At 44.6% G+C, this 144,179-nt stretch overlaps 1 protein-coding gene across 1 annotated transcript; it reads left to right on the top strand.

Annotated features, from left to right (window-relative positions):
- The first annotated feature begins 56,141 nt into the window (after positions 1-56,141).
- SSU72 (SSU72 homolog, RNA polymerase II CTD phosphatase) lies at positions 56,142-141,319 on the top strand. The gene is made up of 5 exons (XM_040428051.1): positions 56,142-56,347; positions 102,592-102,735; positions 133,550-133,689; positions 138,788-138,906; positions 141,138-141,319. Exons 1-5 carry the CDS (start codon positions 56,268-56,270, stop codon positions 141,237-141,239), a joined length of 585 nt encoding a protein of 194 aa, XP_040283985.1. The 5' UTR covers positions 56,142-56,267; the 3' UTR covers positions 141,240-141,319.
- Positions 141,320-144,179: the final 2,860 nt, after the last annotated feature.

The raw sequence follows: 144,179 nt of genomic DNA, 5'->3' as shown, positions 1-144,179 counted from the left end.
TAGTGTTCCATCCATTATCCCTGGATGAGGCTGGCCCATTGTGACACACAGTGTTCCATCCAATATCCCCGGATGATGCTGGCCCATTGTGACATGTGCAGTGTTCCATCCATTATGCCCGGATGATGCTGGCCCATTGTGACACACATAGTGTTCCATCCATTATCCCTGGATGATGCTGGCCTATTGTGACTCACAGTGTTCCATCCATTATCCCCGGATGGTGCTGGCCCATTGTGACATGTGCAGTGTTCTATCCATTATCCCTGGATGATGCTGGCCCATTGTGACACACAGTGTTCCATCCATTGTCCCTGGATGATGCTGGCTAATTGTGACACACAGTGTTCCATCCATTATTTCTGGATGGTGCTGGCCCATTGTGACATGTGCAGTGTTCTATCCATTATCCCTGGATGATACTGGCCCATTGTGACGGACAGTGTTCCATCCATTATCCCTGGATGATGCTGGCCCATTGTGACTCACACAGTGTTCTATCCATTATCCCTGGATGATGCTGGCCCATTGTGACACACATAGTGTTCCATCCATTATCCCTGGATGATGCTGGCCCATTGTGACGCACAGTGTTCCATCCATTATCCCTGGATGATGCTGGCCCATTTTGACACACATAGTGTTCCATCCATTATCCCTGGATGATGCTGGCCCATTGTGACACACAGTGTTCTATCCATTATCCCTGGATGATGCTGGCTAATAGTAACACACAGTGTTCCATCCATTATCCCTGGATGATGCTGGCCTATTGTGACATGTGCAGTGTTCTATCCATTATCCCTGGATGATGCTGGCCCATTGTGACACACATAGTGTTCCATCCATTATCCCTGCATGATGCTGCCCCATTGTGACACACATAGTGTTCCATCCATTATCCCTGGAAGATGCTGGCCCATTGTGACACACATAGTGTTCCATCCATTATCCCTGTATGATGCTGGCCCATTGTGACGCACAGTGTTCCATCCATTATCCCTGGATGATGCTGGCCCATTGTGACACACAGTGTTCCATCCATTATCCCTGGATGATGCTGGCCCATTGTGAGACACAGTGTTTCTTCCATTATCCCTGGATGATGCTGGCCCATTGTGACACACATAGTGTTCCATCCATTATCCCTGTATGATGCTGGCCCATTGTGACGCACAGTGTTCCATCCATTATCCCTGGATGATGCTGGCCCATTGTGAGACACAGTGTTCCTTCCATTATCCCTGGATGATGCTGGCCCATTGTGACACACAGTGTTCTATCCATTATCCCTGGATGATGCTGGCCTATTGTGACATGTGCAGTGTTCTATCCATTATTCCTGCATGATGCTGGCCCATTGTAACACACATAGTGTTCCATCCATTATCCCTCGATGATGCTGACCCATTGTGACACACAGTGTTCTATCCATTATCCCTGGATGATGCTGGCCTATTGTGACATGTGCAGTGTTCCATCCATTATCCCTGGATGATGCTGGCCCATTGTGACACACATAGTGTTCCATCCATTATCCCTGGATGATACTGGCCCATTGTGACACACAGTGTTCCATCCATTGTCCCTGGATGATGCTGGCTAATTGTGACACACAGTGTTCCATCCATTATTTCTGGATGATGCTGGCCCATTGTGACATGTGCAGTGTTCTATCCATTATCCCTGGATGATGCTGGCCCTATTGTGACACACATAGTGTTCCATCCATTATCCCTGGAAGATGCTGGCCCATTGTGACGTACAATGTTCCATCCAATATCCCTGGATGATACTGGCCCATTGTGACACACATAGAGTTCCATCCATTATCCCCGGATAATGCTGGCCTATTGTGACTCACAGTGTTCCATCCATCATCCCTGGATGATGCTGGCCCATTGTGACGGACAGTGTTCCATCCATTATTCCTGGATGATGCTGGCCCATTGTGACGCACAGTGTTCCATCCATTATCCCTGGATGATGCTGGCCCATTGTGACTTACACAGTGTTCTATCCATTATCCCTGGATGATGCTGGCCCATTGTCAGACACAGTGTTCCATCCATCATCCCTGGATGATTCTGGCCCATTGTGACACACACAGTATTCCATCCATTATCCCTGGAAGATGCTGGCCCATTGTGACACACATAGTGTTCCTTTCATTATCCCTGGATGATGCTGGCCAATTGTGACGCACAGTGTTCCATCCATTATCCCTGGATGATGCTGGCCCATTGTGACACACATAGTGTGCCATCCATTATCCCTGGATGATGCTGGCCCATTGTGAGACACAGTGTTCCATCCATTATCCATGGATGATGCTGGCCCATTGTGACGCACAGTGTTCCATCCATTATCCCTGGATGAAGCTGGCCCATTGTGACACACAGTGTTCCATCCATTATCCATGGATGATGCTGGCCCATTGTGACACACAGTGTTCCATCCATTATCCCTGGATGATGCTGGCCCATTGTGACACACATAGTGTTCCATCCATTATTCCTTCATGATGCTGGCCCATTGTGACACACAGTGTTCCATCCATTATTCCTGCATGATGCTGGCCCATTGTGACACACAGTGTTCCATCCATTATCCCTGGATGATGCTGGCCCATTGTGACACACATAGTGTTCCATCCATTATCCCTGGATGAGGCTGGCCCATTGTGACACACAGTGTTCCATCCATTTTCCCTGGATGATGCTGGCTAATTGTGACACACAGTGTTCCATCCATTATTTCTGGATGATGCTGGCCCATTGTGACATGTGCAGTGTTCTATCCATTATCCCTGGATGATACTGGCCTATTGTGACACACATAGTGTTCCATCCATTATCCCTGGATGATGCTGGCCCATTGTGACGTACAGTGTTCCATTCATTATCTCTGGATGATGCTGGCCCATTGTGACTCACAGTGTTCCATCCATTATCCCCGGATGATGCTGGCCCATTGTGACACACAGTGTTCCATCCATTATCCCTGGATGATACTGGCCCATTGTGACTCACACAGTGTTCCATCCATTATCCCTGGATGATGTTGGCCCATTGTGACACACAGTGTTCCATCCATTATTCCTGCATGATGCTGGCCCATTGTGACACACATAGTGTTCCATCCATTATCCCTGGATGATGCTGGCCCATTGTGACACACACAGTGTTCCATCCATTATTCCTGGATGATGCTGGCCCATTTTGACACACATAGTGTTCCATCCATTATCCCTCGATGATGCTGGCCCATTGTGACACACATAATGTTCCATCCATTATCCCTGGATGATGCTGGCTAATTGTGACACACAGTGTTCCATCCATTATTTCTGGATGATGCTGGCCCATTGTGACATTTGCAGTGTTCCATCCATTATCCCTAGATGATGCTGGCCCATTGTGAGACACAGTGTTCCATCCATTTTCCTGGATGATGCTGGCCCATTGTGACACACATAGTGTTCCATCCATTATCCCTGGATAATGCTGGCCCATTGTGACGCACAGTGTTCCATCCATTATCCCTAGATGATGCTGGCCCATTGTGACGCACAGTGTTCCATCCATTATCCCTGGATGATGCTGGCCCATTGTGACGCACAGTGTTCCATCCATTATCCCTGGATGATGCTGGCCCATTGTGACACACATAGTGTTCCATCCATTATCCCTGGATGATTCTGGCCCATTGTGAGACACAGTGTTCCATCCATTATCTCTGGATGATGCTGGCCCATTGTGACGCACAGTGTTCCATCCATTATCCCTGGATGATGCTGGCCCATTGTGACACACAGTGTTCCATCCATTATCCATGGATGATGCTGGCCCATTGTAACACACAGTGTTCCATCCATTATCCCTGGATGATGCTGGCCCATTGTGACACACATAGTGTTCCATCCATTATCCCTGGATGATTCTGGCCCACTGTGAGACACAGTGTTCCATCCATTATCTCTGGATGATGCTGGCCCATTGTGACGCACAGTGTTCCATCCATTATCCCTGGATGATGCTGGCCCATTGTGACACACAGTGTTCCATCCATTATCCATGGATTATGCTGGCCCATTGTAACACACAGTGTTCCATCCATTATCCCTGGATGATGCTGGCCCATTGTAACACACAGTGTTCCATCCATTATCCCTGGATGATGCTGGCCCATTGTGACACACAGTGTTCCATCCATTATCCCTGAATGATACTTGCCCATTGTGACTCACACAGTGTTCTATCCATTATTGCTGGATGATGCTGGCTCGTTGTGACACATAGTGTTCCATCCATTATCCCTGGATGATGCTGGCCCATTGTGACACACAGTGTTCCATCAATTATCCCTGAATGATACTTGCCCATTGTGACACACAGTGTTCCATCCATTATCCATGGATGATGCTGGCCCATTGTGACAGACAGTTTTCTATCCATTATTCCTGGATGATGCTGGCCCCTTGTGACAAATAGTCTTTTATCCATTATCCCTGGATGATGCTGGCCCATTGTGACACACATAGTGTTCCATCCATTATCCCTGGATGAGGCTGGCCCATTGTGACACACAGTGTTCCATCCATTATCCCTGAATGATACTTGCCCATTGTGACACACAGTGTTCTATCCATTATCCCTGAATGATACTTGCCCATTGTGACACACAGTGTTCTATCCATTATTCCTGGATGATGCTGGCCCGTTGTGACACACAGTGTTCCATCCATTATCCCTGGATGATGCTGGCCCATTGTGACACACAGTGTTCTATCCATTATCCCTGAATGATACTTGCCCATTGTGACACACAGTGTTCTATCCATTATTCCTGGATGATGCTGGCCCGTTGTGACACATAGTGTTCCATCCATTATCCCTGGATGATGCTGGCCCATTGTGACACACAGTGTTCCATCAATTATCCCTGAATGATACTTGCCCATTGTGACACACAGTGTTCTATCCATTATTCCTGGATGATGCTGGCCCATTGTGACAGACAGTTTTCTATCCATTATTCCTGGATGATGCTGGCCCCTTGTGACAAATAGTCTTTTATCCATTATCCCTGGATGATGCTGGCCCATTGTAACACACAGTGTTCCATCCATTATCCCTGGATGATGCTGGCCCATTGTGACACACAGTGTTCTATCCATTATCCCTGAATGATACTTGCCCATTGTGACACACAGTGTTCTATCCATTATTCCTGGATGATGCTGGCCCGTTGTGACACATAGTGTTCCATCCATTATCCCTGGATGATGCTGGCCCATTGTGACACACAGTGTTCCATCAATTATCCCTGAATGATACTTGCCCATTGTGACACACAGTGTTCTATCCATTATTCCTGGATGATGCTGGCCCATTGTGACAGACAGTTTTCTATCCATTATTCCTGGATGATGCTGGCCCCTTGTGACAAATAGTCTTTTATCCATTATCCCTGGATGATGCTGGCCCATTGTGACACACATCGTGTTCCATCCATTATTCCTGCATGATGCTGGCCCATTGTGACACACAGTGTTCCATCCATTATTCCTGGATGATGCTGGCCCATTTTGACACACATAGTGTTCCATCCATTATCCCTCGATGATGCTGGCCCATTGTGACACACATAATGTTCCATCCATTATCCCTGGATGATGCTGGCTAATTGTGACACACAGTGTTCCATCCATTATTTCTGGATGATGCTGGCCCATTGTGACATTTGCAGTGTTCCATCCATTATCCCTAGATGATGCTGGCCCATTGTGACACACAGTGTTCCATCCATTTTCCTGGATGATGCTGGCCCATTGTGACATGTGCAGTGTTCTATCCATTATCCCTGGATGATGCTGGCCCATTGTGACACACATAGTGTTCCATCCATTATCCCTGGATAATGCTGGCCCATTGTGACGCACAGTGTTCCATCCATTATCCCTGGATGATGCTGGCCCATTGTGACGCACAGTGTTCCATCCATTATCCCTGGATGATGCTGGCCCATTGTGACACACATAGTGTTCCATCCATTATCCCTGGATGAGGCTGGCCCATTGTGACACACAGTGTTCCATCCATTTTCCCTGGATGATGCTGGCTAATTGTGACACACAGTGTTCCATCCATTATTTCTGGATGATGCTGGCCCATTGTGACATGTGCAGTGTTCTATCCATTATCCCTGGATGATACTGGCCTATTGTGACACACATAGTGTTCCATCCATTATCCCTGGACGATGCTGGCCCATTGTGACGTACAGTGTTCCATTCATTATCTCTGGGTGATGCTGGCCCATTGTGACTCACAGTGTTCCATCCATTATCCCCGGATGATGTTGGCCCATTGTGACTCACACAGTGTTCCATCCATTATCCCTGGATGATGTTCGCCCATTGTGACACACAGTGTTCCATCCATTATTCCTGCATGATGCTGGCCCATTGTGACACACATAGTGTTCCATCCATTATCCCTGGATGATGCTGGCCCATTGTGAGACACAGTGTTCCATCCATTATCCCTGGATGATGCTGGCCCATTGTGACACACATAGTGTTCCATCCATTATCCCTGGATGATGCTGGCCCATTGTAACACACAGTGTTCCATCCATTATCCCTGGATGATGCTGGCCCATTGTGACACACAGTGTTCTATCCATTATCCCTGAATGATACTTGCCCATTGTGACACACAGTGTTCTATCCATTATTCCTGGATGATGCTGGCCCATTGTGACACACAGTGTTCCATCCATTATTCCTGGATGATGCTGGCCCGTTGTGACACATAGTGTTCCATCCATTATCCCTGGATGATGCTGGCCCATTGTGACACACAGTGTTCCATCAATTATCCCTGAATGATACTTGCCCATTGTGACACACAGTGTTCTATCCATTATTCCTGGATGATGCTGGCCCATTGTGACAGATAGTTTTCTATCCATTATTCCTGGATGATGCTGGCCCATTGTGACAGACAGTTTTCTATCCATTATTCCTGGATGATGCTGGCCCCTTGTGACAAATAGTCTTTTATCCATTATCCCTGGATGATGCTGGCCCATTGTGACACACATCGTGTTCCATCCATTATCCCTGGATGATGTTGGCCCATTGTGACACACAGTGTTCCATCCATTATTCCTGCATGATGCTGGCCCATTGTGACACACATAGTGTTCCATCCATTATCCCTGGATGATGCTGGCCCATTGTGACACACACAGTGTTCCATCCATTATTCCTGGATGATGCTGGCCCATTTTGACACACATAGTGTTCCATCCATTATCCCTCGATGATGCTGGCCCATTGTGACACACATAGTGTTCCATCCATTATCCCTGGATGATGCTGGCTAATTGTGACACACAGTGTTCCATCCATTATTTCTGGATGATGCTGGCCCATTGTGACATTTGCAGTGTTCCATCCATTATCCCTAGATGATGCTGGCCCATTGTGAGACACAGTGTTCCATCCATTTTCCTGGATGATGCTGGCCCATTGTGACATGTGCAGTGTTCTATCCATTATCCCTGGATGATGCTGGCCCATTGTGACACACATAGTGTTCCATCCATTATCCCTGGATAATGCTGGCCCATTGTGACGCACAGTGTTCCATCCATTATCCCTGGATGATGCTGGCCCATTGTGACGCACAGTGTTCCATCCATTATCCCTGGATGATGCTGGTCCATTGTGACGCACAGTGTTCCATCCATTATCCCTGGATGATGCTGGCCCATTGTCAGACACAGTGTTCCATCCATTATCCCTGGATAATGCTGGCCCATTGTGACACACATAGTGTTCCATCCATTATCCCTGGAAGATGCTGGCCCATTGTGACACACATAGTGTTCCATCCATTATCCCTGGATGATGCTGGCCCATTGTGACGCACAGTGTTCCATCCATTATCGCTGGATGATGCTGGCCCATTGTGACACACATAGTGTTCCATCCATTATCCCTGGATGATTCTGGCCCATTGTGAGACACAGTGTTCCATCCATTATCCCTGGATGATGCTGGCCCATTGTGACGCACAGTGTTCCATCCATTATCCCTGGATGATGCTGGCCCATTGTGACACACAGTGTTCCATCCATTATCCATGGATGATGCTGGCCCATTGTGACACACAGTGTTCCATCCATTATCCATGGATGATGCTGGCCCATTGTGACACACAGTGTTCCATCCATTATCCCTGGATGATGCTGGCCCATTGTGACGCACAGTGTTTCATCTATTATCCCTGGATGATGCTGGCCCATTGTGACACACATAGTGTTCCATCCATTATCCCTGGATGATGCTGGCCCATTGTGAGACACATAGTGTTCCATCCATTATCCCTGGATGATGCTGGCCCATTGTGACACACATAGTGTTCCATCCATTATCCCTGGATGATGCTGGCCCATTGTAACACACAGTGTTCCATCCATTATCCCTGGATGATGCTGGCCCATTGTGACACACAGTGTTCTATCCATTATCCCTGAATGATACTTGCCCATTGTGACACACAGTGTTCTATCCATTATTCCTGGATGATGCTGGACCATTGTGATACACAGTGTTCCATCCATTATTCCTGGATGATGCTGGCTCGTTGTGACACATAGTGTTCCATCCATTATCCCTGGATGATGCTGGCCCATTGTGACACACAGTCTTCCATCAATTATCCCTGAATGATACTTGCCCATTGTGACACACAGTGTTCTATCCATTATTCCTGGATGATGCTGGCCCATTGTGACAGACAGTTTTCTATCCATTATTCCTGGATGATGCTGGCCCCTTGTGACAAATAGTCTTTTATCCATTATCCCTGGATGATGCTGGCCCATTGTGACACACATCGTGTTCCATCCATTATAACAGGATGATGCTGGCCCATTGTGACATGTGCAGTGTTCCATCCATTATCCCTGGATGATGCTGGCCCATTGTAACTCACAGTGTTCCATCCATTATCCCTGGATGGTGCTGGCCCATTGTGACTCACAGTGTTCCATCCATTATTCCTGGATGATGCTGGCCCATTGTGACACACAGTGTTCCATCCATTATTCCTGGATGATGCTGGCCCATTGTGACACAAATAATGTTCCATCCATTATCCATGGATGATGCTGGCCCATTGTGACACACAGTGTTCCATCCATTATCCCTGGATGATGCTGGACGATTGTGACACACAGTGTTCCATCCATTGTCCCTGGATGATGCTGGCCCGATGTGATACACAGTGTTCCATCCATTGTCCCTGGATGATGCTGGACCATTGTGACACACAGTGTTCCATTCATTATCCCTGGATGATGCTGGACCATTTTGACACACAGTGTTCCATCCATTGTCCCTGGATGATGCTGGCCCATTGTGACTCACATAGTGTTTAATCCATTATCCCTGGATAATGCTGGCCCATTGTGACACTCATAGTGTTCCATCCATTATCCCTGCATGATGCTGGCCCATTGTGACACACAGTGTTTCATCCATTATCCCTCGATGATGCTGTCCCATTGTGACATGTGCAGTGTTCCATCCATTATCCCTGGATGATGCTGGCCTATTGTGACACACATAGTGTTCCATCTATTATCCCTGGATGATGCTGGCCCATTGTGACACACAGTGTTCCATCCATTATCCCTGGATGATGCTGGCCCATTGTGACACACAGTGTTCCATCCATTATCCCTGGATGATGCTGGCCCATTGTGACACACAGTGTTCCATCCATTATCCCTGGATGATGCTGGCCCATTGTGTCACACATAGTATTCCATCAATTTTCCCTGGATAATGCTGGCACATTTTGACACACAGTGTTCCATCCCTTATCCCTGGATGATGCTAGCCCATTGTGACACACAGTGTTCTATCCATTATCCCTGGATGATGCTGGCCCATTGTGACACACAGTGTTCCATCCATTATCCCTGGATGATGCTGGCCCATTGTGTCACACATAGTATTCCATCAATTTTCCCTGGATAATGCTGGCACATTTTGACACACAGTGTTCCATCCCTTATCCCTGGATGATGCTGGCCCATTGTGACGCACAGTGTTCTATCCATTATATCTGGATGATGCTGGTCCATTGTGACACATAGTGTTCCATCCATTATCCCTGGATGATGCTGGTCCATTGTGACACATAGTGTTCCATCTATTATCCCTGGATGATGCTGGCTCATTGTGACACACAGTGTTCTATCCCTTATCCCTGGATGATGCTAGCCCATTGTGACTCACAGTATTCCATCCATTATCCCTGGATGATGTTGGCCCATTGTGACACACAGTGTTCCATCCATTATCCCTGGATGATGTTTGCACATTGTGACTCACAGTATTCCATCCATTATCCCCGGATGATGTTGGCCCATTGTGACTCACACAGTGTTCCATCCATTATCCCTGGATGATGTTGGCCCATTGTGACACACAGTGTTCCATCCATTATTCCTGCATGATGCTGGCCCATTGTGACACACATAGTGTTCCATCCATTATCCCTGGATGATGCTGGCCCATTGTGACACACACAGTGTTCCATCCATTATTACTGGATGATGCTGGCCCATTTTGACACACATAGTGTTCCATCCATTATCCCTCGATGATGCTGGCCCATTGTGACACACGTAATGTTCCATCCATTATCCCTGGATGATGCTGGCTAATTGTGACACACAGTGTTCCATCCATTATTTCTGGATGATGCTGGCCCATTGTGACATGTGCAGTGTTCTATCCATTATCCCTGGATGATGCTGGCCCATTGTGACACACATAGTGTTCCATCCATTATCCCTGGATAATGCTGGCCCATTGTGACGCACAGTGTTCCATCCATTATCCCTGGATGATGCTGGCCCATTGTCAGACACAGTGTTCCATCCATTATCCCTGGATAATGCTGGCCCATTGTGACACACATAGTGTTCCATCCATTATCCCTGGAAGATGCTGCCCCATTGTGACACACATAGTGTTCCATCCATTATCCCTGGATGATGCTGGCCCATTGTGACGCACAGTGTTCCATCCATTATCCCTGGATGATGCTGGCCCATTGTGACTCACACAGTGTTCCATCCATTATCCATGGATGATGCTGGCCCATTGTGACTCACAGTATTCTATCCATTATCCCTGGATGATGCTGGACCATTGTGACACACATAGTGTTCCATCCATTATCCCTGGATGATTCTGGCCCATTGTGAGACACAGTGTTCCATCCATTATCCCTGGATGATGCTGGCCCATTGTGACGCACAGTGTTCCATCCATTATCCCTGGATGATGCTGGCCCATTGTGACACACAGTGTTCCATCCATTATCCATGGATGATGCTGGCCCATTGTGACACACAGTGTTCCATCCATTATCCCTGGATGATGCTGGCCCATTGTGACACACAGTGTTCCATCCATTATCCATGGATGATGCTGGCCCATTGTGACACACAGTGTTCCATCCATTATCCATGGATGATGCTGGCCCATTGTGACACACAGTGTTCCATCCATTATTCCTGGATGATGCTGGCCCATTTTGACACACATAGTGTTCCATCCATTATCCCTCGATGATGCTGGCCCATTGTGACACACATAGTGTTCCATCCATTATCCCTGGATGATGCTGGCTAATTGTGACACACAGTGTTCCATCCATTATTTCTGGATGATGCTGGCCCATTGTGACATTTGCAGTGTTCCATCCATTATCCCTAGATGATGCTGGCCCATTGTGAGACACAGTGTTCCATCCATTTTCCTGGATGATGCTGGCCCATTGTGACATGTGCAGTGTTCTATCCATTATCCCTGGATGATGCTGGCCCATTGTGACACACATAGTGTTCCATCCATTATCCCTGGATAATGCTGGCCCATTGTGACGCACAGTGTTCCATCCATTATCCCTGGATGATGCTGGCCCATTGTGACGCACAGTGTTCCATCCATTATCCCTGGATGATGCTGGTCCATTGTGACGCACAGTGTTCCATCCATTATCCCTGGATGATGCTGGCCCATTGTCAGACACAGTGTTCCATCCATTATCCCTGGATAATGCTGGCCCATTGTGACACACATAGTGTTCCATCCATTATCCCTGGAAGATGCTGGCCCATTGTGACACACATAGTGTTCCATCCATTATCCCTGGATGATGCTGGCCCATTGTGACGCACAGTGTTCCATCCATTATCCCTGGATGATGCTGGCCCATTGTGACACACATAGTGTTCCATCCATTATCCCTGGATGATTCTGGCCCATTGTGAGACACAGTGTTCCATCCATTATCCCTGGATGATGCTGGCCCATTGTGACGCACAGTGTTCCATCCATTATCCCTGGATGATGCTGGCCCATTGTGACACACAGTGTTCCATCCATTATCCATGGATGATGCTGGCCCATTGTGACACACAGTGTTCCATCCATTATCCATGGATGATGCTGGCCCATTGTGACACACAGTGTTCCATCCATTATCCCTGGATGATGCTGGCCCATTGTGACGCACAGTGTTCCATCCATTATCCCTGGATGATGCTGGCCCATTGTGAGACACATAGTGTTCCATCCATTATCCCTGGATGATGCTGGCCCATTGTGACACACATAGTGTTCCATCCATTATCCCTGGATGATGCTGGAACATTGTAACACACAGTGTTCCATCCATTATCCCTGGATGATGCTGGCCCATTGTGACACACAGTGTTCTATCCATTATCCCTGAATGATACTTGCCCATTGTGACACACAGTGTTCTATCCATTATTCCTGGATGATGCTGGCCCATTGTGACACACAGTGTTCCATCCATTATTCCTGGATGATGCTGGCCCGCTGTGACACATAGTGTTCCATCTATTATCCCTGGATGATGCTGGCCCATTGTGACACACAGTGTTCCATCAATTATCCCTGAATGATACTTGCCCATTGTGACACACAGTGTTCTATCCATTATTCCTGGATGATGCTGGCCCATTGTGACAGACAGTTTTCTATCCATTATTCCTGGATGATGCTGGCCCCTTGTGACAAATAGTCTTTTATCCATTATCCCTGGATGATGCTGGCCCATTGTGACACACATCGTGTTCCATCCATTATAACAGGATGATGCTGGCCCATTGTGACATGTGCAGTGTTCCATCCATTATCCCTGGATGATGCTGGCCCATTGTAACTCACAGTGTTCCATCCATTATCCCTGGATGGTGCTGGCCCATTGTGACTCACAGTGTTCCATCCATTATTCCTGGATGATGCTGGCCCATTGTGACACACATAGTGTTCCATTCATTATCCCTGGATGATGTTGGCCCATTGTGACACACAGTGTTCCATCCATTATTCCTGGATGATGCTGGCCCATTGTGACACACATAATGTTCCATCTATTATCCATGGATGATGCTGGCCCATTGTGACACACAGTGTTCCATCCATTATCCCTGGATGATGCTGGACGATTGTGACACACAGTGTTCCATCCATTGTCCCTGGATGATGCTGGCCCGATGTGACACACAGTGTTCCATCCATTGTCCCTGGATGATGCTGGACCATTGTGACACACAGTGTTCCATTCATTATCCCTGGATGATGCTGGACCATTGTGACACACAGTGTTCCATCCATTGTCCCTGGATGATGCTGGCCCATTGTGACTCACATAGTGTTTAATCCATTATCCCTGGATAATGCTGGCCCATTGTGACACTCATAGTGTTCCATCCATTATCCCTGCATGATGCTGGCCCATTGTGACACACAGTGTTTCATCCATTATCCCTCGATGATGCTGTCCCATTGTGACATGTGCAGTGTTCCATCCATTATCCCTGGATGATGCTGGCCTATTGTGACACACATAGTGTTCCATCTATTATCCCTGGATGATGCTGGCCCATTGTGACACACAGTGTTCCATCCATTATCCCTGGATGATGCTGGCCCATTGTGACACACAGTGTTCCATCCATTATCCCTGGATGATGCTGGCCCATTGTGACACACAGTGTTCCATCCATTATCCCTGGATGATGCTGGCCCATTGTGTCACACATAGTATTCCATCAATTTTCCCTGGATAATGCTGGCACATTTTGACACACAGTGTTCCATCCCTTATCCCTGGATGATGCTGGCCCATTGTGACGCACAGTGTTCTATCCATTATATCTGGATGATGCTGGTCCATTGTGACACATAGTGTTCCATCCATTATCCCTGGATGATGCTGGTCCATTGTGACACATAGTGTTCCATCTATTATCCCTGGGTGATGATGGCCCATTTTGACACACAGTGTTCCATTCATTATCCCTGGATGATGCTGGCTCATTGTGACACACAGTGTTCTATCCCTTATCCCTGGATGATGCTAGCCCATTGTGACTCACAGTATTCCATCCATTATCCCTGGATGATGTTGGCCCATTGTGACACACAGTGTTCCATCCATTATCCCTGGATGATGTTTGCACATTGTGACACACAGTGTTCCATCCATTATCCCTGGATGACGTTGGCCCATTGTGACTCACAGTGTTCCATCCATTATTCCTGGATGATGCTGGCCCATTGTGACACACATAGTGTTCCATCCATTATCCCTGGATGATGTTGGCCCATTGTGACACACATTTTCCATCCATTATCCCTGGATGATGCTGGTCCATTGTGACACACAGTGTTCCATCCATTATCCCTGGAAGATGCTGGCCCATTGTGACATACAGTGTTCCATCCATTATCCCTGGATGATGCTGGCCCATTGTGACACACAGTGTTCCATCCATTATATCTTGATGATGCTGGCCCATTGTGACACACATTTTTCATCCATTATCTCTGGATGATGCTGGCCCATTGTGACACACAGTGTTCCATCCATTATCCCTGGAAGATGCTGGCCCATTGTGACATACAGTGTTCCATCCATTATCCCTGGATGATGCTGGCCCATTGTGACACACAGTGTTCCATCCATTATCCCTGGATGATGCTGGCCCATTGTGACACACATAGTGTTCCATCCATTATCCCTGGATGATGCTGGCCCATTGTGACACACATAGTGGTCCATCCATTATCCATGGATAATGCTGGCCCATTGTGACACACATAATATCTCCTCTCTTAAATCTACCACATAGTCCTTCTCCTTTTATGCCTATGAGATTGGTCCCTTATCAGGGCTGGACTGGGTATGAAAAGCAGCCCTGGAAAAAATTACATACCAGCCCCATAGCATTGTGTAATTATACTAGTAGTCCAGCACAACGTAATTTTCTTGTTTACCCGCATGGCATCCGCTCATGTTAAATAGCCCTAAGCCCAATGCATGGCTACACTCACTTAGTCCTAATAAAATCTGGTCCTACCTCATGCAGGGTGTCGTTGGCGTGATGGTCCACTGGATCCAGAACAAGGTCCCTGTGGTGATAGAGAAAAAAATAATAATTACATAAGGAAGAGATGGTGACTGCCCCTGTGAAATCACCAGCAGGTGGCGCTTTGCTGGTCCTGTAAGACTGAGCCATGCCAATGTATAGCAGGGAAATCTAGGACATTTCCCCTAAGTGCTACCACACTGTACTAATGCCCACCTTGTGGCCCCTTCACAAAAGTTATGTCCTTCTTGTGGCCCCTCACAGCAGTTATGCCCACCTTTGTTACTGTCACAGTAGTTATGCCCAGATATGTGCCTCTCACAGTAGTTATGCCCAGACATGTGCCCACTCACAGTATTTATGCCAGATATGTGCCTCCCCCACAGTAGTTATGCCAGATATGTGCCCCAGGGCTGGTGCAAGGACTTTTGCCGCCCTAGGCAAAAGAAAAGTTTGCCGCCGCCCCCCCATGTGATATCACAATGCCCCACCCATATGATCTGCCATATTAACTAATGCCAGTGCTGCTGTGTTTACATTAAAAAGCCTGCAGGGACAGGCTATAAAGACCAGAGCCACTACATTAAGCTGCAGTGGTTCTGGGGACTATATTCCCTTTAATGTGAGGTAAATTAGAGATTAGTGCCATGAATAATATACTAGATTGCCTCCTTACAACCAGATGAGGATGATGATGGGCTCTAGCTGCAGTCTGGCTCCACTGGTCTTGTGTAGAACAGGCTCTCTGGAGGCTGTTTGTAACTGTGGTCACAAAAATCAATGTTCTCGGAGAACGGGAAGCAGCTCCATTTTTTGGGGCCCTTTACACAGCTCAAGGTCTGGGCCCCAGGGCCTGACGGTGAGTATGCCCATAAGGCCCACCCATGAGTTTGTTCACAGTGGGTGAAGTGTGTAGGGGATGTGTTATGTGTTGCTGTAGAGAATCTAATGTGTGTGCTTATGGAATGTAGTGTATAGGGATACCAGTTTGTGTAGATGATGCAGTGTGTGTGTGTGTGTGGTGGATTGCAGTGTGTTTTCGTGTAAGGGATAGAAAGAAGTTTGTGTTTGTGATTAAGGTATGTATTGTGTGTTTCTGAATGTGTTGTGTGAACCTGTGTTTGTATGTGTAAGGGCTGCAAGGCGTGTTTCTGTGTATGTAAGGGATGGTGTGTGTGTCTGTAAGGGGTGCATTGAGTGTGTGTAAGAGATGCACTGTGTGTTTCTGTCTATCCTTCAGAAGACCTCCTAAGCCTGCCGACCATTGCGTTTGTACGTAGTCATGGAGGACATAGGACACATAATAACCCAACCATAAATATAACTAATAAATGAGACACCAACCACTTTATTGGAGAAATAAGGCCGTGTTGCTTTATTATGGGGTTACCGAAATGTAATGAACCAGTGAATCTCTAATAATAAACCATGAACCAAGATCAAGTACTAGACCAATAAAACCAATGACCACCAAATCCACCCAGCATTAGCTGGGTGACTTTTACCCCCTAATAAGCAACACGACTGAAAAAAGGGGGGTTGGGCGGGGCTCAGGTCCGGATCTTCTTGACACTGCAGCAGCTGACAGCGATGTCCCATCTTTTATTTCCACAGGGATTCCCGCCGCAGGACTGCTTCTCCAATCAGCTGATGAGGATTTTCCCGCCGCTGTACATCTGGCCAATCATCTTCCTGACAGCTGTCAACATCCAACATCTGACAGGACCAGCTGGGCCCGGATAAAACCAGGTAAGACCTGTCAAAATAGAAGAGGGGGGGGGGAGAGAAAGCAACTACCCAGAAACACTGAACCAGCCAGAATATTAAAACCACCTAACAGTAAAAAATTGCCCATGTCCCCATGTGTCCCCCAAGCTATCCGCTCTGGGGGGCCCCTGCATGGAGGACATAGGACACATAATAACCCAACCATAAATATAACTAATAAATGAGACACCAACCACTTTATTGGAGAAATTAGGCCGTGTTGCATAACCACCTCCGGACCGCCTAACGCAGGATCGCGTTCCGGAGGCGGCAGCTCTGCGCACAGTCACGCATATACACGTCATCTCACACAGGCGCGCGCGTTCACAGGATCGGAAGGTAAGCGAGTGGATCTGCAGCCTGCCAGCGGCGAACGTTCGCTGGCAGGCTGGAGATGCGATTTTTATAACCCCTAACAGGTATATTAGACGCTGTTTTGATAACAGCGTCTAATATACCTGCTACCTGGTCCTCTAGTGGTCCCTTTTGCTTGGATCGACCACCAGAGGACACAGGGTGCTCAGTAATAAGTAGCACCAAACACCACTACACTACACCCCCCCCCGTCACTTATTAACCCGTTATTAACCCCTGATCACCCCATATAAACTCCCTGATCACCCCCCTGTCATTAATCACCCCTTTGTAAGCCTCCATTCAGACGTCCGTATGTTTTTAACGGATCCACGGATACATGGATCGGATCCGCAAAACACATACGGACGTCTGAATGGAGCCTTACAGGGGGGTGATCAATGACAGGGGGGTGATCACCCCATATAGACTCCCTGATCATCCCCCTGTCATTGATCACCCCCCTGTCATTGATCACCCCCCTGTAAGGCTCCATTCAGACGTCCGTATGTTTTTTACGGATCCACGGATACATGGATCGGATCCGCAAAACACATACGGATGTCTGAATGGAGCCTTCCAGGGAGGTGATCAATGACAGAGGGGTGATCACCCCATATAGACTCCCTGATCACCCCCCTGTCATTGATCACCCCCCTGTCATTGATCACCCCCCTGTAAGGCTCCATTCAGACATTTTTTTTGGCCCAAGTTAGTGGAAATTGTTATTTTTTTTTTTTTCTTACAAAGTCTCATATTCCACTAACTTGTGTCAAAAAATAAAATCTCACATGAACTCACCATACCTCTCACGGAATCCAAATGCGTAAATTTTTTTAGACATTTATATTCCAGACTTCTTCTCACGCTTTAGGGCCCCTAAAATGCCAGAGCAGTATAAATACCCCACATGTGACCCCATTTCGGAAAGAAGACACCCCAAGGTATTCCGTGAGGGGCATATTGAGTCCATGAAAGATTGAAATTTTTGTCCAAAGTTAGCGGAAAGGGAGACTTTGTGAGAAAAAAATATATATATCAATTTCCGCTAACTTGTGCCAAAATTTATTTTTTTCTATGAACTCGCCATGCCCCTCATTGAATACCTTGGGGTGTCTTCATTCCAAAATGGGGTCACATGTGGGGTATTTATACTGCCCTGTCATTTTAGGGGCCCTAAAGCGTGAGTCTTTAGGGCCCCTAAAGAAGTCTGGGATCCAAATGTCTAAAAATGCCCTCATAAAAGGAATTTGGGCCCCTTTGCGCATCTAGGCTGCAAAAAAGTGTCACACATGTGGTATCGCCGTACTCAGGAGAAGTTGGGCAATGTGTTTTGGGGTGTCATTTTACATATACCCATGCTGGGTGAGATAAATATCTTGGTCAAATGCCAACTTTGTATAAAAAAATGGGAAAAGTTGTCTTTTGCCGAGATATTTCTCTCACCCAGCATGGGTATATGTGAAATGACACCCCAAAACACATTGCCCAACTTCTCCTGAGTACGGTGATACCACATGTGTGACACTTTTTTGCAGCCTAGGTGGGCAAAGGGGCCCACATTCCAAAGAGCACCTTTCGGATTTCACAGGTCATTTTTTACACATTTTGATTTCAAAATACTTCCCACACATTAGGGCCCCTAAAATGCCAGGGCAGTATAACTACCCCACAAGTGACCCCACTTTGGAAAGAAGACACCCCAAGGTATTTCGTGATGGGCATAGTGAGTTCATGGAAGTTTTTATTTTTTGTCACAAGTTAGTGGAATATGAGACTTTGTAAGAAAAAAAAAAAATCATCATTTTCCGCTAACTTGTGATAAAAAATAAAAAGTTCTATGAACTCACTATGCCCATCAGCGAATACCTTAGGGTGTCTACTTTCCGAAATGGGGTCATTTGTGGGGTGTTTGTACTGTCTGGGCATTGTAGAACCTCAGGAAACATGACAGGTGCTCAGAAAGTCAGAGCTGCTTAAAAAAGCGGAAATTCACATTTTTGTACCATAGTTTGTAAACGCTATAACTTTTACCCAAACCATTTTTTTTTACCCAAACATTTTTTTTTTATCAAAGACATGTAGAACAATAAATTTAGAGAAAAATTTATATATGGATGTCGTTTTTTTTGCAAAATTTTACAACTGAAAGTGAAAAATGACATTTATTTGCAAAAAAATCGTTACATTTCGATTAATAACAAAAAAAGTAAAAATGTCAGCAGCAATGAAATACCACCAAATGAAAGCTCTATTTGTGAGAAGAAGGAGGTAAAATTAATTTGGTTGGTAAGTTGCATGACCGAGCAATAAATGGTGAAAGTAGTGTAGTGCAGAAGTGTAAAAAGTGGTCTGGTCATTAAGGGTGTTTAAGCTAGGGGAGCTGAGGTGGTTAAAAAACACCCCTTTTGGTCAAAATACAAAATTTTACAGTCCTTGCTGCATTTGTCAGTGTGAAATACAAGCGTTATATACTGGTATTCTATTCTGTTATTAAAAAAACACCCATTTTGGGCCAAATACTACATTTGCGGCCTTGGCTGCATCTGTCAGTGTGAGATACAAGCTAGAAATACTGCAATAATATTCTGGTTTTAAAAAAACACCCATTTGGGGCAAAATACTAAATTTGCAGCCTTGGCTGCAGTGTGAGATACAAGCTTGAAATACTGAAATCATTTTCTGGGTTTAAAAAAGCACCCCTTTTTGGCAATACCCTCCATCTGGGCCTATGCAGCATTAGTCAGTGTGAAAGTTAAGCTTGAAATACTGCAATAATTTTCTTGGTTTTAAAAAACACCCTTTTTGGGCAAAATTCTAAATTTTACAGCCCTTGCTGCATCAGAAACATAGAAACATAGAATGTGTTGGCAGATAAGAACTATTTGGCCCATCTTGTCTGCCCAATATACTGAATACTATGAATAGCCCCTGTCCCTATCTTATATGAAGGATGGCCTTATGCCTATCCCATGCATGCTTAAACCCCTTCACTGTATTTGCAATTACCACTTCTGCAGGAAGGCTATTCCATGCATCCACTACTCTCTCAGTAAAGTAATACTTCCTGATATTACTTTTCAACCTTTGCCCCTCTAATTTAAAACTATGTCCTCTTGTAGCAGTTTTTCTTCTTTTAAATATTCTCTCCTCTTTTACCTTGTTGATTCCCTTTCTATCCCCTCTGTCTCGTCTTTCTTCCAAGCTATACATGTTAAGGTCCTTTAATCTTTCCTGGTAAGTTTTATCCTGCAATCCATGTACTAGTTTAGTAGCTCTTCTCTGAACTCTCTCCAAAGTATCAATATCCTTCTGGAGATATGGTCTCCAGTACTGCGCACAATACTCCAAATGAGGTCTCACTAGTGCTCTGTAGAGCGGCATGAGCACCTCCCTCTTTCTACTGGTAATGCCTCTCCCTATACACCCAAGCATGCTCTATGACATTGTCTGCCTACCTTTAAGTCTTCTGAAATAATGACCCTAAATCCCTTTCCTCAGATACTGAGGTTAGGACTTTATCACTGATAAAGTAGGAAATACAAGCGTTAGATACTACTGTCATATTCTGTTAGTAAAAAAAAACACCCATTTTGGGCAATACCCTACTTCTGGGGCCTATGCTGCATTTGTTAGAGTGACATACAAGCTAGAAATACTGCAATGATATTCTGGGTTTAAAAAAACACCCATTTTGGGCCAAATACTACATTTGCGGCCTTTGCTGCTTCTGTCAGTGTGAAATACACGCGTTAGATACTGCTGTTCTATTCTGTTATAAAAAAAACACCCATTTTGGGCAAAATACTAAATTTGCGGCCTTTGCTACATCTGTCAGTGTGAAATACACACGTTAGATACTGCTGTTATATTCTGTTATAAAAAAAACACCCATTTTAGGCCAAATACTAAATTTGCGGCCTTGGCTGCATCTGTCAGTGTGAAATACACGCGTTAGATACCGGTGTTCTATTCCAAAATTTGCGGAGAATGAGGAGAGCGTTGAATAAGGGACGTTGTCCCGGTCGTGGTTCTGCTGGTGGAGTTCCTGTTGCAGGGAGAGGACGTGGTCGATCTGTGCCAGCTACACGCACAAGTGAAACACCTTCCCCAGGTGCGTGTAGGCCACAGAACGTTCAGCGTTATTTGGTCAGGCCTAATGCGGCTCTACGAATGGTGAGGCCAGAACAAGTACAGGCGATAGTAGATTGGGTTGCTGACAGTGCCTTCAGTTCCTTCACATTGTCTCCCACCTAGTCTCCTGCTAAAAGATCAGAGTTGGCACCTGCAGCCGATGTCCATCAGTCTTTCACCTCACCCCCTTGCAAATCAGCCAAGCAGTCTGAGCCCCAAGTCATGCAGCAGTCTCTTCTGCTTTTTGATGACTCTGCTAGCAGAGTTTCCCAGGGCCATCCAGATAGCCCTGCTCCAGAAGTGGAAGAGATTGAGTGCACCGATGCCCAACCACTTATGTTTCAAGATGAGTACATGGGAGGACCACCGCAGCACGTCTCGGATGATGACGAAACACAGGTGCCAACTGCTGTGGCTTTCTGCAGTGTGCAGACCGATAAGGAGGGCAGGGGTGAAGACAGGGTGGAAGATGATGTGGAGGACGATGAGGTCCTCGATCCCACATGGAATCAAGGTCATGCGAGTGACCTGTGTAGTTCGGAGGAAGAGGTGGTGGTCGCACAGAGCCACCAGCACAGCAGAAGAGGGAGCAGGGTGCAAAAGCGGAGCGGCCGTCCCCTAGACAGTACGCATGCTACTGCCCACCACAACAAGGGACCGAGCACACCAAAGCCAGCTCCAAGGAGTTCCCTGGCGTGGCAGCTCTTCAAACAATGTGCTGACGACAAGACACGAGTAGTTTGCACGCTGTGCAATCAGAGCCTGAAGCGAGGCATAAACGTTCTCAACCTGAGCACAACCTGCATGACCAGGCATCTAAGTGCAAAGCACGAGCTGCAGTGGAGTAGACACCTCAAAAACCAAGAAAGGTCTCTGGCTCCTCCTGCTTCCTCTTGTGCTGCAGTCTCGGCCTCTTCATCCACCTCTGGAGTGACAGCGCCACCTGCCACCCCGCAAACAGAGGATCTGCCAGCAACACCACCACCTGGGTCACCAAGCATCTCCACAATGTCCCACAGAAGCGTTCAGCTCTCCATCTCCCAAACACTGGAGCGGAAGTGGAAGTACCCCACTACCCACCCGCGATCCCTGGCCCTGAATGCCAGCATTTAAAAATGACTGTCCTTTGAAATGCTGTCATTCCGTCTGGTGGAGACAAAGAGTTTTAAAAGCCTTATGGCGGTGGCTGTCCCACAGTACGTCGTACCCAGCCGCCACTACTTTTCCAGGCGAGCCATCCCTTCCCTGCACAACCAAGTGGGGGACAAAATCAGGTGTGCACTGCGCAACGCCATCTGTGGCAAGGTGCACCTCATTACGGATACGTGGACCAGTAAGCACGGTTAGGGACGTTATATCTCAATAACAGCTTACTGGGTAAATGGAATGGCGACTGGGCCTGAGGCGGATAGCAGTTTGGCGCATGTCCTTCCACCACCGAGGATTACAGGGTGCTTCTATTTGCCTCCTGTTGCTTCCTCCTCTTACTCCGCTTCCTCATCCTCTACCAGCTCCTCATCCGGTCAGCGTAACACCTTCACCCCCAACTTCAGCACAGCCAGGGGTAAACAGCAGGCAGTTTTAAAACATCTGTTTGGGGGACAAACCCCACACCGCGCAGGAGCTGTGGACTGGCCTTGAACAACAGACTGATGAGTGGTTGGTGCCAGTGAGCCTCAAGCCCAGCCTGGTGGTGTGCGATAATGGGCGAAATCTCGTAGCAGCTCTGGGATTAGTCGGTTTGACGCACATCCCTTGCCTGGCGCATGTGCTGAATTTGGTGGTGCAGAGGTTCCTTAAAAATTACCCTGATATGTCAGAGCAGCTGCAGAAAGTGCGGGTCGTCTGTGCGCACTTTCGGCGTTCTCACCCTGCTGCTGCTCGCCTGTCAGCGCTGCAGCGTAACTTCGGCCTTCCCGCTCACCGCCTCATATGCGACGTGCCCACAAGGTGGAACTCCACCTTGCACATGCTGACCAGACTGTGCAAGCAGCAGCAGGCGATAGTGGAGTTTCAGCTGCAGCACGCACGGGTGAGTCGCTCTGTGGAACAGCACCACTTCACCACCAATGACTGGGCCTCCAGCGCGTTTTGAGTACTCCACCAACATGGCCAGTGCCGATAATGCCGTTCTCAGCGTTACTATCCCACTTCTATGCCTACTTGAAAAAATGCTTCTAGCGATGATGGAAGAGGATGTGGCACAGGAGGAGGAGGAGGAAGAGGGATCAATTCATAGGGTTTCCGGACAGTCATTCACAAGTGGCTCCAAGGATGGGTTCCTGCACCCACAAACGCCAGGTACACAATTGTCCAGCCAGGGCACAGTTCTGGAGGATGACAAGGTGGAGGATGAGAAGATGGAGGAACCGTGTTCACAGCAGGGTGGCACCCAAACCAGCTCATGGCCATCACTGGTGCGTGGCTGGGGGGATACAGAGGACACAGACGATACACCTCCCACAGAGGACAGCTTTTCGTTGCCTCTGGGCAGCCTGGCACATATGAGCGATTACATGCTGCAGTGTCTCCGCAATGACCGCCGAGTTGCCCACATTCTAACTTGTGCTGATTACTGGGTGGCCACGCTGCTGGATCCCTGTTACAAGGACAACGTACCGTCCTTAAAGGGAACCTATCATGTGGATATTTGATTATAATCTAACTAATTATATACAATCATTAACTACTAAAAAGTACCTTAGATGTATTCACTTACTGGTGTGACAGATGGTTACCTCATAATATACACACAAAGATGCTGCATGTTAATGAGCTGATTTGAGTCCAGCGTGATGTCATTGAGTCCAGCGTATATTTAAGGCTACTTTCACACTTGCGTTCGGAGCGGATCCGTCTGGTGTCTGCACAGACGGATCCGCTCCTATAATGCAAACGATGGTATCCGTTCAGAACGGATCCGTCTGCATTATATTTCAGAAAAAAATCTAAGTCTAAAAGTTAGTCAGACGGATCCGTCCTGACTTTGCATTGAAAGTCAATGGGGGACGGATCCGTTTGAAATTACACCATATTGTGTCAACTTCAAACGGATCCGTCCCCATTGACATACATTGTAAGTCTGGACGGATCCGTTTGGTTCCGCACGGCCAGGCGGACACCTGAACGCTGCAAGCTGCGTTTGGGTGTCCGCCTGCTGAGCAGAACGGAGGCGAAACGGAGCCATACTGATGCATTCTGAACGGATCCTTATCCACTCAGAATGCATTGGGGCTGTACGGATCCATTCGGGGCCACTTGTGAGAGCCTTCAAACGGAACTCACAAGCGGAACCCCGAACGCAAGTGTGAAAGTAGCTTAATTCAGAGCTATAGCCACTCCCCTGCTCACCTTCTGCTGATTCATATGGAAAAAAACTGTCAATCAGCAGCAGGTAGGCGGGGAGAGTCAGGAGCTCATGAATATTCAGGACTCATCATTATCAGCTGGAGCTTTTCAATACAAGATGTTGGCAGATTGACTGGGTCAATTAAAGAAAGTGTAGGAAATGGAAAGGCTGAGCACTCTCCACCTGGACCAGACAGAGATACAGACACAATGGATAGTGGTGACAATATTTATTACACCAAATGCAGATTCAACAATAAAATATAAAAAAATAAAACAATGACGACTAACAGATAATAGAACAATAAATAGCACTCTAATTGGGAACAATTTGGAATAAGAACAGCATACTAAGTGTATAAACATGCAATAAAATTACATAAGGTAATGTAAAGAATAAAAAAATGAATGAATGAAGGTGCTGTAACAGATTCGAATGGCATATGCAACCTTTAAAATAAATAAAATCGATTAAAATTCAATATTCTGAAGGTTCGATGGATATTGGCCAATCAAGTGTTCAGTATTTATTCGAATAGAGATCTAGACAAAGTTTGATAAAATCTATTCGATTATTTAAATATATTCGAAAAATATTCACATGAATAGGATGCAGTAATTGCACTTCTCAATAGCTTTCGATTGCCGTCTGACTAGAGCACACAGTGGCGTCCCACGTGGCTAACAGTGTCAGATCCGGCGGTACCTGGTTACGGTGGGTCAGCTGGAGCGGTTCAAGCAGATTTGCAGTCCCCGATATAGATGTTCTCTAGTGGTCTTCCCAACTTATTCAGATATAGCGAATGTGTAGATAAAAGTTTTGCATTTAGCAGGACCCAGTAGGTTTTAGGTCAAAGTATTCGCTGTATGCCAGAGAGTCGAAAGTTCAACAAGGTAAAGATCCAATTCCAGGATGTGGGGGTCAAGGTATATTCATCAGCTGATGTGCGGGTCTTTGGAGTAACCAGACGCGTTTCGGGGTCTTTTCCTAGCCCCTTCCTCAGTGGTGGCCCACAAAGGGAATCTGCCCCTTTTTATACCCAGCATCCTTCAAAATCCAATGAAACGAAAGTGTGGAATGGATCTGGTCGAATATAAATTCAGATATGGAGTAATCGAGATAACAACTCATATGAAGGAAAAAAGCACATTCAAAATATATCTTTATATAGCAGTTTTCAGCGATGATCTTATTTTACTATTTGCCATTGGATACTGCCATTATACTATGTAGATTCTCAGGTGCGGTTTTGGTGCGTTTTGTAAAACGCAAATGCAATTCTTTCAGATGAGGTGCATTTTATTATCCCTCGCTGCTGTATACATACGTTATGTAGATTTATGTTCTATAACTCTTAAAGTATATAAACAAAAACATTTAAAACACATATCATAAACATTTTAAAAACCTTATACAAGGTAAAAAAGGTGATAAATATTGTTATCCAGTTGTAGCTACATTGCCATTTCCAGCAATAGTCTTATCTTAATCATTATCCCATGTAAATTTTCGAATGCGGTTTAAATGCGGTTTATATGCGGATTATAAAGCCGCAAGTGCGTTTTTTGCAGAGGAGGTGTGTTTTATTGTCCTTCACTGCTATATGCATAAATTATATAAATAAATATTAAATAACTCTTAGAATATATAATATAAGAGATTAAAAGCACACATAGTAAAAAATGTATTTATTTTTTAAAACCTGGTATGTAATAAAACGAGTATTAAATATTCAATATTCTTACCCAGTACGAACTTCACTGGAGAGGAGGGGCAGGGGTGGAAGCCCTTAGTTAGGACACCATAAAACTGGTGACAGATTCCCTTTAATTCCGTCACTGGAGGGTGATCGTAAGATGCGCGAGTACAAGCGCACGCTGGTAGACGCGCTGCTGGTGGCATTCCCACCTGACAGCGGGGGCACAGTGGAAGCACAAGGCGAAGGCAGAGGAGGAGGAAGAGGTCGCCAACGCAGCTGGGGCACCACCAGCACCTCAGAAGGCAGGGTTAGCATGGCCGAAATGTGGAAAAGCTTTGTCAGCACGCCACAACAACCAGCACCACTAGCTGATATGGAACGTCTTAGCAGGAGGCAGCATTTCACCAACATGGTGGAGCAGTATGTGTGCACACGCCTACACGTACTGAATGACGGGTCTGCCCCCTTCAGCTTCTGGCTCTCCAAATTGGGCACATGGCCTGAGCTTGCCCTTTACACCTTGGAGGTGCTGGCCTGCCCTGCAGCCAGAGTATTATCTGAACTTGTGTTTAGCACGGCAGGGGGCGTTATCACAGACAAGCGCAGCCGCCTGTCTACAGCCAATGTGGACAAGCTCACGTTCATTAAAATGAACCAGGCATGGATCCCACAGGACTTGTCCATACCTTGTGCAGAATAGACATGTATACTGGCACTAACCAGCCATTGTTATACTACAGCGCAATTGCTCATTGCTGTATTTTGGATATTTCCCACTCTTTTGGAGTGTAAAAAACTCACTGAAAAAAGTGGCCTAAACGGGTGGAAATGCTCCAAACCCAGACACTGTAGCGTGTCTATAACCGGGGGAGCAATTCCCCTGCATGTGGTCCGCAGATAACCGCAATCCCCAGCAAAAAATGTGTACAATGGAGGATGCCGGGGCGGACCGCATGCACCACAAGGACATCTTACACAAAACGATACATTGTGCAGATGAAAAAATATATACATGCACAAATCACTGCAAAAAATGCACCAAAATGATACACAACTGACAATACTAGCTAATTCCTCAAGCCGATGTTAACAGCTGAGAACTCCCTGCGGGAGTGCAGGGACAGCACCTTTAGAATACAGATGCTAATTCAATATGCTTTACGCACCAACAACCGCCTCACCTCATTAGGAACAGATGCAGAAAAAGCATTTGACAGAGTCGATTGGAGGTTTATGGAGGCTACTTTATACAAATTTGGCTTCCCATCCTTCCCCTTATTTTAACATCACAAATGGCACCCGCCAAGGTTGTCCATTATCCCCTACCATTTTTATAATTTGCCTTGAAACCCTCATCCAGGCCATCAGACAAAATGATAACATTAAGGCCTCATGCACACGACTGTTTTTCGGGTCCGCATTCGAGCCGCAGTTTTTGTGGCTCGGGTGCGGACCCATTCACTTCAATGGGGCCGCAAAAGTTGCGGACAACACTCCGTGTGCTGGCCGCATCCTTTGCTCCGTTCCGTGGCCCCGAAAGAAAATATAGCATGTCCTATTCTTGTCCGTTTTGCGGACAAGAATAGGCATTTCTACAATGGGCCGCCAGTTCCGTTCCGCAAACTGCGGAAGGCAGACGGGTAGCTTCCATTTTTTGGGGATCCGCGGTTTGCGCACCGCAAAAGACGGAACGGTCGTGTGTATGTAGCCTTAAGGCGTTAAAATAAGTTCTATGCACCATTCAGTGGCAGCGTTTGCTGATGACATGTTGTTGATCTTATCAGACCCAGAAACAGCCTTTCCAGAGATCCTCAGCTTACTGGATGAATTTGGACAATTGTCCAATTTCAAAATTAACCTCCCCAAATGCTCTGCCATGGGAGTTAACATGCCAACTAAGACCATATCCTCACTGTCACAGGCATACCCCTTTACTTGGGTTACCTCTCGCATTACATTTCTGGGTATTAACATCACTAGTGATCCCAAACAATTATTCTAATTAAATTATCCTGCCCTACTTACTGAGATTAGATCACAGCTGGCTGACCTAAGGATCCCTTACCTTTCATGGATAGGCAGGAAAAACTTATATCCTACCTAAGTAGCTATACTTATTACAAACCCTACCTATTTCCTTACCGAAATCATACTTATTACAAATACGCAAACTTTTCTCCTCGTTTATTTGGAAACAAACTAAACCACGTGTATCTTATAATTTTACCTATCCCAGCCTCCTTCTAGAGGGGGGTTTGGATTACCGGACGTTCAACTATACTATCATGCCAATCTGCTGAGATTACATTCAGAAATCCTAAACCCCCTCTCAACTAAATTAGGCTGTCACATAGCCAACATATTGTTTGACCCGTCCGAAATGGCTAGTCTATGGAAAGTTTCCTCTCCTGCTGCCACCTCTACTTGTGGAACAAATTCCACATACTTAGGAGTCCAGAACGCTTGGAACACTATATCTCCTCTCTTAAATCTACCACATAGTCCTTCTCCTTTTATGCCTATGAGATTGGTCCCTTATCAGGGCTGGACTGGGTATGAAAACCAGCCCTGGAAAAAATTACATACCAGCCCCATAGCATTGCGTAATTATACCAGCAGTCCAGCACAACGTCATTTTCTTGTTTACCCGCATGGCATCCGCTCATGTTAAATAGCCCTAAGCCCAATGCATGGCTACACTCACCCAGTCCTAATAAAATCTGGTCCTACCTCATGCAGGGTGTCGTTGGCGTGATGGTCCACTGGATCCAGAACAAGGTCCCTGTGGTGATAGAGAAAAAAAGAATAATCACATAAGGAAGAGATGGTGACTGCCCCTGTGAAATCACCAGCAGGTGGCGCTTTGCTGGTCCTGTAAGACTGAGCCATGCCAATGTATAGCAGGGAAATCTAGGACATTTCCCCTAAGTGCTACCACACTGTACTAATGCCCACCTTGTGGCCCCTTCCCAAAAGTTATGTCCTTCTTGTGGCCCCTCACAGCAGTTATGCCCACCTTTGTTACTGTCACAGTAGTTATGCCCAGATATGTGCCCCTCACAGTAGTTATGCCCAGATATGTGCCCACTCACAGTAGATATGCCCAGATATGTGCCCACTCACAGTAGATATGCCAGATATGTGTCCCCTCACAGTATTTATGCCAGATATGTGCCCCCTCACAATAGATATGCCAGATATGTGCCTCCCCCACATTAGTTATGCCAGATATGTGCCCCAGGGCTGGTGCAAGGACTTTTGCCGCCCTAGGCAAAAGAAAAGTTTGCCGCCGCCCCCCCCCCCCCCATGTGACATCACAATGCCCCACCCATATGATCTGCCATATTAACTAATGCCAGTGCTGCTGTGTTTACATTAAAAAGCCTGCAGGGACAGGCTATAAAGACCAGAGCCACTACATTAAGCTGCAGTGGTTCTGGGGACTATATTGTCCCTTTAATGTGAGGTAAATTAGAGATTAGTGCCATGAATAATATACTAGATTGCCTCCTTACAACCAGATGAGGATGATGATCGGCTCTAGCTGCAGTCTGGCTCCACTGGTCTTGTGTAGAACAGGCTCTCTGGAGGCTGTTTGTAACTGTGGTCACAAAAATCTATGTTCTGGGAGAACGGGAAGCAGCTCCATTTTTTGGGGCCCTTTACACAGCTCAAGGTCTGGGCCCCAGGGCCTGACGGTGAGTATGCCCATAAGGCCCACCCATAAGTCCACCTACATGTTCCACCCATGAGGTTGTTCACAGTGGGTGAAGTGTGTAGGGGATGTGTTATGTGTTGCTGTAAAGAATCTAATGTGTGTGCTTATGGAATGTAGTGTATAGGGATACCAGTTTGTGTAGATGATGCAGTGTGTGTGTGTGTAGTGGATTGCAGTGTGTTTTCGTGTAAGGGATAGAAAGAAGTTTGTGTTTGTGTATAAGGTATGTATTGTGTGTTTCTGAATGTGTTGTGTGAACCTGTGTTTGTATGTCTAAGGGCTGCAAGGCGTGTTTCTGTGTATGTAAGGGATGGTGTGTGTGTCTGTAAGGGGTGCATTGAGTGTGTGTAAGAGATGCACTGTGTGTTTCTGTCTATCCTTCAGAAGACCTCCTAAGCCTGCCGACCATTGCGTTTGTACGTAGTCATGGAGGACATAGGACACATAATAACCCAACCATAAATATAACTAATAAATGAGACACCAACCACTTTATTGGAGAAATTAGGCCGTGTTGCTTAATTATGGGGTTACCAAAATTTTATGAACCAGTGAATCTCTAATAATAAACCATGAACCAAGATCAAGTACTAGACCAATAAAACCAATGACCACCAAGTCCACCCAGTATTAGCTGGGTGATTTTTACCCACAATGTCGAGGCTTAAAAGGCCGAGGCCCCCCCCCCCCCCCCCCCCAAAAAAAAAAAAAAAGCAACACAGACATTTCTCCAATGCATTATGTAAACCTAAATTAAAAATATCAAGGCCTACATCAGACAAATGTACATCATCAGACCTATACAAACCAGGCACAAAACCATCAAGGTCAGCGTGCCTGTAACTTAGCTCTCCCAGGATAGGCAAAAATTTGAACATTGCCCTATTTATTCTTTTTCTTATTTTTTCAAAAGTTTAACTCTCAACAGACGACCAAAGAAATCTTTGTACAATTTCTGAGAAAATTAACACCGAATCTGGTAGCAAGCTTTTTATAAAAGCTAGATCATGTTTAATCCTCCACAGCAACTCCAATGTTCTAATTTTGCCTACATCGTTACCACCTAAATGAATGATTACTAAATGAGGCAGAAGCCATTTAACCAACAATTTGTTAAGTAACAGCAATAAATCATTCCAATGTAGACCTCTGCTTCCCCACCAAAATATCTTAAACTGATTAGAATCAAAAGATAAGTTTTCAGTGTAATCCCTCTTACTGGCTCTCTTCTGGGCCCAATACACATAGGAATGCCCCACCACCAAACTACATACTGGGCTTCTGAAAAATTAAGGAAAAGTAATCTATAGTAAGTCCGGCCTTATGTAAACTTTAAAACGATTAGAATTCCAGCGACCTAATCTTTTTATAACGGCCTCCTCTAACCCCAACCCAGCTGCCTCTGTAGCAGCCCCAATACGAAATGAGTGAGCAGATATTTTCAAATGCCCTAATCCTAGTAAAGCAAGACTCCTCTTGAGCAATGCATTAAACTAAAACCTTGTCAAAGGACTCAGATCCTTGTGTAACAAAAAGGAACCTTGAACTGCTGGTCTAATGTGCAGCCAAGCTTTAACAGCTCTGACCGGACAAAGACCAGACTGAGCCCAACTATTTAAAGATATCATTTGACCTCTCCCCAACTGATCTGTTTTGGAACGTCTGACTTTAATTAAAACCTTATCTTCATGAACGGCTACATCCGACAACAATAATCCAGCATCCTCTGATTTCTTAAGAGCAACCAATTCCCCAATTCTAAAGGCACCAAAAAATGCTAAAATAATTGCTGTTTTAAATAACACTGTGGCGAAACCAACCTTGCCACTGGGTTTTGGAGGGGCCTGGCTACCAGCCTCTTGCCCCAGGATTATGGGCCCTCTCATCAGCCAGGCTTCCTTTGTTCACAAAGGACTTGTACTAACTTGAACCCCGGTCTAATTCGTGCCATTTTGGGATGTTAAATGTGTATTTAAAAGGGTGGGACATTGTATACGTTGAGTAGTGAGGTCTGTTCCATTGTCTCTCTGTGTGTATTGGCGATGTCCTTTGTCCTGAGAGATAAGTGAATTACGTCTCGGTTGTCTCCAGGACAGAAGACATTGTGAGAAGCCAATTTTCCCATTACTTTTGGTTCCTTAACCTCCTCAGGACCGCCGTACGCAGGATTGCGTCTTTGCGGCGGTCCTGTTGTTCTGGGTGGACGCGCCGGTGCGTCCTCTCGCGAGACGCGAGATTTCCTGTGAACGCGCGCACACAGGCGCGCGCGTTCACAGGATCGGAAGGTAAGCGAGTGGATCTCCAGCCTCCCAGCGGCGATCGTTCGTTGGCAGGCTGGAGATGTGATTTTTTTAACCCCTAACAGGTATATTAGACGCTGTTTTGATAACAGCGTCTAATATACCTGCTACCTGGTCCTCTGGTGGTCCCCTTTGTTTGGATCGACCACCAGAGGACACAGGCAGCTCAGTAATATGTTGCACCAAGCACCACTACACTACACCCCCCCCCCGTCACTTATTAACCCCTTATTAGCCCTTGATCACCCCTGATCACCCCATATAGACTCCCTGATCACCCCCCTGTCATTGATTACCCCCCTGTCATTGATCACCCCCCTGTAAAGCTCCATTCAGATGTCCGCATGATTTTTACGGATCCACTGATAGACTGATCGGATCCGTAAAAATCATACGGACGTCTGAATGCAGCCTTACAGGGGAGTGATCAATGACTGTGGTGATCACCCCATATAGACTCCCTGATCACCCCCCTGTCATTGATTACCCCCCTGTCATTGATCACCCCCCTGTAAAGCTCCATTCAGATGTCCGCATGATTTTTACGGATCCACTGATAGACTGATCGGATCCGTAAAAATCATACGGACGTCTGAATGCAGCCTTACAGGGGAGTGATCAATGACTGTGGTGATCACCCCATATAGACTCCCTGATCACCCCCCTGTCATTGATTACCCCTCTGTCATTGATCACCCCCCTGTAAAGCTCCATTCAGATGTCCGCATGATTTTTACGGATCCACTGATAGACTGATCGGATCCGTAAAAATCATACGGACGTCTGAATGCAGCCTTACAGGGGGGTGATCAATGACAGTTGGGTGATCACCCCATATAGACTCCCTGATCACCCCCCTGTCATTGATCACCCCCCCTGTCATTGATCACCCCCCTGTCATTGATCCCCCCCCCCTCTGTAAGGCTGCATTCAGTCTTTTTTTTGGCCCAAGTTAGCGGAATTTTTTTTTTTTTCTTACAAAGTCACATATTCCACTAACTTGTGACAAAAAATAAAATCTCACATGAACTCACCATACCCCTCACGGAATCCAAATGCGTAAATTTTTTTAGACATTTATATTCCAGACTTCTTCTCACGCTTTAAGGCCCCTAGAATGCCAGGGCAGTATAAATACCCCACATGTGACCCCATTTCGGAAAGAAGACACCCCCAGGTATTCCGTGAGGGGCATATTGAGTCCATGAAAGATTGAAATTTTTGTCCCAAGTTAGCGGAACGGGAGACTTTGTGAGAAAAAAATAAAAAATATCAATTTCCGCTATCTTGTGCCAAAAAAAAAAAATTTCTATGAACTCGCCATGCCCCTCATTGAATACCTTGGGGTGTCTTCTTTCCAAAATGGGGTCACATGTGGGGTATTTATACTGCCCTGGCATTCTAGGGGCCCCAAAGCGTGAGAAGAAGTCTGGTATCCAAATGTCTAAAAATGCCCTCCTAAAAGGAATTTGGGCCCCTTTGCGCATCTAGGCTGCAAAAAAGTGTCACACATCTGGTATCGCCGTACTCAGGAGAAGTTGGGGAATGTGTTTTGGGGTGTCATTTTACATATACCCATGCTGGGTGAGATAAATATCTTGGTCAAATGCCAACTTTGTATAAAAAAATGGAAAAAGTTGTCTTTTGCCAAGATATTTCTCTCACCCAGCATGGGTATATGTAAAAAGACACCCCAAAACACATTCCCCAACGTTTCCTGAATACGGCGATACCAGATGTGTGACACTTTTTTGCAGCCTAGGTGGGCAAAGGGGCCCACATTCCAAAGAGCACCTTTCGGATTTCACTGGTTATTTACCTACTTACCACACATTAGGGCCCCTGGAAAATGCCAGGGCAGTATAACTACCCCACAAGTGACCCCATTTTGGAAAGAAGACACCCCAAGGTATTCCGTGAGGGGCATGGCGAGTTCCTAGAATTTTTTATTTTTTGTCACAAGTTAGTGGAAAATGATGATTTTTTTTTTTTTTTTTTTTTTTCATACAAAGTCTCATATTCCACTAACTTGTGACAAAAAATAAAAACTTCCATGAACTCACTATGCCCATCAGCGAATACCCTGGGGTCTCTTCTTTCCAAAATGGGGTCACTTGTGGGGTAGTTATACTGCCCTGGCATTCTAGGGGCCCAAATGTGTGGTAAGGAGTTTGAAATCAAATTCTGTAAAAAATGACGAGTGAAATCCGAAAGGTGCTCTTTGGAATATGGGCCCCTTTGCCCACCTAGGCTGCAAAAAAGTGTCACACATCTGGTATCTCCGTACTCAGGAGATGGTGGGGAATGTGTTTTGGGGTGTCATTTTACATATACCCATGCTGGGTGAGAGAAATATCTTGGCAAAAGACAACTTTTCCCATTTTTTTATACAAAGTTGGCATTTGACCAAGATATTTATCTCACCCAGCATGGGTATATGTAAAAAGACACCCCAAAACACATTCCCCAACGTCTCCTGAATACGGCGATACCAGATGTGTGACACTTTTTTGCAGCCTAGGTGGGCAAAGGGGCCCACATTCCAAAGAGCACCTTTCGGATTTCACTGGTCATTTACCTACTTACCACACATTAGGGCCCCTGGAAAATGCCAGGGCAGTATAACTACCCCACAAGTGACCCCATTTTGGAAAGAAGACACCCCAAGGTATTCCGTGAGGGGCATGGCGAGTTCCTAGAATTTTTTATTTTTTGTCACAAGTTAGTGGAAAATGATGATTTTTTTTTTTTTTTTTTTTCATACAAAGTCTCATATTCCACTAACTTGTGACAAAAAATAAAAACTTCCATGAACTCACTATGCCCATCAGCGAATACCCTGGGGTCTCTTCTTTCCAAAATGGGGTCACTTGTGGGGTAGTTATACTGCCCTGGCATTCTAGGGGCCCAAATGTGTGGTAAGGAGTTTGAAATCAAATTCTGTAAAAAATGACGAGTGAAATCCGAAAGGTGCTCTTTGGAATATGGGCCCCTTTGCCCACCTAGGCTGCAAAAAAGTGTCAAACATCTGGTATCGCCGTATTCAGGAGAAGGTGGGGAATGTGTTTTGGGGTGTCATTTTACATATACCCATGCTGGGTGAGAGAAATATCTTGGCAAAAGACAACTTTTCCCATTTTTTTATACAAAGTTGGCATTTGACCAAGATATTTATCTCACCCAGCATGGGTATATGTAAAAAGACACCCCAAAACACATTCCCCAACTTCTACTGAATACGGAGATACCAGATGTGTGACACTTTTTTGCAGCCTAGGTGGGCAAAGGGGCCCACATTCCAAAGAGCACCTTTCGGATTTCACTCGTCATTTTTTACAGAATTTGATTTCAAACTCCTTACCACACATTTGGGCCCCTAGAATGCCAGGGCAGTATAACTACCCCACAAGTGACCCCATTTTGGAAAGAAGAGACCCCAAGGTATTTCGTGATGGGCATAGTGAGTTCATGGAAGTTTTTATTTTTTGTCACAAGTTAGTGGAATATGAGACTTTGTAAGAAAAAAAAAAAAAAAGAAAAAAATCATCATTTTCCGCTAACTTGTGACAAAAAATAAAAAGTTCTATGAACTCACTATGCCCATCAGCGAATACCTTAGGGTGTGTATTTTCCGAAATGGGGTCATTTGTGGGGTGTTTGTACTGTCTGGCCATTGTAGAACCTCAGGAAACATGACAGGTGCTCAGAAAGTCAGAGCTGCTTCAAAAAGCGGAAATTCACATTTTTGTACCATAGTTTGTAAACGCTATAACTTTTACCCAAACCATTTTTTTTTTTACCCAAACATTTTTTTTTAATCAAAGACATGTAGAACAATAAATTTAGAGCAAAATTTATATATGGATGTCGTTTTTTTTGCAAAATTTTACAACTGAAAGTGAAAAATGTCATTTTTTTGCAAAAAAATCGTTAAATTTCGATTAATAACAAAAAAAGTAAAAATGTCAGCAGCAATGAAATACCACCAAATGAAAGCTCTATTAGTGAGAAGAAAAGGAGGTAAAATTCATTTGGGTGGTAAGTTGCATGACCGAGCAATAAACGGTGAAAGTAGTGTAGGTCAGAAGTGTAAAAAGTGGCCTGGTCTTTCAGGGTGTTTAAGCACTGGGGGCTGAGGTGGTTAATAAGTGGGAGGCACATATGCAAACTGTTGTAATTCCTACACTGTTCACCGATTTGGATGTAAATACCCTCAAATTAAGGGCTCATTCAGACGGCCGTATGCTGTCCGCAAAAATACTGAATGCTATCCGTTTTTTTGCGGATCCGCAAAAAAAATGAAACATGTCCTATACTTGTCCGTGAAAATCAGGACATGGCCCCATTGAAGTCTATGGGTCAGCAAAAATACTGAATGCTATCCGTTTTTTTGCGGATCCGTTTTTCTGCGGATCCGCAAAAAAACGGATAGCATTCAGTATTTTTGCGGACAGCATACGGCCGTCTGAATGAGCCCTAAAGCTGACAAACTGCAGTTAAAGCACATCTTGTTCGTTTCATTTCAAATCCATTGTGGTGGTGTAAAAAGCCAAAAAGGTTAGAATTGTGTCCATGTCCCAATATTTATGGACCTGACTGTAGATGACGATGGGGCAGAGGTGGTGAAATGGGCAAAAAGGAAATCTGTCCTTGTTGCCCCTGGCGACCAATCACAGAGCAGAATACAAAATGAAAGCTGCTCTGTGATTGGCTGCTACAGGAACCAAAGTTCTACTTTTAGATGGTTTCATAAATCTGCCCCATAATTCCACCTCTGGGGTCAAATATCCCACCACTCACCCCAAAATGTATAGGAAGAGAATGAACAGACATGAAGAAAATTACATACAAGAACATGTATGTAGATGCTGTGATATTACAAAAATTGTCCCTAGAACACTCCTAGGGGCCAAGTGTGAGCCCATTACATTCAAAATGGCCGCTATCATGCTAAGGCACTTCTTGTGATGTCATCATTAGAATGCCACCGTCATGCTTGCCTCCCCCCCTGTGCCCCCCTTGCTATGCCGTGACCCTTTCACTTGTGATGTCATAAAGGGGAATCATGACATAACAATCAGGGGGTGTGGTCTAATCCCATAAATCAGGGTCGCGCCCTGACATCAGTGTCAGTTTCTCTAGCTGGCTGTCACCATGGGGAAGTCTAGGAAGAGGAGGAGGTTGACTGTACCTGTGGTGAATGCAGTAGAGAGCATGGATATCGGCCCACGGCAGTATCCAGATGATGAAGACATGAAGTCTGTCCACGAGGATGAGAAGATGGATGTTGGCCCTCGCCAATATCCTGACGATATAGCTATGAAAGACCTTCAGGGGGCCACCACCACCATCAGGGCCTCAATCCCCCGGAAGAGAAAGCGGCCATCGTGCATCATCTGCCGCCGGCTATAAGATCTGCCGCTAGGCCCCTTTAATAACATCTGCCCCTCGGCCCCTTTAATAACATCTGCCCCTCAGCCAAATACCATCTGCTGCTTGGTTCCCACTACCATCTGCCGCCTGGGGCCATTTACCATCTGCGGCTTGGGGCCATTTACCATCTGCGGCTTGGGGCCATTTACCATCTACCCCTTGGGGCCACTTACCATCTACCCCTTGGGGCCATTTACCATCTACCCTTTTGGGCCCATTTACCATCTTTTCCTTGGGGCCCATTTACCATCTATAGATGGTTTTTACCATCCAAACCCTCTGAAATTCCCTTGAAGATGAGCGGTGCACGACCAGGTCTGGTAAGTTTGGCCGCTTCCCTCCGTCTTCTCCTTGTGTATTTGTAAACAGTTTTTCTTATGTGGATATTTGCTCTTCTAGGATCCGACTACAAAACAACATAAGGAACCTCCTCTTTAGAAGTTAGCGGACTTGAATCCAGCCAATCCTGAAGATGGAGCCACCGCCTCCTTAAAGAGCCAGAGCTGCAAAAAATGCACTGAAAACCCAAAATGTTTCATAATAAACAGTTGTTGTTTTAAAGAAAAAAAATAGTTTTTTAACCACTTAAGGACCACAGGTTTATACCCCCCTAGTGACCAGGCCCTTTTTTACAAATCGGCACTTCACAACTTTAGCGGTTTATTGCTCGGTCATGCAACTTACCACCCAAATGAATTTTACCTCCTTTTCTTCTCACTAATAGAGCTTTCATTTGGTGGTATTTCATTGCTGCTGACATTTTTACTTTTTTTGTTATTAATCGAAATTTAACAATTTTTTTGCAAAAAAATTACATTTTTCACTTTCAGTTGCAAAATTTTGCAAAAAAAACAACATCCATATATAAATTTTTCTCTAAATTTATTGTTCTACATGTCTTTGATAAAAAAAAAAATGTTTGGGTAAAAAAAAAAATGGTTTGGGTAAAAGTTATAGCGTTTACAAACTATGGTACAAAAATGTGAATTTCCGCTTTTTGAAGCAGCTCTGACTTTCTGAGCACCTGTCATGTTTCCTGAGGTTCTACAATGGCCAGACAGTACAAACACCCCACAAATGACCCCATTTCGGAAAGTAGACACCCTAAGGTATTCGCTGATGGGCATAGTGAGTTCATAGAACTTTTTATTTTTTGTCACAAGTTAGTGGAAAATTATGATTATTTTTTTTTTTTTTTTCTTACAAAGTCTCATATTCCACTAACTTGTGACAAAAAATAAAAACTTCTATGAACTCACTATGCCCATCAGCGAATACCTTGGGGTGTCTTCTTTCCAAAATGGGGTCACTTGTGGGGTAGTTATACTGCCCTGGCATTCTAGGGGCCCAAATGTGTGGTAAGTAGTTTGAAATCAAAATGTGTAAAAATGACCGGTGAAATCCGAAAGGTGCTCTTTGGAATGTGGGCGCCGTATTCAGGAGAAGTTGGGCAATGTGTTTTGGGGTGTCAAAATGGGAAAAGTTGTCTTTTGCCAAGATATTTCTCTCACCCAGCATGGGTATATGTAAAATGACACCCCAAAACACATTCCCCAACTTCTCCTGAGTACGGAGATACCAGATGTGTGACACTTTTTTGCAGCCTAGGTGGGCAAAGGGGCCCATATTCCAAAGAGCACCTTTCGGATTTCACCGGTCATTTTTTTACACATTTTGATTTCAAACTTCTTACCACACATTTGGGCCCCTAGAATGCCAGGGCAGTATAACTACCCCACAAGTGACCCCATTTTGGAAAGAAGACACCCCAAGGTATTTCGTGATGGGCATAGTGAGTTCATGGAAGTTTTTATTTTTTGTCACAAGTTAGTGGAATATGAGACTTTGTAAGAAAAAAAAATAAAAATCATCATTTTCTGCTAACTTGTGACAAAAAATAAAAAATTCTAGGAACTCGCCATGCCCCTCACGGAATACCTTGGGGTGTCTTCTTTCCAAAATGGTATAACTTGTGGGGTAGTGATACTGCGCTGGCATTCTAGGGGCCCTAATGTGTGGTAAGTAGGTAAATGACCTGTGAAATCCTAAAGGTGCTCTTTGGAATGTGGGCCCCTTTGCCCACCTAGGCTGCAAAAAAGTGTCACACATGTGGTATCGCCGTATTCAGGATAAGTTGGGCAATGTGTTTTGGGGTGTCTTTTTACATATACTCATGCTGGGTGAGAGAAATATCTCGGCAAAAGACAACTTTTCCCATTTTTTTTATACAAAGTTGGCATTTGACCAAGATATTTATCTCACCCAGCATGGGTATATGTAAAATGACACCCCAAAACACATTGCCCAACTTCTCCTGAGTACAGCGATACCTGATGTGTGACACTTTTTTGCAGCCTAGATGCGCAAAGGGGCCCACATTCCTTTTATGAGGGCATTTTTAGACATTTGGATCCCAGACTTCTTCTCACGCTTTAGGGCCCCTAAAATGCCAGGGCAGTATAATTACCCCACATGTGACCCCATTTTGGAAAGAAGACACCCCAAGGTATTCAATGAGGGGCATGGCGAGTTCATCGAATTTTTTTTTTTTTGGCACAAGTTAGCGGAAATTGATATTATTTTTTTTTCTCACAAAGTCTCCCTTTCCGCTAACTTGGGACAAAAATTTCAATCTTTCATGGACTCAATATGCCCCTCACAGAATACCTTGGGGTGTCTACTTTCCTAAATGGGGTCACATGTGGGGCATTTATACTGCCCTGGCATTCTAGGGGCCCTAAAGCGTGAGAAGAAGTCTGGAATATAAATGTCTAAAAAATTTTACGCATTTGGATTCCGTGAGGGGTATGGTGAGTTCATGTGAGATTTTATTTTTTGACACAAGTTAGTGGAATATGAGACTTTGTAATAATAAAAAAAAATATTTCCGCTAACTTGGGCCAAAAAAATGTCTGAATGGAGCCTTACAGGGGGGTGATCAATGACAGGGGGGTGATCAATGACAGGGGGGTGATTAGGGAGTCTATATGGGGTGATCACTCCCCTGTCATTGATCACCCCCCTATAAGGCTCCATTCAGATGTCCGTATGTGTTTTGGGGATCCGATCCATGTATCCGTGGATCCGTAAAAAACATACGGACATCTGAATGCATTCCTTTTCCCATTTTTTTTATACAAAGTTGGCATTTGACCAAGATATTTATCTCACCCAGCATGGGTATATGTAAAATGACACCCCAAAACACATTGCCCAACTTCTCCTGAGTACAGCGATACCTGATGTGTGACACTTTTTTGCAGCCTAGATGCGCAAAGGGGCCCACATTCCTTTTATGAGGGCATTTTTAGACATTTGGATCCCAGACTTCTTCTCACGCTTTAGGGCCCCTAAAATGCCAGGGCAGTATAAATACCCCACATGTGACCCCATTTTGGAAAGAAGACACCCCAAGGTATTCAATGAGGGGCATGGCGAGTTCATCGAATTTTTTTTTTTTTGGCACAAGTTAGCGGAAATTGATATTATTTTTTTTTCTCACAAAGTCTCCCTTTCCGCTAACTTGGGACAAAAATTTCAATCTTTCATGGACTCAATATGCCCCTCACAGAATACCTTGGGGTGTCTACTTTCCTAAATGGGGTCACATGTGGGGCATTTATACTGCCCTGGCATTCTAGGGGCCCTAAAGCGTGAGAAGAAGTCTGGAATATAAATGTCTAAAAAATTTTACGCATTTGGATTCCGTGAGGGGTATGGTGAGTTCATGTGAGATTTTATTTTTTGACACAAGTTAGTGGAATATGAGACTTTGTAATAATAAAAAAAAATATTTCCGCTAACTTGGGCCAAAAAAATGTCTGAATGGAGCCTTACAGGGGGGTGATCAATGACAGGGGGGTGATCAATGACAGGGGGGTGATTAGGGAGTCTATATGGGGTGATCACTCCCCTGTCATTGATCACCCCCCTATAAGGCTCCATTCAGATGTCCGTATGTGTTTTGGGGATCCGATCCATGTATCCGTGGATCCGTAAAAAACATACGGACATCTGAATGCAGCCTTACAGGGGGGTGATCAATGACAGGGGGGTGATCAGGGAGTCTATATGGGGTGATCACCCCCCTGTCATTGATCACCCCCCTATAAGGCTCCATTCAGATGTCCGTATGTGTTTTGCGGATCCGATCCATGTATCCGTGGATCCGTAAAAAACATACGGACATCTGAATGGAGCCTTACAGGGGGGTGATCAATGACAGGGGGGTGATCAGGGAGTCTATATGGGGTGATCACCCCCCTGTCATTGATCACCCCCCTATAAGGCTCCATTCAGATGTCCGTATGTGTTTTGCGGATCCGATCCATGTATCCGTGGATCCGTAAAAAACATACGGACATCTGAATGGAGCCTTACAGGGGGGTGATCAATGACAGGGGGGTGATCAGGGAGTCTATATGGGGTGATCACCCCCCTGTCATTGATCACCCCCCTATAAGGCTCCATTCAGATGTCCGTATGTGTTTTGCGGATCCGATCCATGTATCTGTGGATCCGTAAAAAACATACGGACATCTGAATGCAGCCTTACAGGGGGGTGATCAATGACAGGGGGGTGAAAAATGACAGAGGGGTGATCAGGGAGTCTATATGGGGTGATCACCCCCCTGTCATTGATCACCCCCCTGTAAGGCTGCATTCAGATGTCTGTATGTGTTTTGCGGATCCGATCCATGTATCCGTGGATCCGTAAAAAACATACGGACATCTGAATGCAGCCTTACAGGGGGGGGTGATCAATGACAGGGGGGTGATCTGGGAGTCTATATGGGGTGATCACCCCCCTGCAAGGTTCCATTCAGATGTCCGTATGTGTTTTGCGGATCCGATCCATGTATCCGTGGATCCGTAAAAAACATACGGACGTCTGAATGGAGCCTTACAGGGGAGTGATCAATGACAGGGGGGTGATCAATGACAGGGGGGTGATCAGGGAGTCTATATGGGGTGATCACCCCCCTGTCATTGATCACCCCCCTATAAGGCTCCATTCAGATGTCCGTATGTGTTTTGCGGATCCGATCCATGTATCCGTGGATCCGTAAAAAACATACGGACATCTGAATGGAGCCTTACAGGGGGGTGATCAATGACAGGGGGGTTATCAGGGAGTCTATATGGGGTGATCACCCCCTGTCATTGATCACCTCCCTATAAGGCTCCATTCAGATGTCCGTATGTGTTTTGCGGATCCGATCCATGTATCTGTGGATCCGTAAAAAACATACGGACATCTGAATGCAGCCTTACAGGGGGGTGATCAATGACAGTGGGGTGAAAAATGACAGGGGGGTGATCAGGGAGTCTATATGGGGTGATCACCCCCCTGTCATTGATCACCCCCCTGTAAGGCTGCATTCAGATGTCTGTATGTGTTTTGCGGATCCGATCCATGTATCCGTGGATCCGTAAAAAACATACGGACATCTGAATGCAGCCTTACAGGGGGGTGATCAATGACAGGGGGGTGATCTGGGAGTCTATATGGGGTGATCACCCCCCTGTAAGGTTCCATTCAGATGTCCGTATGTGTTTTGCGGATCCGATCCATGTATCCGTGGATCCGTAAAAAACATACGGACGTCTGAATGGAGCCTTACAGGGGAGTGATCAATGACAGGGGGGTGATCAATGACAGGGGGGTGATCAGGGAGTCTATATGGGGTGATCACCCCCGTCATTGATCACCCCACTGTAAGGCTCCATTCAGACGTCCGTATGTGTTTTGCGGATCCGATCCATGTACCAGTGGATCCGTAAAAATCATACGGGACTCTGAATGGAGCCTTACAGGGGGGTGATCAATGACAGGGGGGTGATCAGGGAGTCTATATGGGGTGATCAGTGGTTCATAAGGGGTTAATAAGTGACAGGGGGGGGTGTAGTGTAGTGGTGTTTGGTGCTACTTTACTGAGCTGCCTGTGTCCTCTGGTGGTCGATCCAAACAAAAGGGACCACCAGAGGACCAGGTAGCAGGTATATTAGACGCTGTTATCAAAACAGCGTCTAATATACCTGTTAGGGGTTAAAAAAATCACATCTCCAGCCTGCCAGCGAACGATCGCCGATGCAGGCTGGAGATCCACTCGCTTACCTTCCGATCCTGTGAACGCGCGCGCCTGTGTGCGCACGTTCACAGGAAATCTCGCGTCTCGCGAGATGACGCATATATGCGTGACTCTGCGCAGGGCTGCCACCTCCGGAACGCGATCCTGGAGGCGGTTAATGACCAGACCACTTTTTACACTTCTGACCTACACTACTTTCACTGTTTATTGCTCGGTCATGCAACTTACCACCCAAATGAATTTTACCTCCTTTTCTTCTCACTAATAGATCTTTCATTTGGTGGTATTTCATTGCTGCTGACATTTTTACTTTTTTTGATATTAATCGAAATTGACCTAAATTTTTCTCTAAATTTATTGTTCTACATGTCTTCAATTAAAAAAAATGCAATAAGTGTATATTTATTGGTTTGGGTAAAAGTTATAGCGTTTACAAACTATGGTGCAAAAATGTGAATTTACGCACTTTGACTTTCTGAGCACCTGTCATGTTTCCTGAGGTTCTACAATGCCCAGACAGTAGAAACACCCCACAAATGACCCAATTTCGGAAAGTAGACACCCTAAGGTATTCGCTGATGGGCATAGTGAGTTCATGGAAGCTTTTATTTTTTGTCACAAGTTAGCGGAAAATGATTCTTTCTTTTTTTTTTCTTACAAAGTCTCATATTCCACTAACTTGTGACAAAAAATAAAATTTTACATGAACTCACCATACCCCTCACGGAATAGCTTGGGGTGTCTTCTTTCTAAAATGGGGTCACTTTATACTACCCTTGCATTTTAGGGGCCCTAAAGTGTGAGAAGTAGTTTGGAATCCAAATGCGTAAAAATGCCCTGTGAAATCCTAAAAGTACTCATTGGAATTTGGGCCCCTTTGCGCACCTAGGCTGCAAAAAAGTGTCACACATGTTGTATCGCTGTACTCAGGAGAAGTAGGGCAATGTGTTTTGGGGTGTATTTTTACATATACCCATACTGTGTGAGATAAATATCTCTGTAAAAGACAACTTTTCCAATTTTTTTATACAAAGTTGTCATTTTACAGAGATATTTCTCACACACAGCGGTCAGGGACCGCGGGGATCAGAAACTTTCGTATTTCTAAAATACATATGTTTCACCCCTCCTGCACCCCTGAATGATTTTATCCCGGTGGGAGGTGCAGGGGGGGTGTTGCGGGCAGTGCGGGAGGCGGGCGGTGCAGCAGGCTGGAATCGTTGGTGTACAGTGGGTATACCAGGGTGTCAGCACATTGCTGACACCCTGGTATAAACGGCTGACATCTGTGATGCGATGTCAGCCGTTTAACCCTTTCCATACCGCGGTCCGTACGGACCGCTGTATGGAAAAGGTTAACAGCTCAGGGAGCTCCCTCCCTCTCCCATCGGGGGGCTGCTGTGCCTTTGCAGCCCCCCGATGGAGAGGGAGAGAGCCCCCAGACAGCCCCCCTCCTTACCCTTCCCCGTCTGCGCAGTTCTGGCCACTACTGAGCAGACGGGGAAAGTTCCCATGGCAACAGGACACCGTCTCAGGCATCCTGCTGTCCATGGTGCTGAACAGATCTGTGCTAAAGGCAGAGATCTGTTCAGACAAAGTGTAAGTAAAATACAGTACAATAAACTATATACGGTACTGTATTATACAGACATCAGACCCACTGGATCTTCAAGAACCAAGTGGGTCTGGGTCAAAAAAAAAGTGAAAAAAAAAGGAAAAATCAAAAAACACATTTAGCACTGATTAAAAAAAAAAAATAATAATTCCCTACACATGTTTGGTATCGCCGCGTCCGTAACGACCTGATCTATAAAACGGTCATGTTACTTTACCCAAACTGTGAACGCCATAAAAATAAAAAACTATGATGAAATTGAAATTTTGCCCACCTTACTTCCCAAAAAAGGTAATAAAAGTGATCAAAAAGATTGCATGTACGCCAAAATAGTACCAATCAAACCGTCATCTCATCCCGCAAAAATCATACCCTACCCAAGATAATCGCCCAAAAACTGAAAAAACTATGGCTCTCAGACTTTGGAAACACTAAAACATTATTTTTTTGTTTCAAAAATGAAATCCTTGTGTAAAACTTACATAAATAAAAAAAAAGGTATACATATTAGGTATCGACGCGTCCGTATCGACCGGCTCTATAAAAATACCCCATGACCTAACCCCTCAGGTGACCACCGTAAAAAAATAAAAATAAAAACGGTGTAAAAAAAGCTATTTTTTGTCTTCTTACGTCACAAAAAGTGTAATAGCAAGCGATCAAAAAATCATGTGCACACCAAAATAGTGACAATCAAACCATCATCTCATCCCGCAAAAAATGAGACCCTACTTAACCACCTCCGGACCGCTTAACGCAGGATTGCGTTCCGGAGGTGGCAGCGCTGCGCAGAGTCACGCATATACGCGTCATCTCGCGAGACGCGAGATTTCGCTCAAAGCCGGCCCGCGCATGCGCATCGCGGGCCGGCAAAATTAAAAGAAGTATTTCGTCACCAGCCTGCCAGCAACGATCATTGGCTGGCAGGCTGGCGATTTTCAAAAAATCCAATCCAAAGTCATATAACAGATCATATTAGTAAATATGATCTGTTATATGGCTTGTCTGCTCCTGTGCTGGTCCTTTTCGTCGGTTGGATCCAGCACAGGAGCAGACTGAACTGTGAGTACACCAACACTACACCTTAGCCCCAGATCACCCACCTGCACCCCAATTAACCCTTTGATCACCCCTTTAATCGCCCCTGTCAATCACTAGTGAAAGGAAAAAAAGTGATCAGTGTAAACTGTCACTTTATTTTTTTTCACTGGTATTGGCTGTTAGGTTTTAGGGATAGTTTAGGCCCCTTGGTTAGGTAGTTAGCGTCAGTTAGCGCCCACCCCACCGCACCTCAGTCACTTTTATTCGCTGTTTAGCGTATCGCTAATCAGCATTTGTACTTTTATAGTATCTGTAAGTGATCAAAACTGATCACGGTCAGATCTATAATAGTATTAGTGTCACTTTAGCTCGCCCTCCACCCAAAACGCAGTGTTTGCCCGATCAGGCCTGATCGGTCGCCCACACGTGCGTTCACCCACGCCCGCCCCACCGCAGTGACAAAAAATATATATTTTTTGATCACTGCACATTCATTTTACACGCACTGCGGCGATAAAAAAATCAGTTTTGATATTTTTTATCAACCGCAGCAGCCTCCGGTACTTCGCTAGCCTCCCCTTTGTAAGACAGGTTTGCTTTTTTTCTTGGGTAGTCTCAGGGAATACCCCTAAATTTAGTAGTCCAAAATGTCAAACAGGGGGTATTCTTCTGAAGAGGCCTACAGGATTCTGACCCAGTCGGATGAGGAGTGGGAACCCTCATCTGACGAATCTAGCGGGTCAGAATATGAACCTGTGGAAAGCAGTGGCTCTCTGACCCAAAGTTCGGACGAGGAGGTGGAGGTCCCTGGCAGCACCAGGCGTACCCGGCCCCGTGTCGCTAGACCACAGGTTATGCAGGATCCGCTTCAAGAGCAGCAGAGTGGGGCTGTCGCTGCCGGATCACGTGGTGAGGCATACACCAGCAGCGCAGCCCTTCCTGGACCTAGTACCAGCACTGCCGTACAACATGGTGAAGTAGCGAGCACCAGAAGGGCAGTTGAAGCTGGTACGGTGGCACGTGCAATAGTTACCCCGTCGCAGCCACCGCAAAGACGGGCCCGTAGAGCCCCTAGAGTCCCTGAGGTGCTGGCAAATCCTGATTGGCAGTCACCAACTTCAGCCGCACCAGTAGTTCCCCCTTTCACCGCCCAGTCTGGAGTTCGGGTTGAGACGGCTCAAATCGGTTCGGCCCTGGGATTTTTTGAGCTGTTCTTGACTGCGGAGCTCTTGGACTTAGTCGTGGCAGAGACCAACCAGTATGCCACACAATTTATAACCGCTAACCCGGGAAGCTATTATGCCCAGCCTTTCCGGTGGAAACCAGTCCAAGTTTCCGAACTTAAAATTTTTTTGGGCCTTCTCCTCAACATGGGCCTGACAAAAAAGCATGAATTGCGGTCATATTGGTCAACGCACCCAATTCATCACATGCCCATGTTCTCTGCTGCTATGTCCAGGACACGATTTGAGACCATCCTACGTTTTCTGCATTTTAGCGACAATACCACCTCCCGTCCCAGAGGCCACCCTGCTTTTGACCGGCTCCACAAAATTCGGCCCCTCATAGACCATTTCAACCTGAAATTTGCAGATTTGTATACCCCTGAGCAAAACATCTGCGTAGACGAGTCCCTAATACATTTTACCGGGCGCCTTGGCTTCAAACAATACATCCCAAGCAAGCGTGCCCGGTATGGGGTCAAATTGTATAAGCTCTGTGAAAGGGCCACAGGCTATACCCACAAATTTCGGATCTATGAGGGAAAAGATCAGACCCTGGAGCCGGTCGGTTGCCCTGACTACCTGGGGAGCAGTGGGAAGACAGTCTGGGACTTGGTGTCACCCTTATTCGGCAAGGGGTACCATCTTTATGTGGACAATTTCTACACAAGTGTGCTGTAGGGCCCATTCACTCACAGCTGCTGCAAACCTCTCCTTTCACCTGGGATAAAGTGCATAACGTACTTCGCCACATCTTTGGGCGATTTGCGCTTTGCACATTGTCCCATGGGGAAGGAGAGGTTTGTTCTATAAAAGGTAAAAAAAAACGAAACAAAAAAAAAAATACCGGTAAGTAAAAAAGTTAAATGTTCAGTTAAAAAAGTTTAAAAAAAGTTTCTATGTTCTGTTCAACAGTTAATAAAGTTATTGCTTTGCGGCCTGGTTTTTACTTTTTTGTTTTGTTTTTTTTACCTTTCAGGTGGACCAACCGATCGACTAGCTGCAGCACTGATGTGCATTCGGACAGAAGCATTGCGCTGCTGTCAGATTACACGCAAGTCGGTGTATGCGGCGCTGCAAGACGAGATTTCTCCTCTGCAGTAAAAGATACGTTTGCCGAGGCATATGAGCTGAGGAGGTGGCGGTGTTCATATACTTTGGCAAACACTTTGTATATATAAAAAAAAAAATCCCGGCAATGATTTATTCATCCACATCGATTGATGTGAATGGAGAAATCTGGTTTGCCAGGGCATACGAGCTGAAGTGGGTATGGATGTTGGGCGGAGCTCCTATGTCCTGGCAGACGCCTTTCCCCTCCTTTTTCTTTTTTTGGCAGAGATTTTTTCATCCACATTGATCGATGCGAATGAAGAAATCTGTGCCGTTCATTTTTTTCTTTCAGCCCAGAGGCTGAACGGAAAAAAAAAATCTCATTACCCGTATGCTCAATATAAGGAGAATAGCAGAAACTCCTAATGCTGGGCATACATGTAATGATTGCGGAGACCCTCAAATGCCAGGGCAGTACAAACACCCCACAAATAACACCATTTGGAAAGAAGACACCCCAAGGTATTCGCTGAGGGGCATATTGAGTCCATGAAAGATTGAAATTTTTGTCCCAAGTTAGCGGAAAGGGAGACTTTGTGAGAACAAAATCAAAAAAATCTATTTCCGCTAACTTGTGCCAAAATTTTTTTTTCAATGAACTCGCCATGCCCCTCATTGAATACCTTGGGGTGTCTTCTTTCCAAAATGGGGTCACATGTGGGGTATTTATACTGCCCTGGCATTTTAGGGGCCCCAAAGCGTGAGAAGAAGTCTGGTATCCAAATGTCTAAAAATGCCCTCCTAAAAGGAATTTGGGCACCTTTGCCCACCTAGGCTGCAAAAAAGTGTCACACATGTGGTATCTCCGTATTCAGCAGAAGTTGGGGAATATGTTTTGGGGTGTCATTTTACATATACCCATGCTGGGTGAGATAAATATCTTGGTCAAATGCCAACTTTGTATAAAAAAAATGGGAAAAGTTGTCTTTTGCCAAGATATTTCTCTCACCCAGCATGGGTATATGTAAAATGACACCCCAAAACACATTCCCCACCTTCTCCTGAGTACGGAGATACCAGATGTGTGACACTTTTTTGCAGCCTAGCTGGGCAAAGGGGCCCACATTCCAAAGAGCACCTTTCGGATTTCACAGGTCATTTACCTACTTACCAGACATTAGGGCCCCTGGAAAATGCCAGGGCAGTATAACTACCCCACAAGTGACCCCATTTTGGAAAGAAGACACCCCAAGGTATTCCGTGAGGGGCATGGCAAGTTCCTAGAATTTTTTATTTTTTGTCACAAGTTAGTGGAAAATGATGATTTTTTTATTTTTTATTTTTTTTCATACAAAGTCTCATATTCCACTAACTTGTGACAAAAAATAAAAATTTCCATGAACTCACTATGCCCATCAGCGAATACCTTGGGGTCTCTTCTTTCCAAAATGGGGTCACTTGTGGGGTAGTTATACTGCCCTGGCATTCTAGGGGCCCAAATGTGTGGTAAGGAGTTTGAAATCAAATTCTGAAAAAAATGACCTGTGAAATCCGAAAGGTGCTCTTTGGAATATGGGCCCCTTTGCCCACCTAGGCTGCAAAAAAGTGTCACACATCTGGTATCTCCGTACTCAGGAGAAGGTGGGGAATGTGTTTTGGGGTGTCATTTTACATATACCCATGCTGGGTGAGAGACATATCTTGGCAAAAGACAACTTTTCCCATTTTATTATACAAAGTTGGCATTTGACCAAGATATTTATCTCACCCAGCATGGGTATATGTAAAAAGACACCCCAAAACACATTCCTCAACTTCTCCTGAGTACGGGGATACCAGATGTGTGACACTTTTTTGCAGCCTAGGTGGGCAAAGGGGCCCACATTCCAAAGAGCACCTTTTGGATTTCATAGGTCATTTTTTACTGAATTTGATTTCAAACTCCTTACCACACATTTGGGCCCCTAGAATGCCAGGGCAGTATAACTACCCCACAAGTGACCCCATTTTGGAAAGAAGGGACCCCAAGGTATTCGCTGATGGGCATAGTGAGTTCATGGAAGTTTTTATTTTTTGTCACAAGTTAGTGGAATATGAGACTTTGTATGAAAAAAAAATAAAAAATAAAAATCATCATTTTCCACTAACTTGTGACAAAAAATAAAAAATTCTAGGAACTCGCCATGCCCCTCACGGAATACCTTGGGGTGTCTTCTTTCCAAAATGGGGTCACTTGTGGGGTAGTTATACTGCCCTGGCATTCTAGGGGCCCAAATGTGTGGTAAGGAGTTTGAAATCAAATTCTGAAAAAAATGACCTGTCAAATCCGAAAGGTGCTCTTTGGAATATGGGCCCCTTTGCCCACCTAGGCTGCAAAAAAGTGTCACACATCTGGTATCTCCGTACTCAGGAGAAGGTGGGGAATGTGTTTTGGGGTGTCATTTTATATATACCCATGCTGGGTGAGATAAATATCTTGGTCAAATGCCAACTTTGTATAAAAAAATGGGAAAAGTTGTCTTTTGCCAAGATATTTCTCTTACCCAGCATGGGTATATATAAAATGACACCCCAAAACACATTCCCCACCTTCTCCTGAGTACGGAGATACCAGATGTGTGACACTTTTTTGCAGCCTAGGTGGGCAAAGGGGCCCATATTCCAAAGAGCACCTTTCGGATTTGACAGGTCATTTTTTTCAGAATTTGATTTCAAACTCCTTACCACACATTTGGGCCCCTAGAATACCAGGGCAGTATAACTACCCCACAAGTGACCCCATTTTGGAAAGAAGAGACCCCAAGGTATTTCGTGATGGGCATAGTGAGTTCATAGAAGTTTTTATTTTTTGTCACAAGTTAGTGGAATATGAGACTTTGTAAGAAAAAAAAAAAATAAATCATCATTTTCCGCTAACTTGTGACAAAAAATAAAAAGTTCTATGAACTCACTATGCCCATCAGCGAATACCTTAGGGTGTGTACTTTCCGAAATGGGGTCATTTGTGGGGTGTTTGTACTGTCTGGCCATTGTAGAACCTCAGGAAACATGACAGGTGCTCAGAAAGTCAGAGCTGCTTCAAAAAGCGGAAATTCACATTTTTGTACCATAGTTTGTAAACGCTATAACTTTTACCCAAACCATTTTTTTTTACCCAAACATTTTTTTTTTATCAAAGACATGTAGAACTATAAATTTAGAGCAAAATTTCTATATGGATCTCGTTTTTTTTTGCAAAATTTTACAACTGAAAGTGAAAAATGTCATTTTTTTGCAAAAAAATCGTTAAATTTCGATTAATAACAAAAAAAGTAAAAATGTCAGCAGCAATGAAATACCACCAAATGAAAGCTCTATTAGTGAGAAGAAAAGGAGGTAAAATTCATTTGGGTGGTAAGTTGCATGACCGAGCAATAAACGGTGAAAGTAGTGTAGGTCAGAAGTGTAAAAAGTGGCCTGGTCTTTCAGGGTGTTTAAGCACTGGGGGCTGAAGTGGTTAAGATAATCACCCAAAACCTGAAAAAACTATGGCTCTTAGATTATGGAGACACTAAAACTTTTTTTTTGTTTTAAAAATGAAATCATTGTGTAAAACTTACAGAAATAAAAAAAATTGTATACATATTAGGTATCGCCGCGTCCGTGACAACCTGCTCTATAAAATTACCACATGATCTAACCTGTCAGATGAATGTTGTAAATAACAAAAAAGAAAAACGGTGCCAAAAAAGCTATTTCTTGTTACCTTGCCGCACAAAAAGTGTTATATAGAGCAACCAAAAATCATATGTACCCTAAACTAGTACCAACTAAACTGCCACTCTATCCCGTAGTTTCTAAAATGGGGTCACTTTTTTGGAGTTTCTACTCTAGGGGTGCATCAGGGGGGCTTCAAATGGGACATGGTGTGAAAAAAACAGTCCAGCAAAACCTGCCTTCCAAAAACCGTATGGCATTCCTTTCCTTCTGCGCCCTGCCATGTGCCCGTACAGCGGTTTACGACCACATATGGGGTGTTTCTGTAAACTACAGAATCAGGGCCATAAATAATGGGTTTTGTTTGGCTGTTAGCCCTTGCTTTGTAACTGGAAAAAAAATATTAAAATGGAAAATCTGCCAAAAAAGTGAAATTTTGAAATTGTATCTCTATTTTCCATTAAATCTTGTGCAACACCTAAAGGGTTAACAAAGTTTGTAAAATCAGTTTTGAATACCTTGAGGGGTGTAGTTTCTTAGATGGGGTCACTTTTATGGAGTTTCTACTCTAGGGGTGCATCAGGGGGGCTTCAAATGGGACATGGTGTCAAAAAACCAGTCCAGCAAAATCTGCCTTCCAAAAACCAAACGGCGCACATTTCACTCTACGCCCTACTGTGTGCCCGTACAGTAGTTTACGGCCACATATTGGGTGTTTCTGTAAACGGCAGAGTCAGGGCAATAAAGATACAATCTTGTTTGGCTGTTAACCCTTGCTTTGTTAGTGGAAAAAATGGGTTAAAATGAAAAATTAGGCAAAAAAATGAAATTCTCAAATTTCATCCCCATTTGCCACTAACTCTTGTGCAACACCTAAAGGGTTAACGACGTTTGTAAAATCATTTTTGAATACCTTGAGGGGTGTAGTTTCTTAGATGGGGTCATTTTTGGGTGGTTTCTATTATGTAAGCCTCGCAAAGTGACTTCAGACCTGAACTGGTCCCTAAAAATTGTTTTTTTGTAAATTTCTGAAAAATTTCAAGATTTGCTTCTAAACTTCTAAGCCTTGTAACATCCCCAAAAAATAAAATATCATTCCCAAAATAATTCAAACATGAAGTAGACATATGGGGAATGTAAAGTCATCACAATTTTTGGGGGTATTACTATGTATTACAGAAGTAGAGAAACTGAAACTTTGAAATTTGCTAATTTTTCCAAATTTTTGGTAAATTAGATATTTTTTTATGCAAAAAAAATTTTTTTTGGACTTCATTTTACCAGTGTCATGAAGTACAATATGTGACGAAAAAACAATCTCAGAATGGCCTGGATAAGTCAAAGCGTTTTAAAGTTATCACCACTTAAAATGACACTGGTCAGATTTGCAAAAAATGGCCTGGTCCTTAAAGGGTTTCTGTCACCCCATTAAACATTTTTTTTTTTTTTTCATTAATAATAATCCCTATAGTGCGATCTCTTGATACATAATAAAATTAATCATTTTGATTCAGTAGATTTAGCTAAAAAACGATTTTTAAAATATGCTAATTACCTTGCTACCAGCAAGTAGGGCGGCTACTTGCTGGTAGCTGCCGCATCCTCCGTTCGTAATAACGCCCCCTCGGCATGCTGATTGACAGGGCCAGGGAAGGGAATCCTTCTCTGCTGGCGCTGTTCGAATTTGAAATCTCGCGCCTGCGCCGTACCTGGCTTCAATCGGCGCAGGCGCACTGAGAGGCGGCCGCTCTGCTCGACCGCTCCATCCTCAATGCGCCGGCGTCTTCTCTTCCGGGTGTATGCGATGACGTCATCGACGCAGGCGCATTGAGGATGGAGCGGTCGAGCGAGCGGCCGCCTCTCAGTGTGCCTGCGCCGATTGAAGCCAGGTACGGCGCAGGCGCGAGATTTCAAATTCGAACAGCGCCAGCAGAGAAGGATTCCCTTCCCTGGCCCTGTCAATCAGCATGCCGAGGGGGCGTTATTACGAACGGAGGATGCGGCAGCTACCAGCAAGTAGCCGCCCTACTTGCTGGTAGCAAGGTAATTAGCATATTTTAAAAATCGTTTTTTAGCTAAATCTACTGAATCAAAATGATTAATTTTATTATGTATCAAGAGATCGCACTATAGGGATTATTATTAATGAAAAAAACAAAAACTGTTTAATGGGGTGACAGAAACCCTTTAAGGTGAAATAAGGCTGAGTCCTTAAGGGGTTAAAGAGGACCTTTCATGGGTCAAAAAATTGTAAGATAACTATCTGGACATGTAGAGCAGCGCCCATGGATCTCCCTGCACTTACTATTACCCCTGGGCGCCGCTCGGTTCGCCCGCTCTTGCCCCGTTACTTTCTCTGGCGCTGTATGGTAATTGCTACTATCGGTAACCAGTGAGGAGACTGCCCTGTTCCTCCGGGGCGTTCCTTCTCCCAGGCTGTGAGCTTTCCGCTGTGATTGGACAGCCCTAGGGTCTTCGGGTCCGCAGCTCCGCAAAAGATAGAACATGTCCTATTCTTGTCCGCAGCTTGCGGACAAGAATAGGCATTTCTATAGGGGTGCCGGGCGGGTGTGAATGAGTCCGCATCCGTTCCACAATTTTGCGCAACGGGTGCGGACCCATTCATTTTGATGGGGCCGCAGAACATGCAGACGGTACACCGTGCGCTGTCAGCAGCCATATGTCCATTCCGCAGCCCTGCAAAAATATAGAGCAAGTCTGGCGGCGGCCATGTGCGGTCCGCAAAACACTACGGCCGTGTGAACGAGCCCCAAGGTGTTACCTACGGGAAAGCATTCCTTACTGAATTCAATAGGCGGCCATTGTTCCCTGAGGTAAAAGGAATTATCTCATTACTACAGGCTTGTTGTATTCCTTACAAGTTTGGGGTCTTTTCCTTCCACACAGATTACAAAATTAGTAAAAATGAATAAATAAAAAAAATGAAGTAACAGAAGACACAACATAAGACCCGGGTGTGTCCAAGTTATAAAAATGATTCTGTTTCTAGGAGTGAGAACCGCCATAACTGCAGCTGTAGTTAAACATGTTGGGAGTCGTAGTTGTAGACAGGTGTTGCACCACACCGGGGACTCCCACATTACCTCATCCTTCTCGTCACCGCAGCCGCCCACACAAGGCCGTGCGTGACGTCACTTCCCCGCCCGGGCGCCATTTTAGTTCCTGTGGTGTCGGGGAGCAGGCGGAAGTGCCGCCATCTACTGTCAGCGGCTCCGGTGTAAGCCTTCCCTCCTCCTAGTCCACGGGTGTTACCGGGCTCGGCGCCGTCACAATGCCGTCCACACCGCTCCGTGTAGCTGTGGTGTGCTCCAGCAACCAAAACCGCAGCATGGAGGCTCACAATATCCTCAGGTAACCGCAGCTGGCCGGCGCTGCGCCATTACTCGGGGGGGACAAATGGCGACGACGAGACTCCTGTCACCGCAGCCTGCTCTCTATCGATATATGTGGCTGTCGCGATATCGAGCAGAGAGGCCGCTAGTTGCCGGTGTGTGGCAGTACAGGGCGGGAGGCCGCGGCTCTGTGCATGAGGCCGGCTCCTGCGTGGGAGATGGAGGCTATGGGTGTCCACGGGTCAGGATGCAACTCCTCCACATAACGCGTTCTATTTCCATATGGAGATGGACCTGCCCGGGGGTGACCTGGTGGAATCTGTGCCGAATCAGAAGCCACATCTTCTAGGCTGGAGAAATCCACAGGTGTCCATTAGACTACTGTCCGCCTTGTGTGGTGGCCTCACCCTCTCCTGGTGGCAGATTGGATTTCAACATGCCCGATCCTATTGTTCTCCCTAGAGAGAGGCCACCACCAGAGCTGACCCCTAGTGGCTTAAAGGGGTTGTCTCACCTCAGCCAGTAGCATTTATCATGTAGAGAAAGTTAAAGGGGTTGTCCAGAGGTGAGCCCGGACTATCCCTGTTTTCACCCCTCCAGCCCCTCTGATACAGGCATCGGAGCACGTCCACGGTGTTGTGCAGGGCAAGGGATTTTTTTGTTTGTTTTTACACTGCTAGGCGGAGGCTTCTGCCCAGCAGTGTCCCCGGTGACATCGCCTAGCGTTCCCATGGAGAGCCCGGTACGTCACCGGATCTCCCGAAAAAGCCCTAGCCCTGTGCAATTCAGTACATGGGCAAAGGGGAGCATGAAATCCCCCGATTCTCATATATGGGGGGCTGCCTGGGTGACAGTGGGGATATGTCCGGCCTCAGCTCTGAACCCAGACAACCCCTTTAATACAAGGCAGTTACTAATGTATTGTGATTGTCCATATTGCTTCCTGGATTCATTTTTCTGTTTTTCATCTGCAAGGGTTACAGCCATCGCTGCCTGTGTCTATGTGCGCTCCCGCGGTCCCGGCCACCAGAGAGGCCAGTGCTTTTTTTTTTTTCTCCTATAGTGTGCAATCATGACCACCGCAGATGGATGGCAGGGTGGTCGTAACCCCTGGATATCAGCACTTTATAATGCGATTGGAAAAATGAGTCCAGCCAGCAAAGGAAGCAATATGGACAATCGCAATACATTAGTAAGTGCCTTTATTAAAGGGGTGTTCGCTTGGTAAAAGTTATCCCCTATCCACAGTATATTCCGGAAATGGCTGAGTACAGCGCTCCGCTATTTATGGAATTCCCATAGAAATTAATGGAGCAGCCACACGCATGTACTTTTCAGGGGAGCAGCAGGGAGTACGGATCTGTGGGGGTCCCAGCGGTAGGACCCTTACCGATCTAATAGTTTTGTTCTGACCTGTGAATAGGGGATAATTTCTGCCATGCGGAACACCCCTTAACTTTATGTACATGGTAAATGTCATTTGCTGAATGGAGACAGTCCCTTAGTGACCACTAATAGGCTTTTCTACTGGCGTAAACAAAGCTGGCTATAATCGGTCATTATATGTACCCAAAATAGTGCATTAAAACTAGAACTTGTCCTGCAAAAAATAAGACCATTGATGGAAAAAAACGAGTTATATCTCTTGGAATGCGTGGTCACTAAGGGGTTAGGGTTGTCCAGCAATACGTAATTCCTACCAGGTGCCGGCGGCCTCCCCTACTGACGGGATTGTACTTACCGTCTCCCCACCGCTCCATTCTTGTGCGCTGGTTCCTGCCGAGCAAGGAAGAAAACAAACCCCGGACCGGAAGATGAAGTGGGAGCCTGAGCTGCGGTGGAGCGGGTGAGTACGATCCCGTCAGTAGGGGAGGCGCTGCCGGCACTGGTGTATTCCCGGACAACCTCTGTGACCGGCCTGTTTGGGTCTCACTGACCAAGCGGTTTTCTTTTTTTCATCGTCTCGTTCCAAGAGCTATAACTTTATTTTTTTATCTTTCCGTATATATAGCTTTGAGGGCTTGTTTTTTGCTGGACAAATTGTAGTTTTTAATGGCACCGTTTTGGGGTACAGAACTTTCTGATTAACTTTTATTAACTCTTTCTGGGAGGGAGATGGGGAAAAACAGCAATACTGCCACTGCGTTTTTTACATTATACATTTGACAGCGTTCATTTTTCGGTATAAATAACATATCTTTATTTTCTGGGTCAGTACGATTAGTGATACCAAATATATATATAATCTTTTTGCAATAAAATGCTTTATTTTATTTTCTATGGAGTTGTGTGAGGGCTTGATTTTTGTGGGACGACTGGTGTTTTTTTTTTTATTGGTATCATTTTGGAGTAAATGGCGCTTTTTGATCGCTTGTTAACCGCCTCACGTCCGCCCATAGGATATAAACGTCCTATGGGTGGACGTCTATTTCTGACAGCACGTTTTAAAACGTCCTGTCAGAAATAGCAGCTGGACGCTAATCGTGCAGCTGCTGATCGGGTTGCCCGCTGTCAGTGACAGCAGGGCAACCCAGAGATAAGGCAGGGACAGTGCCCAGGTGTCCCTGCCTTCACGATCGCTGCAGACACAGCGCTCGCCGAGCGCTGTGTCTGCAGAGCAGGAAGCGCTGTGCGCTTCCTGTTCCGGCCCGGCGGTCATGTGACCGCCGGGACCGGAGAGTGCAGGGGCTGTGTGAGGTCTCTCAGAGACCTCGATCAGCCCTGCTGTGAGGCTGTACAGCGCAGGATTGCTGCTGTACAGCCTCTATAGGGGTGCATTTCCACTGTAACTGGGGCTACTATGTCAGCCCCAGTTACAGGAGAAATCAACAGTGAAAAAAAAAAAAAAGTGAAGTAAATGTCCCCCAGAGGTCTTGTATGACCTTATGGGGGACGAAAAGTGTAAAATAAAATAAAAATAAAATAAAGTGTTGAAAAAAAAAAATAAAAAAAAGGTTCACATGTAAAAAAAAAAAAATCCCAAGTAAGGAATAAAAAAAAAAAAAAAAAAAATAATAGAAAAAATAAAATAAAATAGACATATTTAGTATTGCCGCGTCCGTAAAAACCAGCTCTATAAAAAATATCACATGACCTAACCCTTCGGGTGAACACCGTAAAAAATAAATAAAAAAAACTGTGTCAAAACAAGCAATTTTTGTCACCTTGCATCACAAAAGGTGCAACACCAAGTGATCAAAAACGCGTATGTCCCACAAAATGGTACCAATAAAACCGTCACCTCATCCCGCAAAAAATGAGCCCCTACATAAGAAAATCTCTCAAAAAATAAAAAAACTATAGCTCTCAGAACATGGACACATTAAAACATAATTTTTTGGTTTCAAAAATGCTATTATTGTGTAAAACTTTAATAAATGAGAAAAAGTATACATATTAGGTATCGCCACGTCCGTAACAATCTGCTCTATAAAAATGTCACTTGACTGAACCCCTCAGGTGAACGCTGTAAAAATAAATAAATAGAAACTGTGCTAAAACAACCAATTTTTTGGTCACCTTGCCCAATAAAGTGTTATAATGAATGATCAAAAAATCATATGTACCCAAAAATAGTACTAATAAAACTGGCACCTTATCCCCTAGTTTCCAAAATGGGGTCACTTCTTGGGAGTTTCTACTGTAAGGGTGCATCAGGGGGCTTCAAATGGGACATGGCATCTAAAAACCATGTGGAGTTCCTTTTCTTCTGCGCCCTGCCGTGTGCCCATACAGCAGTTTACGACCACATGTGGGGTGTTTCTGTAAACCGCAGAATCTGGGTAATAAATATTGAGTTTTGTTTGGCTGTTAACCATCGACGTGTTAAAGAAAAAAATTGATTAAAATGGAAAATCTGCCAAAAAAGTGAAATTTAAAAATTTGATCTCCATTTTCCTTTAATTCTTGTGGAACGCCTAAAGGGTTAACAAAGTTTGTAAAATCGGTTTTGAATACCTTGAGGGGTGTAGTTTCTACACTGGGGTCATTTATGGGGGTATCCACTATGTAGGCCCCACAAAGTGACTTCAGACCTGAACTGGTCCTTATAAAGTGGGTTTTGGCAATTTTCTTACAAATTTGAAGAATTGCTTCTAAACTTCTAAGCCTTCTAACGTCCTAAAAAAATAAAATGACATTTCCAAAATGATGCCAACATAAAGTAGACATATGGGAAATGTTAAATAACTATTTTATGAGGTATCACTTTCTGTTTTGAAAGCAGAGAAATTGAAATTTAGAAAATTGCGAATTTTTCAAATTTTTGGGTAAATTTGGGATTTTTTCATAAATAAAGGTGAAATATTTTGACTCAAATTTATGACTATCATGAAGTACAATGTGTCACGAGAAAACAATCTCTGAATGACTTGGATAAATAAAGGTGTTCCAAAGTTATTACCACATAAAGTGAGATGTCAGTTTTGCAAAATTTGGCCTGGTCAGGAAGGGGACAAAGGGCCCAGATGGGAAGTGGTTAATTATTTTTATTTTTTTTCGGTTGCAACTAAGAATAGATTAGCAATTCTGTCAGGCAGCCTTTCTTACACATCAACACCCCGCAATCGCGTTTGCGGGGTGCCGATGGTCGACACAGAGGGAGTCTGCTCCCTCTGTCAGCACATTACATTACTTGTGAGAGCCAGAGCTTAGACTAGGCAGCCGTAAAAAAAAGTGGCGGCCCAGCCTAAGGCCCTTTAGTGATTGCCGTAAAAACACGTATGGATGGTCACTAAGGGGTTAAAGGAAACATGTAGGAAACGCGCTTTGTGTGAGCGTGATTTCTTGTCCTGACCTGTGCTCCTCTGACAGCATTACAATTTATAATGCTGTGTGTCCCTGCCAGACCTGTATCTACTGAATTACACTGGCGACATTATGTCAGTATAAATCATAATGCTCTTCAATCCTCTCCGAGGAGCACAGGTCAGGGTGAGAAATCGTCACACACAGCGTGCTTCTCGCATTCAACTCGCTTGCGAGTCTGCCACAGTGAAAAAAATGGACGCCCTGAATTTTCCATGGCCTTTTTGCATCAGTGTGTGCATCTGTTTTCTAGCCGTGTGGTTTTGTATCTAACTTTACACACTCCACTCACCCGCTTTTATGTGATGGAACATGTGCTCCTCGCTGGAGGCAGTAGGACATGCGCTCCCCGTGTGATGACGTCGTGTCTTTTAGGTCCTACTGCCCCCAGTGTGGAGTCAGTGTTCATGTGAGTGCAAGTGGATCAGCAAAGTGTTGTTTTTTTTAAAGTTTTTTTAACCAGGTTCATTCTTGTCTAAAGGGCCGTTTAAAAAACCATATTGTGCCCGTGCAAGCATGGTGCGCTACCATTCATATCTATGGCCAGAGCGCTTGGTGGTGGTGGCTGGACCCGGGGAAACCCAAGATCCTCCAGCCACCACTTTCCCCGCTTCCTTCTTAGGTGCAGGTCCCACCGCTGGGACCCGCACTTATATCAGACAATGCGACTATATCCTAGCGATATGTCCCCATTGTCTCGGATGGGAATACCCCCTTTAACTATAAACCATGCCCTAGACACAAAGACCCTGCCCTCCACCGTCTGGTCCGCGGATGGGCCCTGCTCTGAGGCCTGTGGCTGTTGCTCTGTCCATTTCCAGGTGTGGACTGCACGCTGCCCTAGAACTGAGAGGCCTGGTCCAACTCTGCCATAGAAACAATGTATGCTGCATGCGGTGTCAATAAGGCCCCATGCATATTAGGGTCTATTCACACGCAAAACACGGACACTGGCAATGTGCGTTCCACATTTTGCGGACCGCACATCGCTGACACTCTCATAGAAAATGCCTTTTCTTGTCTGCAATTGCGGACGTGTGATTGGACCCTTACCCTGTTCTTTGTGGGTTCATTCATTTCAATGGGGCCACAAAAAAGTGATCATTTCAACAGGGCCGCATCTGTATGTCTGTTCTGTGACCCCGCAAGAAAGACATAAAATTTCCTTTTCTTGTTTGTTTTGCTGACATTGATGGGACATTTCTACAGGAGGTGACAAACTGGCGGCATTCACACCGTCTGTATGCAGGTTCTGCGGATCTTCGGGTTGCAGTCTGCTAAACTGATGCGGTGGTGTGCGTGAGGCGGTGCAGCTGGGAAGGCTCTGCTCATGTCTGTTATACAAGGGACGCAAGAAGTTCAGTATTTATGTGCGGACAATCTGCAGGTGTTTGTAGGGAAATCCGTGCGGTCAATCCGCATCAATTGGTGCAGATTTTTCACATGCAGATTTTATCGTCCCCATTGAAGTCAATGGAGAAAATCTGGACCGTAAACACTAAAATAAATTGACATGCTTTGTAGGGGTGGGCGATATGGCCTAAAATCTATATTGCGATATAATTTTAAGCATGTGCGATATGCGATATATATTGCGATATATTGTTTTCTATATTTGGGGGGCGAGTTTAAACTTTTTTTTACTTTTTATTTAATAACTATTAGTCTCCTTAAGGGCTAGAACGTAGAACCCTTATCATATTCACCCTAATAGAGCTCTATTAGGGTGAATAGGACTTTACACTCTCCCTGCTGCCCTGTGCTTTGTGCACACAGCAGCAGGGAGCTGATCCCCCTCCCTCCCCTAAACGGTGCCATCCACAGATCCCCCCCTCCCCTAAACGGTGCCATCCACAGATCCCCCCCCCTCCCCTAAACGGTGCCATCCACAGATCCCCCCCCCCCCCCCTCCCCTAAACGGTGCCATCCACAGATCCCCCCCCCTCCCCTAAACTGTGCCATCCACAGATCCCCCCCTCCCCTAAACGGTGCCATCCACAGATCCCCCCCTCCCCTAAACGGTGCCATCCACAGATCCCCCCCCCCCTCCCCTAAACGGTGCCATCCACAGATCCCCCCCCTCCCCTAAACAGTGCCATCCACAGATCCCCCCCTCCCCTAAACAGTGCCATCCACAGATCCCCCCCCTCCCCTAAACGGTGCCATCCACAGATCCCCCCCCTCCCCTAAACGGTGCCATCCACAGATCCCCCCCTCCCCTAAACGGTGCCATCCACAGATCCCCCCCCTCCCCTAAACGGTGCCATCCACAGATCCCCCCCCTCCCCTAAACGGTGCCATCCACAGATCCCCCCCCTCCCCTAAACGGTGCCATCCACAGATCCCCCCCCCCTCCCCTAAACGGTGCCATCCACAGACACCCCCCCCTCCCCTAAACGGTGCCATCCACAGATCCCCCCCTCCCCTAAACAGTGCCAGCCACAGATCCCCCCCTCCCCTAAAAGGTGCCATCCACAGATCCCCCCCCCTCCCCTAAACGGTGCCATCCACAGATCCCACAAATCAAATTGGCTTCTCAGGAGATATATATGTTAAAGGCATCTCATTCAGTAGTACTGCCTATATATGCCTTTAACATATATATCTCCTGAGAAGCCAATTTGATTCTAAAGGGTTAATTTAATTCATCCTGTAATGTAAACTCTGTGTCATCTGTCCCTTCTCTTATCTCTCTGCTCCTTATCACTAGAGAGCCCGACAGCCTCAGTGTAATGTAACCTGTTCTACAGTCTGACTCACGGCTCTTCTAACTCAATGAATCGAATGAGTCACTGACTGAGTCGGATCTTTAGATTCTTGTGACTCATTCGATTCCTTTAGACTCCCTGACCCTGCACTACTCCGAGGACTCGAGTCAGAGCTGCTAGTGTGCTGTGCTGGCCTCGCCCCCTCAGCTCTGGTCGGTGATTGGTTGGTGGGCGGGGAGGGGAGGGGCTGGCAGAAGCAGCTTCCACTCTAAGATCATATTACTGACTCCTCCCCAGTCCCTCCCTCAGGCTCCTGCTGCCAGCGTGAGGTGAGCGTCTCTGTCAGCATTCATTGTCTGTCTGCTGGGACTGAGAGCCGATTCAAACAGATCGGATCATTCAAGTGAATCGACTCCTCCGGTTCCCAGTGAATCGATTCAAATGAACGATTCGTTCATGAATCGGACATCACTAGTTACCGGAGCTAAGACCTAGTAAGGTATACAGTAAAGAGATCACCAATTAATAAAGTTAAAGTTACTGATTAGTTTTTAAATGTTCTACTGTCAGCGGCGTGGCCCTGTATGTTCTAACCCCCAGGCAAGCGTCCCTGTCACCATGGGAACGCCTGGGGGTTAGAATATACCATCGGATTTGAGTTTTCACGCACTCACTGAGATCGTGAAAACTCAATGATTTACTGTCAGTCCCTCCCCTCCTCCTCTTGTCATTGGTGGTCAGCGGCAGCCGCGCACAGTGGGGAGGGAGGGACTCTCTCCTTCTCCACTGTGCCGGCTCAGGATCATATCGCGGTCCGGCGATATAGGCGATATGCTCAAAATCCATATCGTGGCACAAATTTATATCGCATATCGCCTATATCGTCTATATCGCCCACCCCTAATGCTTTGGATATTAAAATCCACATCGTGTGTGAGAATTTCAATTTCTCATAGAATACTATTTACATGACCTACGGTGCGTATTTTGATTGTGTGCATTTAGCCTTAGGCCCCTTTCACACGGGCGAGTATTCCGTGCGGATGCGATGCGTGAGGGCTGTTCACATGAGCAGTGATTTTCACACATCACTTGTGTGTTGCATGAAAATCGCAGCATGCTCTATATTCTGCGTGTTTCACGCAACGCAGGCCCCATAGAAGTGAATGGGGCTGCGTGAAAATCGCAAGCAAGTGCGGATGCGGTGCGATTTTCACGCACGGTTGCTAGGAGACGATCGGGATGGAGACCCGATCATTATTATTTTCCCTTACAACATGGTTATAAGGGAAAATAATAGCATTCTGAATACAGAATGCATAGTAAAACTGCGCTGGAGGGGTTAAAAAAATTATTTAACTCACCTTAGTCCAGTTGATCGCGGCCCGGCATCTCCTTCTGTCTCCTTTGCTGAACAGGACCTGTGGTGAGCATTCATTACAGGTAAAGGACCTTTGGTGACGTCACTCCGGTCATCACATGATCTTTTACCATGGTGATGGATCATGTGATGACCGGAGTGATGTCACCACAGGTCCTTTACCTGTAATGAATGCTCACCACAGGTCCTGTTCAGCAAAGGAGACAGAAGGAGATGCCGGGCTACGTGATCAAGTGGACTAAGGTGAGTTAAATTTATTTCTTTTTTTAACCCCTCCAGCGCTAGTTTACTATGCATTCTGTATTCAGAATGCTATTATTTTCCCTTATAACTATGTATTATTTCCCCTTATAACAATCTACAGAACACCGATCCCGTTCGGGTTTGGGTACCAAACATGCACGATTTTTCTCACGCGAGTGTAAAACACATTATAATGTTTTGCACTCGCGCGGAAAAATCGCGGGTGTTCCCGCAACGCACCTGCACATTTTCCCGCAACGCCCGTGTGAACCCAGCCTTAGTGTTCTTGTTCCCCTGTGACCTGTGCCGGGTCTCTTCAGGCTCTGTTAATGGCGTGGGCTGCAAAGACTGATATTCAGTGGGATGATTTTCCTAAAAATAAGCTTATTAAGCAAATTCATTTGAATACTTGCCTAGTGCATACTGTATGTTCAGTGCGAATGCAAAGGAATGCTCCTGGTGTGAACATACCTGTAGATGAGGAGCCAGTCTTATGCCGAGTGTCTTTATGGCATAGACCTGGTTGGTGTGTGCTTCTGATAAATGTCACCTCGTGTGACATTTCATACTTCTGGGCTGTATGTAGTAAAAACACTAATGTTTTCAGCCAAGGAGGAGTATGAAATAAGATGCTGAGTTTGTTTATTTTATTTTTTTTCTTTCTAGCCATAACTTCTCCCAAGTGTCCATCTTTTGGACCCAAGTCCCTCTGTCCTTCTTTGCTCGTTAAGGGTCCATTCACATGTCCTTATGTGTTTTGCGGATCGCACATCGCCGGCACTCTCAGAAAATGCCTTTTCTTGTCCGCAATTGCAGACAAGAGTAGGACATGTTCTATTTTTTTTTTTTTGTGGATCCGGCAGTGCGAATGCAGACAGCACATTCCGGCCCCATTGAAAATGAAGGGGTCCGCAAAATTGCGGAATGGATGCGGACCCATTTTGCGGACGTGTGAATGGACCCTTAATGGTACATTTATGATATGGATCCAGAAAGTGTTTGTCTGGTTCCTCTCTGTATATTATAACCTACCTTGTATAAGAATTCATTATTTGGTGCAATTTAGATTTTTAGAAGTTTCTACATTCAGATAATTTTTGCGTCATTGTGCGCTAAGAAAGCTATTAAAGTGTATAAATATAGAGGAAAAATTTACTTTTACACCATGAACCACAAGTGTCTCTCTTTGACCGTCCCAAAAGTTGGGAGGTATGCTACAGCTCTTAGCAAAATAGGCCTGCGCTGCAGTACCAGACACCGCCACTACAGACTGTACCGAGCTGTGCCCAGGGCAGCCCTTTCAATCAGCTGATGTGGTTGGGAGTCAGACCACCCAGTAATCTGATATTGGTGGCCTTCAATGTGTAAAGGTGTTTACACAGGCCGAGGAGCAGCCGATTGCTTCCTTCCCGGCAGTCGGCTGCTTGCTCAGTGAAGGAGAGCAGTGCATTTACATGCAACGATCTCCTTCACAGTATGAAGACGAGGGGTCGCTAATGCGATTCCTCGTAGCGCTGCAATGTTTCTGGGCAGTAGATCGCAGTTCAGACAGAAACAAGAATTTAGGTGCCTGCACAAACTGGGTCAGTCTACTTTCACATCAGCAATTTGGGTTTCTGGTTTTGAGGTCCAGCAAAGGATCTCAAAATGGTTCCGTTTAGGTCCAATGTATTGTGAACGGGGTATGCTCCGTTCAGGATACTTGAGTATGCTTTCTGTTTTGTGACCAGATGTAAAATCGCAGCAAGCAGTGGTTTTGTGTCCGGTCATCGAAACGGAACAAAGTGGGTCCATTACTAAAACAATGTAGGTCAGTGGGGCCAGGTTTATATTATTATTATTTTTTTTTTTTTTAGGATTAGAAAAATTGATCAGTCACGCATTGACTTTTTTTTTGTGATGGATCCGGTTTGTTACGTTTTGCATTAACATAACTGTATGCGAACAGAACAGATGCATTCCGGAACGTTTTGGTCCTGTTTTTAGACCTTCTGCCGGATCTCAAAAACGCAGATGTGGAAGCGTTTTGCTCGTTCATTGGGTGATTGGCGGCAGATTGATGGGAACGAGCGTTTGTAGGAACGGTTGTTCTCTATAATCTGCCTGAATATCGGGCCGCGTAAATCCACCTTTAGAATATCGTGTCACATTTTGTGATGCCTTGGGAAACCCAAGTTGTTTTTCTGCACTCGGGGGATGCTGCAGAACTGATCCTCGGGGAATACAAATACTTAAATGTCAAAATTTCATATAAATTGGAGGTAGACTTTGGTTAGGCCTCATACACAAGGACATTGCTGTTTTTCAGTCCTCAAAGCGATGCTTGAAAAACGGCCTCTGTGCGTTCTGTATTTTTTTACCCTCAAAAGGACTATTCTCATCAGCAGAAGCTGACAATAGATACTCTGCCCACAGGTCTGTGGGGGAAAAATGGCTGTGGGCATGGCCGCCTTGCCTTGTGTGCACCCTTTTGCTGCCAGGGGTGTTTTTGACAACCTAAATTACAAAATAAAAATAAAATATAACCCCGGCACATTCTCAAAATGCCACTTTATTCCTACAGTCACTTTCATGCGACTTTGTGCCAGTAAACTGTAATGTTGAAATTGGTGAATAAGGGCTCATTCAGACGGCCGTATGCTATCCGCAAAAAATGCTGATCCGTTTTTTTGCGGATTAGATGCTGACCCATTCACTTCTATGGGGCTCTTTTCTATTCCACGATTCCACAAAACAAATGAAACATGTCCTATACTTGTCCGTGAAAATCAGTACTTGGCCCCATTGAAGTCTATGGGTCCGCAAAAATCCTGAATACATGCTGGATCCGGCATTAATTTCTGTGCATTAATGCCGGATCCGGTTTTGTAGTCTGCGCATGTGCAAACCTTTTAAAAATGTGAAAAAGATAAAGGATCCGTTTTTCTGGATGACAACTGGAAAGACTGATCCGTTATTGCATTTGTCAGACGGCTCTGCATCTGGATCAGTTTGTGTCCGGATTGCCGGTGATGAACTGCCTGCTGGAATCCTCTGCTGCAAGTGTGAAAGTAGCCTTATAAGTAATGACCTATAAAACACAGTGATTACAGACCTCTGGCATGCTGGTATTGGGAATTATGGTATCATTTGCCCCTGTAATCCTAATTAAAAATGATAAATTCCTAAAACCAACATAATGTGTTAACTAAAGCTGTTTTTAGACAGGTATAATATGGGTGCTTTATTACCCCCGGACTGAACATCTGACCCTACTGTAGTTGATCAGAAAATTAGTTGTAACGCCGTGTCTCTGGTTCTGATGAACCCCCGAAGGTCCGTTTGTTGCATCTACAGTAAAGGGACATGTCTGAAAAGTGACTGAAAAAACAAAGGGGCACATTTAAGAGCAGCATTTTAGACGCTAGTCTTACTAAAGGCCCTGTGCTGGTGGTGGATCCACCGAAGTTAGGCTACTTTCACACCTGCGTTTAGGTCGGATCCGTCTAGTATGTGCCCAGACGGATCCGCACCTATAATGCAAACGCTTAGATCCGTTCAGAACGGATCCGTTTGCATTACCATGAACAAAAAAAAATAAAAAATTTTTTTTTTTTTGCTCATGATAATGCAAACGGATCCGTTTTGACTTTACATTGAAAGTCAAAGGGAGACGGATCCGTTTGAAAATTGAGCCATACTGTGTCAACTTCAAACGGATCCGTCCCCATTGACTTACATTGTAAGTCTGGACGGATCCGTTTGCCTCCGCACGGCCAGGCGGACACCTGAACGCTGCAAGCTGCGGACAAACGGAGCCAGACTGATGCATTCTGAGCGGATCCGCATCCATTCAGAATGCATTAGGGCTGGACGGATCCGTTCGGGGCCGCTTGTGAGCCCCTTCAAACGGAACTCACAAGCAGAGCCCCGAACGCTAGTGTGAAAGTAGCCTTATGAAGAAGCGCATCCAGCGCCAGTTGTAAATGTAAGACCGCTTCCTTACTGTCTTACATTCAGACCTTTCTCTACGCCTGAGACAGGCATAGAACATGGTAAATATACCGGGGCTGCCCCCTTCCACGCCCAAAAATTTTGACCTTGAGTGAGCCGTGCAAAGTCGCAAATAGCGGCACAACTAACTGTTGCGCTGCCATCTGCCCCTGAAATACTCCTAATTTAGGCATATTTCGGTATAATAACCCCTAAAACCTACAGTAATTGAAAATTAAAAATTTTGCCCACTGTCGGTGAGCATTTTCGGTCTGTCAGAAGCACAGGAGTCGGACCCCCCCAGCAGCTGTGGGATTTGCTACAGTCGGCATGATACCTGTGACAACTTACCAGGACCTTGAGTCACTCCCAGCCCTTCTAGCGGCTGTCCATGCTGCACACAGCGCTTACTCTGGATATTAGCTGGTGGTCATAATAATTTGACTCTACTGTTCATTAGATATTCCTCTTTGATAATCATCACTATTATTGCAATGTGTAACAAGTAGTGCTAGAGAAGGGATCTGTAGATTTTGCTCTTTAGGTTGTGTATGGCTAAGATGGGGCAATGTAAAATGTTAACATTTTGATATTCCGGCGACCATCTAGGTCATGGCCTCAATAAACAGTCTAATTAGGTACAGAGGGGTGATTATATGAGCAAGCGTTAATCTTTCTGGGCAAAAGATGAGTAACGGCTGCAGGTACTCAAGATTTATCAGGGCTAGTGCCATGATCCTGGTCTTGTGGTGTGTGTGTGTTTGTTTTTTTTTGTGAATGGCATGCACACGGATAGGCATGGGGCACACATATTTGTGTGCTGGAGCACCAAGAAGGGAGTGAAGGAGCCGGCATCCCAGTGGTGGGCCGCAGTTAAGTATGCTTCCCTTTTGACTATCTGGCCAGGAGGGAGTTTGCCAAAAGGTGGCTAACTCCTTTAAAGGGTAGTCCTCCTTAGGCCTCTTTCAGACGGGCGTTGCAGGAAAATGTGCGGGTGCGTTACGGGAACACCCGCGATTTTTCCGCGCGAGTGCAAAACATTGTAATGCGTTTTGTACTCGCGTGAGAAAAATCACGCATGTTTGGTACCCAAACCCGAACTTCTTCACAGAAGTTCGGGCTTGGGATCGGTGTTCTGTAGATTGTATTCTGAATACAAAATGCCTAGTTAAATAGCGCTGGAGGGGTTAAAAAAATAAATAAAATTTAACTCGCCTTAATCCACTTGATCGCAGAGTCGGCATCTCCTTCTGTCTTCATCTTAGCTGTGTGGAGCAACAGGACCTGTGGTGACGTCACTCCGGTCATCACATGATCTTTTACCATGGTGATGAATCATGTGATGACTGGAGTGATGTCACCACAGGTCCTGTTAAGCAAAGGAGACAGAAGGAGATGCCGGGCTCTGCGATCAAGTGTACTAAGGCTAGCTAAATTTTAATTTTCCATATCATCACCACGACGGCCATACAAGGAGATTGACCCCTGACCTCTGTAGGGGCAGGAAGCAGAGAAAGGTTTAAATGTTCCCCTCCCACCACCAAACACCAGTGTTTCCTGTCCCTACAGAGGACAGGGGCGGAGAAAGGTCTCCGCAGGCAGCTGCCGTGGAGATGAAGGTCCAGAAGTGGAATGGAGTCGCGTACCTGCTTTTGCGGGCCCCACCTGTCTGCCCGCGGTCTCGTACTAACGCCGGACAGGGGGGGGTGGGGAGAGACTCGCCTCCGGTTGATCTGGGGCCTGCTCCCGGAGCACGGTAATGCCCGCTGGTTCATTGAAACCATGCCGGCTTGTGCACCCAGCGCCGTGCGGCGCTATACAAATTTGTCACTTCCGGGTAGCCGGACGTTTCCGGAAGTGACGCGGACGGAGGGGGCCGGCTTCAGGAGGCGGGAAGATTCAAATGGATTCTCCTGCCTGCAGCGTCCTGCGGTGAGTACCTACCTGATTTCGGCTGTACTTCAGGATGTCTGCTTCTGAACACACCGAGGCCTCTACTCTACCGTCCGTAAGTTCCCCATAGGGGAGAGTTTTTCTTCCTCTCACTGGAGCACATTTTAATGGGGTTTTCTCTCTTGGTTTTTCCAGACTGCAAATGAACCTCTGAGAAAACCCAAGAAGTCATTGAAGTGTATCTCATGCCTCAAACGACTTCCTGATGACTACCCTAAGAAACTGTGCAGGGTTTGCATTACTAAGATTGTCCGGGAGGAACAACCGTCCCTCATGGACGAGATTAAGTCCATGATGCAGGAAGAAATTTAAATCCTCTTTTGCGGCTTTTTCCTCTCTTCAAACAGTGAAGCCTGTTTCGGAGCCCCCCGCTAAACGCCACAAATCGGACGATGATGTTTCATCCGACTCTGAGGTTTATGGGGGTTCAGCTTCCTCCTCTAAACATATGGAGGATGAAGATAAGCTCTCTGAACGGGATTTTTCAGAAAACAGAAGGAAAATTTATTTCTCCTCTGAGGATATGCCCGAGCTTTTAAAAGCAGTCAGAGCTACTATGGGAGTAGAGGAGGTTCCCTCTACGCCGTCAGTACAAGATGAGATGTTTGGAGGTCTCAGGGTAAAGAAATCCAGAGTCTTCCCTATTAACGAGAACATCAAGGGGATGATTTTGGATGAATGGGCAGATCCGGAGAAACGGCTAGGCGTCGCCAGATCTTTCCAAAACCGGCTTCTTTTTGATCAGGAAGAAGCTAGGACATTTAATACCATCCCTAAGATTGACGCCCAGGTAGCTAGGGTCAATAAGAAAACCAGCCTACCATTTGAGGATGCTTCTCAGCTCAGAGATCCGCTGGATAGAAAGGCTGACGGCCTGCTGAGAAGATCCTGGGAAGCGGCCATGCTCACGCTTAAATCAAACATAGCAGCCACTTCGGTGGCCAGATCTATGTTCATCTGGCTCTCTGAATTAGAGAATAGGGCCTCCGATGATTCCTCTACAAATAAAAATCATGAGCGCCATTCCCCTGTTAAAATCCGCTACAGCCTTTTTGGCAGACGCTTCCGCGGAGTCAGTGCGTTTTTCAGCAAAGGATGCGGGTCTGTCCAATGCAGCTCGCCGTGTCTTGTGGGTGAAGTGCTGGTCAGGGGACAAAGTATCTAAATCCAGATTATGTGGCATCCCTTTCTCTGGAGAATATGTTTTCGGACCTGAACTAGAGAAAATCCTAGAGAGGGCCTCCTATAAAAAGAAGGGTTTTCCGGAGGAGAAGGTCTATAAAAGGAAGTATCCCTTTCGTGCCCCTTCCAACCAAGGTAGTCAATACACGGGGAAGGGCAAGTCGGGCCGTTTCAGTTACCCCAAAGGGGGGAGAGGTAGGGCTCCCGCTTCTGCTCCCCAGAAAGGAAATGGAAACCAGTGACATCCGGGTGGGGGGGAGATTGAGGATGTTTTTTCCCCGCTGGGAGGAAATATCCTCAAACTCCTGGGCTCTGAGGATTGTAGGGTCGGGTTACAGAATACAATTCTCGGACCCTCCCCCAAAGAGATTTTTAGTCACCAAGGTTGCGGTCCCAGACTTCAATCATCCCATTTACGTGGGCATCCGGGAATTACTCGCAAAGGGGGTAGTGGTGAAAGTACCTCTATCCGAACAGGGAGGGGGTTTCTATTCCAACCTCTTCCTAGTGAAGAAGGAGGGATCCTACCGCACAATTATAAACTTAAAGCGCCTGAACAGATACATTACTTATCAAAAATTCAGGATGGAGACCCTAAGATCTATAGTCCCTTTGCTCCAGAGCAATTCAGTAATGTGCTCGGTCGATCTGACCGACGCCTATTATCATGTACCAATACATCCCAGCTCTCAACGTTTCTTAAGGTTCGCGGTCAGAGACCATCACGGCAGAATCCTTCATTACCAATTCACCTCTCTCCCCTTCGGCATATCATCAGCCCCTCGAGTTTTTACAAAGCTAATGATCGAGGTAGTGGCTTATCTAAGAAAGAAAGGTCTGACAGTCTTTCCTTACTTGGACGACTTTCTGATTTCAAACAGTTCCGCTCCTCTCCTGCTGAGAGATCTAAGTTTCTTCCGTAAAACTCTAGAAAGTCTGGGCTGGTTGATCAACATAAAAAAATCTCAGCTAGATCGGACAACAAAGATCCAGTTTCTGGGGGTTATACTGGATTCCCAGAAACGGATAACCTGCTTACCTCAGAGCAAGATACAGGACATCCAAAGGAAGATCTCTATCTTCAACTCAAAGAATCTCTGTTCCATCAGAGACTCAATGAGTCTACTGGGGATCCTTATATCCTGCATACCATCCGTTCAGTGGTGTCAGATCCATTTTCGAACCCTACAGATGTGGATCCTCAGGGTTTGGGACAGAAGAGAATCTTCCTTAGACCAAAGGGTGATCATCCCTCAGAGGATAAAGAACTCCCTTCTTTGGTGGAAGGACAGGCTAAAGATCTCCAAAGGGGTGCAGTGGTCAAGAAACCCCTATGCCCAGATCACCACAGATGCAAGCCAGTACGGTTGGGGAGCAAAGGTCGGAGAAGTTTATTACCAGGGAGTCTGGCCCAGATCTGTCAGCCTCCAGTCATCAAACCTTCGAGAATTAAGGGCAGTCTGGAAGACTCTAAGACAAGCAAAAGTTCATCTTCAGGGCCATCATGTAAGAGTCCTGTCAGACAACACGACAGTGATAAGGTATTTAAACCATCAGGGAGGCACAGGTTCGTGCAGCCTGCTGGAATTGTCGGCAAAAATATTCGCCTGGGCCGAAGCGAACATCCGGTCAGTATCTGCAGTCCACCTGAAGGGGTCCCTAAATGTGGAAGCAGACTACCTAAGCCGGGCAAGAATAGATCACTCGGAATGGTCCTTAAACGAGGTGGTCTTCCTGATGATAGGGGACAGGTGGGGGAGACCTACAATAGATCTCTTTGCCACTCGAGCAAACTCAAAATTACCATTTTTTTGTTCCCTACATCCCAGAGACAGCCCGAGTTTCCTGGACGCTTTCTCTCTCAGATGGAACCGAGGTCTCCATTACGCTTTCCCTCCTCTTCCATTAATACAGAGGGTGGTACAGAAGATCATACAGGACGGTACTTCAGTCATTCTGGTGACACCCTACTGGCCAAAGAGGAGCTGGTTCCCAATCCTGTGGAACCTTGCCAGCGAAGGTCCTTGGATTCTACCAAAAAGACGAGACATCCTTCATCAGGGTCCGATCCTACACCCGGACTTCCTCAACCTAGCAGCCTGGATCCTGAGACCCAGATCCTAAAGCGTCAGGGTCTATCAGATGCGGTAATTTCAACTCTAAAGGCTTCCAAAAAGAAGGTGACCTTTTCAATTTACCTAAAGATCTGGAAGCGTTTCTGCTCATGGTCAGGTTTGCCTTCACCGAATACCTCATCCCCAAACATCCAGATGATTCTGGATTTTCTACAAAGAGGTTTCGAGATGGGATTAAGACCATCCACACTCAGGGTACAAGTATCAGCCCTTAGTTGCTTTTACGACACCGAGCTGGCAAGCCATAGGTGGATAAAACGCTTCATGAAGGCAACAACAAGGCTACGTCCGACCCTAAAGTCTCATGTACCTTCCTGGGATCTAGATATCGTCCTTAGGGGGCTATCGCATCCTCCATTTGAACCTCTGAATGACTGCTCTTTGAAGCACAAATCCTACAAGACTGCATTCCTGGTTGCCATCACCTCAGCCAGGAGAATAAGTGAACTACAGGCCTTTTCAGTTAGAGAGCCTTACCTACAGGTCCTAGATGACAGGATAGTCCTAAAACTAGACCCGTGTTTTCTACCAAAGGTGGTCTCGAAATTTCATAAGGACCAGGAGATCACCCTCCCTCCCTTCCTTGTTTAATAACCCATCTAATGATTGGGAATCTACCCTTCATTTACTTGATGTCAGACGGGCAGTACTGGATTATTTAGAGACCACTAAGGACTTTAGGAAGTCAGATTGCCTCTTTGTCCAGTTTGGAGGAAGGAACAAGGGTCAGAAAGTTTCCAAGTCCTCCATTGCTAGATGGATCAAAGCTACCATCACCTCCTGTTATTCCCTACAGAATCTTTCTTGCCCTGGCGATATCAAGGCCCACTCTACCAGGGCAATGTCGTCTTCTCAGGCAGAAAGAGCGGGTGTCTCCCTAGAGGAGATCTGTAGGGCAGCCACTTGGTCCAGTATCCATACTTTTGCCAAACATTATAGGTTGGATCTTTTTAAAAAGACTGACATGGCCTTCGGACAAGGGGTTCTTCAGTCTGTGTCCCACCCATAGATTCATATTTGATATACCTCCTTGTATGGCCGTCGTGGTGATGATATGGAAAGCCGGAATTAGTACTTACCGGTAATTCATTTTCCATGAGATCACCACGACGACCCGTATTTCCCTCCCTATTGTTACCCGGGGGTTGATATGATGAAATATCTTCTCCTGTTTATTTATTTTTTCACGTGTGTAGCCACCACCCTTTACTCTGATATTTTGGAAGCACTGGTGTTTGGTGGTGGGAGGGGAACATTTAAACCTTTCTCTGCTTCCTGCCCCTACAGAGGTCAGGGGTCAATCTCCTTGTATGGCCGTCGTGGTGATCTCATGGAAAATGAATTACCGGTAAGTACTAATTCCGGCTTTTTTAACCCCTCCAGTGCTATTTAACTATGCATTCTGTATTCAGAATGCTATTATTTTCCATTATAACCATGTTTTAAGGGAAAATAATGATCGGGTCTCCATCCCGATCGTCTCCTAGCAACCGTGCGTGAAAATCGCACCGCATCCGCACTTGCTTGCGGATGCTTGTGATTTTCACGCAACCCCATTCACTTCTATGGGGCCTGCGTTGCGTGAAAAACGCAGAATATAAAGCATGCTGTGATTTCCACGCAACGCACAAGTGATGTGTGAAAATCGCCGCTCATGTAAACAGCCCCATAGAAATGAATGGGTCGGTATTCAGTGCGGGTGCAATGCGTTCAACTCGCGCATCGCATCCGCGCGGAATACTCGCCCCGTGTGAAAGGGGCCTTATAGCAGTAGGTATAAAATTAGTATGAAAGCTCTATGGTTCTCTTGATGGGTCTAGATAAAGATGCCCGCCGATCAGCATTGCAATTAACAGTGTAATGTGTGATCCTAATAGTTCAGTCACTACAGGAGGACTCTCCCTTGTCTCAGACAGACCATCACTGTGACAGTCAATGTATTACACCTTGGGGGAGGGGACATGCATGGTGGGGCTGATGGCACGGGGGGGGGGGGGGGGGGGGGGGGGGGGGGCTGAATATATATATGCATAGTTTCCAACTTTCTATATAGAAATGGGTATATCACAGTTCAGTGCTGCCACCTGCTGACCTGAACTTTAATATACAGGTAATGAGCCTAGTACAGGCTCCTTACCAGCACAGAACCTGATCTCGGCTGGGAAACCATTCTTGCCCCGGAAGTGCATGCTTCCTGGTTTTAGCGCTGTGGTCACATCTGAGGGGTTAAATGTATGCGGTTGTCATTTCCGCCAATCGCGGACATTAGTCGCGGGTGTCTTTCTTAAACAGCAGGCTCCTGGCAGCTATGGCGCTCGCCCAGCTCTGAAGCGGGCACTGTCTGTAAAAACAGTACATGTACGGCAGATGTCGGGAAGGGGTTAAACAGTGGGTTCCACTGCATTGGTTACCCAGCAATAATTGGCACTGGCAGCCCTCCATCATAGAATCTGCATTTTCATCCTCTGTGCTCACATCTGCATCAGAGGATCCAATATTCAGTCAAAAGTAGCCAACAGAATACTCCTGTGTGCACGACTCTTGTCTGGTAAAATGCCGGACTCCCTAACGGAAACCTGATGTGGACCCCATTCTGTCTGTGGAGTTCGCCTCGCGCCATTATTGTCAGTCATGTGCCAGATCTGGTGTTCCTATAATGTAGCAGAAGAATGGACATGATTAGCCCTGATGATGCCTGTACCCACTAACCATTACGCATCGTCCATTACCTGTACACTCATCCAGGCAGGAATATTGGTTTTATAGCAGCTTTATTTACATGGGATATGTTTTAATTTTTTAACTTCCTTCGTTCCAGATCTGTGGATCCCGGAGGACTGGGAGTGACGAATTTCAGTTCATTTATTAATTTATTTATTTTTAAATCAGAAAATTTTTAACTATTTTCCCTTTAAACAAAAATAAACATGGAATATGAGCAGCGGATACAATAATGGGTACAAGTAATCTATTTGAACCTGTAGAAATTTATCTAGACATTTTCCAGAAGTAATAACCATTCATCCATATTTTAATATTAACAGTAACTACCCCACCCCGGCGATGAAACGGGCACAGCAACCACAATAAAGGTATATTGTATTGGAACACCAACAGACAAACTCTTGATACATAAGTATGGGCTTCATGTCCAACCTCATCAAGACGGTGTTGCTTATCCACCTCCAACCGGGTCTACACACCTATTCTCCATTCTACATTGTGGGATTCATATGAGGAAGTCCTGCATCTACACCAAACTCTGCCACCCTACTTCCCGAAAAAAAGTTCCACAGCAATGAGCCCTGTTATACCACAATGGACCTACATTCAACCCATTTGTCCCATATTTTGTTTAAAGAGGACCTTTCACCGATCATGACAGTGTGAACTAAGTATCATGACATATAAAGCAGCGCCCAGGGATCTCACTGCACTTACTGTTATCCCTGGGCACCGCTCCGTTCTCCCGTTATGTCCTCCGGTATGTTTGGTTATAGTAGGCGGAGTCTGTCCTTGTTCTGTGGGCGTCTCCTTCTCCTAGGCTGTAGCGCTGGCCAATCGCAGCGCAGAGCTCAGTCTGGGAGGTGTTTTTTTTTCTCCCAGGCTGTGAGCTCTGCGCTGAGAATCTGCTGAAACAGTGGGACTGTTGTGTATGTAAGAGACATAGATTTCGCCTGAGCCTGGAATGCGTGCCGTACCTGCAAGAATTGGTAAAAGGCCGTATGAGGCAGGGCAAAGTCATCCCTGAGCTGTTCATATGATTTGAATGGCCCATCTCTCTGCAGCTGATACAGAAATTTCACACCTTTCCGTTCCCATGGCGAAAACCCTTCTAAGCAAAATATCTCAGGCAGTAGGGGATTTTTCCGCAGGGGGGGTGACCTGAGTAAATCCCTGTACAGACAGCAAATCCCGACACTTATGCCAAATCTTGTGTATCAGAGTAAGTGTAGGGTGTCTCCCCAACTTATCGGAGAGCCCACTTTGTTCCAATAGGACAGGGGTGCACTACCTGCGGCCCGGGGGCCACATGTGGCCCTCAATACCATTGTGTGGCCCCCAAACATCTGGTAAAAGAAATGTAGGTCTAGTCTTATGGCTTCTTACATGTATCTTTTATGTATTCTCCTATTAGATGGGAGTCCTATACCTGTAACTAGACATTTATAGTATATACTGTATGTTCAATATACCAAAAATACAGTATTTCAGTTGGTAATACCCCTTTAAGCTTTTTATTTTCGGCCATTGGAATTGGTTCAGGTTGACAATGTGGCCCCTAACCAGAAAAGGTTGTGCACCCCTGCAATAGGACCACCGGTGAGTCTTCTATAATGTGTGCTATTAGCCGGGCAGATGCGATATCCCCTGGGGTTCTCCCCCACCCCCTCAGCTGCTGCAACTGAGAGGATATATAATATTGCCATGGATTTGGAATGGATAGACCCCCTGCTGCTTTTCCTCTCTGTAAAATATCTAGCCGGATCCTGGCTCGTGTCCTATGCCAGATCAAGCTTCTAAATAGTCTATCTATCTATCCTGAAAAAAAATTGTTGGGGAATTGTGCAAGACATACATAAGCTTTGGCATGAGAATCATTTTAAGGAGATTGCTCCTCCCTATCTCAGACATTGGTAGTTTGCACCACGCATTATTTTTTTTTTCACCCATTTTATTCATAAGCGACTCTTATTGTTTTTCACGTAGTGCCCAATGTTTGTTGAGACCACAATTCCCAAGTACGATACTTAAATTCGTGGACAATCTGCAGCTGAGTGTTTAAAAGGGAGAAATCAACAGGGGTCTGATCCAGTGGACACAGAATGGACTTGTCCTAATTTATGCGAAGACCAGACCTGTCTCCAAAATCCTGTATAAGAGACATGATGGTGCCCAGCGACTGCTTCACATTTCCCACATATATGAGCATGTCATCTGCGTAAAGAGACACTCTCTCCTCTTTAGCTCCCATTGGGAAACCCACCATTTTTTCGAGGATCGGAGTAAACACTCAAGCGGTTCAATCGCAATGGTGAATAAAAGGGGGGATAACGGGCACCCCTGATGTGCCTCTGCCCAACCCAAATACCTCCAATGTACCACCGTTAGCTTTAATCCTAGCTCTGGGACCACTGTATAGTAGTTGAACCCAGGATATATATGTGTTTCCAAAGCCCATGACACGTAATCCTTCCCAGAGATAGTTCCATTCCACGCTATCAAAGTCTTTGGCTGCATCCAGAGATGGTATGGCCGATCTCCCACAGATTCTGCCCTCCTCTGGATATTAAGAAATGGCCTCCTGAGGTTTATCGAGGTGGATTTGTCAGGCATGAATCCTGCCTGATCATTATGGATGATAGTCGAGATAACACCGGAGTTTAATAGGGAGATTGGTCTATACGAATCGGGGAGAGTCAGGTTTTTCCTATATTTTGGTACTACAACCACCACTGCCTTCATTGAAGCTGGCAATTTCCCGTTTTAAAAAGCATAATTAAAGACAGATAGTAGTTGTGGTAATAATATTTTAGTATAGTTAAAAAAAAAACACTCTGCCGGTAAACCATCCATCCCGGGAGCCTTTTCATTCAGGAGTGATTTAAGCGCCGTATCTAGTTCGGTTACTGTCAGGGGCTGGTCTAGATGGGCCGCATTGCCCTCTGAAGGCTTCGGTATGCGGATCCCAGCAAGATAATCTAATATTTTGGGAGTCTACTGTCTACTTGATTTGATATAGAGTTTGGTAGTACGTGTGGAATATTGCCAGGATACCCACGTCAGCAGTGGCCAGAGGACCATCAGTTCCCCGTATGGACAGAATTTTTGATGGGCCATCCTGTGCCCTGACGACCCTGGCCAGAGCTTTCCCCAGCCTCAAAATATTTCTGTTTAAGAAAGAAACCTCTATGATCGCATTACGGAGTAGATATTCCTTTAAATCTGTCTGCGCCTTCACAAACGACACCTCATGTTCCTGCGAGGGATGTACAACAAATCTCTTTTCCAATTCCCCGACTAGGTCCTAAAGCTGTTTTTGAATTTCCCTGGTTTTTGTTATGGCGTCTAATCCACTGAATGTATAAACCACGGATGAATGCTTTACATGCATCCCGCACTACTTCCACAGATGCCGATCCTATATTGGTGAAAAACTCCCTTATCTCCCCTATAATGCCCTCCTCCCTATCCACCAGCTGCATCCAAAAAGGGTTAAGTCTCCACGCACCCCCCCCCCCCCCCCCCCCCAATAGATTTCCCCACACCCAGCTGAAGAACTACATGTATAGGGGAGTGGTCAGATAGGTGACGTCTGCTACTAGAGACATCATATCTGGGGATCCAACAGCAAAATCAATTCTAGATAGAGTGGTGAGAGCTGGAAAAGCATGAAAACTTGCACGCATTCGGATTCCTAACCCGCCAGATATTATGTAGGTCTAGTTCCCGTAATACAGTGGCAAAGTTAGTTTCTCTATCTGTACTCGACCCTCCCATCCTATCCATCTTTGCAGAAGGACATGTATTAAAGTCACCTATTAAAATGGGACATATAGACAGCTCCTCAACAAAGACCATGATCTCTTAAAACACTACACTGCTATAAGGAGGAGGGAAACGTACCGCTACCAGGACAAAGCTGATGTGGTGACAGGTACAATGCAAGCACAAATACTTCCCCATAGGGTCTATACGAGACGAGTGACCTATAAAAGGTATAGATCTGTGCACTAGGACACTCTCTCCCCTTGAATGCGTGGAAAGTGTGGAGTGGTAAAGGTGACCCACCCATGGTTTCTGTAATAAATTAGTAGTGGAAACCAGGTGTGTCTGAGAGACGGATCACGGCAGGCTGATATTGTAACACTAAAAATCGCAGCTCGCTTTGTTGCGTCTCCTAATCCCCTTACATTCCACCCTACTATTTTAATTTTATCAGCCATAATCCCCACATTGGTACATAAGTTCAGAAGAACCATCCCGGGGGCTCTGGTGTTCCCTCCGCCATCTACCCCAATCTCAAATTTGTATTGTGCCCATTTCATCGCCAGTCCCGCCTGATCCCAAACCCCATAATATCATAAAATACAAATATTCAGTTGCCGGAGCATATACCAAACAGCAGCCTAACATACACTGCTTAAAAAAATAAAGGGAACACAAAAATAACACATCCTAGATCTGAGTTAATTAAATATTCTTCTGAAATACTTGGTTCTTTACGTAATTGAATGTGCTGACAACAAAATCACACACAAATATAAAAATGGAAATCAAATTTTTCGACCCCTGGAGGTCTGGATTTGGAGTCACACACAAAATTAAAGTGGAAAAACACACTACAGGCTGATCCAACTGTAATGTCCTTAAAACAAGTCAAAATGAGGCTCAGTAGTGTGTGTGGCCTCCACGTGCCTGTATGACCCCCCTACAACGCCTGTGCATGCTCCTGATGAGGTGGTGGACGGTCTCCTGAGGGATCTCCTCCCAGACCTGGACTAAAGCATCTGCCAACTCCTGGACAGTCTGTGGTGACGTTGGTGGATAGATCGAGACATGATGTCCCAGATGTGCTCAATTGGATTCAGGTCTGGGGGACGGGCGGTCCAGTCCATAGCATCAATGCCTTCGTCTTGCAGGAACTGCTGACACACTCCAGCCACATGAGGTCTAGCATTGTCTTGCATTAGGAGGAACCCAGGGCCAACCGCACCAGCATATGGTCTCACAAGGGGTCTGAGGATCTCATCTCGGTACCTAATGGCAGTCAGGCTACCTCTGGCGAGCACATGGAGGGCTGTGCGGCCCTCCAAAGAAATGCCACCCCATACCATTACTGACCCAATGCCAAACCGGTCATGCTGGAGGATGTTACAGGCAGCAGAACGTTCTCCACTGCGTCTCCAGACTCTGTCACGTCTGTCACATGTGCTCAGTGTGAACCTGCTTTCATCTGTGAAGAGCACAGGGCGCCAGTGGCGAATTTGCCAATCTTGGTGTTCTCTGGAAAATGCCAAACGTCCTGCACGGTGTTGGGCTGTAAGCACAACCCTCACCTGTGGACGTCGGGCCCTCATATCACCCTCATGGAGTCTGTTGCTGACCGTTTGAGCAGACACATGAACATTTGTGGCCTGCTGGAGGTCATTTTGCAAGGCTCTGGCAGTGCTCCTCCTGTTCCTCCTTGCACAAAGGCGGAGGTAGCGGTCCTGCTGCTGGGTTGTTGCCCTCCTACGGCCTCCTCCACGTCTCCTGATGTACTGGCCTGTCTCCTGGTAGCGCCTCCATGCTCTGGACACTACGCTGACAGACACGGCAAACCTTCTTGCCACAACTCGCATTGATGTGCCATCCTGGATAAGCTGCACTACCTGAGCCACTTGTGTGGGTTGTAGACTCCGTCTCATGCTACCACTAGAGTGAAAGCGCCGCCAGCATTCAAAAGTGACCAAAACATCAGCCAGGAAGCATAGGAACTGAGAAGTGGTCTGTGGTCACCACCTGCAGAACCACTCCTTTATTGGGGATGTCTTGCTAATTGCTTATAATTTCCACCTGTTGTCTATCCCATTTGCACAACAGCATGTGAAATTGATTGTCACTCAGTGTTGCTTCCTAAGTGGACAGTTTGATTTCACAGAAGTGTGATTGACTTGGAGTTACATTGTGTTATTTGTGTTATCTTAATTTTTTTGAGCAGTGTACATTTAGGGCAAAAATATTTCCTGTAGTCTGACTCCTGCCTATTAACAAAACTTTGAAATTCATAATGTGAAGAAACAAAGCCAGTAAGCATTAGTACTCCTCTGATCTGCCTCCTGAAGAATATAGTCTGCATCCTGCAACAATCAAATAGATCTTACATTTTCCAACTGCTCCCTTAATAATCTAAGGCATACATCTTCCTACTAAATGGCAATCATTAGTACATTTCTATAATGTACAAACTCATATCAAAATAGAAAATTGTAATAGAACAAGAGCAAAGGAGAGGACACAGAGGTAGTATATTATACTCATCGGACACTATCCTTGACCCTCATAGGATCCATTACAGTTCCTGGAACTTGTAGAAGGTGCGTTCATCCAATGTTCGCTGAGGATTTAATAGAGCGTTTGTTGGCCTCCAACCATTGCGCTGCATCTGTGTGTGTCAAATATGCTGGTTTCTCCATGCGCCACCACGCGGAGCTTGGCCGGGTATAACATAGAATAGGGAATTTGTAGGTCCCAAAAAACGGCGTTTCACATCCTGGAACTTTACTCTCTTGCGCTGAACCTTGGCAGAAAAATCTGGAAAGATAGAAACTTTATTTCCGTTGATTAAAAGCTTAGGATGATTTCTGGCTTTTTTGACTCTCTATCCCTAAAGTGTAGCACTTTCATTAAGACTGGACGAGGGGGGCCCCGGTGATGGAGCACGGAAAGGCACCCTGTGCGCTCTTTCAATGGCAAACAAAAATGATAGAGTCCTTGCCAAATTTAAGGGTTAGCCAATCTTCAAAAAATGCCACTGGGTCAGTCACTTCTGCTTTTTCGGGGACCCCTAACAATCTGGGGTTTTCTCTTTGACCTATTTTCCAGGTCATCAGTTTTAGACATCAGTAGTGTCACATTATGTAGAGTTCTGCCAAGATCCCTTTTCACAGGGGGCAATTCATCCTCAATGGTGCTCACTCTATCTTTGACCTCTTTGATCCTCTGTCACCTGCCTAAGATCTTGCCTGATGAGGGAGACCTTTTCTTGCAAGCTGCCCATGTGTGTAGTGAGAATAGCCAGTGAACTGCTGCATAGCTGTACAGCTGTAAAGATATCTTTAATTGTGGGTTCTACTCCATCAGTAGGAAAGTGGTCATGCGTCATAGGATTATTCTCTGTAGAACAGGGAAGAGCCTGTTGATCTATGGCCTTTTCCCTCCTTGATTGCTGAGGTGCACAGTAAGCGCTCTCAGAGGGGTTTATGGATGTTTCCCCCACACAGTTGGTAGGGGCACCTGATATATTTTGGAGGGGGCACTGAGGATGAGCGGGTGAATTTACCCAGACGGGCCGCAACCTCAACGGCTCTCGCCTCCGACGCGGCGCCATCTTGCCTCGGCGGTGCAGGAGGCCCGGCGTCTCTGCTCCTTCTCTTTCTTCCCCTCGTGCTTTATGACTGCGCAGACGAGGTCTGCACACCCAGGGGAGTATGCCAAGGGCGAGCTAGTCTGTCAGTTAGCAATATAGACAAAAACACAGAAATGAAGTGGCAATTCTGGAGTAGCTGCTCAGCCCCTGACACTGTGGCGTGTCTTTTATTGGGGGAGCAGCCCCACCGCATGTGGACCGCAATAATCGACTAACCCCAGCAAAATATGCATACAATGGAGGACGTCGACGCGGTCCACATGCACCACAAGAGCAAACTACACAGAATGTAGCAAATAAACATATGAAACACAGAGAGGAAATGCACCAAACAGAAATGCTACTGACTATACTGGGAAGTCATACATGCAGGTATTAAAAGCTGAGACTTTCGCCAATATGTTCCAGTCAGGAAGATATCGGAGCCCATCAATGCATTTCCTCTCTGTGTTTCATATGTTTATTTGCTACATTCTGTGTAGTTTGCTCTTGTGGTGCATGTGGACCGCGTCGACGTCCTCCATTGTATGCATATTTTGCTGGGGTTAGTCGATTATTGCGGTCCACATGCGGTGGGGCTGCTCCCCCAATAAAAGACACGCCACAGTGTCAGGGGCTGAGCAGCTCCTCCAGAATTGCCACTTCATTTCTGTGTTTTTGTCTTGTTAGATTTGAGTGTGTTTGGACACTCTGTTGCACCTGGTAACTTCCATCACATGGTCTGCCATAGGTGTGGCTCACGGCCTGGCCTCATTCACATTGTACTACCACAGTATTCATGCTGGGCCTTTGTGTGGAGGCTTGGCTGTGTGCTGAATTATATCACCCCCAGACCATGTTCACACCATAGTTAGAGTAGCGGCTAGGACCCTTTGCCATGCTGAGTGACCGTGACGTGGTGCATTGATGGGCTCCGATATCTTCCTGACTGGAACATATTGGCGAAAGTCTCAGCTTTTAATACCTGCATGTATGACTTCCCAGTATAGTCAGTAGCATTTCTGTTTGGTGCATTTCCTCTCTGTGTTTCATACAGTTAGCAATATAGCAGGAGGATGAGTAGGAGGCAGGACGGGAACCTCTCTGTATCGCATCCTCTCACATGCCCAACCAGGCCACGCCGGCTATTTTCTGTTCTTGATCACACTGAACACAGAAGGGAAGGGGAACAGTAACTGGGCCTGGAAACTAGGGAAGAAACAGGTCACCTCCTAGACAACCCTAATCCGGCCCTAACTATCTATCAATATGAATAGACCCTGAAGGTAGGAATATTCATATGCAGGATACCTAGGCCTTTATATCTCTATAAGGCCCTGGAAAAGGTTAGGACCAGAGACAACCCATTCCTCCCCAGATGGACAAATAGAAGTCTGTCTTGGGCCCAGATACAAACAGGGAATATAACAAACGCGACACTTAACTTCTGTAGAGACGGATGAGCAGGAACACCAGAGACAAACTCACACCAGCTCAGCCAAACCCAAATGAAGCTATCAACCGCATAGTCAGAAGGGTGGGGTCAGACTATAATGGCAGAAGTGATGACCACTGAGCAACAGCTGAGAAATGGGAAGTGGCCATTAACCCTATCAACACTGAATCAAGGATGCTGTTAGATTCCTCCACGCTCAGCCAATCTCCTTGATTTCCTGACATCAGTCACCTGAGGGGACCGTGACAGATTCAAAAGGGTTAGTTTTTTGCATTTCACTTGCACTTTTAAGTTATGATGGACAAACCCTTTAAAGGGGTTAATCGGTAGATCATATTAGTGACCTGTCCTCAGGATAGATCATGAGTATTACATTGTTATTTTCAACAGTATCCAGACATGCAGTACAATGGCTGGGAATGTCAGCAGGACCCAACTGTGTGGAAATCCTGTTCAAGCAGTAAAAAAGTCTACTTTGCGTGTATGGTAAAGATACGCTGTGAGCATAACTTAATAGCTCATGCTCCGTTTTTGGTTCTCTTCTCTGACCTGGATTTTGTGGGAGACATTCTTGAAGTTACTCGGGGAATAGTAGGGGAGGGAAGTATCCTTTCCACAGTTAGGCTTCAGTCACACATCCGTGGAACACTGTCTGTGAGATACCGGACTGGCATCCTGCTTAGTGCAAGAGCGCACGGCGTCATTTGCTATGGCGTTGTGCTGCCGCTGTACAGTAATACACTCATATGATCTATACAAGTATTACTGTACAGCGGCAGCACAAAGCGCATGGCGTCATAGCAACCAATGACTCCGTGCGCTCATGCACTAAGGATGCCGGTCTGGTATCTCAGACTGTGTTCCACGGACGTGTGAATTCAGCCTTAAAGGGCTAATCTGGTTGTTTCTAGTTATCCCCTATTCACCGGATGAGGGGGATCACTCTTAAATTGGTGGGGGTCCTACTGCTGGGACCCCCACGGATCACGAGAAGGGGGGCCCCATACCCCCTGCAGCATCTCAGAAATTAACGGAGTGGCCAGTCTGGCATGTGTGCGGCTGCTCAATTTATTTCAGCGTTCCAGAGATGGCAGTACTCTGCTGTCTCCAGAATTCCTATAGAAAGTAACAGCGCAGCCACATGTATGACCAACTGGCTGCGGGGGGTATGGGGCACCCATTCTAGTTATCCTCACAGCAGGGGGGGTCCCAGCGGTAGGGCCCCCACCGATCTAACAGTTTATCCCCTATCCACAGTATAGAAGTTATGTCAAACAACCAGAATACCCCTTTAACCCCTTAAGGACATAGGACGTACCGGTACGCCCTATTTCCTGAGTCCTTAAGGACCAAGGACGTACCGGTACGTCCTAACTTTTAAATCGGGATTCCGGCGCCCGAGGGGTTAAACGGAACGGGATTTCGGCTGAAATCCTTCAGCCGGCATCCTGTGACAACGCCAGGGGGGGTGATGTGACCCCCCCGTGTCGGCGATCGCAGCAAACCGCAGGTCAATTCAGACCTGCGGTTTGCTGCGCTTTTTGCAGTTTCTGATGCCCGCGGTCCCTGACCGCGGGGATCAGAAACTTTAGAGTGGCTAAAATCTATATTTTTCACCCCCCCTGCACCCCTGCATGATTTGATGCCGGCGGGTGGTGCGGGGGGGGTGTCGCATGCGGTGGGGGCGTTACGGCAGGCGGGATCGCGATCCCCCGCCCGCCTCCCCTTGAATGATCGTTGGCTTCTAGTGGGTATACCAGGGTGCCAGCACATTGCTGGCACCCTGGTATAAACGGCTGACATCTGTGCAGATGTCAGCCGTTTAACCCTTTCCATACCGCGGTCCGTACGGACCGCTGTATGGAAAAAGTTAACTGTCATCGGTCAGGGAGCTCCCTCCCTCTCCATCGGGGGGCTGCTGTGCCTTTGCAGCCCCCCGATGGAGAGGGAGAGAGCCCCCCGACAGCCCCCAGAGAGCCCCCCTCAGCCCTGTGCTTACCCTTCCCCGTCTGCGAAGTTCTGAGCAGACGGGGAAGGTTCCCATGGCAACAGGACGCCTGCTCAGGCGTCCTGCTGTCCATGGTGCTGAACAGATCTGTGCTGAAAGCATAGATCTGTTCAGTGTAAGTAAAATACAGTACAGAACAATATATATTGTACTGTATTATACAGACATCAGACCCACTGGATCTTCAAGAACCAAGCGGGTCTGGGTCAAAAAAAAGTGAAAAAAGTTAAGATAAAAAAAAAACATTTATCACTGAATAAAAATTAAAAAAATAAAATAAACTACACATATTAGGTATCGCCGCGTCCGTAACGACCTGATCTATAAAATGGTCATGTTACTTTCCCCGCACGGTGAACGCCATAAAAATAAAAAAATAAAAACTATGAGAAAATTGAAATTTTGCCCACCTTGCTTCCCAAAAAAGGTAATAAAAGTGATCAAAAAAGTCGCATGTACGCCAAAATAGTACCAATCAAACCGTCATCTCATCCCGCAAAAAATGAGACCCTACTCAAGATAATCGCCCAAAAGCTGAAAAAACTATGGCTCTTAGACTATGGAAACACTAAAACATGATTTTTTTTGTTTCAAAAATGAAATCATTGTGTAAAACTTACATAAATAAAAAAAAAGTGTACATATTAGGTATCGCCGCGTCCGTATCGACCGGCTCTATAAAAATATCACATGACCTAACCCCTCAGATGACCACCGTAAAAAAATAAAAATAAAAACAGTGTAAAAAAAGCCATTTTTTGCCATCTTACGTCACAAAAAGTGTAATAGCAAGCGATCAAAAAGTCATATGCACCCCAAAATAGTGCCAATCAAACCGTCATCTCATCCCGCAAAAAATGAGACCCTACTCAAGATAATCGCCCAAAAACTGAAAAAACTATGGCTCTTAGACTATGGAGACACTAAAACATTTTTTTGGTTTTAAAAATGAAGTTATTGTATAAAACTTACATAAATAAAAAAAAATGTATACATATTAGGTATCGCCGCGTCCGTGACAACCTGCTCTATAAAATTACCCCATGATCTAACCTGTCAGATGAATGTTGTAAATAACAAAAAAAAAACGTGCCAAAAAAGCTATTTCTTGTTACCTTGCTGCACAAAAAGTGTAATATAGAGCAACCAAAAATCATATGTACCCTAAACTAGTACCAACAAAACTGCCACCCTATCCCGTAGTTTCTAAAATGGAGTCACTTTTTTGGAGTTTCCACTCTAGGGGTGCATCAGGGGGGCTTCAAATGGGACATGGTGTCAAAAAACCAGTCCAGCAAAATCTGCCTTCCAAAAACCGTATGGCATTCCTTTCCTTCTGCGCCCTGCCGTGTGCCTGTACAGCTGTTTACGACCACATATGGGGTGTTTCTGTAAACTACAGAATCAGGGCCATAAATAATGAGTTTTGTTTGGCTGTTAACCCTTGCTTTGTAACTGGAAAAAAAATATTAAAATGAAAAATCTGCCAAAAATTTGAAATTTTGAAATTGTGTCTCTATTTTCCATTAAATCTTGTGCAACACCTAAAGGGTTAACAACGTTTGTAAAATCAGTTTTGAATACCTTGAAGGGTGTAGTTTCTTAGATGGGGTCACTTTTATGGAGTTTCTACTCTAGGGGTGCATCAGGGGGGCTTCAAATGGGACATGGTGTCAAAAAAACAGTCCAGCAAAATCAGCCTTCCAAAAACCAAACGGCGCACCTTTCCCTCTACGCCCTACTGTGTGCCCGTACAGTAGTTTACGGCCACATATGGGGTGTTTCTGTAAACAGCAGAGTCAGGGCAATAAAGATAGTCTTGTTTGGCTGTTAACCCTTGCTTTGTTAGTGGAAAAAATGGGTTAAAATTGAAAATTAGGCAAAAAAATGAAATTCTCAAATTTCCTCCCCATTTGCCAATAACTCTTGTGCAACACCTAAAGGGTTAACAACGTATGCAAAATCAGTTTTGAATACCTTGAGGGGTGTAGTTTCTTAGATGGGGTCATTTTTGGGTGGTTTCTATTATGTAAGCCTCGCAAATCGACTTCAGACCTGAACTGGTCCCTAAAAATTTAGTTTTTGTAAATTTCTGAAAAATTTCAAGATTTGCTTCTAAACTTCTAAGCCTTATAACATCCCCAAAAAATAAAATATCATTCCCAAAACAATTCACACATGAAGTAGACATATGGGGAATGTAAAGTCATCACAATTTTTTGGGGTATTACTATGTATTACAGAAGTAGAGAAACTGAAACTTTGAAATTTGCAAATTTTTCCAAATTTTTGGTAAATTAGGTATTTTTTTTGTGCAAAAAAAATAATTTTTTTGACTTCATTTTACCAGTGTCATGAAGTACAATATGTGACGAAAAAACAATCTCAGAATGGCCTGGATAAGTCAAAGCGTTTTAAAGTTATTAGCACTTAAAGTGACACTGGTCAGATTTCCAAAAAATGGCCTGGTCCTTAAGGTGAAAATGAGCCCGGTCCTTAAGGGGTTAAGCTGGCCATACTCATTGCAAGTCCGCCAAGGTTGTCATTTATCTAATGGGTATGGGGTCGTCCCAATCTTCCCCAATGGCAGATGTCCGGAAAAAGGATTATCACGCTTGTTTGATTTGTTCCCGCAGGGGAAAAGCTGGGACTTCTTCACCTCGTCCCCACTGAAATACAAATGTATATTGTACAGGTTTATGGTAGATTCGGGAGGCATAGCTGATGGCTGAGAGCTTTTGGTTGACGGCCATCTAAAGTGTATGGTCAGCTTTGTTTGTCCAGTGCTGGCATAGGATCACATTAATGCAGCCGGTGTCTACATGTTGTTTCTGTGTCACTGGTCATGGCACAATGCCAGGTGATAATGCCGTGTCGCTTCCTTCTAGCCTTGGTATATACTGGGAATACTAGATGAGTACGCTCGCTTTTATTCATGCGGTTTCGCACAGTTGCGGTGAGTCATATGGCGGTGAGTCATAGCTCTGCCCCTCATGTTTTATTGTTTTTAGTTCTGGAGCTGAGAGCAGCGCCTGCATTGTGTAAGACATAAGATGCAATTAAACAGGGCTGTATGTACTAACCTAATTACAGATAAGTGGCTAATAACCATACCGCTATGGAAATAGATCATGATAAAAGCTGCTATACTTAGATGTGCATATTGGTTTCCTCTACATACTGCAACCCCCTGAGAACGAGGGTCCTGTGCTCCCTTGGAGCAGCAGGTCGTGTGTGCGCGCTGGCACTCTATTCTCTTCGGCTCTGCCAGGGATAGCAGAATGCAGTGTTTTGCTGCTGCCACCATCCCCATACAGCCTGAATGTAGTGTCGGTGTCAATGCCTGACCTGCTGCTCCATTCATCCAGGGGCATGGGACCCCCATCCTAGCGATCAGCGGGTACAGATTCTTATTCCCCACCTCGTGCTTCTTTGCTGATAGAATTGTATAATTTGCAGCTCATCTGTCAGAATAAGAGGCCGTTCAGTGAACCCACTGTGTAATGTGCAGTAAATGTAGCCGTCTGATGGATAGAAGGACTTGTGCGTGTGGTTGGATTTGCATCCTCTGTAGCTTCACTTTATAAAATTTACTAAGGCTCTTTTTATACTGGTGGCAGGGTTTCCATTTTAAGAGGAGAGATATGGCTACTTTCACAATCGCGTTTGCGGATCTGTTCAGAATGGATCAGTTTGTATTATCGTTACTATAGCCAAGACAAATCCGTTTTGAACACCATTGAAAGTCAATGGAGGACGGATCCGTTTTTTCTATTGTGTCATAGAAAACGGATCCGTCCACATTGACTTACATTGTGTGTTAGAACGGATCCATTTGGCTCAGGTTCGTCAGACGTACACCAAAACGCTGCAGGCAGCGTTTTGGTGTCCGCCTCCAAAGCGGATTTGGAGACGTAACGGAGGCAAACTGATGTATTCTGAGTGGATCCTTTTCCATTCAGAATGCATTAGGGCAAAACTGATCCATTTTGGACCGCTTGTGAGAGCCCCGAATGGATCTCGGAAATGGAAAGCCAAAACACCAGTGTGAAAGTAGCCTAAGGCCTCATGCACACGACCGTTTTTGTTGTGGTCTGCATCCGAGCCGCAGTTTTTGCTGCTCAGGTGCGGACCCATTTACTTTAATGAGGCCGCAAAAGATGCGGACAGCACTCCGTGTGCTGTCCGCATCCGTTGCTCCGTTCCGTGGCCCCGCAATATATAGTGTGTCCTATTCTTGTCCGTTTTTGCGGACAAGAATAGGCATTTCTACAATGGGCCGCCTGTTCCATTCCGCAAATTGCGGAAGGCACACGGGCGGCTTCCATGTTTTGCAGATTTGCAATTTTCAGACTGCAAAAAATGGAGCTGTCGTGTGCATGAGGCCTAAGACTGATCCATTCTGTAACTGGTCCCATTTAGGGTTGCATCGGCTATCGAAGTCTCGGTACTTTGATACCCAGTTAGATACTGGAATTGGCTTCTTTTTTTTTTTTTTTTTATACTAAGCTGCGCAGTTGTGCAGCTTAGCACCAGTACCTATTGGAGAACATGGCCTGTGCAAAATGCAGCGCACGCCATGTTGTCAGCACAGTGGAGGGAGAGCTTCCCACTGTGACGTAGCTGACCACTGCCACCAATGAAAAAGCAGAGGAACGCTCACAGCAGTGTCATCACCATTTGACCAGTAACATCCACTTGTTGATGGTCAGACCCCTGCAGATCTCATACTGATTACCTTTCCTGAGGGATACCTTTTAACCCTTTCCGGACACTGTATATGTACGGCGGAAGTCTGGTATTTAAAGTCTGGTATATGTTCCTAAGTTATTACCACATAAAGTGACACATGCCAGATTTGCAAAATCAGATGTGGTCACTGGGGCATCAATGACCCTTGGTTATGAAAGGGTTAATCATAACTGATAAGAAATGCTGAGCTCTGTGGTTTATTTAAGTGGTTCTAATTTTCCCAAACCCAACTTATGCAGGAGGGGAGAAAAAAAAGAGTGGAGAATCACCTAATTAGGCAAGGCATTAATTCTATTGTGTGATTCTCATAAAATTGCATAGAAAGTTTAAAATTATTATACATACTTGCCGTGTAAGGGTACTTTTCTTTTCCGGCATAGTGTTCCGTCACAGGGGCTCTATACCGGAAAATAACTGATCAGTTTTATCCTAATGCATTCTAAATGGAGAGCAATCCGTTCAGGATGTCTTCAGTTCAGTCATTTTGACTGATCAGGCAAAAGAGAAAACCGTAGCATGCTATGGTTTTATCTCCAGCGGAAAAAAAACTGAAGACTTGCCTGAATGCCGGATCCGGCATTTTTTTCCCATGGCAATGTATTAGTGCCGGATGCGCAGACCGGTAAAAATTTGAAAAAAGATATAAGACTGATTCATCTGTCCGCATGACAAGTGGAGAGACTGATCCGTTCTTGCAATGCATTTGTGAGACGGATCTGCATCTGGATGCTTTGTCACATCGTCTCACTAATGCTGTCACATCCAGATCGGCGGATTCGGCGGGTAGTTCCGACGACGGAACTGCTTTGCCGGATCACACTGCCGCAAGTGTGAAAATAGCCTAACTAAGCTAGTATTTTATGTCAAATCCATGATTCATTTATATTCTAAAAATCTGGATATATTGTTAGCAGGGTGGATTTGATTTAAATCACGATTTAAATCACTAGTCAGTAAGGCTTGATTTAAATCATAGTTTTTTACATAAAGATTCATATTTGGACAATTTTTCTGTTGTACTTAGGAAGGAGAAAAATAATCATTACCTTAATAATAACAATTTAAATAGGATTTATTCAAAAGAAACAATAACATTACAGCATGTTATTTGCTTAAACATCCATGTTTGTCAACTACCGTATATACTCGAGTATAAGACGAGTTTTTTGGCACATATTTTTGTGCTCAAAAAGCCCCCTCGTCTTATACTCGAGTCTAGGTCTGTCTTAGCTCCGGTAATAGCAGGCAGTGCGGGGGGCGGCGCTCACTCACTGACGTCACGCGCCTGCGCCGCCTAGTGGGAGCAGGCGCGTGACGTCAGTAAGTGAGCGCCGCCCCCCGCACTGCCTGCTATTACCGGAGCTAAGACAAAGTACCGGTAAGATATCCAAATAATCAGAGTAAAGAGCTCAGCAATGACCGATGATTAAAGTTAAAGTAGTTACTGATTACGGTAGTTTATAAATATACTGCTGTGAGCGTCGGGGAGGGGCATCTGTGGATGGCACTGTTTAGGGGGGGGATCTGTGGATGGCACTGTTTAGGGGGGGATCTGTGGATGGCACTGTTTAGGGGGGGATCTGTGGATGGCACTGTTTAGGGGGGGATCTGTGGATGGCACTGTTTAGGGGGGGGATCTGTGGATGGCATTGTTTAGGGGGGGATCTGTGGATGGCACTGTTTAGGGGGGGATCTGTGGATGGCACTGTTTAGGGGGGATCTATGGATGGCACGGTTTAGGGGGGAGATCTGTGGATGGCACTGTTTAGGGGGGAGATCTGTGGATGGCTCCCTGTATTTAATGCAGAGTGTGTGTGTGTATATAATGCACACACTCTGCATTAAATACAGGGAGTCAGTCAGACTCCCATCAATCTGAGTCACCCTCTTGCAGATGTGTGTATATAATGTAGAGTGTGTGCATTATATACACATACACTCTGCATTATAGCTGCATTTTCCACCCTAGTCTTATACTCAAGTCAATAATTTTTCCCATTTTTTTGGGGGGTAAAATTAGGGGCCTCAGCTTATATTCGGGTTGGCTTATACTCGAGTATATACGGTAATTTGGCTAAAGAAAATATATATAAATTCTGTATTTATAGGTTTGTAGAAGTTAGGATTAAGATCTTTTTCTCAACCCTTTTCATGTTATAAATTCAGTTTTGGGAACTCCAAAATTAAACCAAGCATCTGTGATAATATCTTGTAGGCAGAGAAACTACCCAGTAATCTTACAAAAACCTCTGGAAGAGCATGACATTGTGAATGGATTAATGGAATTTAACAAAAAATTAAACATATACAGCCTTATTCTACATAATTAAAAAAGTAATCTTTATTTCATAATGAAATAACCTTTGGATGGTAATATATTTTCCTCAAAAATCATTTTATATTTAAAAATCTGATTTAAATCATAAAAATCTGATTTAAATCATAAAAATCTTCTTTTTTTTTTTTTTTATCATTGATTTTTATTCACCCTGATTGTTAGACATAAAAATGCATAGTATGAACACAGGGAAGATACTAAAAATCATGATTCTATGATGCATATTGTGAGACCACAATATAAATAAAATTCCAAAATCAGACCGCTCACGACCTCCTTATCGATGTCTGCACGGGAAAGGAGCAATCCCCATAAGATGCTTAAAAAATGATCCCAGCAGACGTACTTGCTCTTCAGAATATGCTTTATTAAACGGTTCACAGAACGCGTTTCGGCATGTCAGCCTTCCTCAACTGCACAGTACAAACTGACACTTTCTCACATTTTATAGACCTGAATCGCAGTAACATGATCATGACAATCAATCATTCAATTAGTAACACAACACAGGAACTGACATCACTAGCTAATGGTACAAACACCTGACGTCCTGATTCGTGTGCTTCCCAGACAACTTCGTGGCATTGCAGTCTGCGAAAAATAACAAATGTGAAAACCAAATAAAAAACACATGACCTCATAATCCCTATTAAGCCCTTTTGGATATAACGTATCCAACGTATGAATCTAAAAGGCCTCCGGGCGTAACAACAATCTCTTCAAATCGCCTCCCCTCCTCGGTTGACATACCTGCTCTATGACTTAAAATTTCAATTGTGCGATAGAATGATTATGGTTGTGAAAATAAGGAATGGGTAACAGCAAATTTTGTTTCCGTATTGTGGATTTATGTTTAGATATTCGATCTTTCACCATTTGAATTGTCTCTCCCACATACAACAACCCGCACGGGCATTTGATAATTATTGTTTCTCTCATCAAAATGACTCTCAATGTCACCACCTCTAGGGGGAGCTACTACTTTCTATAGCACAACATTGAAAACCTTTCAAACGTCGATCGTGTTCATGAATGAAATTTCTTGCTACATTGGAAATATTTGTATATAAAGGATTGGTAATAGAATGAATGTGCTCTAAAATTCTTGTTTTGCGTTTCCTTGATGTGCTGCCTACATATAGCAAGTTACATAATGTACATTTTATGATAAACTCCTGTTGTGTTGCGATTGATGTATGATTTAACAGGAAAAGTAACTGATCAGAATGGTGTGAGGTTCTCATTGGTACTGCAAAACTGCATGTTTTACAGGGATGGCTTCCACATTTAGTGAAGCCTATGTATTTCTTCCAAGTGCCGGATGGGGCTTTGCTAGTACGTGAAAAAATGCAGGGGATAAAGACTTGGCAAGGGTAGGTGGACGTCTAGAGACTATTTTACATCCCCCTTTCAATAACTCATACAAAGTGTCATCTTCATAGAGAATAGATAAGCATTTTGTAATAACTTGTATTTTTGTGAATTGTCCACTGTATGCGAGTACTAAAGTTGGTTTTTCATGGGAGTTTATTTTATTAATTGATCTGTTATTTTTAAACAGGAGATCTTGTCTGGATTTATTTTTGACAATATTATTTAGGGCTCTAGTTAACATCGATTGCGGGTATCCTCTTTCCAATAGACGAGTGCCAATTAATTGGCACTCATTGTGGGAGGTAACGTTGGTGCTGCAGTTTCTTCTAAGGCTACTTTCACACTGGCGTTTCTGGGTCCGCTTGTGAGATCAGTGGGATCTCACAAGCGGCCCAAAACGGATCAGTTCAGCCCCAATGCATTCTGAATGGATAAGGATCCGCTCAGAATGCCTGCGTTCGGTCTCCGTTCTGCATTTGAGGCGGACACCAAAACGCTGCTTGCAGCATTTTGGTGTCTGCCTGACGATGCGGAGCCAAACGGATCCGTCCTGACTTACAACTTAAGTCAATGGGGACGGATCTGTTTTCAACTGCACCATATTGTGTCAGTGACAACGGATCCGTCCATTTTGACTTAGACTTTTTTTTTAAAGAATAATGCAAACTGATCAGTTCTGAACGGATACAAGTGTTTGCATTATAGGTGCGGATCCGTCTGTGCAGATACTAGATGGATCTGCACCGAACGCAGGTGTGAAAGTAGCCTAACGCGTATGTATTCTCCTACTGGGATTGCTTTTAAAGTATGGATGGGATGATGGCTATCTGCTCTAAGGACAGTGTTACCAGCGGTTTGTTTGCGGTACATCTGCGATTGTCTGTGTTCATTTGCAAAACCCATCAAAGTCATATCGAAAAAAATTATTTTGTGAACATCATACAAACAGACGAAGCGCAAATTATAAGTATTATCATTGAGGTATAGCATAAGAGGGTATGGCAGATACATCGCCCCTCCAAATAAGGAGTAAATCCTCAATGTATCTGCCATACCACTCTGTCCTGTATAAAGGGATTGTGGTCGCAGTAAATATAGCGCTCTTCCCAATAGGACATGGACAAATTAGCCAACGAAGGTGAAAATTTGGCCCCCGTGGAAACTCAGTCTTTGAACAAAAATGTATAAATCAAATTAAAAATAGTAAACAAAAATGTGGTTACTTCCAGTACATAATCTATATATTCCATTGTATATTTACTGTATTTAAGTGATATTCAAGAGTTATTAAAGTGAAATTGAGGTATTGAAGGATATAAGGAAACAGTAGTTAACCATGTGTATTCCACTCTCCATTGTTTATTAAAAAATAAATCTTAATACATCTCCTGTATCTTTAATATATCCTGGAATGCGTTTGACCAAAGGTTGGAATATGGAATCTAACCATTCTCCTAGTCTCTCCATAAGAGAAGCCAATGCCTGATGTTATTGGACGTAATGGGGGAGGGTTAAGACCTTTGTGTATCTTTGGGAGGACATGAATAATTGGTGTGACGGGGGTCTCCACGGTGAGAAAGGTGAACTGTTTGAGAGAAAATACCAAGAACTCTGACACTATTTCCATCATTTGTTAGTATAGTAATATGCATCTGTCAAGAACCACTACTGCTCCTCCTTTATCAGCCATTTTTATTATCTCATCAGTTTTTTCTAAAATATCTAAAGCGTTTTTTTTTTTTTTGTTTATTGGTTAAGTTGTGATGTCTATCTCCCTGAAATATTTTATTATGAATGGAAGTAAGCTCCTTTTCTAGAACTTCCTGAAAAATGTCCATACTGTGCGTACGTGCTTTCAATAAATATAACTGTGGATTTGCGGTTTTACATTTTTGGCCTGCAATATCCACAGTGCTATCACTGTTTTCAGATGCAAGATTTTCAAGACAAATCAGTGATATTTGTTCTTTAAAAGATAGATTTGCATAATCAGTAACAGCAATATCTGGTATGTGTACAGACTTTTATCCATTAGATTCCATATTTTCCATATTGCAACCTTTGGTCAAACGCATTCCAGAATATATTAAAGATGCAGGAGATGTATTAAGAACTTTTTTTTAAAATAAATAATGGAGAGCGGAATACACATGGTTAACTACTGATGTTTCCTTATATCCTTCAATACCTCATAATTTCGCTTTAATAGCTCTTGAATATCACTTAAATACAGTAAATATACAATAGCATATATAGATTATGTACTGGAAGTAAACCTTTTTTTGTTGACTCAATTTTTCATTTGATTTACACTTTTTTTTTTTATTTATTTTTTGTTCAGAAACAGGGAGTTTCCACGGGGGCTAAATTTTTACCTTCGTTGGCTAATTTGTCCATGTCCTATTGGGAAGAGCGCTATATTTACTGCGACCACAATCCCTTTATACAGGACAGAGTGGTATGGCAGATACATCGCCCCTCCAAATGAGGAGTAAATCATCGATGTATCTGCCATACCCTCTTATGCTATACCTCAATGATGATCCTTATAATTTGCGCTTCGTCTGTTTTGTATGTTCACAAAATTATAAATTTTTGGGATATGACTTTGATGGGTTTTGCAAATGAACACAGACAATCGCAGATGTACCGCAAACAAACCGCTGGTAACACTGTCCTTAGAGCAGATAGCCATCATCCCATCCATACTTTAAAAGCAATCCCAGTAGGAGAATACATACGCGTTAGGAAAAACTGCAGCACCAACGTTACCTCCCACAACGAGTGCCAATTAATTGGCACTCGTCTATTGGAAAGAGGATACCCGCAATGGATGTTAACTAGAGCCCTAAATATTGTCAAAAATAAATCCAGACAAGATCTCCTGTTTAAAAATAACAGATCAATTAATAAAATAAACTCCCTTGAAAAACCAACTTTAGTACTCGCATACAGTGGACAATTCACAAAAATACAAGTTATTACAAAATGCTTATCTATTCTCTATGAAGATGACATTTTGTATGAGTTACAGAAAGCGGGACGTCCACCTACCCTTGCCAATTCTTTATCCCTTTCATTTTTTTCACGTACCAGCAAAGCCCCATCCGGCACTTGGATGAAATACATAGGCTTCACTAAATGTGGAAGCCATCCCTGTAAAACATGCAGTTTTGCAGTACCAATGAGAAATTCACAATTCTGATCAGTTACTTTTCCTGTTAAATCATACATCAATCGCAACACAACAGGAGTTTATATCATAAAATGTACATTATGTAACTTGCTATATGTAGGCAGCACATCAAGGAAACGCAAAACAAGAATTTTAGAGCACATTCATTTTATTACCAATACTTTATATACAAATATTTCCAATGTAGCAAGAAATTTCATTCATGAACACGATCGACGTTTGAAAGGTTTTTAATGTTATGCTATAGAAAGTAGTAGCTCCCCCTAGAGGTGGTGACATTGAGAGTCATTTTGATGAGAGAAACATATTGGATATTTAGATTCAACACTAGATATCCACTAGGCTTAAACCTCAGGAAAGAATTAATGTATATTTATTATACTATTAACTAATCTAATACAATTACAGTGCCTTTCAAAAGTATTCACCCCCCCCCCACCAGAAAATTGGCATGTGCGTATGTATTCACCCCCTTTGTTAGGAAGATCATAAAAAGCTCTAGTACAACAAATTACCTTCAGAAGTCACATAATTAGTGAAATGATGTCCACCTGTGTGCAATCTAAGTGTCACATGACCGGTCATTACATATACATACCTTTTTTGAAAGACCCCAGAGGCTCCAACACCTAAGCATGAGGCATCACTAACCAAACACTGCCACGAAGACCAAGGAACTCTCCAAACAAGTAAGGGACAATGTTGTTGAGAAATACAAGTCAGGGTTAGGTTATTAAAAAAAATATCCAAATCTTTAATGATCCCCAGGAGCACCATAAAATCTCTCATAACCAAATGGAAAGTACATGGCACAACGGCAAACCGGCCAAGAGATGGCCGTCCACCAAAACTCACGGACCGGGCAAGAAGGGCATTAATCAGAGAGGCAGCACAGAGACCTAAGGTAACCCTGGAGGAGCTGCAGAGTTCCACAGCAGAGACGGGAGTATCTGTACATAGGACGACAATAAGCCGTACGCTCCATAGAGTTGGGCTTTATGGCAGAGTGGCCAGAAGAAAGCCATTACTTTCAGCTAACGCTATGTCTGGAGCAAACCCATCACATCACCCAAAGAACACCATCCCCACAGTGAAACATGGTGGTGGCAGCATCATGCTGTGGGGATGGGACTGGGAAACTGGTCAGAGTTGAGGCAAAGATGGATGGTGCTAAATACAGGGATATTCTTGATCAAAACCTGTATCACTCTGTGCGTGATTTGAGGCTAGGACGGAGGTTCACCTTCCCGCAGGACAATGACCCCAAACACACTGCTAAAGCAACACTTGAGTAGTTTAGGGGGAAACATGTCAAAGCCCAGATCTCAATCCAATAGAAAATCTGTGGTCAGACTTAAAGATTGCTGTTCACAAGCGCAAACCGTCCAACCTGAAGGAGCTGGAGCAGTTTTGCAAGGAGGAATGGTCAAAAATCCCAGTGGTAAGATGTGGCAAGCTCATAGAGACTTATCCATAGCGACTTGGAGCTGTGATTGCTGCAAAAGGCGGCTCTACAAAGTATTGAGTTTAGGAGAGTGAATATTTATGCACATTCTTTTTCTGTTATTTTGTCATATTTGTTTTGCTTCATAATAAAAAAATAAAATAAATCCTCTTCAAAGTTGTGGGCATGTTCTGTAAATTAAATAATGCAAATCCTCAAACAATCCATGTTGTGAGGCACCAAAATACGAGAAGTCAAGGGGGTGAATACTTTTGCAAGGCACTATGTAATTTTTTTTTTTTTAATAAAAATTTATATTTTCGTTTATTTTTTTCATGTAATATAGTCTGTCTGCATTTGATCAATTATGTACATTTATATTGTGGTCAATATGTATCATAGAATCGTGATTTTAGTTTTTCTTCCCTGTGTTCGTACTATGCGTTTTAATGTCTAACAATATATCCGGATTTTTATAATATAAATGGATCATGGATTTGACATAAAATACTAGCTTAGTTATACGGCAAGATATATAATTTTAAACTTTTTCTATGCAATTTTATGAGAATCGCACAATAGAATAACAAATGCCTTGCCTAATTCATTAGGTGGTTCTCCACCCTTCTTCCCCCCCCCCCCCCCCCCCCCCCTAAGTTGGGTTTGGGGAAATTGGAACCACTTTTATATAAACCACAGAGCTCAGCCTTGATCAGTTATGATTTAAGGACTAAGGGCCTGAAATGCGTAAACTGGTGTTGGAGTGTGAGGATTTGTCTACATGCTTTAATTTTACCAGAAATAAAGAAACAAGCGACACAACTACATTAGAGTGCTGGAGCTGCATATTTTTTTTAAATTTTTTTTAAATTATACTTGGTTATCAAGGTCTTACCTATTTTGTTCCGTGCACAAGGGGTTGGGTAATTCGGGTGCGCTGGCACTTCACTGTGGACACTGTATACTAGAGCTTGGTGGTAGTCGGAGGTTGAAGTATGAGCACCTTTAGCTCATGGCTGCTGTCACATGACCCGTTTCCCCTAATGATTAGCTATAGCGTGTTGAATGACATGCAGCACATATGCTATAAATGTTTTCACTAACAAATCGTGTAACTTTATCCTATTTGTAGATGTGGAATGACATTTGCAGTCTTCATTTGATTCTCAAGTTTCTTTTTCTTCTTTTTGTCTGTTTCTTTCAGTAAACGGGCCTTCAATGTCCGATCATTTGGAACAGGAACACATGTCAAACTTCCGGGTCCAGCACCAGACAAGCCAAATGTATACGATTTCAAAACCACATATGAACAGATGTACAATGATCTCCTTAAGAAAGACAAAGAACTGTATCCCCGGGAATGCATTTTATTTAAACCAAAAAGGTTTCAACTCTCAAAGGTGTAAATCACTATTGCATTTGCAGCTCAACTATGTGATAGTAGGAAGGTATAACATCAAACCTGTGGTATCACTTGGTTATCAGGAAATTCTCATGCATGTGTATCTGTTTTTTCATTTTATTTTGTGGCAGTGTTCTGGTTTGTTGAGTAGTGACATACTCTTGAACTATTTAGTCTAATGGTAGCGATACCATTGCAGGGTCTTAAGTGTGTGTTACGCACACATCCTAAATTGGAGCATTTAGGCATGTCGGCATGGATTGTTGGTAAAAGGGAGTAAAAATGACTAATTTACAGTTTCATTTTAGGTAAGTATTTGTAGTAACCTGTACTTTGTCAGCACTATCCATTGTGTACTTGACCTGCTAACATATTCTGTTTATTTTACCTCCTTAGGGTGAAATGTCCACTTAATTTCAGGATCTGGCTCTCTCCTTGAGATTGAAGAAGTTTTACATTGAATATAAAATTAGACCGTATTGTTCACATGTTTGATATACCTTAAAAATATATTTTGATCCTTTACCTCTTATTATATGAGGCCTTGTTTACAGGGCATACTCGGCTCATGTAGAGTGCTTGTCATATTAGTTGTGCACTCCCTTACACAAAATGAAGGCACGTTTCCGGTAAAAATTGAGGTGTCAGGAGTATAGGTCATCAGTGCTTAAAAGGGAACCTGTCGCCTCCAAAAACCATCCCAAGCCGCCAGCAGTACCTGACAGTAGTCAGCCGCGTGTTTCCGACAACAATTTTCTTCCTGAAGGACGATGCGGCTAAATCTCAGAAAACGTTTATCCTCTGCCGGTGCGCTTCTCTAGTCAGTCTTGAAGTCAAGGGGGTAGCAGCCTCCTTGCTTCAAGTCACGGTAATTACGCCCCCTTCCCTACCCCTTCGACTGTGACTGACAGCCGGCAGTTGGGCTGGCTTTGTCGAACCCTCTGCATAAGCGCTGTCAGTCACAGGGAAGGGGGCGCGGTTACCGTGACTTAAGGAGGCCGCTGCCCCCTTGACTTCAAGCCTGACTAGAGAAGCGCACCGGGCAGGGCATAAAGGAATGTTTTCTGAGCTTTAGCCACATCGGCCTTCAGGAAGAAAATTGTCGTCGGAAACATGCTGCTGGCGGCTTGGGATGGTTTTTGGAGGTGACTGGTTCCCTTTAAGTCCCAAAAAAAACTTAAGGGCGGGGCTATTTTGTAGCTGTTCAGGGATTTTTAGCCTTTTTATAATATTCTATAGTGTAACACTTAGACGTAACATATGATCTCTGCCAGTCAGAAGACCTTTTTTGATGACACTCCAGTAGGTTAATAAAACTTTGTCCTTCACTAACCATGGCCAGAAGGGCAGGCGGCATCGCTGCAGGTACGCATGGCAAACAATCCAGTCACTACATGGACTTGATCCATTACATGATTTTCTGCAACAGGATGAATTGCTTTCAAGATATGAGTATTTATTTCAGGGATAACAGTTGATAGTAGCTGCTATAAGGTTATGATATTGTAGAGTCTAAGGGGATAGTCTGGTCTTACAATATTTTGAAGTCAGTTTTGTAGGAGTCTGCATTGGATTATTTTGCACCAAATTTATCAAATGTTTAAACCTAACACTTCTGTCTAGAAATGTTACTCCACCCTCCTACTGGAGTGAGTTTACGACTTTTTATAAAGTCTAAGATAATCTGGAGTGAAACTCATTAACGTAGCAGACTGCACCAATTTCCTCACCCATTTTTCAAAACTGCAGTGAGTAGTGTAAAAATGCAAGGTCGATACATTTTTGCCCAAGTTGCACTTTTTTGCATTTTTCCAACTACATCGAGTTCAGTGAAATTTGTATAGCATAGTACAAATCCAAATGACACGTTACTTTTTATTAATTTGTAGGCTTGTCATGGCAGGTAAACAAATGGAAGGTTACCATAACTTCGTCCTCATTTTCATATTTTAATTTGTCTCTGGCCCCATAATGGGAATTAGATGTCCTTCTGCATCTGCTCTCTCCACTCCCCGCCCCCGCATAAGACCAAGACTAAAGACTGTATTACACAGTCCGACGTGGCAGATGATTGTAGGGCACAAAGTGTTCCCTCCCGGCTATTACATGTAGCGATCTCCTCCACAGCATGTGGTGGAGTGATCACTATCGCTCGTCCCCATGCTGTATAGCTGTTTGCCAGCAGCAGATTATTAGTCACCACGATCTGCCGCCTGCAAATGATTACTTTTTAACATGTCAAAAATTTTGGATTTGCTCGTTCATCTGGCAATCAGTGTTTAGTATTAAACTGCAAGATGATTGCGAACGAACGTTCATACAAGCGCTCGTTAGCAATCATCTGCCGAAAAATCGTCAGTTGTAATACAGGCTTAAGGCAGATCCTGGAAGTCCCAGTGCTATCTATCCTGCTAAGGGTTTATTGTATACTCCAGCTGATGAATGGACACTGATTAAATAGCCTTAGTATGAAAGGGGTATTTCCATCTCAGCCATTCATGCTTGAGGTTGAAATCCGCTTCTGTGGCGGCCACAGGTGGCTGGGGTTATAAAAACAGCCAAATGGGCTTTGCGGTTTCTGTAACGGAGGGTTTCACTGAACGGTTTCCATAACCCTGGTCGCTGCATGATTAGCAGCACCACTGTGCAAAAAAGCCCAGCCAGAAGGTGGTCTCATTCTCTGACGTGCTCTCTACAGTGAGCTGCTCCACATCCCCCCCCCCCCCTTTCTGTTCTTAGTGATTGCTGTAGCATCAAACCTGGAGACCACCACAGCTGTCATTCGGGGGGGTTGTGGAGCATCTCGCTGCAGTGAGCACTTCAGTGTGAGGGACCGCAGTCTGGCCATTTGTGGGACTGACGAGAGGCAGATAGCCCCAAAGAAATAAATGAGTCAGTATGCTAAGCACACCCACTTTTTTTTTATTTATTTTTTACGAATGTGTGGTTTTTCTGCAAATTATAGAACATGACATTCTGTTCCATATCGCAGACTAGAATAGACAAATTTCCGTTGCAGGGAGTGATAAAAATGGAGGATGCACGGAGAAGGGAGGTATCTGCATTTTGTATATTGATTTACAGATACAGTTGTGTGCATGAAGCCTAGTTCTATTGAATAGTGCTGCTTCAAATAAAAACATCCACAGCCTCTGCTTGGCACAGTCATAAGCTTTGCAGGGTCTAAACCACTAACGGACTCCCTTTACTGCCCACTTTCCCTAAATAACTAAAGGGAGTGCAAAACTTAACTTGTAAGTGAAGATAAATAACCTAGAAATAGACTGCAGGCCAGTTAAGGTCCCATTCACATCGCATTTCCAGTCTCCATTTGGTGTGAAAATATCAAACATTAACCACCTTACCAACCAACATATTGCCCATTAGTTTCAGAATTCACAGATTTTTTTTATGTTTGTTTTGGTAGGATGTTGGACATACTCAGGCTACTTTCACGCTCGCGTTTTGGCTTTCCGTTTGTGAGATCCGTTCAGGGCTCTCACAAGCGGTCCAAAACAGATCAGTTTTACCCTAATGCATTCTGAATGGAAAAGGATCCGCTCAGAAGGCATCAGTTTGCCTCCGATCCGTCTCCATTCTGCTTTGGAGGCGGACACCAAAATGCTGCCTGCAGCGTTTTGCGGTCCGCTTGACTAAACTGAGCCAAACGCGGACGGATCAGTATTCTCTGGCACAATAGAAAACTGATCCTTCTCCCATTGACTTTCAATGGAGTTCATGACAGATCCGTCTTGGCTATTTTACAGATAATACAAACGGATCTGTTCATGACGGATGCATGCGGTTGTATTATTTTAACCAATCAGTTTTTGCAGATCCATGACGGATCCGCCCAAAACGTGAGTGTGACAGTAGCCTTAGACTTCCACTTGCTGCATCAGATGGTAACTCTTGTCTTCAATGGGGCTCCCTATCACTATATCTTTGGAGTGTGGGAGGAAACTCAAGTACCCGGAGGAAACCAACGCAAACACAGGGAGAACATACAAACTCCATGCAGATGTTGTCCTTGGTTGGATTCGAACCTAGGACCTCGGCAATGCACGACACCAGTGATAACCACTGAGCCACATATGGGCATAGTATAAGGCTGCCATTAAGGTGAGTGCCTCTGTGTTTCTGTATGTGTCATTCCATACAGACTATTTTGTCAGATTCAGTACGAAACTGAAGTGAAGAAATTGTGGTATGCACAGACTGTGTTCACGGCTGTGTGGCCTCCCGTGCACTTACAGGCAGCAGGGGAAGGCTCTGCATGCAGGGTTTTCTTTTGTTTTTCCTGCCAAAATTGTCGACTTTTGGTCTACTAAGTCCATTATAAGGGCTCATGCACTTGGTCGTGGCTTAGTTGAAAAATGCAGATCGGATGCGGACCCATTCACTTCAATTGGGCCGCAAAAGATGCGGACAGCACACAACAGAACAACGGATCCGTGAAAAACGGACCGCAAAACTCTGATAAAGCCATACAGTCATGTGAAAGAGGCCTAAGGCAAATGGCTGCAGAAGAAGCCTTCCCCCAACTTCCCTGCTCGATGCGCCAGAAATACCAAGCCCTGCCTATTTATTTTCTTTTTTTTTTTTATTTTTTTTTTATTAATTAAATTTTTTAACTCTTAAATTAGCAGTCTGTTGAAAGAAAATTCATGCCCATTTGCTCCCTGCCACTCCGCTATGGCTCCCTGGGTCTCCTCGTTGGCCTTCTGATCCTGTTCTCGGAAACTTTGAAGCAGACTGAGTCATGTGTGCCACTGCAGCCAGTCAGCAGTGATGCCCCAAGTGGCACGATGTATGCCACTTGGGGACATGTTACCTCTGAGGCAAGTCATTGGCTGCAGTGGTACATATAATGCCTTCTATGCAGGAAGTGAAGATAGCCTGGTGCCCATGGAGTTAGAACAGGAAGGAAGGGAGTTTAGTTTCCTTCAATGGTCTGGTGGGGTAGAACTAAAAAAAAAAAAAAAAAAAAAAAATTCCCTGTAAGGTGGGCTTCACTCCTTGCTAGTTTTTATACGGTTTATTTATGTAAAAAAATTGTGCTATAAAAATAACCCTAATCAAAATGACAAAGATCAGGTGGTCTGTCTGCCATGTCAAAAAAACTGCATTGATTGATTGGGACCAGGCAGTGGCATAGCAGGAAGGCAGGGGCTGGCTGCAGAAATGAGTGGGGCTTGGGTGCAACAAGAGCAATGGTCACACCCTCATTGCCCCAAAGGCCTAATTTGCATAGCACTAAAACAGAGCCTCTCCTCAACAAAAGAAGAAAAACAAAACTTTTTAATCAGGGGAACCACAGCTGTGTGTCTGTAAATAGCTTGATGAAGCTCCACTGAAAACTGATCAGTTAACTTTTTTTTTTTTTTTGGGGGGTGTCGGGGTCAATCATAAAAGGTGATACCTACCGATGAGAAGCTGATAATCCAAAAGTACTTATTAGAGCTACTGTAGAAACTTCTGTGGCACAGATCCTTTTCAAATATCCAAATGGATATACATTTTTTTTTTTTTCATCCATCGATAGAAAGGACTGTCTACTGGGAGATATACAGATCGGCATACTAATCCATAGACAGAATGGATGTGTGCGTGTCCCCATAGGTCAGAGTGCTATCTGTGAAAAAAAACGGATAACGCACTGAAGAAAATTACAGTTGTGTGAATGAGGCCTTCGGTCAAATTTTTTTAAATTGCTTTTTGGGAGCCAAGTGACAAATGTCAAACTGCTAAGGTGGATTTACACCGTCCGTCTAAGTGTGCCGCCGATCACCCGATGAACAAGCGTTTCACTCGTTCATTCACTAGCGTTTTTGCTGGATCCGTCATGGATCAGCAAAAACACTTCCGTTATTATGATACAACCGTCTGCATCCGTTCTGAACGGATCTGGTTGTATTATCTCTAAAGCGGCCAAGATGGATCTGTCTGTAAAACCAATGGGGGACAGATCCGTTTTCTTTTGAGTCAGAGAAAACTGATCCCTCTTAATTGACTTACATTGTGAGTCCGTCCGTCTTGCTCCACATCGTGGACAAAAAAAACCGCTGTCCGCGATGTGGGAAGGAACGGAATGCATTCATTTATGTTTTGTCCCCATTGACAATGAATGGGGACAAAACAGAAGCGTATTCCCCCGCTATTGAGATCCTATGACTGATTTCAATAGCGGAAAGGGAAAGTGCAGATGTGAAAGTAGCCTTAGGCTCCATTCACACGTCCGTAATTTGGATCCGCATTCGTTCCGCAATTTGCGGACCCATTCACTATCAATGGGGCTAGAACGGATGCAAATCCACATTTCCTGGACCCGCATCTGCATTTTCGGATCCGCATCAGTTTTTACGGGATCCGCAATTTCGTTCCTGAAAAAAATAGAACATGTCCTATTCTTGTCCGCAATTGCGGACCAGAAAAGGCATTTTCTATTAGTGTCTGTGATGTGCGGATCCGCAAAACACATACGAAGGTGTGAATGGACCCTTATTCAGGCAGGTGCATGATTATAATTTCTGGGCAGCAGGTCGTGCAGTCTAAACGGCAATCTGCTCCCCACAAACAATGCAGCTGTCGTCATAAGGTGGGGGAGATCGCTGCATGTAAATCTGACGTATCTAGGCCTCCAGCAGCAGCTGCTGTTTAACTTGCCGTCCTCTGCTAATCCTGTCCCAGTCTACACAGCCAGGCTGAAAATGGGAAATGTCAGCCTATTGTGTGTTCTCTACTGGCCAGTGTCTAAACTGCAATATTTCATAATATATAAATATATATATAATCTCTCAATGGGTAGAAACAAAAAAAAAAAGTTTGTAAATAAAACCTGCAACATAATTTTGGGATGATACATTCCCCTTTTATGCCTTTTTACACGGGTTTAGATATTTAATCATAGCTGTCATTTATAATTTTCCTTCATCTTCCAAATGTGTGTTGTCAAGCGGAAACCAAAAATACTTAAAGGGGTTGTCCAGTTCCAACAAAGTAATCAAGTTTTGAATTATGTAGTGTTAGCCCTTTGGTCCAGCAAAACCTCCTGACTAATTTCCCTGGGTTACAAGGATTCCATAATTCACCCATGTCCTACTATTGTAACATACTGCATCTGACAGCAGTTTTGTACCTATGAAACTGGCTGACCTGTTTCATGTACACTCGGCAGCTGACTGTATTGGTGAGAAAAAAATTTTAATACATGCCAATGAGCCTCTAGTTATACACTCCCCGTCCCCAAAAAAAGTTGCCACCCAAAAAAAAAAGTCACTCTAATATTTTGTTGGACCGCCTTTAGTTTTGATTACGTCACAAGATTTATTTCCATCCAGTGTTGCATTAATTTTTCATCAAGATCTTGCATTGTTGATGGTAGTCTGACTGTTGCGCAAAGCCTTCTCCAGCACATCCCAAAGATTCTCATGGGGTTAAGGTCTGGACTCTGTGGTGGCCAATCCATGTGTGAAAATGATGTCTCATGCTCCCTGAACCACTCTTTCACAATTTGAGCCTGATGAATCCTGGCATTGTCATCTTGGAATATACCCGTGCCATCAGGGAAGAACAAATCCATTGATGGAATAACCTGGTCATTCAGTATGTTCAGGTAGTCGCTGACCACATTCTTGCAGCACATACTGTAGCTGAACCTAGACCTGACCAACTGCAGCAACCCCAGATCATAGCACTGCCCCCACAGGCTTGTACAGTAGTCACTGGGCATGATGGGGGCATCACTTCATCTGCCACTCTTCTTACCCTGATGCGCCCATCACTCTGGAACAGGGTAAATCTGGACTCATCAGACCACATGACCTTCTTTATGCTCCCTAGCAAATTGAAGCCTTTTTTTTCCGGTTTGCCTCACTGATTAGTGGTTTTCTTACGGCTACACAGCTGTTCAGTCCCAATCCCTTGTTCCCTTCGCATTGTGCATGTGGAAATGCTCTTACTTTCACTATTAAACATAGCCCTGAGTTCTACTGTTTTTCTTCGATTTGATTTCACCAAACGTTTAAGTGATCGCCGATCACGATCATTCAGGATTTTTTTTCCCACCACATTTTTCTCGAATACGATGGGTCCCCACTATCCTTCCAGTTTTTAATAGTGCGTTGGACAGTTCTTAACCCAATTTTAGTAGTTTCTGCAATCTCCTTAGATGTTTTCTCTGCTTGATGCATCCCAATGATTTGACCCTTCTCAAACAGACATCTTTTCCACGACCACGAGATGTGTCTTTCAACATGGTTGTTTAAGAAGTGAGAAGCAACTCATTGAAAGATAATCGCCCATGCAGTAATTATGAGGCACATAACTATTTGCTTAGTTAAATCCAGGTGGCGACTTTTTTTTTGGACAGGCAGTGCATCTCGAGGCTCTGCTCTCTGCAGCTGCTGCGCCCTCTGCAAGGTCATTACACCTGCCTGGCCCTGTCATTCAAGTTGCAGAGGGAGCAGAGCCTCTATGTGTAATGGCAACTCCCCCGTTGCTCCTAGAGGCTCATTTGCTTATATTAAAACCTCGTTTTTCTCAGCAACACGGACACACTTGAACATGGGACTAGGGATGAGCCGAAGTTATTACTTCACGAAGTCTTGTGATACTTAAGGTAATAACTTCAAAAATGAATTTCTACTGTTAAAAACCTTTTCCCGGAATCTGTTTCGATTCCAAGTGGTACCGAGTTCGGGAAAAGGTTTTTAATAGTAGAAATACATTTTTGAAGTTATTACCTGAAGTCTCGCGAGACTTCGTGAAGTAATAACTTCGGCTTATCTGAACCAATACATTCTAATACTGTAAGGAGCGCTCGCTCCATACAGTATTCAAACGAAGTTTTATGCGAATTGACTTCAGATGTTTTATCCGAAGTCTATTCGCTCATCACTACATGGGACCAACACAGATGCCTTCAGCTGCCAAGTGCACATGTAACAGGTCAGCCAGTGTCATAGGTACAAATCTGCTGACAGATGCCCTTTAAAGGGAACCGGTCACCTCCAAAAAACCCATCCCAAGCCGCCAGCAGTACCTGACAGTAGCCAGCAGCATGTTTCCGACGATAGTTTTCTTCATGAAGGCCGATGCGTCTAAAGCTCAGAAGACGTTCCTTTATCCTTTTGCTTCTCTAGTCATGTTTCAAGTCAAGGTAACCACGCCTCCTTCGCTGTGACTGACAGCCGGCAGTTCGGCTGCCTTTGCCGAACTCTGCATAAGCGCTGTCAGTCACAGGGAAGGGGGCGCGATTATCTTGACTTGAAGCAAGAAGGCCGCTGTCCCCTTCAAGCATGACTAGAGAAGCGTGTCAGCAGGGGATGAGTTTTCTGAGCTTTAGGCCTCATGCACACGACTGTTTTTTGGGTTCGCATCTGAGCCGCAGTTTTTGTGGCTCGGGTGCAGACCCATTTACTTCAATGGGGCCGCAAAAGATGCGGACAGCACTCCGTGTGTGGTCCGCATCCGTTGCTCCGTTCCGAGGCCCCGCAAAAAAAAATAGCATGTCCTATTCTTGTCCGTTTTGCGGACAAGAATAGGCATTTCTACAATGGGCCGCCCGTTCCGTTCCGCAAATTGCGGAAGACACAAGGGCGGCTTCCGTTTTTTGCGGACCGCAAAAAAAAGGAACTGTCGTGTGCATGAGGCCTAAGCCGCATTGGCCTTCAGGAAGAAAATTATCGTCGGAAACGTGCTGCTGGCTACTGCAGGTACTGCTGGCGGCTTGGGATGGTTTTTGGAGGTGACAGGTTCCCTTTAATGCAGTGTTTGACACTGACATCATATTTGATAACTGGTTTGTAGTACAAATCTTTAATGACTGTACAACTTGTGCTTGGGGCTTTCCTCTACAACAGGGGACATCCTGCAGGAGATGCACCTTAGTTTAGTCCACATTTATAGGAGTGATCATATGCCTAATCCTTATAGATCCTAGGTGGTGGTGATATTTTTTACCTTGAAGTTGTAACCCAGATACTAAAATGTGGCCTTATTACAGTCCTTGGGGTACTTTCACACTAGCGTTATTTTTTTCCCGGTATTGAAATCCGGTAAAGGGTCTCAATACCGTAAAAAAGGCATCAGTTTTGTCCCAATGCATTCTAAATGGAAAGCAATCCGTTCAGTATGCATCAGGATATCTTCCGTTCCGTCCCTTGTACAGTACTTGACCAGTACTTTTTTTTTTTTTTTAACAGACAAAATCCCGGAACACTACCGCACTTGCCAAATCCGGCATTAATTTCCATTAAAATGTATTAATGCCAAGTGTTCCAGAAATTGCTGCATCGCCAGATTCTTTTCTGGCTTTGGAAAAACATAAATACTGGATCCGTTATTCCAGATGATATTGGAAAGACGGATCCGGTATTTCAATGAATAAGTCTAACAGATCCGGAAAAAAAAGATATCAGTTTGCATACGGATTTCCGGATCAAGTGTGAAAGTACCCTTATCTTGCCGTACTTTCTCGCTCTTGCTGAGTTAAGTTTTTCTACTTCATTTTGTATAATAAGCTAAAAGCGACATTTACTTTTCCACCTATTTATTAAGGTCATAAAGATAAAATGGAATTGAACCTAATACTTGAAGGAGTTGTCCATTACAAGAAAAACAGCACCACACATGTCCACAGGTTGTGTGCGGTATTGCAGCTTTTTCCCATTAGCAATGTTTTTCTGATCCTGGAGAAACCCTTTTAAGGGGTTGTGTGAAGTGATCTTGCATGCTGAGCTTATTCCCTACATGTATATAACACAGCAGGCACCCGGCCATAGTGACCAGGATCAGGGATGATGCCAAACGTGGTCCTTTTGACCAATGTTAATAGCGACTGCTTTCCGATTGGAGCCCTGAAGCAAAACCACATGGCTCCGATAGCCTGGGGACTTCTGAAGATTCCCATGTGTGTCATGGTTTACTGCCTGTAAATCTGTGCACAAGGCACAGCTCAGCGGACAGTGTCTCAGAATCCCATAGTCTGCAATAGTATTTTATTGCGATCTTTGGGACAAGCAATTAGAAGGTCACATGTTCTAGTCCCCTAAAGGTTACTATGTAAGAAGTAAAAAAAAAAAATTAAAATCCTGAATATAATTTAAATCACCTCTTTCCTGATTTTACATATAAAAATAAATAATAAAAAAGAAATATAATGGGTATCGCTACATCTCCAAATGCCCAACTTATTAAAATATAAAAATATTTTCCCTGCACAATGATTGCCATAACGGTGGGAAAAAATAAAAATCTACGATTTTCCATTTTGTTGCCCACCCTGTCCCCACAAAAAATTGAAGACTTCCTTCCCGACAATCGTCTGCTTCATCTGCAGGTGTAATAAGGCCATTAGTTGCCAGTGTGAAAACTGCAGGATTTTATTTTGGTTTTAAATATAGAAATTTACATGAAAAATTCAAAATTATGTTAGAGGACCTTTCCCCCAAAAATGCAGTGCAATCTTCCCACACCAGGTTGGGCTACATGCACACGACCGTGTGACCCCGTGGCCGTATTGCGGTCCGCAATACACGGGCATCGGCCGTGTGCATTCCGCATCACGGACCCATTCTCTTGAATGGGTCCGCAATCATGGAGATGCAGAACGGAGGCATGGATCGGAACCCCACGGAAGCACTACGGAGTGCTTCCGTGGTGTTTCTGGCCGTTCCTCCGCACAGCAAAAAAGTAGCGCATGCGTCTGCCCCGCGGTCTGTGCTAGTGCATTACGGACCGCAGCATGGGCACGGAGCCCTAACATTCATGTGCATGTAGCCTTATAGAGCAGGAGAAGCTGAGCAGATTGATAGTTTTGTGAGAAAAGATTCAGTAAAACCTGTAACTTTTATACATTTATATCTTGGTACAGAGAGGAGTCCTCAGTGACTGACAGCCCTGCATGTATGAGTGTAGATACACTGATAACGCCTCCTCCATGTGCACTTCACAGGGCTGCAGATATACCATAAATGTAAAAATTACAAGTTTTACTGACTCTTAAAAAATGTATTTCAACCTGCTCAGCTTCTCCTGCTCTATAACATGGTACTTTCAGATTGCACTGCATTTTTTTCTTGGTGAGAGGTCCTTTTTAAATATAAAAACGTGATTTAAGCAATGGGTCCTTTTCTGATGTCACATGGCTCTTTCACACGAGCGGATCCTGTGCGGGTAATCTGCTGCGTGAAAGAGAGCCAATCCCCGTTCTGGACAGCAGAGACACGGAGCATTAACATGACTGATGATGCTGTTTGCCTTTCTGATCTTTTTACTACAAAATCATGGTGACCATTTTATCTCGCTGTGATTTTGTTGTAAAAAGATCAGAGGCACGGAGCATTATCAGTCATGTTAATGCTCAGTCTCTCTGCTGTCCGGGATGGGACTTGGCTCTCTTTCTTGCAGCGGATTTCACGCACGGCATCCGCTCATTTTGAAAGAGCTCCCTTTATTTATTTTTCTTCAAACCCCATCTGCTTTTTTAAGCCAGAAGTGGATTTAAAGAGTAGGAACAACTTGTACTACTTCCGGCTGGATCCATTTCTGGCTTAAAAACTGCCTCATAATACAGTTGTGGATCTTCAAGCATTGTTTTTTATTGAGGGCTCATTCACACGGCCGTAACTGGATTTTGTGGTTAGCAAATTGCGGACACTAGCTGAGATGCTATTTTTTTATTTTCCCTCCTGCAGAAATGTCCCAAGCAGGTTTTTTTTTTGTTTGTTTTGCGGGATCCCGGAATGGACATACAGATGCGGACAGCCCACAGTGGGCTGTCCGCATCTTTTGCAGCCCCATAGAAGTGAATAGGTCTGCATCCGCTCCGCAAAAAAATGCGGATTGGGTGCAGACCAAAACCACATTCGCGTGCAGGTGTCCAAAGACTGGTGTGTGAAATGTTGCTTTTAGTAAATGACCCCCATTGTGTCTTACCACTAACGTTTTCTTGGCATTTTTCCCCTATAGAGGAGATACAAAAGCAGCTAAAAAACTACCATGAACTTCAGAATGCAGAGTTTTTGAAAAGAAAGACAAAAAATGACATAAGTGCCAGTGGCAAAACAACAACATGGGTTTCATGTTTCCCATAAACATGCAGCTAACATCTGAAGCTGTATTTTTTTGCAGTTAAAAAATTTTTTTTTTTACTAGAACAGCAAAAGTGCTGAAGAATTTGAACAAAAACAGTTGTGAACCTCCACCCTAAGGCCCTGTTCACATGGTGGATTTTGCAAAGGCAAAATCCAGTATGGTATATGCTGCTTTCACTTCAAATGCCCCAAACCCACTCACCATTTAACCCCCATTTTAATGGAGTTAACCGCGAACAGACACCCGCTGTGGCTTCCAGCAAACACTGCACCAAGAAAGGACATTTCCTTTTTTCATGGTGTCCCAGACTGACGAGCAGAGAAGCTTCATCATCTGCGGTTCCACCGTGTCTCCAAAGCCATATCTTAGGTTTAGGGCAGGGCTGGCCAACTTGCGGCCCTCCAGCTGTTTCAAAACTACAACTCCCAGCATGCCCAGACAGCCTACAGCTATCAGCCCACAGCAGGGCATGTAAAACTACAGTTCCCAACAACAGCTGGAGAGCCGCAGGTTGGCCAGCCCTGGTTTAGGGGATAGGTGTTGCTTCTCCGCTGTGTTCCTATCGTAGGGCTTTTCTAAACAAGCAGCGCAGTGATTTAGCTTAGAAGACTGTTTGGGTAGGTTCACACCTAGTGGGCACACTGCAGATTTTTTCCGTCCAGAGCGCTGACTGTTGTATGATCAGTAGTGTTGATTTACAAAGTGACGTTGCTGCGTCTTGTTTCATGCTCTCCAACAGTTTTCCTTTTGCCCCTGCTCCAGTGGAATTGATAATTGCTTCTTTTTTGTGAGAACTCCAAAATCTTTCTTTCTTTTCTCTTTTTTTTTTTTTTTTTTTATTTTTTTTTCTGGGGGTGCAGGTCTGAGCTCATGGACTTGTTAGCAATACATAGTATAATAAAATGAATTAGTTTTGGTTTATTAATCTCGCCCTTACCCGTCTGCATGTAATGTTAGTTTTCTGACCTCTGTAGGCCTATGGGACATATACACCTGTGTAAGTTTTACTTCTGCATTGTCATGTATATGTGCTGATCTACAGTAGTGCCTACCAAATAATCTCACTGTCTGTATATTGCTTTGGGCCAATAAAATGCCCTCTTACAAACGTCTGGTTATCAGTGTCACTTTCATTGAGCAGCTCAATGGGGCTTTATGCTCCCTATTGGATTTAGGAACCTGAGATGAGCATTTCCAAAGGCAGAGGAACAACATGTTCTCTAGACTAGTGGAAGGTATATTGTGACACTGGGTAGTTTCTCCATCTATGAACACAGTCTCCTAATGTAATTGCTAAGGCACTATTCACACTAACATCACGGGGTAGGTTGTTATTGGAGTCACAGTGGGGCTGCCGGGTTCCCCTTTTTGCCTTTTCTTACAGGAAAGCTCAGCTGATGGTGCTATTCTGGCCATCGAATGACAACAAAAACTGGACCCTAATGGCAGTGTGAACAGAGCCACAGTGCAAGTTAACAGACTTGTCTCCTTAAAGGTAACAATATCTGAACACTTGTTTTGACAGCCTCCAGATATGCCATGAATGCCGTATAGGTGGGAATCTTCCTTAGGGTTCATGTACAAGGGCGTAATTTTGGTCCATCAGATGCAGACCCCTTCATCTCAATGGGGCCACAAGCGATACAGGCAGCACACAGTGTCCGCATCCTTAAAGGCTATTGGGGGGGTGGCGCAATTTTTATTATTGCATTGTACTTATTTTGAGCTAAAAAAACTTTTTTTTTTTTTTTTTTCTCAATTGGGCTTTATTAAAATTATAGAATCCTTTTTTCTGTACAGAGCTCAGATGCTCTACTAGCTGCCTGAGGATTTTCTCTCTTTTCTGTCATCTGGGGTAGTTATGCTGTAAATTTTCTGCCCAAATCTTGTAGGCAGAAATTCTGCAGCAAGTCAATGTAGTAGCAAAGTGAATGGGGGTCACTTAGACCGTCTTTTCCCTCCTGCACTGCCGGAAGCCTCGCCTAATTTATGATGAGCCATGTATACCTCCGGCAGTCCCTGACTGGAGTACTTTTTACTCTTTTATGCCTGGTTTCAGGTGTAAATTATAGTAAATTTGCCAGAGCCCCTGTGGTGAGGATGTGACAAAATAGTTTAAAAAGTTGAGTGAAAGGGTATTGCAACTTTTCTAATGCCAAAAATTAGTATAAAAAATGTTTCTAAATGGTCCCCCATGATATTTTAACAAATTTCATTCATATGCTGTAAAAATAGACCTGCAGTGTGGATTTTAAATCTACAGCCAATTGGTTAATGTTAGTCTTCACTCCAGTATTCACTCTTGGCAATCCCTTTGGGTGAAATCCATAGCAAAAACCTTAACAGACCTGCCTGATTTATGCTCCGTTTATTGCCCATGCGGACGTACCCTTAGGCCTCTTTCACACGGGCGTTGTGGGAAAATGTGCGGGTGCGTTACGGGAAGACCCGCGATTTTTCCGCACGAGTGCAAAACATTGTAATGCATTTTGCACTCGCTTGAGAAAAATCGCGCGTGTTTGGTACCTGAACTTCTTCACAGAAGTTCGGGCTTGGGATCGGTGTTCTGTAGATTGTATTATTTTCCCTTATAACATGGTTATAAGGGAAAATAATAGCATTCTGAATACAGAATGCATAGTAAAATAGCGCTGGAGGGGTTAAAAATAAAATAACCATGTTATAAGGGAAAATAATAATGATCGGGTCCCCATCCCGATCGTCTTCTAGCAACCGTGCGTGAAAATCGCACCGCATCCGCACTTGCTTGCGATGCTTGCGATTTTCACGCAACCCCATTCATTTCTATGGGGCCTTTTGTTACGTGAAAAACGCACAAAGAGGAGCATGCTGCAATTTTCACGCAACGCACAAGTGATGCGTGAAAATCACCGCTCATGTGAACAGCCCCATAAAAATGAATGGGTCGGTATTCAGTGCGGGTGCAATGCGTTCACCTCCCGCATCGCATCCGCGTGGAATACTCGCTCGTGTGAAAGGGGCCTTAGGGTAGATAGACACACTGGATGTGGCAGATTTGCTGCGTTTTACAGTACTAACAAAGTGGATGAGATTTGAAGAAATCTCATCAACATGCGGCACAAAAATAAAATCTGCAGTGTAAATTGACCAGTGCAGATTTAAAATGTGAAGCTTGGTCACTCTATGGAGTGGATTTTACCCTTTTACAGTGCACTGCAAATCTGCAGCACAATCTGTGACAAATTCTGTGGAATTTCCACTGGAAAATCCACCTCATGTGGCTGTACACTTATGGTGGGTTCACCCATATTATTATTATTTATTTATTTTTTTGCGCAGTTTTTTTTTAGCCAAAGCCAGAAGTGAATCCGTATGGCCGTGGTGCCCGTATTGCAGTCCACAATACACAGGCACCGGCCATGTGAACTCTGCACTGCTGATGCGGACCTATTGACGGAATGGATCCATGATCTGCAAAATATGGAAAAGGATAAGACCTGTCCTATCTTTTGTGGAACGGAGGAATGGATTGGAAACCCACGGAAACACCTAGAAGTGCTTCCATGGGCTCTCGGGTCCGTGCTTCTGCACCAAAACATGAGACATGCCTATCTTTTGCCGTATTTTGCGGATTGCAGACCCATTCAAGTCAATGGGTCCGCACAGCAATACACTATTCACGTGGCCGGGGCTATTTGTAGTCCGCAACACGGGCACGGCAACCGTACAGTCTCGTGAATGAGTCTTCTCTTTGTATTTTTCATTCCTTTCCAACCTACTTCTTGCTTTGGCTAGAAAAGCTAAGCTAAGGATGGAGCACAGTCTCCAGTTCCCTTTTTGACCCCCCAGGATGATGATCAGAGCATCTTTTCAAGCTGTGACCAAAGAGGAGTTGTACCTGTGATTCTGAAAGTCAATGGCTGTTAGACGTATCCGTCTTACATCTGTCTCCTGCCCTAGGATAACCTTAACGTTGGCACACTATATCTGCAACATATCTTTACTGTTATTAGACTAGGGCTAAATTTTGATCTTGACCATGCCCCAACCTAAAACTTACCACTTCGGTTGCACCTCACCAGCAACAGGCGAGTGCCCATTTCAGTCTAAGGCCCCTTTTACACGGGCGAGTATTCCGCGCGGATGCGATGCGTGAGGTGAACGCATTGCACCCGCACTGAATACCGACCCATTCATTTCTATGGGGCTGTTCAGATGAGCGGTGATTTTCACGCATCACTTATGCGTTGCGTGAAAATCGCAGCATGCTCTATATTCTGCGTTTTTCATGCAACGCAGGCCCCATAGAAGTAACATAGTACATAAGGCCGAAAAAAGACATTTGTCCATCCAGTTCGGCCTGTCATCCTGCAAGTTGATCCAGAGGAAGGCAAAAAAAAAACTGTAAGGTAGAAGCCAATTTTCCTCACTTTAGGGGAATAAAAAATTCCTTCCCGACTCCAATCAGGCAATCAGAATAACTCCCTGGATCAAAGACCGATCTCTAGTAGCTATAGCCTGTAATATTATTACACTCCAGAAATACATCCAGGCCCCTTTTGAACTCTTTTAGTGAAGTCACCATCACCACCTCCTCAGGCAGAGAGTTCCATAGTCTCACTGCTCTTACCGTAAAGAATCCTCTTCTATGTTTGTGTACAAACCTTCTTTCCTCCAAACGCAGAGGATGTCCCCTCGTCACAGTCCTGGGGATGAATAGATGATGGGATAGATCTCTATACTGACCCCTGATATATTTATACATAGTAATTAGATCTCCCCTCAGTTGTCTTTTTTTTCTAACGTGAATAACCCTAATTTTGATAATCTTTCAGGGTACTGTAGTTGCCCCATTCCAGTTATTACTTTAGTTGCCCTCCTCTGGACCCTCTCCAGCTCTGCTATGTCTGCCTTGTTCACTGGAGCCCAGAACTGTACACAGTACTCCATGTGTGGTCTGACTAATGATTTGTAAAGTAGTAGGAATATGTTCTCATCACGGGCATCTATGCCCCTTTTGATGCAACCCATTATCTTATTGGCCTTGGCAGCAGCTGCCTGACACTGTTTTTTGCAGCTTAGTTTGCTGTTTATTAAAATTCCTAGATCCTTTTCCATGTCAGTGTTACCGAGTGTTTTACCATTTAGTATGTACGGGTGACTTGCATTATTCCTTCCCATGTGCATAACTTTACATTTGTCAATGTTAAACCTCATCTGCCACTTATCTGCCCAAGCATCCAATCTATCCAGATCCCTCTGTAGTAGTATACTGTCCTCTTCTGTGTTAATTACTTTACACAGTTTAGTGTCATCTGCGAAAACTGATACTTTACTATGCAAGCCTTTTACAAGATCATTAATAAATATATTGAAGAGAATAGGGCCCAATACTGACCCCTGAGGTACTCCACTAGTGACAGTGACCCAATCTGAGTATGTACCGTTAATAACCACCCTCTGTTTCCTATCATTGAGCCAGTTACTTACCCACATACAGACGTTTTCTCCCAGTCCGAGCATTCTCATTTTATATACTAACCTTTTATGCGGTACAGTGTCAAATGCTTTGGAGAAGTCCAGATATACGACATCCATTGATTCGCCGCTGTCAAGTCTAGAACTTACCTCCTCATAGAAACTGATTAAATTAGTTTGACATGACCGATCCCTCACGAAGCCATGCTGATATGGCGTTATTTGCTTATTTCCGTTAAGATGCTCTAACATAGCATCTCTCAGAAAACCTTCAAACAGTTTACCCACAACAGATGTTAAACTTACCGGCCTATAGTTTCCAGGCTCTGTTTTTGGACCCTTTTTGAATATTGGCACCACATTTGCCATGCGCCAATCCTGTGGGACATTCCCTGTCAGTACAGAGTCCGCAAATATCAGAAATAAGGGTCTGGCTATGACATTACTTAATTCCCTTAGGATACAGGGGTGTATGCCATCCGAATGGGGTGAATGGGGTTGCGTGAAAATCACAAGCATCCGCAAGCAAGTGCGGATGCGGTGCAATTTTCACGCATGGTTGCTAGGTGACTATTCACTGTATTATTTTCCCTTATAACATGGTTATAAGGGAAAATAATAGCAATCTGAAAACAGACTGCATAGTAGGTGATCAATTGAGGGTTAAAAAAAAAAAAAAAAAAATTAACTCACCTTCTCCTCTTGTTCGCATAGTTCCCGTTCTCTTCTTTACTTCTTAAAAGATGAACTACCGGCTAGGACCTGTGGTGATGTCAGATCACATGCTCCAATCACATGGTCCATCACCACGGTGATGAGCATGTGATCTGATGTCACCAAAGGTCCTTTAGCCCACAGCTCATCATTAAAGAAGTAAAGAGACCGGGAACTACGCGAACAAGAGGAGAAGGTGAGTTATTTTTTTTTATTTTTTTTTTAACCCTCAATTGATCACCTACTATGCAGTCTGTTTTCAGAATGCTATTATTTTCCCTTTATAACCATGTTATAAGGGGAAATAATAACATCTACACAACACCTAACCCAAGCCCGAACTTCTGTGAAGAAGTTCAGGTTTGGGTACCAAACATGCGCGATTTTTCTCACGCGAGTGCAAAACGCATTACAATGTTTTGCACTCTCGCGGAAAAATCGCGGGTGTTCCCGCAACGCACCCGCACATTTTCCCGCAACGCCCATGTGAAAGAGGCCTAACGCATTGCACCTGCACTGAATCCAGACCCATGCATTTCTATGGGGCTGTGCACATGAGCGGTGATTTTCACTCATCACTTGTGCGTTTTTCACTCAACGCAGGCCCCATAGAAGTGAATGGGGCTGCGTGAAAATTGCAAGCAAGTGCGGATGCGGTGCAATTTTCATGCATGGTTGCTAGGAGACGATCGGGATGGGGACCCGATCATTATTATTTTCCCTTATAACATAGTTATAAGGGAAAATAATAGCATTCTTAATACAGAATGCCTAGTAAAATAGGGCTGGAGGGGTTAAAAAATAAAAAATAATTTCACTCCCCTTAATCTACTTGTTCGTGCAGCCCGGCTTCTCTTCTGTCTTCATCTTTGCTGTGCAGGAGGAAAAGGACCTGTGGTGACGTCACTGCGCTCATCACCTGGTCCGTCACATGATCCATCACCATGGTGATGGGTCATATGATGGACCATGTGATGAGCGCAGTCATGTCATCAAAGGTCCTTTACCCAGGTCCTGAAGGAAGAAAGAAGAGAAGCCGGGCTGCGCGAACAAGTGGATTAAGGTGAGTTAAATTATTTATTTTTTTAACCCCTCCAGCCTTATTTTACTAAACATTCTGTATTAAGAATGTATTATTTTCCCTTATAACATGGTTATAAGGGAAAATAATAGCAATCTACACAACACCTAACCAAAACCCGAACTTCTGTGAAGAGGTTCGGGTACCAAACATGCCGATTTTTCTCACACGCGTGCAAAACGCATTAAAATGTTTTGCACTCACGCGGAAATATCTCGCATTTTCCCGCGACGCACCCGCATCTTCTCCGGCCCAAATCCATGACGCCTGTGTGAAAGAGGCCTAAGAAATACAGAATAAGTTGTACATGGCAACCCAATCTGGTCTGATAAGGATCTCTCTGGGGGTATTTTTTCTTTTTATATTCTTGGGGGGGGGGAGAAAAAAATCTCCACGAAAAGTCCAAATAAATTTTTAATCATAGCCCTGCAGCATCCCTGTTATGAAATACCCCAGATCTCCATTTTGGGTACTCGTGGCCACAGAATAGTTAAAGGAGTTCTGTCACCAGAAATTCACTGATGGACTAGGCACAATTCCTTGTAGATCTAGCTCAGCTGACTGCAGTGACACATTTAGCTTGGTGATGTGTGGCTTCATCCAGGAGAAAAGGCACTTGTAATCCATATGCAAATAAGCAGTTAGGTGCACTGAGGGTGGGCCCAAGCATTCGTACTCTGCTACCTCCAGCAGTCCCAGAGTTGAATGGAGTTGTGGACACTAGCTCCGATTCTTGTGATCAGCTGGGACCTCAGTGGTCGGACCTTGCTGATCAGACACTTGTCCCCTATCTTGTACATAGTTTTTGTAATGGGACAACACCTTTTAAATGGAGTCTGTCGACAGTTTTGATCTTCCAATAGGTAGGGATTATAGTGAGCAGGACAAATATGCCTTTTTGGAGTTCATTAGGAGTAGTGGCAATATGAACTTTTATTCTGCCTCTGCCAGGTCCTGCTCCTTCAAGTGCCCAGGAAGTGGAGCTCCACTGCAGTGCTGGACTGGTCTCCTGGTTGGATGCTGCAGCTGTCACTCAGAGGGGAGTGAAGGAGCTCACTGCAGAGCACTGGGTAGTTCATATCCACTCTACTCCTGATATTGTAAGCTCCGCAAAAGGTATCTGTATTGCTCTTCCCCAGATCCTAGCGAGTGCTGTCAGCAGTTTTCCATGGTCAAAGCCATGGTTTAATAGCCAGGTCATTGCACAGTTCTCATCTGCAATGCTAAAGGATCGCTTCAGTCAAAACTGCTGAAACCGGATCTGCACTGGAGTGCAGCAAGAACTGTCCCCACATCCAGTAGTTTTACTCATCTGTTTCAAAGAACAAGCATAGATGGAGGGTAGCCACCCCAGACTAAATGTGGTGCCGTAATTGGCACCAAACTTTCTACGATTCTCAGTGAGTACCGTTAAGATGGCACGGTTGGGCTACGTTCACACGTACCATAAATTGAACCAAAAAAATGGAGTTATGAGTTCTCCACAGAATCTGCATGTCTTACATTAGGAGTGTGCCACAGTTTTACCATGGCCTTCAACCTATGCATTGCAAAGGGTAATATCCGCGACGAGAACTGAAATGCTGTGGATTTAATATCCAAACCGCAGGTCGGTTTCTAAGCAGATTTATCACTGCCGCACGTGGATGAGATTTGCTAAAATCTCAACTACTTTGTTGCTTCTGATGAAAATTCAGCAGCGATTCCACTTTTTGGGCATAAATTTGGAGAACCTGTCGCCTCTCCTGAGGAGTGATTTTAGTAAATTGCTTGTATTTTCCTTTTATAACAGTTCTTTTTTCATTTTATTTCATTTTTTTTTTTTTCATTTTATTTCATTTTTTTTTCATATAACTTTATTGGGCCATTCCTCTATTATTCCTACAAGATGTTTACAGTTGAATTGCCAGCAGTCTGTAAATGAAGTACAGATGGATGTTACCAGTTTGGGGGTTGTCCCTGCAAAGTCTGCCACTGACTGCACTGATTGGACAGCGTCTGACTGTGCAGGGACACATCCCCAACTGGTAACACCCAGATGGACATTTATTGCAAACTGCTAGCGACTCATTCATAACTTCCTGCAGCAATAATAAAGGGACGGCACTGCATAGGGTTATAGGAATTGATGTTCTTACATCACAGGAGCAATTGGAATAATGATTACATTAAAACATAGCTTTTATCACCCTAGACTAAAATAGGTAGAGGTAAATATTAGTTTAATGGTTCGGAGCAGTGGTTACTTGTTCTGTAAGATCCGGTCTCCTATCGCCACCTCCTGAACTTGCGGTGAGATAGGGCTAGGTGGGGACACTTCCCCATCAATCTTAGGGTAAAAACCACTGTCTTCCATGCGCCCTCTTTGAGATAGGAGATTTGGGCTTACAGAACAAGTACCCACCGCTCCGATCTTGATAGTAAGCCTATCATTGGCTCATGACCTTTTAGCAGTATTTTACTAGTGGTCATCCATAGTTGATGACAAATGAGACCCAATCGTTCTACTGCATTGATTTTTGTCCTTATCACTTTACATTTTATACGTTGTTGTTTTTTTCTTTTTCTTCACTGTTCTGAGACGAAACATGTCCTGTTGGGACTGTAGTGAGGGACGCGTTTAGGGATACGACCCCCCTCTAGAGACTGGTTCCTGACGGGGTCGCCCCCATCCCCTACTCACTTAAGCCTCATTCACACCTCAGTGTTTTGGTCAGTGATTTCCATAAGTGATTGGGAGCCAAAGCCAGGATTGGAGCCTCCACAATCATAAGGTATGAGGGAAAGATCTGTTCCTGTTCTGTGTTTAGAGCCGCACCTGGTTTTGGCTCAAAATCACTGACCGAACACGGACGTGTGAATGAGGCATTAGGGTCATCTTTTGAGGGCGATTTAGTTTTTGTCCCGAAGAATACCTGCACATTTAAGGAGTTCCCGCTCCACTACTAAGATGATGTTACCAAGAAGGACAACGATCCAGTAGATACACACCATCTTTTACACGCCATCCAGACGTCTGTATCTTTCTGGTATATTAATATAATTTTATTTTTTTCTTCATTTTGGTTTATTTTTCTCACTTTTTTTGAGCGCATTAAACTATTCTTATTTACCTCTGCTTATTTTAGTCTAAGGGTAATAAAAGCTACCTTTTAATGTAATCATTTATTCCAATTCCTCTTGTGATATAAGATAATGTATGGTAAGAGGCTTATTTGCTGGAACACCATTACTCTTGTGTAGTGGCCTGGATTTATAATTTAGGAATAGAGGCTCAGAAATGTTACATGGGGAATGTAAGTAGTTACTAAATTAGACAAGTCAACAGGCAAGAACCAATGATTCCCTATGGGAATGGTTCTCACCTGAGCGTTTTACAGCGCGTACGAACGTGCTGTAAAACGCCCTACGCCCCAAGAAGTACAGGAGCTTCTTTGGGGTGTAGTGTCGCGCGTTCCCGTACATAGACTTCTGGGAACGCGCGACAATGGGCGTTCGCTTGCACAGGAGCCCGTAGTGAGACGCCCGTAGAATCGTGCATACAGAGTGCTCAGGTCTGAACCCAGCGTTAGAATTGAATTGTAAAATTCTTACTGCCGGCAGCTGCCACAAGGGGTATTATAACAATCTGTCCTTTAAATATGCTGCATGGGGTCTCCCAACTCTTAGCCCCCATGATTAGGCTTTCAAATGGCTGCTCCTTTAGTTTTTGGGAAGATCAGCCACTGCAAGATGAGTGTGGCAGTGCTTTTCTTCTTTCCATTCAGTCCACATGCACACTTGGCTAAGCCCAGGCATGCATGTGTATGGAGGGCTCAGGAGAGAACTTTCACCCCATCTGCCAGCTAGGTACAACACAGATCCATAGTACGGACTTTAGCCTCAGGTTCTGTTCACACTTGTGTCACTTCTTTCCCATTGGCTTGTAACAGTCATAATAACAAAGCTTTTGGCGCTATTCTGTCTAATAAAATAATCACTAAGCCATTAACAGTCATAACAGGAGCCATTGCTCAAGACACAGAGCCTTAAAGGGGTGTTCCAGGAATATAATACTGAGGACCTATCTTCAGGGCAGGTCATCACTTTCTGATCAGTAGTATTCTGACTCCTGGCACCCCAACCGATCAGCTCTTCCTAGACCAGTGACGTCATGTTCATCGGTCACGTGGCCTATGTGCTGCTCAGTGCCATTTTCGTAATTAGTCCTGGACTGCTATACAGTGTACAGCGCTGTGAGGAGGCCAAAGCACTCACTGGGGCACCACAGCCTCTTCAAACAGCTGATCAGCGGTGCTGGGTGTCAGACCCCCACGGATCAGATATTGATGTCCTATCCTGAGGATAGGTCATCAATATTGTCTCCCAGTAAACCCCTACTACCTACCGTATCTATTTTGTGGCCTGTCAACTGTGTGCTGTCCGAGTTTTTGCGGTCCCATAGATAATGAATGGATCAGAGGTAGACCAAAAATACAGCTGTGTGCATGAGGCCTTAATGTATTGGTCTAGTCCTCTGTGAACTTGAGGGACATTTTACTAACACACAAAATGTAATACAAGCCGTACACCTGTGTCAGGCTACTTTCACACTTGCGGCAGAGTGATCCGGCTAGCAGTTCCGTCGGATCAGGCAATCTGCATGCAAACGGACAGCATTTGTAGACGGATCCGGATGTAGATCCTTCTCACAAATGCATTGCAATACCGGATCCGTCTCTCCGGTTGTCATCCGGAGAAACGGATCCATATATATATACCGGAAGGACTGATCCGGCATTGCGGCATTTTTAATGCGGCACTAATACATTTCAATGTAAATTAATGCCGGATCCTGCATTCCGGCAACTGATCCGAAATTTTGGACGGAGAGAATACCGCAGCATGCTGTGGTATTTCCTCCGTCCAAAACGCCGTTCAGTGACTGAACTGAAGACATCCTGATGCATCCTGAACGGATTGCTCACCATTCAGAATGCATGAGGATAAAACTGATCAGTTCTTTTCCGGTATTGAGCCCCTAGGATGGAACTCTATGCCGGAAAAGAAAAACGCTAGTGTGAAAGTACCCTCAGATGGACATGAAGTGTAAAGGATTTCAGTCTGTATGCAGGCAAGAAAGAGACCATTCACTAACAGCAAGCACAGATTGTATTTCAATTTTGCAAAGTTTACAGAGTTTATTAGAAAGTTACACAACTTTTCTTTACAGAATCCCTAGAGATTTTCCTGGTTACATTTAGCGCCCATGGGCTGGATGGGTAATGGATATAGGATTGCCAGGAACCCCATGGTCACTAGATCAGGGGTGCAAGTGCCCGTTTCACGTACAACCATGGTGAAGAGGTATTTCAGTGACCATGTGCACTGCCAGATACATGGAACTGGCAGAAACAGTTGAGGTCTTAGCAGAATAAGGCACAGACTCTTATTCCTAGGGTGCTGTAGATGGTGGAAAATCTGTGGTGTGAACAGTATCCTTGTAAGCCTGTTTAACAGTGAATGTGTTGGCCTTCGTTGCCTGTGCGGGTGGAGATGCTTTCTCCCTGTACACTCATTTCTCAATGCATTAAACCATGACACTTTCCATCCAGCAGCGTGTCCTGTGATGTCAGAAGATCGGGCTGTGGATGTAGTGTAATACAGCCTTTGGTATGAAGACGTAACGTGCTCCCTTAACATGGTGCATGTCTAATGTGGAAACTGCAGCTTCTGGCCAACACTAGGTTAGAAGACACTTCATGTGCCGCGTCCGCTTTACCACGCACAGCTCCATCTTGCATTGTAGCTCCTTCACCTGAATGGGACAAAGCTGCAATGAGCTCCAATGCCAGGCAGTTACTAGTAGGATGGAGCTCTGCCTGGTAGACCATGGTGGGGACATGACCTAATTCCATTCAGCTGCTTGGCCTGGGTCCACTGAGTCAGGACTGGCCATCAATATCAGATGGAGGGGGCTCTAACATTCCTTTTTACAGGAGTAGATGTTCAGCCTGTAACAAATTAATTATAAAAAATTGATTGGCACTCATTAATTGCCATTTACATGGGGCTATCGTCACTAGGGATGAGCGAATCGACTTTGGATGGTACATCCGAAGTTGATTCACAAAAAAACTTGGTTGTAATACTGTACGGTGTTCCCGCTCCTTACAGTATTAGAATGTATTGGCTCAGATGAGCCGAAGGTGGTATTTAGCAAAATCTCACGAGACTTCGTGTAATGACTTCGGAAATTAATTTCTAATGTAAAAAAAACCATTTCCCGAACTCTGGTTCAGTTCCAAGGTACCACTAGGAACCGAACCAGAGTTCGATATCAAGGTTTTTTACAGGAATTAATTTGCTGAGGTTATTACACGAAGTCTCGCGCAACTTAACGATGTAATAACTTCCGTTCATCAGAGCCAATACAGTACGCTCTGTACAATATTACAACAAAGTTTTATGCGAATCTACTTCGGATTTACCATCCGAAGTCTATTCGCTAATCTCTAATCATCACACAGTATGGGGACGGAGGATTATTAATATACAGAAATCCAGTAGGTTTCTATCGAACTCCATAGGAGCTGTACAACCTCCGGGGGCAGGAATATGTGATTTTGGAGGCACTTTTAGGGCACTTCTACAAGGACCAATAATCAAATTATTGAGGATGAGAGTTTGTATAAACACTCGTTCCCAATAATTGTCCTGTGTAAAAGGCGCCGGCGGATCGTTCTGTCTAAACCGGCATCTGCCGCCCACGAACAATGACTTTCTATGGGGACAAATGATCACTGTAGCGATCGCTCATCCCCATACAGCGGAGGTGATTGCTTCATGCATCCCTCATCTCCACTGATGATCAGGCAATTATAGGGAATGTCTGCTTTGTTCCAGATAATCTGCCTGACTGTCAGTCCATGTAAAAGGGCCCTTAGGGGTATGTTCCCACAGGACAGAGATGCTGCAGATTTCTCCTTGTGAAATTTCAGGCAGAAAATCTGCAGCATTTTTATAGCAGCAGCAAAGTGAATTGGATTTAGAGAAATCTAATCCCCGGACTGCAGAAAGTCTGCCGCGGAGATTGACCTGCAGTGCAGATTATCAGTTTATGCTGAAGACTTTGCTCTTTACAATGCATAAGGTGGAATCCACATGTAACCCATGCAGATTTTCACAGTCATTACAATTTCTCCACCGCAGGTTACATCGTCCAGATGGGGGGGTGTCCCTGCAAAGTCTGACACTGATTGGACCGTGTCAGACTGCAGGGACGCATCCCCAACTGGTAGGTTGTCTAGTCGGGTTATTTCTGTGATTCGAGTAACTTTTTCTGTATATAATTTCTTACTAGACTTCTGTCCCTGAACACAAATAGTTGCAGGTAGATTTACAGATCCGTGGGAAAAATGCACAAACCTTGAAAAAAAAAAAACGCAACAGTTCTTGCATGTGTGAATACCGCCTAGGGCCGGCGCCACCCATAAGCAGAGTAGGCAACCGCCTAGAGCGCATTGCGCCCCGCCCCCTACTTGTCATCCATCTGACATCATCTCCTTCTGTTCCTGTACTTGCCGGCCGGATGCGCTGCAATGAGTGCGAGCATGAGTTTGTTCACTTCGGGTAGAGAGAGCGGCACGCAGCTGACACACAGCTACGAGACCCTGATGTATTTAAATCTCATTTAGGGTTTCTTTTAGAAAAGTTTCTTCTGTGACTCAAACTCACGACCTTTCACATCAGAGGCAAGGCATTTACCCTCACAGCTATGAAAGCTGTATTACCAGTTGCTTAAAAAAAAAAAAAATATATATATACTTCTACTGTAGATAACTTTGATACTTAGTGTACATCCATACACATGACAGCTGCCCCAGTACACTGTGTATGGATGTAGCAGAGGTGGGTGTGTTGGGGCAACTGACGTGTATGGATGTACACTAGGTAGCAAAGTTACCTACAGTAGAAGACATATATATATATATATATATATATATAAGTCTTCTACTGTAGGTAACTTTGCTACCTAGTGTACATCCATACACGTCAGTTGCCCCAACACACCCACCTCTGCTACATCCATACACAGTGTACTGGGGCAGCTGTCATGTGTATGGATGTACACTAAGTATCAAAGTTATCTACAGTAGAAGTTTATTTATATATATATATATATATATATATATATATATATATATATATATATATATATAATTTTTTTTTTTTTTTTAAGTAACTGTCTATACAGCTCTCATAGGTGTGAGGATAAATGCCTTGCCTCTGATGTGAAAGGTTGTGAGTTTGAATCCCAGGAGAAACATTTGCTTCTGTTGACAAAAATCCTTGCACCGGCCCTGACTTCGGGCGCGCAATCCCGCGAGACCAGTGACCTCCAGAGGTGGGTCTCGCGGGATCACGCGCCAAGGCAATGTGGACCTGGAGCACAGCGAAGAGCAGAACCTGGTGAGCACCCCTGGCAACCACACTCTGACAACCTGCACTAGGGTGTCAGAGGCTGCAGGGCAGTGACTGGCAGCAGGGTGGCACACACTTGTGTACAGGGGTCAGGGCACACCTGCTGCTTGACCACACCTGCTGCTTGGCCATAGATTCTGACTGGCACAGGGTGCCCAGCAGTGGCACATGGAGCCTAATAGGTGGCACAGACTGTCTAAAGGGCTATGAATGGTACAGGGTGCAGGACAGTGCCAGACTGGCAGAGGGCACAAGGCAGCATACTGTTTTATGTTGCCCTGGTGGCACAGGATTTCAGACAGTGGCTGAATGGCGCCTGGCAGTGAATAGGTGGCACTGCTTGTGCTGAACAGCGCAGAGTGATTGGCATCACTGGGATGGTACTAGGTGGCAGACAATAGCTGTAAAATATATATATATATATATATATATATATATATACACACACACACATGACCATAGACTGGCACAGGGTACACGACCATAGTTAAATGTTGCATGCAATAGGTGGCTGAAAAAGGGTGGGAAAAGGGTTGTGGTCAAAGGGGGGGGGGGGGGGGCAAAATTTGCTCCTTGCACCAGCCCTGATACCGCCTAAAGATAAGTCGTCCCTGTCAATTTCCTGCAGTCTGTTTTTAGTTTCTTGCTTATATGTAGATTCCCTCTCTGCTGTCAATACTGACAACCACTAATAGATGTCATTACAGTGCCAGAGGTTGTCGCATCCGTTTTTATAATGGTCCTAAATGGAAATTCTGACTGGTTGTCCAGTGCAGCAGAGGCAAGTAGGCATATCACAGCATGACCTTACAGGGTTGTCAGAAGTCTTAGGAGGGAGTTGCAATGGCAGCGCTGCTTTCTAACCCATTGTCATGAAGACCACTTCTGTTCGTGTGTCCTATTAGGACATATGGGGTGGTCCCTGACGGAACGGAGTGCTGTCCTGTTAGGACATATGGGGTGGTCCCTGACGGAACGGAGTGCTGTCCTATTAGGACATCTGGGGCGGTCCCTGACGGAACGGAGTGCTGTCCTATTAGGACATATGGGGCGGTCCCTGACGGAACGGAGTGCTGTCCTGTTGGAGCATCTCCCGTTTTGGAGGACTCGAGCCAGCAATGTGTTACAAGGTTGGCCATTCACTTGAATGTCTCCATATAATACCAAAGTGGCCACCACAGGGAAATGCTTGGCCGGCTGCAGCTTCTCCTGACTGTATCAGCTGTTTGTCAGGGGTGCAAGGAACGCAACCCAGGGTGATCAGCTGATCGTCTTTAGGGCCACATTCTGAAAATGGATGTCTCTGATGGAAAATCCCCTTTAGGTAAGGGCTGAATGTATATATTTTTTTCTATTTACAGAGAGGGCAAGTCAAATATAATAATCTGTGTTTGGTTTTGGTTTGCGGTGGAGGTGCCCTTTAACAAGTATTATATTGTAGCATATCATAATGCCTGGCCCCATGGTGTGCCCCAGATCCCGTGCTTTCCCCTTTAAACCCGCTCCTCTTTCTTAGTAAAAGAAAAAATGGATGAGTGTAGCGGCCTCCTTTCCCCTTAGTTGATAAAATTAGCACACGGCATAAAATTTCCATGCAGGCCAGGCCGCATTTCATATTCCAGCAGATGGACGCAGATCTTGCTGGAAGCCTTTCTCCTATTGATTGAGCAGTGCAATTCACTAGATTGGCTATTCTCAGCTGCTAATAGTTAATGCACTCTCTAATGAAAAGACCCATAAATTGAATCTTGCAATTTAAGATTTCTCCAAGCCTTGAAATATGCCGTCAGCCTCCTCCGCCAGACTGTAAGATGTCTTTGACAGCCGTGTAAATCCGGCACATTGGCCTGATGTATTACGCAGACTAGAACATGGCCTGTATGTGTGGTGTATAGAGACGTGTACACTGTTACTGACACCGTTCCTTAATTGGAGAAAATTCAGATATACACAGAACGGTATTCTACACATGTTGGATAGAAACAAGAGGATCAAACCCCGGCCCGAGAGGTTTCAGAACTGCAAGGACCACTTCGACCTGGTGATTACCTGCGAGGAGAGGGTCTATGACCAGGTAGTGGAAGGTAAGAGCACGTCGGCTCCCGCTTAATGAGTGTGACTAAACCTTATTATACTCTGTGCCAAAACTAAGTGCGTCTAGCTTTACCAAAATCCACCGTGCCTAGCTTGCCAAAGGGGAGTGGCATGACAAAAAGGGCGTCAGCCAATGTCATCTAAGGGAATAGCAAGTCTGCCCCATTAAGTATCCAGCTGAAGGGTCTATCTATATCAAGGATCAGCAACCTCCGGCGCGCCAGCTGTTCTGAATCCTCCTTTCACTTCTATAGAAGTTACAAGAACAGCTGATAGTGTGCATGCTGGGAGTTGTGGTTTTACAACAGCTGGAGTGCCGAAGGTTGCTGACCCCTGATCTACATCTACAGGCACTGGGGTCATTTATACAAGTAGGACTCATTGTGGAGACTTTCCAATCAGAGGTCCTTGTTAAATTACAATTGGGAAATTACATTTTGCTCTTTTTATTTATTTTTTACCAATTTACTTTTTAAAGCGATTGTCCACCGTTTAACATAATGCTGATTTTAGGTCCAAAATTTTGTGTTAATTAAGTAGATAGAGATTATGTAGATATTACACTGCCTGTCCAAAAAAAAAGTCGCCACCTGGATTTAACTAAGCAAACCGTTCTGAGCCTCCTATTGGATAATTACTGCATGGGCGATTATCTTTCAGCTGGCAACAAGTTATTTAACCCCCAACTGGTGCAATTGCTTCTCACTTCTTAAACAACCATGTCGAAAGACACATCTCGTGGTCGTGGAAAAGATGTTAGTCTGTTTGAGAAGGGTCAAATCATTGGCATGCATCAAGCAGAGAAAACATCTAAGGAGATTACAGAAACTACTAAAATTGGGTTAAGAACTGTCCAAAGCATTAATAAAAACTGGAAGGATAGTGAGGAGCCATCGTATTCGAGGAAGAAATGTGGCGGGGAAAAAATACTGAATGATCGTGATCGGCGATCACTTAAACGTTTGGTGAAATCAAATCGAAGAAAAACAACAGTAGAACTGAGGGCTATGTTTAATAGTGAAAGTAAGAGCATTTCCACACGCACAATGCGAAGGGAACTCAAGGGATTGGGACTGAACAGCTGTGTAGTCGTAAGAAAACCACTAATCAGTGAGGCAAACCAGAATAAATTTGCTAGGGAGCACAAAGATTGGACTCTGGAGCAATGGAAGAAGGTCATGTGGTCTGATGAGTCCAGATTTACCCTGTTCCAGAGTGATGGGCGCATCAGGGTAAGAAGAGAGTCAGATGAAGTGATGCCCCCATCATGCCTACTGTACAAGCTTGTGGGGGCAGTGCTATGATCTGGGGTTGCTGCAGTTGGTCAGGTCTAGGTTCAGCAACAGTATGTGCTCCAAGAATTAGGTCAGCTGACTACCTGAACATACTGAATGACCAGGTTATTCCATCGATGGATTTGTTCTTCCCTGATGGCACAGACATATTCCAAGATGACAATGCCAAGATTCATCGGGCTCAAATTGTGAAAGAGTGGTTCAGGGAGCATGAGACATCATTTTCACACATGGATTGGCCACCACAGAGTCCAGACCTTAACCCCATTGAGAATCTTTGGGATGTGCTGGAGAAGGCTTTGCGCAACAGTCAGACTAAGAAAAATTAATGCGACAATGGATGGAAATAAATCTTGTGACATTGCAGAAGCTTATCGAAACAATGCCACAGCGAATGCGTGCCGTAATCAAAGCTAAAGGCGGTCCAACGAAATATTATTGTGACTTTTTTTTTTTTTTTTTTGGGTGGCAACTTTTTTTTTGGGGGATAGGCAGTGTATATAGATATTGGAGCTCTGTTTTTCTGATACCTGGCTCCACACCCCCTGCGTTGACCTGCAGCCACCACTAGAGGGAGTTTAGTGGATGACTGCATAGTGGTATTGTGTGCAGTGAGCTCCTGTTGGATGCATACAGCTTGTTCTTCTTTCCGTATAAGGCTACTTTCACACTTGCGTTTTTGCCTGATTCAGCAGGGATCAGCAAAAACACGTCCATTTTTGATAATACAACCGACTGCATCCGCTATGAACCAGTTAGATTATCTTCAAAATAGCAATGACAGATCCGTTTTCTATTGTGTCTGGAAAAAACGCATCCGGCACCATTTTTTCACTCTGCATCCCATGCTGGACAGTCCAATATGGGAACACAACAAAACAGAACGAAATGCATTTTGGTGCACTCCGTTACTTTCAGTTCAGTTTTGTCCCCGTTAACAATGAATGGGGACAAAACGGAAGCTTTTTTTTTTTTCCCGGTATTGAGATCCTCTGCCGGATCTCAATACCGGAAAAGTTAAACGCAATTGTGAAAGTAGTCTAAGTCTATGCAGCAGTTTTGGACCTGAAAAAACTGAGCTTTAACCACTCTAATGCCTCATTCACACGTCAGTGTTTGGTCAGTGGTTTCCATCAGTGATTTTCAGCCAAAACCAGTTGCGGCTCTGAACACAGAACAGGAGCAGATCTTTCCCTTCTACCTTATGTCTGTGGAGCTCCAATCCTGGTTTTGCCTGTCACTGATGGAAATCACTGAAAGATACTGACGTGTGAATGAGGCTTAAGGCCTCATGCATACATAGTGGGGGATAAAGTGGCCCCGTTTTGTAGTCTGGTCCAGGCAGGGCCAGCAGTAGCATATTGTGGCGTATTTTACCACCCTAACAGTGCCAAATACCACAGTCTATAACAAAATACTGCCAGCAGCAAAAAATAAATCTCAAAAAAACTTCCAATGGCAGCTATGAGGAGGGCTCTGGCGGGCCCCTGGGAAATTTCCCTGTAAGGTCTATGGCCAATCCGCCCCTGCGCATACAACTTTATCTGTTTTGCGGTCTCCAAACCATGGATCCGTAAAATACAGACACGGTCTGTCTATGTACATGCCACAGTTTCCTTTATAGATATGGCTATTGTCAACTGCCCAAAACCGACCTGAACGTGCAGGGTGGGCACACGAATGCGGCCAGCACTCGGATGACGTCCGTGCGCGGTCTGTATGTTTTTACAGACCCATGGAAATGCGGAGCAAAAATGTGGTTGTGTGCATGAGGCCTTATAAACTACACAGAGAATTAATCGGCATGGAATTACGAGCCTATTAAATATACAGTCAGGTCCATAAATATTGGGACATTGACACAATTCTAACATTTTGAGCTCTATACACCACCACAATGGATATAAAATGAAACTTACAAGATGTGCTTTAACTGCAGACTGTCAGCTTTAATTTGAGGGTATTTACATCCAAATCAGGTGAACGGTGCAGGAATTACAACAGTTTGCATATGTGCCTCCCCCTTGTTAAGGGACCAAAAGTAATGGGACAATTGGCTTCAGCTGTTCCATGGCCAGGTGTGTGTTATTCCCTCATTATCCCAATTACAATGAGCAGATAAAAGGTCCAGAGTTCATTTCACGTGTGCTATTTGCATTTGGAATCTGTTGCTGTCAACTCTCAAGATGAGATCCAAAGAGCTGCCACTATCAGTGAAGCAAGCCATCATTAGGCTGAAAAAACAAAACAAACCCATCACAGAGATAGCAAAAACATTAGGCGTGGCCGAAACAACTGTTTGGAACATTCTTAAAAATAAGGAACGCACCGGTGAGCTCAGCAACACCAAAAGACCCGGAAGACCATGGAAAACAACTGTGGTGGATGACCGAAGAATTATTTCCCTGGTGAAGAAAACACCCTTCACAACAGTTGGCCAGATCAAGAACACTCTCCAGGAGGTAGGTGTATGTGTGTCAAAGTCAACAATCAAGAGAAGACTTCACCAGAGTGAATACAGAGGGTTCACCACAAGATGTAAACCATTGGTGAGCCTCAAAAACAGGAAGGCCAGATTAGAGTTTGCCAAACGACATCTAAAAAAGCCTTCACAGTTCTGGAACAACATCCTATGGACAGATAAGACCAAGATCAACTTGTACCAGAGTGATGGGAAGAGAAGAGTATGGAGAAGGAAAGGAACTGCTCATGATCCTAGGCATACCACCTCATCAGTGAAGCATGGTGGTGGTAGTGTCATGGCGTGGGCATGTATGGCTGCCAATGGAACTGCTTCTCTTGTATTTATTGATGATGTGACTGCTGACAAAAGCAGCAGGATGAATTCTGAAGTGTTTCGGGCAATATTATCTGCTCATATTCAGCCAAATGCTTCAGAACTCATTGATCGGCGCTTCACAGTGCAGATGGACAATGACCCAAAGCATACTGCAAAAGCCACCAAAGATTTTTTTTTAGAGAAAGAAGTGGAATGTTATGCAATGGCCAAGTCAATCACCGGACCTGAATCCGATTGAGCATGCATTTCACTTGCTGAAGACAAAACTGAAGGGAAAATGCCCCAAGAACAAGCAGGAACTGAAGACAGTTGCAGTAGAGGCCTGGCAGAGCATCACCAGGGATGAAACCCAGCGTCTGGTGATGTCTATGCGTTCCAGACTTCAGGCTGTAATTGACTGCAAAGGATTTGCAACCAAGTATTAAAAAGTGAAAGTTTGACTTATGATTATTATTCTGTCCCATTACTTTTGGTCCCTTAACAAGTGGGAGGCACATATGCAAACTGTTGTAATTCCTACACCGTTCACCTGATTTGGATGTAAATACCCTCAAATTAAAGCTGACAGTCTGCAGTTAAAGCACATCTTGTTTGTTTCATTTCAAATCCATTGTGGTGGTGTATAGAGCCAAAAATGTTAGAATTGTGTCAATGTCCCAATATTTATGGACCTGACTGTAGGGTTCACGCCCCATTGACTTCTCAGCATCTAGTGAAGCATAGCACATTTCTTCTTTCTTTCTTGCTCAATACTTAGCCTCATGAAGCAATGAATAAGTCCTTAGGATATAATTACCGTGCCGTACAGCTCACGTGCTTGAGACGTAATTTTACATGGAGATCAGGTTGATTACATTTAGTTGGCCGGTATTTCTGGATTATCAGATTCCTGATTTAAAGGCATTGCTTTGTATATAGTGAATTCACTAACCGTTTACCTGCTTTATTAACCAGGAAATACTTATAGTGTTCTTTTTGGGTCATTTCTTCCAGACTTGAACTCCAGAGAGCAGGAAACCTGTCAACCCGTACACGTCATCAATGTCGACATTCAGGACAATCACGAAGAGGCCACACTAGGAGCTTTCTTAATATGTGAACTTTGCCAATGTGTAAGTGTCTGTGATCTGTGGTGTTCTTTGCTGAATAAGATGAAGCTATATAAAAACCATAGCTTTAGGCCCCTTGTCTACTGCAGAGCCGTATCCATGGGTCCTCTGGGGAGAATGCAGCTGTAATATGGCGTCCGGTGCTTGCCACTTACAGTCCCCCTGTCAGTGTGCACGAGGCCCTACACTGAAAGCTGTTCATTAAAGCTCTGGGTTTAAACTCTCTTTACACACAGCAGAGCCGTACAGGCTTCATCAGGCACTGTGCACATCAAGATATTAGATGCAAAACTTATAGGGGACAATATTTGGATACCTCAGTGCATATAGAGTCCAATGCAGCATGATGAGATGATTACATTTTATGAAATGCGAGGCATATGGAGGTGCAGTGGAAGCATCAGACTTCTCTATGGCAGCCCTTCATCTCCGCACAAAAGAGAGACGCAATACTGCACGTCAGCCTGGGTCACGATCATGAAAGGAGACGTACCCGAGAAATACACTTGGGCCTCATGCACATGACTGTATTTTGCATCCATGTCCGATCTGCATAAAAAAAAATTTAAATCCGTATTTGGCGGATCTGTGGTTTGCAGACCGTAATATGGTCCCAGTCGTGTGCACGAGGTCGTAAAGTGAATGGGGAAAAGGCAGTAGACATATACCTTATGTGAAAAGGTTTGACAAGTAGTGTTATAATACCGCACTCGCCTGTCCTGCCTGTAATACTTTATTACAGTGCAGAATAGAAATCCCACCGTATACTTGACAGCCTTTACTGTCCGTACCATGAGGAGACTGCAGGACACTTGGCAGCACAGCCTGGACAGCTACTCTTTCCAAAACGCCTTCCTATCTTAATTTATGAACTGGGACAGTCTCTTAATCTGTTGTCCTTTACTGGCAACCCTCAAGGACACAATTTCTCTACCAGAGGCTCTTGTTTATAGGCGATATTAGCAGTAGTATGAACCCAGCCCTAGATCCATCTATTCAGGACGTAATTAGAGGGGTGGTCTCATTATGACCAGCCCTGGCTGTATGGACCTCTTATATGGGATCTCCATCGAGGACCCACTGCTTGGAGCCACATTTATTTACCCGGTAAATGTATGGTCAGATATAGCTTTCCCCAGTGCTGACAGCTGATCCCTTGGGACTGTATAGCCCGGCCTGTGTCCTGTGCATGTCATGACGACAAAAAAGCCCTTCTAATGGAGACTGACCTGTTCGTCAGACTGTTCGTAATAATACAATTGACTGTTTCCACACAGGAGGCAGGCTAAATTTCATGTTTTCTGTCAATTAATCACTCATTTAGTTTCCCTTGCAGTCCATTATTTCACATTATGAAACAAATTACTTGAAAATCATAAGGATTCATGTGTAAATATCCACCCGCAGGATACCGGTGTAGGGAGGTTAGCTCTAAATGCTATGGACACTTTTTTTTTTTTCTTTTTTCTCTGTTGCTTCCTAAATGCAAATTTAAGCAACATTCTAAATAACCCTCATTAAGTATTTTCTACCATTTTGCGTCTACGGAGCGTATGTCAGTCAATAAATCTCTGAGCACTGCTCCGGTTTCTGACCGCTTTTTGCCTTCCTTCTCTTGATAGAGATGGCATTAGGGAGGGGGAGGAGCTACATGGCAGATCAGATAGTGGAGAAGGGAAAGCATCCAAGGAGCACACATTACGCAAGATTTAGATGGGAAGAAAAGCACACAAAATACATTTTGCAGGGGGAGAATAACATAAACTGAGTAGAAAGAAAGCGTAAAATCCACCACAGACTCTGCAAGGGGAGGGAATCGCACAACCATTACCATCCATCAGGGGCTGTCCATACAAGTGAGAAGAGACCCCTCATACCTTCTAGAAGGGAAAATCAGTCCAAGAATGAATCAGTGCTGATACATGAGAGCTAGTGAAGATGGTAGTATCCTGGACACACAGACCTCATGTCCAGCATGTATTACTAGGAGGGACATATCCACATGAGAAAAGTCTGAAACTTGGGGCAGGTTCTAAACGGAATCTCAGAGGGTCTGAAAATGAGTGAAGTAATGAAGATTGTAGACGGAAACTTGGTTTTTAATTTTATTTTTACTCAAGGTAACTGCTAATATGTGAAATTATAATATAAATGATAAAGTATAGTATATGGCTTCTTCGTGTAGCAGTGAACTTCTGTATTATGTCTGTAAGAACGTCTGCTCTCTCTTCCAGATACAACACACAGACGACATGGAGAATGAGATAGATGAGCTACTACAGGAGTTTGAAGACAAGAGTGGTCGGACCTTTCTCCATACTATCTGCTTCTATTGATGCAGATCCACTCAGGCCTTATTCTGTGATTGTTATTATATCGCATTTCCTGGGATATTTTTTTTTTTCTTATTTTTTTTTTTCTCCCAAAAGTGTTTTCCCTTCAGGTATTTTGTCCCAAAGGACAGGGATGTACAAACATTTGTGTATATATTGGAAATATGATAGACTATGAAAGAGATCTAAAAAAAAAAAAGAATCAGGATTGCCTAAAATTTGTGCTGGATGAGTATTATTTTAATCTTTTTATATATACAGTATATTCCTTCCAGATGAGGAATCTGGTTCTAGTTACTTTGTAACCCTTTACTGTCAGAAGGGAAAGAGACTTTGATGGAGCCACTTGTCAGTAGATGGGTTAATACTGACGGTTGTGATGCCAGATCTACAAATATGAATATTAATATCTGTAAAATAATAGGTAATAAATTGGAACTGTACTCTAAGTGGTGTGGTTTGTCTTTTTAGTGTGTGAAAACTGGCTTATGTCTGAGCGATCATTACGAAACCTTGTTATAGGACTGTGTAACTACGTTCTTGTCTACTATAAATGCAGGCCGCACAGAACTGCCTGCCGCCTCCCTAGGGGAGAGTTCACTGCATCCAGTACTGCAGAGCTCCCATGGAGTTCAATACAATGTATATAAATCCATATGCACTTGGCGCCCCCTAGTGGTGGCTGTAAGCACCCATAGTCTGAAATAACAGCTATGCCAATATACAGTACATGGAAATGAATTGGCGTAGACCTTGTCTTGTAGTTCTCAGTGGGTGATGGAGCCCCTTCTGCGTTTTGATGTGGGGCTCTGATGTCTGTGAACACCCCTGAACAAGAATTGGTCGTACACCACAAACCCATAAGTTACCTTAGTCTGTATATATGACCATTAATATTACTAATCTGTATCTGTGCACAACTCACAGAAAAGTGTAGATGTGGCCCAGATAAAAAAAATTATTAGATCGAATAGAAAACGTGTTTGGTAGAGGGAAATCTCATCCAATACGTTTATAAAAGTCACGAACTTTTCAAAAAACTTTGGATATGTCATAGAGCAGGGATGCCCAACCTGCAGCCCACCAGCTGTTGAAAAACTACAGCTCCCAGCCTGCCTGGACAGCCTACAGCTATTAGGGCATGCTGGGAGTTGTAGTTTTGCAATTGCTGGAGGGGGCCGCAGGTTGAGCATCCCTGTTATAGAGACATATCAAAAATTTAGATCAGTGGGGATCTGAGCGCTAATACCCCTACAATCTGTAGAACGAGGGGGAGAGTATTGCTCACATCACGCTCTCTCTCCTTGCTGCACGGGACTGGCTCCAAGTCTCTGGGCCTGTCTCAATTCCATCCTCTGCAGCAAGAGAGCGTGATTTGCGTGCGCTTCACTACCCTCGTTCTAGAGATCGATGGGGGTCTCAGCGCTCAGCCCCCCACTGATCTAAACTTTTGATAAGTTAGTGACCCTTTAAACTGGCCATACAGATTAGATGTGTATCTACTGAATCTGTTTATCTTGGTGGGCTTGACGACCATCTAATGTGTATGGTGGTCTCCTGACCCTCCCCCCGATAGCTGATGTTGGAGGAGATGAGGATCAGGCACATTGGGTTTCAGCTGCCCAATATTTTCATTCCCATGAGATAAACCTCTTCCAGAGGTGTCTAACAGGAGCTTTCTCCCCATTCACTTCGGCCAAGCGTGCACATGTATGGGAGGATTGGGGGAGAGAGCTGTCGGGCCTAAACAATCTGGTGTATGACTGTAGTTGGATGTTTTGTCTGGACAAACGTGGCCATCGTGTCCCTTCAGGTTGTCCTGGTATCTTCTGGTTCCCTGACTGATTCAGATAGTGACTGGCTTTTGGAGCTGCCACATTGTAGAAACTCGTCAATGTGCTAGGCCTCAGATAACGAGTCTGGAAATGCAAGAAATCCACCGATAAATCGCAAAGTGACTGCTTCGTACCCCTGACCTAAGTGCCATGCAGGCCAACTGTGGTACTGCTTGTGTGACCGGGATATTAGTCTTGCCATTTGCCCGTTAAGTGCATTGCTGTGAAAGACCCTAATGGTTGGGTCATTTGGGTTAAATTAACCATGTTAACCATACAGTTCATAGGACATTTCTATGCAGGGATCAGTCTTGCATGTGCCTGATGACCAGATAGTAATCACTGCACGTATGTGGACCTCTGACCTATCCCATTACTGTTCTTTAGTCCTTATTTCTTAATAAAGTATCTTCCATATGAAGGGCGGAATGTAAATTATATTTGTTCGATCAAAGAACATTTTATGAGCCAAACCGATACCTTCTGTCTCCTCATGTGGAGCGGTCGCCTGACTGCAGGGATACCTTATGGTTCAATATTTCATCAATATCAGTTCAGTAGGGGTCCAGCTCCCGACACCGCTGCTGATCAGAGGTTTGCCTGAACTGCTGTGCTCCACTCTATACGCGGTGTACAGAGCTGTGCTTGTTCCAGTGGCAGAACATATTGCTTGCCTCGAGTCAGACCTCCGCCATTCTGATACTGATGATCTATCTTAGTCATCAATATTTAAAGTGCTGGAATATTCTTTTGAGCAATAATTTATATATTAATCCATTTAATCAGTTCCGTGTTTCTCTGTGAGGATACATCCTTAAAGCGTACCGGAGTTCAAAACCATTTGTACAATCATTACTGTGAAGAAATGAGTCTTTTTGGGCGTCCCTAATGTCTTCCTTAGCCACATTATTCCCTTTTTCAGCTGCACAGATAGATGCATTTCACTCAAAAGCAGGGGGTTAATCCCTTCTCTGGAAGTCTGCCAGCAACTGTACTGCTGTGACATCCTTTCCCACTATGTTTAGCTCTGGAGCTCACAGAAGAGATAAGCAGGGGGGAAAGTACACTTATAAGACACACAGAAGGCTCCTGTGATGCTCATAACAAA

Source organism: Bufo bufo, chromosome 1, assembly GCF_905171765.1.
Source record: "Bufo bufo chromosome 1, aBufBuf1.1, whole genome shotgun sequence".
Taxonomy (NCBI): domain Eukaryota; kingdom Metazoa; phylum Chordata; class Amphibia; order Anura; family Bufonidae; genus Bufo; species Bufo bufo.
Note: the sequence above shows the minus strand (reverse complement) of the source record. Positions and strands in the feature narration are given on the sequence as shown.

Bases quoted from the DNA above. Each gene is read 5' to 3' on its own strand.
- SSU72 (XM_040428051.1), top strand. From the start codon at position 56,268: ATGCCGTCCACACCGCTCCGTGTAGCTGTGGTGTGCTCCAGCAACCAA. The intron at 56,348-102,591 runs GTAACCGCAGCT...TGTTTCTTTCAG, and splicing joins GAGGCTCACAATATCCTCAG to TAAACGGGCCTTCAATGTCC. The intron at 102,736-133,549 runs GTATCCCCGGGA...GAGAAAATTCAG, and splicing joins CTTAAGAAAGACAAAGAACT to ATATACACAGAACGGTATTC.